General features: G+C 36.4%; 4 protein-coding genes, 2 non-coding genes and 5 pseudogenes across 12 annotated transcripts; 5 read left to right on the forward strand and 6 right to left on the reverse strand.

The window, feature by feature from the left end:
* Nucleotides 1-2,138: 2,138 nt before the first annotated feature.
* On the forward strand, nucleotides 2,139-2,390 carry LOC107505147 (uncharacterized protein C3orf14-like). Its single transcript, XM_036235839.1, has one exon. It carries the CDS (start codon nucleotides 2,139-2,141, stop codon nucleotides 2,388-2,390), a length of 252 nt encoding a protein of 83 aa, XP_036091732.1.
* Nucleotides 2,391-20,102: 17,712 nt separating this feature from the next.
* On the forward strand, nucleotides 20,103-61,681 carry GPR1 (G protein-coupled receptor 1). Of its 4 annotated transcripts, XM_016135071.2 has the most exons (5): nucleotides 20,103-20,211; nucleotides 24,343-24,495; nucleotides 36,123-36,219; nucleotides 49,068-49,136; nucleotides 58,201-61,681. In XM_016135071.2, the coding sequence occupies exon 5, from the start codon at nucleotides 58,229-58,231 to the stop codon at nucleotides 59,294-59,296; it is 1,068 nt and encodes a 355-aa protein (XP_015990557.2). In that variant the 5' UTR covers nucleotides 20,103-20,211; nucleotides 24,343-24,495; nucleotides 36,123-36,219; nucleotides 49,068-49,136; nucleotides 58,201-58,228; the 3' UTR covers nucleotides 59,297-61,681. The 4 variants fall into 4 exon arrangements, with proteins under 4 accessions (XP_015990557.2, XP_015990558.2, XP_036093264.1 ...); XM_016135072.2 differs by lacking the exon at nucleotides 36,123-36,219; XM_036237371.1 differs by lacking the exon at nucleotides 20,103-20,211 and having other exon boundaries at nucleotides 24,237-24,495.
* LOC118613990 lies at nucleotides 28,330-28,448 on the reverse strand (annotated as a pseudogene).
* On the forward strand, nucleotides 53,102-53,220 carry LOC118614140 (annotated as a pseudogene).
* LOC118614413 lies at nucleotides 54,529-54,647 on the reverse strand (annotated as a pseudogene).
* Nucleotides 61,682-66,917: 5,236 nt separating the features above from the next.
* EEF1B2 (eukaryotic translation elongation factor 1 beta 2) lies at nucleotides 66,918-69,675 on the reverse strand. The gene is made up of 6 exons (XM_016135084.2): nucleotides 69,374-69,675; nucleotides 68,776-68,898; nucleotides 68,053-68,179; nucleotides 67,750-67,816; nucleotides 67,227-67,352; nucleotides 66,918-67,117 (listed from the first exon to the last, which is right to left on the reverse strand). The coding sequence occupies exons 1-6, from the start codon at nucleotides 69,451-69,453 to the stop codon at nucleotides 66,963-66,965; spliced, it is 678 nt and encodes a 225-aa protein (XP_015990570.1). The 5' UTR covers nucleotides 69,454-69,675; the 3' UTR covers nucleotides 66,918-66,962.
* On the reverse strand, nucleotides 67,470-67,603 carry LOC118614508. Its single transcript, XR_004956095.1, has one exon. It is a non-coding gene; the product is annotated as a small nucleolar RNA SNORA41 (small nucleolar RNA).
* On the reverse strand, nucleotides 67,897-67,974 carry LOC118614505. The gene has a single exon (XR_004956093.1). It is a non-coding gene; the product is annotated as a small nucleolar RNA SNORD51 (small nucleolar RNA).
* A 203-nt stretch (nucleotides 69,676-69,878) lies between the features above and the next one.
* NDUFS1 (NADH:ubiquinone oxidoreductase core subunit S1) lies at nucleotides 69,879-94,501 on the forward strand. Of its 4 annotated transcripts, XM_016135081.2 has the most exons (20): nucleotides 69,879-70,111; nucleotides 72,340-72,404; nucleotides 73,329-73,393; nucleotides 73,916-74,007; nucleotides 76,241-76,348; nucleotides 77,034-77,110; nucleotides 77,714-77,795; nucleotides 77,882-78,012; nucleotides 78,463-78,648; nucleotides 80,751-80,885; nucleotides 81,523-81,637; nucleotides 82,401-82,546; nucleotides 82,961-83,089; nucleotides 84,579-84,708; nucleotides 86,144-86,304; nucleotides 89,607-89,761; nucleotides 91,068-91,243; nucleotides 91,795-91,929; nucleotides 92,029-92,101; nucleotides 93,385-94,501. In XM_016135081.2, the coding sequence occupies exons 2-20, from the start codon at nucleotides 72,391-72,393 to the stop codon at nucleotides 93,474-93,476; spliced, it is 2,202 nt and encodes a 733-aa protein (XP_015990567.2). In that variant the 5' UTR covers nucleotides 69,879-70,111; nucleotides 72,340-72,390; the 3' UTR covers nucleotides 93,477-94,501. The 4 variants fall into 4 exon arrangements, with proteins under 4 accessions (XP_015990567.2, XP_015990568.2, XP_015990569.2 ...); XM_016135082.2 differs by lacking the exon at nucleotides 72,340-72,404 and having other exon boundaries at nucleotides 69,880-70,111; XM_016135083.2 differs by lacking the exons at nucleotides 69,879-70,111; nucleotides 72,340-72,404 and adding an exon at nucleotides 70,154-70,194.
* On the forward strand, nucleotides 85,185-85,302 carry LOC118614341 (annotated as a pseudogene).
* LOC118614614 lies at nucleotides 92,340-92,458 on the reverse strand (annotated as a pseudogene).
* Nucleotides 94,502-109,602: the final 15,101 nt, after the last annotated feature.

Raw genomic sequence — 109,602 nt, forward strand, 5'->3', positions numbered from 1 at the left:
TCCTATGGAGGTTCTGGTGAAACCGACTTAGCAATTTTTATTAAAACTGGATATTATAAGGAAGTGCACTTATGAGCCAAAGAGAAATTTTAGCAATCTGACTAAAGTATGATGAAGCAACAAATTTTTGTCAGCAAAGAGTTCCTCAGTATGATGCCAAGATACGGCATGCCTGTGGTACCACCTACAGAGCTGAGGTACTGTGCTGCTAAATGCCTACTGCATTGTGTTGTTGTTGTTGTTGTTGTTTCGTGTATCGCCATGATTTCCCAGCCTAAAATTGAGGATCTCAAAAAGTTGAGTTTTCCTCAAACCACCATATAAAGAACCATTTACGGTGCCACACACAGTGCTGCACTTGGAGCTGTGTGAAGTCCCACATAAGGTACCAGGATTCCCGCCACAGATTGTGTGTTGGCTAGGCAGCAGTCCCCAATCTTTTTTGGCACTAAGGACCAGTGCTCCTATGAGAATCTAATGCTTGATGATCTGAGATGGAGCTGAAGCAGTGACGTTAACGCTGGGGAACAGCTGCAAATACAGATGAAGCCTCGCTCCCAGCTCCCAGGTTCATCGCTTGCCTCCTGTTGTGAGGCTCGGTTCCTAATAGACCATGGACTGGTACCAGTCTGCAATCTGGGAATTGAAAACCCCTGGGCTAGAGTATTAAGAGTCTAGGAATCAGTGCCTAGGGGCACTCGACATTTTCTCCAATTTATATACTCCATGAATAATTGATAACTCACTTTCTCTTTTCTTTCCGAGCTTTTGTGAGTCAAATATCAGTCTCTGTGGAGTGGTTGGAGAATACTCTGCACGAACACTCCTTTGATTCTCTCTCCCTCCCTCCGACAATTGCTATGGTAGTGGTCAGGACTCCTCCTCAGAGATCAGACCTTGCTGCTGTCACAATTTGTACTCCAGCTCAGTGGTATATAATAGCAGGTCTCGTCCATGGAGAAATAAAGATTCTTTCACACAAACAAAAATGAGAGAATTAGTTGCCACTAGACCTACTTGTGAGAATTGTTAAAAGATATTCTTTAAAAACTCAGATCAACATAAAAAAAGGAACAGCATCAAAGGAGTAAGTGCAGGTAAAATTAAAACTTTTGTTTTTCTTATTTCTAATTGAGCTAACAGTTTGTTCAAAATATTCATATCAACAATGTATTCAATTCTGTATGCTTATGTGTGTATATCTACATAAATATATACAAATGCTTGTGTATGCATATGTATAAGTGAAATAAATTATGGCAATGATACAGGGAATAGGAGGGAGTAATTAGTATTATTTTGATATTATAAGGTGCTCATACTACCCATGAAGTTGTATAGAGTTATTGGAAAGTGGACTTAGATTCATTATAAATATACATTGCAAAGTCTTGGACAGCCATTCTTTATTAATTTTAAAGGTATCAGATTAGATGTCAAAATTGACATGAGTTTGCAAGGAAATCTATAGACTGTCTTTGGAACTCTCATTGAGAATAGAACTGTGTCTGTACATAATAGAACCTAAATACTGTCTGAATGAATAAATTAAAACCTAGTCTGAGCTATATCACCTGCATAAATAAAAAAATTCATGGGATTGTTTGACATTCTTATTCTAAAATGTATGGTAATTTTAATTCTCCCTCCTCCCTTCCTACCTTAGTCAACCAGTTTCTATTGTGAATTTCGTGGCTGATGGGTTTTCTTTTTTATAGCTGAACAATTATATGTACATATAGCATTCCAGAACCAAAACTTGGTTCAATGAAAAGACTAATAATACAATAAATAAAATCTTCACCAGAAAAATCTGTAAATAGTTAGTTAGTTAATTAATTAATTTAAAAAAATAATAACCAAAGGTGTATAGCTGACATGCCAAGAAAGGAAGAAAGGGGAAACATATAAACTGATATAAACTGTTTTTTAAAAACCACAAAAGGCAGGCTCTGCACAGACCCTGGAGCCTTTCTGAAAAGAAAGAGATCAGAGTGGATATCGTCACCTTCCACTTTCGCACCCAACCAGATGATTTGCCTTTAAGTTTGGAGCCTTCAGAGCACTTTGCTGGACCTCTATTGGTATAAGCCCAGGCTCTTCAGCCAAGAAAGTTTATACAGCACCTTTAAGTAAAAATGACTTTCCTCTTTATTCGAGAAACTTGCCTTTCTAAACGACATGAAGAGGTAGTATCAAAAAGACTAATGTTACTTCAACAAACAGAGGGTAAATTTGGAGATCAAAACAAGGAAAAGGTGTATCAGAGTCAAACAGTTGAGACTGCCTTTAAAAGGAACCTTAGTCTTTTAAAGGATATAGAAGCAGCAGAAAAGTCTCTACAAACCCAAATTCACCCACTTCCAAAATACATATTTTGTGAACATTGACCAAAACATCCTATATCTTTGATTCCTGTAAGAGTATAACTTCAGATATTCTATATGTAAATATTCTATCAAATATGTACCATTCATTAGCTAGTTGTAAATACTGGTTAATTTGAATGTGCCACATAATGACATATTTTATTGGACTTTGTTTTATGAATGTCAGTAATAACTTAATTTCTAAAGTTCTTCACTAAATCTAGTATAAAACACCATGGAAAATTAAGAAAATGATTTGATTTATTAAATATGAAGTAAAAATTATTGCCCATTCTTTAATACTCTTGCTACATTTTTTTCAGATGCACAGTTTGCTCCTGCAAGCCACATCATACTCAGGAGAGCTCATGTTTTGCCCACTAAATAGTTAGCATCCCTTTATCTGCAAAATTGAGTCTTTTCTACTCCAAAGGAGGTGTTCAATAAGGCCACTTGTTGTTATTTGTAGGCTTCTATAATCACCATTTGGAATAATTTACTTTAATAATCTGTTAACTAAAATAATCTTTTAAATTACTTCTTGTTTAGGGGTGTTCTTGGGCACAATCCCCCTCCCCCATAGAAAATGAGTAACCAATATAAATAGTTACATTGTGGTTCTGAAACCAATCTGTTAGGATGTTCAAACCAGAAACTCCAGTCTCTCCTCTGAGATTCTACAATAATTAACTCCTAGAGTCAGCACTTTAAGCTCAATATTGCTTCATTTTGCTTGCACGTAGAATTAACAGGTTTAGATTTTAGAAAAGGAAAGAAGCTACTTCCCCCCCACCCCCATATTAATGCCTCCTGTGAAACTGTACTTTCTCCAAGCTGTTTTTGGCATATGACTTTGCAGTAACTATCCCTTCAGACATCTTCTTGGGTGTAATGTGAACTCTGGCACATTCTCATTGGTGTTAGGATTTCTGTAAGATATCATCAAATAGAAAATTTTCACCTCACTTCCCAACAATTGTCTAGGATCACTTAGGTTGAACTCAAAATAGCAAATGTGGTTCACCTCTCAAGCAATGTATGACTGGTTAGAAATGCTGAAGTGCTGTACTGAGGCCATGTTTCCACATCTTAATTTTTTAAAAAACCAAATTATCCAAGAGGTCTTTATTTTAATAATTGGTAAGATTTTATAAGTAGTACGTGATGCATGGAACTGTTTTAAAAAATCAAAATGTATTTCTTATGCTTGATCCATCTAAATCCACACACTATATAAATATGCATAATTATTTGCACAACAAATTTCCATTGTCCTTAAAATTATTTGCAATTAGAAGAAAATCTTGGGCCTAATTCAGTATCTATTTAAGAGTATGTGGAGAAGGGGAAAAGCTCTGTCTCATACTTATTTTATTTCAAGTTTTAAGATCCTTGACAGCATATCAGTATCTACAGTTTTTTGTGATCATATTTTTTGTGACTTTAAAATATCTTTTGTTATTAAAAATACACATTTACTGTATTTGCACCTAAATAACATTGTATTTGATGAAAAACAATAGCACATTCATTTGGACTCACTTTCTATTTACCTTGGATTAATATAAATGGTTTATTCCCTACCCTAGTAACTTACACTAGGGATGTGTATAGAATATCACATTGACAAGTTTTGCTATTTTGCTATGCAATCATACAATATTTTTTGAGAAAATTTTTGTGTTACTTATCCTATAATGAGACACATAACTTAAGTATTTTTTCATATTTCCTGCTGGTCTGTCAATTTAAATAATCAGCCCAAGAGAAAATGAAAAACACTAGACTCAAGTCTTAAGCAAACTTTTCATTTTGTTTTTGTATTTCTATTTGAAACAGATCCGCTAAAGACCACTTAACAAATGGATGACACACTTAGACCCATCAGATTAAAATATCGAATACCTATATATTAAAAAATATAGAATATATTTGATAGAAATAACCTTTGCTAACAAAAAAATTAATTACAAAAAAATTAATTACATATAATCTGCATGGTTTTATTGGACCAAGAACTCTATATTTACAAAAGCCAAAGAGAAATCTGATGAATAAGTAATATTCCCTCCAACCCATAAGGGCACTATGTATGTATAGTCTTTAGTTTTTAAACCTCATCTCAGAATCCTGGGCCTCTGCTTACTTTACACTCTATTCAGCACTGTTATCAGGCTAAAGCAAAGCAGATTAAGTCTGCAGTTTTCACCAACAGGTTGTAGGAATCATTAACGCAAAGAGCATTGCTACTGATAATAAAAACATGGAGAGAGTCAGTAATCACACAGTCTTGTCAGCATGAGAAATGACTCTCCCTAGTTTTGACTGTTTATACTGCATCTTATTCCATGTCTTTCTGATAGCCAACTATATCACCAGTTTTTAATAAAAGGATATAACTCAAACAACCAGATGGAAGAGATGCACAGGGTGTGGTATGGGGAAAGGGCAAGGAGTTTCCATGACCTCTCTAGGAGCACCACTCTCCCTAAATCTCCACATGTTCACCAACTTGGTCACTCAGAAAACTCACTCGAAATATAGACAGATATAGATTAAAAGTGAATGGACAGAAACGCATCCAAAGTTGAAAAGGAAGAAGTAAAACTATCACTATTTGCAGGTGACATGATATTATATCTAGAAAACCCTAAAGACTCCACCAAAAAACAATTGTTAAAATTAATAAATGAATTCAGTGAAGTTTCAGGATACAAACTCAATATACAGACATTTGTTGCATTTCTATACACTAATAATAAACTTTCGGAAAGAGAAGTTAAGAAAATAATACCATTTACAATTGCACCAAAAAGAATAAAATACCCAGGAATAAATCTAGACAAGAAGGTGAAAAACCTGTATACTAAAACCTGTGAGATGATGATGAAAGAAAGTGAAGAAGAAACAAATAAATGGAAGTATATACCGTGCTCATGGATGGAAAGAATTAATATTGTTAACTACCAAAGCAATCTACAGATTCAATGTAATCCCTATCAAAATTCCAATGGCATTTTTCATAGAAATATGCATTTATTAGAAAAATAGAAAGCTCTAAAATCAATAATCTAAGTTTCTACCTTGGGAAACTAGGAAAAAGAGCAAATTAAATCCAAAGTAAGCAGAAGAAAATGAATCATAAAAATTAGAGCAAAACCAATGAAATTTTAAACAGATAATCAATAGAGCTGGAGTCCAAATCCAGGTGTAAATAACTTCAAAACTGCCCTGCTCTGTACGCCTCAACTAAATGTGATTTGAGTCAAGCTCAGGACTAGTGGTTGTCACTAAAAATTTTGAAGATTAGATGCTTTGGTTACACAGCAGAACCCACCTTCTGAGCCTGATCAGTGCATTTCTGCTCTGATTCACACATGCCTCTGTGCTTTGTCCTATTCAACATAGTACTACCCTACCTAGAGCAATTAGGCCAAAAAAAAAAAAAAAAGAAAAGAAAAGAAATAGAAGGCATTCAAATTAGAAAGACATAAAACTGACTCTGCTTGCAGATAACATGACTTTATATATAGAAAACCTTAAAGAAGCTACCCAAAAACTGTTAGAATTGACAAATTGAGTAAAATTTCAGGATATGAAATCCATGTACAAAAATTAGTTGCATTTCTATACACTAACAATGAAATATCTGAATTAGAAATAAAGAAATTAATCCCATTTACGATAGACTCAAAAAGAAATAAAATATTGACAAATAAATTTAACCCAGGAGGTAAATATCTGTACACTGAAAATAGTGAGATATTGATGAAAGAAATTGAAGAAGATGCAAATAAATGGAAAGATATCCTGTGTTCATGGATGGGAAGAATTAACATTGTTAAAATGTCTGTACTACCCAAAGTCATTTATAGATTCAATGGAATTCCTATCAAAATTCTAATGTCATTTTTCTCAGAATAAAAAAACAATTTTAAAATTTGTATGGAACCATGAAAGAACTCAAATAGCCAGAGAAAGATGTACAAAGCCAGAGGCATCATAATTCCTGATTTCAAATTGTACCACAAAGCTATAGTGATCAAAATGGTATGGTACTGGTATAAAAACAGACACAGAGATCAACGAAATCCATTCAAGAGCCCTGAAATAAACCCAGATATATACCACCAATTAATATTTGACAAGGGGGCCAAGAATACTGAATGAGGAAAAGATAGTCTTTTTAATAAATGATGTTGGGAAAACAGGATACTCACATGCAAAAGAATAAAATTACATCCCTATCTTATATCATTTTTAAAAATTAACTCAAAATGGATTAAAGACTCAAATGTAAAGTGTGAAACTGTAAAACTCCTAGAGGAAAATATGGAAAAAGCTCTTTGACATTGGTCTTGGCAACAATTTTTTGGATATGATACCAAAAGCATAAGCAACCAAAGCAAAAACGGGTTGGTACTACATCAAACCAAAAGCTTCTGCATAGCAAAAGAAATAATCAACATACTGAAAAGGCAGCCCATGGAATGAAAGAAAATATTTGCAAAGGATATATCAGATAAGGGGTTAATATCCAAAGTATACATAGAATTCATACAACTTAAGTACACACACACACAAAAACCCCAGATAATCCAATTAAAAAATGGATAAAAGTTCCAAATAGACATTTTTTTCAAAAGAAGACATACAAATGGCCAACAGATACATAAAAAGATCTCATCACTAATCATCAGGGAAATGCAAATCAAAACCACAATGAAATATCACCTCACACCTATTAATATAGCTATTATAAAAAAGATAAGAGATAACAAGTGTTGGCCAGGATGTGGAGCAACGAGGAGAATGTACATTGATACAACCACTACAGAAAACAGTATGGAGTTTCAAAAAAAGAAAATAAAAATAGAGCTACTGTAGGATGCAGTAATTCCACTTCTGGATATATAAATGAAGGGTATGAAATCACTATCTTGAAGAGATATCTGCACCTCATTGCAACATTACTCACAATAGCCAAAAATATAAAAACAGCCTCAGTGTTCATGAATGGATAAATGGATTTTTAAAATGTGAAATATAATTCAGCCAGAAATCCTGCCATTTGTAACAACATGGATGGACCTTGAGTGCGTTGCGTTAAGTGAAATAAGGCACAGAGATGCAAATACGGTCTGTTCTCACCTTTAAAAATAAAAAGTAGAATAATGGTTGCCAGGACCTAGAGGGACCTCATTGCCTCTTTCCATATACAGATGCTAATGAAAGAGACAGAAGGAAAACTGAATGTCAAAGACAGAGCTCCTCTATTTTGCTAGGCTGTGTATTAAAAAGTAGATGGTCCATTGTTTTAGCAGAGATATTAATGAGACGTCAGCTATGAGAAGAAAGAACTGAAGAGTGAAGAGAGGGTAGAAAATTTAAATTGGTGGCAAGGCAGGAAATACAGAAACTGGGTGTCTTGGTTTAGATTTTCTCAAAAAGCAGACCCTGAGTAGAGGCTTGGGTGCAAGCACTTTGTTTGGGAGGTATTGCCAAGAAGCTGAAGTATAGGGGTGAGTAAAGTGAGACACGGCGAAGAGAGAGAAGCCCCGTGAAAGATATGTTAATGAGGGGATTACCGCTGTGGGCAAATTTGTCTCAATCCTCTTGGAGACCTTCTGAGGACCTGTGTAGAACACGCAACAGAACTGACCCACTGTAGGATTGGAAAGCTGGACTATTTATGTCCCTCATCAGTTGAGAGTTGGCACTGGCGCATTAAACACCACCCCGTCACCCCACCACACACCACCACCCTCAGCTCATCCCCCATCCCCGGCTATATTCCCTGGTGCCTGAGAAAGCCCTCAGGCAGTGAAGCATTCAAGGCCTTGAGGTAAGGAGTGTCAGCATGGTTGATTACTAGCCACCAAAGTGACAGGTAGCCTCAGAGTAGGCAGATTATTCTGCAGTGAGGTAGGTAGGAAGACTTTATTCAGAAGAGGTTAAACAGTACATTGATGTGACATAATTTCATTTCGTCAAATCTGCCATATATATAAGCACTTAACATGAGGGTATCTTTGGGGGGGGGGGAAAGCAGAAATAAAAATCATGGAAAAGTTCCTGATTTCAAAATCTGGGTCAGTGGAGAAGAGAAAGGCAGAAGAAAGTGCAATGGGAGCAGGAGCCAGAGATGACCCTAGGAACAGCCCACAGGAAATCGAAAGAGCAGGGTGCTCTCAGATGAGGCTTCCGCGTAAAGTCCTGGTCCTTTTCACATCTTAGGAGGTTATAAGTGGAACCGCTCTTTCCATTTCCACTTGATGTTTATTACAGCTCCTTCTCCCAAGACTCAGGAGGGCAGCCCAGGGAGTGGGCACTGAGAGCGATCTGCGTGACAGACACCCACCACGCTGTCCTCAGAATCCTCTGCCCCCCACCACGTCCCTTCTCACTGTCTTTGAACCAAATCAGAGAGAGTGTATTTCAATTCGTTCTTCCCTTAGGATGATTTCTTTTCCATGAGGCTCCTTATGCAAAAAGACCAACGCCCTGGCACATATCAGACTTCCAGCTCATGCTACAGCAAGTCTGAATCTTTGATGAACCCAATTTACACTGTCGAGGAGGGATCTTTGCTACTTTAACAAACCTGCCTGAAGGGTAAATGGGTTCAGCCTTCACAGCAGCTGGCTAATGCTGCCTAGCTGAAATAAACCGCTATATCAGCAGTTCCATCAGCACGCTTAGAGACAGACCCTGCAGTGAGCCAGAAAGAGCTGTTTTTCTATCCGCTGGAAAATATTTCTAAGACAAAGCCTGGTTCTCTGAAGCATTAGCTAGGATTTTATGCCATGGGCAAATTAATCACATTCCTGCTCAGTGGGGCTCCACAGAAGGAAACCGGGGAGAGTTGCTAAGTTACCACTGCAGTGCCTGAATGATGGCATCAAGATTAAGGCAGGTAACAAATCCCAGAAACTGCCTGAAGATGGGGAAGGAGTTCCTAATATTTTATCATGCTTGATTCTCAGCATTTCCAGTCTTGGACTGGGTCAAGTTTTCCAACCATTTTATGTCCCTTAATCATGTTCTTTGAATGCTTACCAAGTCCTCTGCGGACTTCCTAAAGGTTGGGGTGTCTCATCCCACAATTGCTTCTACTCCTGTGAAGAGATACGCAAAAACCTTCCCTGAAAACAAAGAACAGTGGTGCAGGTGCTCAAGGAACAAACAGCAAACAAAGTCGACAATTGCCTGCAATTCTTCCTGCCATGAAAGACACAGAGAACTATGCAGAGGTGAAGAATGCACACTGGATGACATGAATTTCTCCTCTAGTCACATTGGGAAGGTGTTATCACCAATGTCTCACTGAACAGAAACTACTACCAGAATCTATTCAACATCTTTTATATGGTATTATATTAAAAAGTATCCCTTGGCTACTTTAAAATATATATATGTATATGATGGACTATTATCAGCAATAAAAAAGAATGAAATGAAATTTTGCCATTTGTGACATGGATGGACCTAGATAGTATTATATTAAGTGATATGTCAGAGAAAGACAATTATCATATTTCACAGATATGTGGAATCTAAAAACAAAACAAATGATAAAAAAACAAAAACAAAACAGAAACAGACCCTTAAATACAGAGAACAAGCTGATGGTTGCCAAAGGGGAGGAAGGTAGGGTGATGGGGAAGAAAAAAAGAATAAATAAATAAGTACTTTTTTTAAGTATCCCTAAGTCAGATGGTCTAAGTTATATTATAACAAACAACCCCCAAAATGTCAATGGCTTAAAATTGTAACAAAGGTTTATTTCTCACTGTCCCTATACACATCCATTATACCTCAGCTGGAAGCTATGCTCCAAGGACCTAGGGGAAAGAAGCATCACTCTCTAGAATATTGCCTATCTCTCTGGTAGAGGAAAAGAGAGAGCATAGTGTTATAAACTAAATTGTGAAAGAAAGAAACTAAAAGAAAGAGAAATTTCCTTTTCCTCCTCATAGAATCATTTAACATTAAAAAAAGAAGAAAGTCAGCAAACTAACCTTTCTCAAACCTTTCTAGTTACTAGTTACCATTAAAATTACTATTATTATTTCTTTTAGTATCTTTCCATCCTTTAAAAAGTAAAATCTCATTGTCTCCACTCACCAACTCTTCCTTCACTAATTAAACACCAAATCATTTGGTCTGGCTCTTCTTAAGGTTGCCAATGACTTCTTTTATGCTTTAACCAAAGAATACTTTTTCATTCTCCCCTGTTAATTATTTCTGAAGCATTTCCATCTATGGCCACACTCTTCTTTTAAATCCTTTTGTTTAGTATGAGGACACTGGGTTTAAAAACTCAGATATTACATGATTGAACCCATAAATAGCTCAGTATGCATTGCTAACTAATAGACTTTTTAAAACATGACCATCTTTTCATTGTCATACCTGATAAAATTAATGATTCCTTTACTTGTCTCATCTACTACCCAGTACATACTAAATGTTATCTATTGTCACAAAGGCAATCAGGATTCAAATAAGATCCATACATTTTATTTGATTATGATATTCCTTAAATCTCTTTTATTTTATAACACCCCTCCTTACCCCTTTCTTCCTATGCTATAGATTTGTTGGAGAATCATTTATTCTTTAGAATGGTCCACACTTTGGATGTAACCAATTGCTTTCTAATAACATTTAACTTTGCCTCCATTCCCTGCATTTCTTGTAAAATAGTAGTTAGATCCAGAGACGTGATTAGATTTTGTTTGATTTGTTTTAAGCAAGAATATTCCATACGTGATGTTTTGCCAATATCTCTGCTAACAGTAGCGATTGACTCTATTTTATAATGTCTTTACAGTTTTTTTCCCCTTAAATTATATCTTATAAGGATGTGCTAGCAAAATATTGCATTTTAATGTCCCTCGAAGCAACTTTTTTCTTTGTATGGATATGCTTCCAACTTGATATATAGTCAGGTTCATTAGCTTCATTTGTTTTCAATTTTTAAGGATTGTTCTTGAAGGAAACCAGAATATGCCCCCCAAAATATGCCACTTTGATATGTTGAATACTGTGAATTAAAGGCATTTAAGAAACAACTGGTGCAAAAAGGACACTCTGACCCTCCGCTGTCTTGAAAGCAAGAGATAAATTGACCCTCCAGTTGTCTTGAAAGCAAGAGATGAATAGCCCATGTGAAAAGTGCCCTCCCTCTGCCACGAGGAGGGAAGACACTCTTCTCACCAGAGACAAAGAGTTTGGAGCTAAGAAATTTGTCAAAACAAACCTTGTTAAACTAACCCTTATCTTGCTAGTTGCTTCATCATTTATTGCCCTAGTTCAAACCCCTGGCTTTGTCTTGCCAATTCTTCACAAATTTCCTGTATTTTGTCTATAGGGCATAAAAACTTTAGCTCTTGTCATTTCTTTGAATCTTCGTTCTCTAATGTGGGCTCCTATGTACATGTAAACATTTAATAAATTTTTTTGCTTTTCTCCTGTTAACCTCTCAGGATTATGTCAATTTAATCCTTAGTGCCAGCTGGAGACCCAGGGAGAGAATTTTTCTCCCCCTATATTCTCTTCATTTAATTCAATTTCGTTCTTTTAATTAGCTAAGACAAATATGGTTACTGGCAAAGTCTTGGACCACTTTAGTCAGGCTCCTGAACCATATCCTAGGCCCATCGGTGCACGTTCTTTATAATCTGGTATTAGTGAGACCTTTGCTAAATCAATTTAGCAAGAATCTCACACCCTCCATGGAAAGGGTCCACATCTGTTTGTCTAATATATCCCACAATTCATCCTTTCCATGGCGAGTCTTTCTGTGTAAATCATACACAATGACTTGAGATATAGATCTAGGAGCCACTAAATAGCTGTCTTGGTGTTTCCAAAGTCTATCTAAGTGTATGAAACGTCCATCTTTTTTCCATCCATTTCTTCCTGAGTCTGAAAGCTGATATTTGGACCATGTAGAGCTCTATTAAAATTTCCTGAAGTGTTAACCTAAAGAAGTTCTTTCCCTCAAGAAAGGGTGAATAATATCACCAAGGATCTGATGAGGCCTTGCATGGGACTTAGGGGCTTAGTCCCAAGGAAACTGCCAGGATTTCTTGAGTGGGTAGGGAAGAAACTGCTACTGCATATTTATCACCTAGTTATCACTTTGAGGAATTCACCTAAACTGACTTGGCAGGATCCTTGCTAAAACTGGATTCTACAAGGAAGAATCCCTGTTGAAGGGAGGGTCAGGGGAGCCTGAGTAAAGTTTGGTCAACCAAAGGATCTTTGTTAAGTGCACACATACCCTCAAAAAGTAGTGTACTGTAACACAGTTCTGGACCCTTTTTTTTTTTTTTTTTTTTTTTACAAAAACACATCTCACTGAACACTCCACATCAGTACATAGATACATTCTTTTTTATCTGCAGAAGATTCCATTTTATAGAGATACCATACTCTCTTTGATTTAGATGTGTCTCTCATATATAGCATAGAATTGAGTTAGCTTGTTTTCTAATGTCATAAAACAATTTATAATTTTAGAATGTGGTTACAAATTCTACTATGTATATATATATAACATAACTATGAATGACTGCCATAGAAAAGTGTTTCCTTCCATTTAAATTAGGTCATAGTTTCGATAAGCAGAGAAAAATGCTGGGAAAGCAGTAATCTTATCTTTGATGTGTTTTGCACATCATCTTGGACACTGTGGCTGCACAATAAAATGTCTTAGGATACTGTCAACAATTTTGAGATTAGCCTCTCTCCTAAGTCCAGTGAGAATAAACTTACGATGAGATAAATTGCCTGAAAGCTGTTTCTGACATCTTATTGTTCCTTTACAACATAATTAAAAACAGTGTGATGCTTAGATGGCATGTTCGGGGGAAGATTTTGGAGAACTTTTATAAAAAAAGGTGTGAAGAATTATGTTGGCTACAGGCCTGGAGCAAGAAGTTTTAAGCAAAGACCTTCTGTACCCTGAAGATTTCAAGGGCATTTATGACAACAGCAGTCATGTAGCTTAGCAGTTGAAAGGCAGCTGGATGGATGTTCATGGGATAGAAAATCAAACAACTTTCATTTTTAATAAATTCTTATAAACTATTAAAAAAAAAAAAACAGTGTGATGCTAAAACAAACTGAACCAATCAGCATGTGAATCGTGACTTCACTCAGGACTTCTGGCAATGATGTCTATCCAAAAGTTGCGGAGTCACCCATTAGTAACACTGACCACCACGGGTTGGGAGAAAGGTCCTTGTAGATATTGCCACCATTTAAAAACTTCACACAGAGCCACTGAGTCCATTCCTTTTCCATGTTATAGTGCACTGGGCGTATCACCAGCAAACACAAGTAGAGAGTCAGAAAAAGATGAGCCCAGTTCTCAGGACCAGGCGCAGCTGCATCTTACCTGCATATTGAACAATGACATAATCAGTTCAGAATTTAGACATGGGGTACAATTATATGTTTTCTCTCATATCCCAGAAACACAACATTAAGAGATTGCATTTTGTTGCTTGGCAGTCTCTCTTTGAGTAGAAGGCCACTCCTTTTGTGCTTCTAGTTTCATGAGGTCTATTGACTTTCCTTTATGCCGCACCTTCCCAATCTAAAGAGCTGAAATTCTCCTGAATAATGAATTCATCAGACAATGAGCTTAGGAAACTAATAATAATACAGAATGTCAATTGATGAACTAAAAAAAAAAATGATCGTCCCTGGTTTCTTCTTCAAGGACAAGGCAAGTTTCCTTTAACTTGCTATCCTTTGTGATAGCTCTGTGATGATAACTACAAACCAAATAATCACTACATGCCGAAGATTGTATTAGACAAGCCAATTTATGTGCTTCTTTTTCTTTTTTTCATTCCATCCTTAATAACAACACTGTGAGGTAGATTCTTAGTTAAGCTTTTTATTTCAAAAACAAACTTACCCAGGTCACCTCACACAATGAGACAATATTATAATGATACCTTGAATGATGAAGTTGTCATTATTTTTCAAGTAGACGTGAGTCATAATTTGATTTGGCAATGTGTAATACAAACTCAGAATAATAGTGATCGAAGCCTATATCTCTCAAGAAACAAGAAGTTTAGGGGTAAAAGGTTGTTGGCATTACTTAAGCTCCTCAAGAATTTCAAGGCTGAGGTGACTAGGATTGTATATTTTGTAACTTCTCTCCTATACTTCTCCTTCCTATAATTCCAAAAGAGCTGCTGAAGTTTCATTCATCTTATCCACTTTCCCAGACATACCTCCAAGGCAGAGACAGCTTTCCTTGAAGCCCCCGTTGATGTCTTCTACATAAATTTTAGTGGCCCTTCTCAGCTTCAGTGGGAGCTGGGAAATGTGTGGTTCATCTGAATACATTGTTGTCCTAAATAAAATCATGCTTCTGATGATAAGAAAGAAAGAATGAAGTTTGAGGAGGCAATTGTGGTTCCTGCCACGAAATAAATAGGTAACAATAGCTCTTCATTAATAGATAGTACAACTGAAAAGCACCTTGAGTGATTCATGGCAAGTACTAACATGACCATTTATTGAGACCTTACTGTGTATGTGCTTTACATATACTGTCTTATAAAACCTCATAACAACAATATGATGAGGGAATATTATTATTCCCTTTCTGCAGATAAGAAAACGAGGGCTCAGGGAATTTCAGAAACTAGTTTAAAGGCATTCGACCCGTCCATGGAGGGAGCATTCAAAATTAGAATGCAGTTTCTCATAAAGTCCAAGGTTTTGCAGTCATTATGTGGTGGTTTCCCTGCTCTCTCTGAAACAACTGACTAATCACAAAATTGAGAGTCTCTGTTGTAGAGAGGAAAGACGTCTCTTGGAAAACGTGTGGTCAGAGATTTTTTCAGGACTGGGTCCTTTATGTCAAAGTACAATGTTACTCAATCAGTCTGACTCTGCTTTTTCTCTCAATGAGTAATTTCTTCGGTGCCATTTTCATTTTCTGTTTGGCTATAAGTGCTCTGCTCTTTGCATTTATCATCCTTTTGTACACTGGTACCATAATGATTTGAGGTTTTTTCCAGGTAAATTTCCAAGTGTGACATTTATTGTAATGTTTTGATAGCTGAAATGACAAGAATGAAAATAAAATATTAAGTATGCTCTTTTTATTATGCTTCAAAATGCCATAAATTTGTGTTCATTGGAAAGGACTGGTGGACGATAACTAAAGCTATAAATTTGCAACTCTGTTGCTAACTGATCTGGAGGATGCAAGAGAAGCTTTCATTTTTCCATTTCAATATGTTTATCATTCAACAAAATTTTCTCCTCACTTTGCTTCCTGGGCCTCATAAAATTGAAATGGAAAATGTAAAATGGCTTAATAGCTGAGCAACACCAAATAGCATGCTTGGCATGACTTAACATTTTTAAAACATAAAGTCTGGTTATATTAAATATGTCTCATTATTGTAATTACACTGCTACAAATGTACTGGATAACACATCACATCATTATTTAATTTTATGGAAAAGCTTTCTAAGTTGTTTGTTGACAGATAATACCACGTTCTGGTTCTATTTGCCTAAATTGCAGCCTGTGCTAAGGTTTTATATTTCGCTTTAGCATTTCTTAAAATGTGCTTATCTTTGGGATCCAACTTGATAATGCTTTATTTCAGCATAAGATGTACCAGGAATTATTTTGAAGACAGGTGTGACAGCATTGCACTTTTGTGTTCTAGGATGACAATAAAGTTGCCACTTTTTAAAATGCTTTAAACAACATCTGTAGAATGTAATATTATGTAGTCATTAAAAACATGTTTTTGAATAATATGTAATGACATGTAAAATTGCTCATAGTATAAGCAAAATGGGAAAGTTATAAAATTGCAAGTATAACTTAATCTCGCAAATATTTTTCAAATATAGTAATATGACAAAATGCCAAAGGTTTGATTTCTCAAAATGGTGGAATTAAAGATGATTTTAGTTGTCATTTTATGCTCCTTTGTATTTTCTGAATATTCTATGATAAACATAATATTGTTTTTTGAAGAAAAATTATTATTTTAAAAGTTACTTCAAATGGGTGGGTAGAGGTATTATGGCATAACTTTGACTGCAGAGTAAGCAAGTTTAAACGAGCAGCCGACATCGCATTCTATGGACAGTTTCAGTGCAAGGATACCAAACGTCTTCAAACCCTGGTCAAAATAATGGCCTCTGTCTAGCCTATCCAAGAACTCCACCTGGACACCTTCTACTCCTGGAAAATCAGGCTATCTCTGCCAGGCCGGCCCTGTCCATAATGCCACTGCAAGGTTGGTTCTTTCATTCCTCATACTGCCCTTCTTCATGCTAAATACTTAGTTTGGTGTCTTTTCTTGCCTAACCTGTCAGGTGAGATTTTTTTAAAAAAAATTCAGTACAAAAACAGGAGTTCTTGTTTAATGGGTATAAAGTTGCACATTTGGAAGATTTAAAAGTTCTAGAGATCGGTTTCATGATAATGTGAATACTGAACTACTGAACCGTATACTTAAAAATGGTTAAAATCATCAACTTTATTATGTGTTTTTTTACCACAATATTAAAAAAAAAGGAAAAAAATTTTAATTTGGTACAGAGAGCTCCAAACCAACAGAATAAATCCAGCGACCATAAACATATCTTGTTGAGTACAGTACTCAAGGGAATCAGCATATGTCATCCCAAAATATGCCATTTTGGTATAAGGATTATTTCAAGCTGTAGGATTTAACAGGAATTTGGGGTGGGGGGGAACACAAACATTCATATCATAGCACTTACTAAAAACTTTTATCTACCATGCATTTCTTAGTTGTCACCTTCCTACAATATATCATCCCTAGAAGCACAATCACTCCCTTTCTTTTATCTAGTAACGCCTGTACAATTTACTCTCCTTTGTTAAAATGGTTTATAAACTCTCAGACCCAAACGCTTCTCTGGGTTTTAACTTCTTTTTTGTGAATTCCCCATGTGCATGAGAAATAAAACTTTTCTCTCATGAATCTATCTTTTGCCAGTTTAATTCACAGGCCCCAGCTACAGAACCCAAGAGGCTAGATTAAAAGTTTTTCTGTCCTATATTACCTTGATGGTCCCTGTATGCCATGACAGTAGTATACCTGTATACTGACACCAGGAACAGGTTAATTTTTAGTAGCCTCCCTCTTGAACATGACCAAATTATTTTCAGTAACATCAGGAAATGCAACAAAAAGAAATGCAGATGGTAATTTTTATTTAATGAACCTTTGTCTATATAATTATGCCAGGAAACAAAATGGAAAATAAATAAGTAATGTAGTACAAAAAAAGGAAAAATGAACAACCATTTCTTCAACATTTTTTATATCTAACTACCAAGTTAACTGTCGATCCCCTGGTTACAGTCTGATATAATAATATTTTATGCAAATAACTGTCCAGTGACAGGGTTCAGAACATTCTACCCCCAAATATGGCAACTTGGCATATTGAATATTTTAAGCTGAAGGAATTTGAGTAACAGCATGTGCAGGAAGAACCTTCTGACCTTCTCCTGAAGCAAGCCATAAAACTCTCATATGAAAGATGCACTCCTTATACCCGAGAAAAGGACCATCCTTATCTCCAAGATATCAAGAGGCATTTGAACAAACAGGCCTTGCTGTTTCCTCAAATTTACCATACTTGGTTCATACTCTTTTCCCTCCTACCACATTTTTTTCTCCACAACTTTGCACTCTTCATCAAACCTAGCATAAAAACACTCAGATTTAACTGTATCCTGGGGTCTTCATTTCTTTATAAAGCCTTCGATGTCATGTAAAATGTATGTTAAAGAAATCTGTATGCATTTCTCTTGTCGATCTGTTATTTGTTGCAGGGGCCCCACTTAAAGGGATCAGGGGGAAAAAGATACTTTTCTTCCCCCACATCAGTAATTAATAACTGAATTTTAATGAAACTAATATGTCTGCAGAAGGTGAAAATTTTAAGCAGCTATTAAATCCCATCATCGTTGTACCGCTTTTACTTCCTGAATCAGTCTTTCATTTTAAAACAATTTTTAAAGTGAATTTTAATTTTAAAAACATTATCCAAATTCAGTTATAAAAAGTTAAATGTAGATTAAAATCTGCATTTGCCAAACAGAAAAGATAGTACACCTAGCAGCTCCCCCTTGTTTTCATCATTTCACATTTTAAATATAACTAAAAATTTCAAGTGGTGGCATAGAATAAAGAAGCTGAAAGTCCTTAAGCTCTGTTTCTTCATCCTTACCATGATTGCGCTATCACCGAGCGTTTCCAATCCACTGTTTAAATGCAGGGAAACACAAACATCGCCAACGATGCGGAACCATTACCAACTTAATCTTAGAAAGATTAACTTGTGTCCACACGTGGCACTGGGGTGACTCTATAAATAGGATTTTCTTTCCAATGAACTCCTGTGTAAAATGCATTGTCTATTAATGAATAAGAAACAAGAATAAAATAAGAATAAGGTATTAACTTTTATGCAACACATTGTTTATTAAAAATAAATTTTACGTATATATAAGTATATAGGTAAGTGAAATTTAGCGTAATCACAGAATTTTTTTTAGAACTTAAGCTAACGAAAGATATTTTGAAGGGAGTATTTCATCACTGGCCTTATTTACAATTGCTGATACATAGTGATGACAAAAAGCAAAAGAACTTTTTTAAATTCCCTACAGACAGTGAACTCTCTTATTGCCTGCACTGGGCAGATCTCTCTCCATTGCACCTCCTTTGCCACACAGTTATTCCACAGTTAACCTAGTTAAAGGGATTTTATTAATTTAATCATATTTTATAATGCATTCAGGTTTTGCTAAGGAAACAGAGGTTCATAATTCTTAATGAACAAAGTTAAAATTCCTTATGCAATAAAAACGATTGTCTGATAGCTTAGCTTTCTGTGTATTTAATTTTCCTAAATGGAAGAAACGCAACAGGAAAAGAATAAGAAAGGGACACAAGGGTTGAAAGTGCAGAAAGTGCAGAATCCTGGAGGATCCAGGTAGATGTCCTGGGTAAGTGAGGCGGGCAGGAGGAAAAGGTGTAGAACTGGAAGGTGATGCCTGCCCAAAAAGGTCAGGTATTGGCAGCAGCCAGTACTCAGCCTCCTCCAACCGTATTCTTGTGGGACACAGGCCCATGGTTACCCAGATCTGGCAATTTTTTCATGAGGAGCTGATAATCTCAATGGCTGTGTAATATCTGATTTTTAAATGATGGAAATTAATTCAAACTCTAGAAAACACTGTGCAGCACAAACAAAACACATGGCAGCTGCAGTATGCCCCAGGCTACCAATTTCCTAATGAAAAATACAAGTAGTGATTGAACCGGTTAAAAAAGTCAAGAAAATAAGCCTTATTCTCTGATCCCTTTCCTTTCCCATAATGTGACATTTTAGAAAAATCCAGATACACTGACATCATATCCACAATCTACAGTTTAACAAGAAAAGTAGCATAATTAAAGTAAATAGTTGGGAGCGGCATGAACTCCCAGAGCAGTCCTTTCTTTTGAATCAGGGCCAACGATGGTGTCACCCAGATGTCTGTTGACTAAGTGATATACACCAGATTTATTTAACCACTGGCAAACCACATTTCTTTTTCTAGGGCTGCAAGTTAAAAGACTATTTGCCTCCTATGGTTACAAAAAGAGGAAATACTTTTTCCAAGACTCACGGTAGCTGCAACCCGTTCTCCCAGAGAAATTATTAACCACAAAGATTCAGAACACAGCTCGAAGCCTCTGCCCAGGAACCTCCCTACCTGCAGCTGCAAGGCACAGGTACCTTCTGAGAGGTGAGTGTTTGCTTTGCCTTCTGAAAGCTTCCGGCCTGAGCATCTGAGATTTGTAGTTAAGAAAACGAATCTAAATACTGTATGTGGACCTCATTTGATTCGGCATTTGGCATATCAAAAGGGAAGGTTTATTCAAATTAGGGATAACAATAGAAGCTGTTCTCCACATTTCCGCAGGTAATTAGAGCTTTGTGTATCTTAATTAAAAAGATGTAGAGCTAAATCTTCTAACAGATTTACTGAGCATCCTCAAAGCTTAGTTCCTGCAGGGGCCAGACAGAATTAAAAGGAGGAATGTCGAGAAGTCTTTGTCCTCAGTGGCCTTTAAGAATTCTCTGGTTTAAGAAGCATAAGAGCTGCCCTGTATGTCCAAGTTAGCATGGCTCCTACATGTAACCTCCCTGAGCCACTGAGTTTGCGACTGAGTACATTTCAGTGTCTAGAAAAAGCTTTGCACGGTTCCAGACTCACTGTTCAGCCCAATCAACGCCCCACAGTCTAATCTCCTATCCTGCCTACCCTGAAGAAAACAGGCCTACAAAGGGCACTTCCACAAGGAGATAGTTACCTCCCTGTCTGACAAGAGGAAAATAATTGAAAAACAGGGAAGTCTTTCCATTTTTCACAAATTAGCTTCTTTTATTAAAAAATCGTGCACTTGTTTACTACCTCTTTTTCAGTGGTTATGTTCTGGGCCAATTTTTTTTTTTTTTTTTTTTTGGTACAAACAACAAAAATAAATATGATTCGATTGTATTTTCCCAAATACCCATTTCTGAAATGTTAGCATCAGGTGTTTGGGGCCTGTATACTATTTTAACATCAAGCAAGAAATGAAAAGAATAATGATATCCGTGATCATATCGAAAAATGGGAAGCCAAGATGGCCCCAATTTTTTCTGGTGGGGTGGGGGTGGGGACTATCTTAAAATTGCCCAATCAATTCTATTGGAGCTTCACTACATTGATACAAAGGTCTTTTAGAATATACTCTCTTCAAGAGAAAAATTCTCTAACAGAGAAATTTCACACATCCGGGGGGGAAAAAGCACTTTTTGGGAAAAGAGATTATTCTGTTCCCTAGAAGAGTATGATAGAGATACTGTGTGTCTCCTGAGCCCAGCTGGCCCTATAAACCTGCTTACATACACATGCACCTCTCCAGAGACCTCTTGAAATCCTAACCACTACAGGCGTCAGAGAAATTGCAATAGTTTAGAAAGTGGTGGAAGTGTCCTGAAATCCTTTTATCTGGTAGAAGTTATTCGTGCCCCTTCCTTCCATTCATTCAATTCTGGAAACACTTCTTCTCATAGAGAGATGAAGAGTCTAAGCGTTGTGGACAAAAAAAGGGGCCACATACTAAACCTGACAAGCTCAAGGGAGGCCGGCGTGGCGGGCGGGCCCTGCAAACTCAGAGACTGAAAGTAACCGCACAGGATAGTCTGAACATAAAAATTCCTAACTAAAAGCAGATCATGTCCTAGGCCCGTATCTTCCTTGACAAAGGTCAATCTTTACCTTAAGTGAGCCCGTCTATTGTCTTTTTGTATCTAAGATAACACACGTTTGAAATGTCAGAGTAATCTCTTTTTCCAGACCCCTCCAGGGCACACCCAGCATGAGACCACAGAACCCTTCATTGTTATCTGGTTTCCTGAATACCATCTCCAAGTGCTGTAAATGTAAATTATTAACTATCCTGTACCCACCAATGTAAAAGATGTGTCTCTCCATTTTATTTTTTATCTAATCCCAGAGATTTCCCCTCTTGGCTTTCTCCTGCCCACTTAATCTATCACCAATAGATTTCACATAACCCTCCTTAAGTCTCGGTCTCTTCCTTTGATTCTAACATACAGAACTGCCATTCTCCAGATCATTTTCTCAATTCTTTGAGATTTTGCTTCTTGTCAATTGTCAGTTTGGCTCAAATAAACTAAACCTCTACAGGTTTAGACATTTCTTACGTCCACATGATTAAGTATTTTAGGAGATGCTGTTAGGAGTCTGAGTGTCTGGGGCTGAACTCCAACTCTGCTACTTACAGTAGAGGCTCTCTTAACAGATCTCCAGTAAACTGACTCACCAGCTTAACCAATGCACCCGACAGCCTAGCTGATGCCCACTGCTCCTTGTGCATTCCCGGGGTGGCAGGTAAATTATCTCTAGCACTCCTGAACACTTCAGCTTCAACTACTTTTGAATAACAGACCAATTGTAAGGCATACCATATATATATATATATATTTAGTGTGGTAGCTAAAATATTTTTAAAAAAAAATGTTTACATTTTCCTGAGTTTCAGTGTGTACTGTGCTCAAACTATGCTTGGCACATATTAAATGCTTGCTAAATGTCATTTCTTGTCTTTATCTTTTGCTACTCAATGCTTCCCACTCTATTACCAGAAAAACCTCAAAGCCATGTAGAGTAACTAAAACTTCTTGACATTCTCCTCAAAATGTCTTTTTTGGATAAAATTGTGCTTTTGTGTGATTACAGAAAAAAGTGTGTAACTATTAGTAAATACTAATATTGCCGATGCCAAGAAATGGTAACTGGGGGCCAGACAGGAGTCTCCTGCACAGAGCTCTACTGCTACCTCCTTCGATGAGCACATCTGTGCTCACTCAGATCGTACTGAAAAGAAATATGTGAAGATTATTAAAAGAGGTTACTTCCACAGAATCAAGGGTTTGGGGGCAAATGTGTGAATGTACATCCTTACAGGCCAAGGGATATTTGTAGTTTGAAACAGTGTACTTACCTCATGCCCCAAGGTTATTCCAATTTGCTCCCACACATCACCTTAAACTCCCTACAGTAAGAATTACTGCTTTAAATTTGTTAGACTTGTTCTTGGAGAGGAGGAAAAAGAATTCTCCCTCTGTTTTTCATTGTTCTTGGCTAGGACCCCCATGTAAAAAAGACATTAACAGGAGGGGAAAAAAAATAATTTGTAATTGTGTATATTTGAGAGCCTCACAAAAATGAGCCTCAAATGGTGGCCAGCAGACTGAGGGTTATATAGGGTCTTCGGCTAAAGAAAGGGATGGGGGGCTGGGATTTAGGGGGGGTGGGAAGGCAATTCACCAGAAGGTGAGAAGAGGAAATGTTTGGTAAACAAAGGTTGCCCTGACTGGCAGATGAATCGCTCAGATGTAAAAATTATCTCCAGGAGTAGCTCTCTTCCTGATATAAGGCCCCTTTCTGATGTAAATTTCCTTTATAAATGTAGATTTCCCTTACAAAAGGGTGACTTCTACTCTTTTCAGAGCTTCTTCTGTGTCTGCAGTTTCTTAAAAATAATCAGCTCAAAATAATCCTATGCCAAAGAGTATTTTGGGGTGACACATTCTGCTCCTCTTTCAGTGTTTCACAGCAGTCAAATACAGAATCATGTGCTCCTCAAAAAATGTTCAGTTAGCTAGCCTAACAATGTTTTAGGACCTAATAATGTTCGATTTCCAATATTACATCGTCAAACTGATGTTCGACCTTACAAAATTAATCAAGTTAGCCCTGCAGAGGGAAACTAACCACATCAAGGCTCGCTTACCTTCAGCCTCCACAATTCTCACCCCGTGAATTTCTAAATTCTGAGTCTCGCCTCAGGTGCACAGATTGAGCCCACATTCACCAGCCCTAGAGATGAGATGAAGGATAAAAATCAAACCTTTAATTTCCTCAGAGCCTGGAAAGTTCTCTGTCAACCTATCTAAGTAAAGAAAGAAAAACTGAAATATATACTTTAATACTGTGATTCCAATTCTTCACTATCAGAGCTCTCCTTGCCCACTTCTAAGGTTCTTTTCATTCTGTCGTTGGAATGAAATTTAACTTGATTTTTTCGTAAGCAAAAATCCCACCCAAACAAAGGAGGAATTGGCTCCCCCCTCGTTTTTTTTTCAGCCTAGGGCACTGCAGCCAATAGCGATGATTTCCATTCAAGGAAAAAAAAAAAAAAAAAACTCAATTACACACATACATGCTGAGCAAAAGGATTAATTTGTACAGTATGTTCATTGCTTACTTTTCTCCTGAAATATGTGGTTAATTTTTATGGAGGGTGGTGGAGGAAGGGAAGAACCACATTCAAATGAAACCCAACATTATTCTCCTCTACAGTGTCATTTCAAAAGCCAGATAAAAGCCAAATGAGGAGGCAGGGAAGAGTGTACAACGTTGTGCTGTTCTGAAAAACACCCTCCATTTCATACTGCAGCGGGGAGGTTACACCCAGGCATCACAATAGCTCCTCTCCTCACAGAAAATTAACTGGTAAGTGCGTGTTTGTTTTTCTCGAACTGAACACATTTGCAGCTGACCTGATGAGGATTCCTGCAGACGATTTTTTCCCCGAAACAGTATTTTGACTAACTACCAGCTGGCAAAAAAGAAAAAGGACTTCTGATAGTTTATGAAAAGCTCTATGTGCAGGTTCATATTTTTGGTCCTGTCAAAAGTGTTGAGGGAAGATCATAACAGGGTTTGCTACAGCTGCTGATTAAATCTAAAACACTGAAAGAACATAAGGGCACAAAGAACTTTCTGTAATTTCCTCAGCTTTTACCTAGGAAATGACTGTTCATAAATGTGGATTTTAAGTAGTATGACTCAGAAATAATCAAGCATCATTTGTGGAAAGCCCACTGTAGAGAAATCTAATAGGAGAAAATGGTACTCTGAGATGAAAATTGATTTTGCTCTCCTTAGATTACAAAGTAGGAAAAAAAAAGTTCTAAATTGAGTTGTAATATGGTTTGGTTGGGTTGTTTTTTTTCCCCCCTCTCTTTTTAAGATGAATAGCTTGTGGTTCTTCAAAACAAACATTTCTTTGTTGTTGCTATTTGAAATCTCCTAATCAATTGCCTGTTAAAATAGTTGGTCCTGGGCCCTCCTAATGAAGGACAAATGGCTAAATGCAGGAAAGTCGCTGGGGGAAAGGTTCAGCTAACTCGATTGTTCCTTTGGTTGTCGGATAACTGTGAGCACCAATTGCTTTTTGTCTAATAGTTTATCATTTCCTCCAAATGAAAGCTAATGAAAACCAAATGAAGCTTTGATAATAGAACTTTCATCAGCAATTATTCTCTTAAATTGGCCCTCTTGACTTAAATCTAACTCATTCACCCAAACTTCCACAAACTTGTTGCTAAATTAATCCACTATTATTTTTGTTTGTTTGTTTTGTTTAAAAAAAAAAAAAGGGAGAAGACAGAAAAGGCCGAGGGATCTTTCTCTGGGCTTCAAATTACCTAGTTCAAGTAATTCCTCTTATTAAATAATTCTCATCATGTTTACACATCTTCCAGACACTAAATGGTTTTCAAGTTTTTTTTCATGGCCTTTACAATGTTACCTGAGACTTAAGTTATTTGGTTTATAAAAGAATTTTCTTGTTACTTTAATACGAATTGCTATCTCCCCGAGATAGATATTTAACACAATATTCCCTTTTCAAAGGCCACAGCACTTACAGCTAATTTATGGAAGTAATTTTAAAAGGAGAAAAGCTTTATGTTCAAAGTTTTTTTTCCAAATTATTTATAACTTTAAAAAATAAGAAGCAATCTAAATATCCAACAGTAAGAGGCTATGTAAGAAATTTACGTATCATCTCAATAAACTGTTTTGAAGTCATTAGGAAATCATAATTTGGAGGGTTATGTAGCATATTATATTATGTTAATAATGATTATAAATATGTCAAGAGTAAATGCAATTGAAAAAATTTAAGAAACTATGCAAAATTGTGTTGAGCTGGTATGCTGATAGTTAGCTGATTGTGTGTCAGGGAGGAAAAACTTTTCCTCTACCCTCTTAAGTGCAGTTCTTGAGGGCCTGTGAATTAAAATGACAAAAGACTGATGAGTAAGAGAAAACACAAAAATTTAGTTACATGTTTTTATTAATGTACATAGGGGAGTTAACAGAGAAATGTGACTTAAAGGGGTGGTTAGAATTTGGGGATTATAAATCATCTTAATGGCAGAAGGGAAGGGGTAACGGGTACTTACAGGAAAACAAGTGACTTCTTCAGAAGAGAAGGGGAGGAGAAGAATGGGAATTTATGGGAAAACAAATGAGCTTTTTGTAAGATAAATGGGCCCTCAGGAGAACAGATGGGCAATATTATAGTTGTTGCGACATGTCTGTTTAGGTGTGGTATGCGTTAGCTCCAGTGATAAGAGCTAGTCTTCCTTGGTTGCTCCTGGGGATTTATGACAATCGAATTCCTTAAGGACTTCAAATGCCTTCTGCTCAAAATAATTTTTATGCCACAGTGGCAGATGCTGGACTCCTTTGCTGATACATCCTTTTTCTTCTTCCTCTTCTTCTTCAAATTTGTCTAATAGGCTATTACTTTTATAATTTTAAAACTTTGTAATATTGGAAAATTTTATTTTTTTCTTCAGGTCCCAATTTTCAGGTACACCACAAAAGGTTAAAACCCTTCAGTCTGGTAGGGACTCCAGTTCTACTTCACCTGGTCTCTCTGGTGACATTAACTTTAGTGAAGGTTTCCGCCGCATAAAACTTTTAATGAAGTTTTATTACAACAATAAAAGACAACAACAAAAACTGATAGTATTAAATTTTAAAAGGTAAACAAAAAGCATAACTAGTTAAATGGAGATTCCTAACAGCATTCTTTTAAATTGGACAGTTTCCCAATATGTCTCAAATCTATGGTTGCACAATATCTTTATACCCGTTATTTTGATTTTGCTTGTCTCCCAAGAGCTCCAATCCCAACTACCTCTAACTTGTTTGATGGCTTGAGGAAGAACAAATTTTCTAGACCTCAGTTTCCTTTCTTCTAAAAGAAATCTGATAGGTTAGGTTCCTTCCAGCTCTCCAATTCCACACCCCACCCCCACCCCCAACACACACACCTTTTTAACTGCTGCTTACCTAATACATTTGGTGGGTACCTAAGAAATAGTTGGTGAGAAACACTTTTATTTCGACTATTATGTGTCACATTCAGTCAAGCAAATATTGACTGAACTCTCAATTAATATGGTGAAAGAAGACACAAGGATTTTAATGGAAGCTTCTTGCCCTAGGTAAGCTTAGAGTTGTGCTGGCTGGAAACAGAATTAGGTTATTAAACTAAAAAAGTTTTAAAAGTGTGTAGTACCTATAGAATATGGAATTCAGAAAAGGGAGGCATGGATCTGGACAGGAGTATGCAAGTGAATGGTTAACGGAGGAGATGAGACAGTGAGAGGGGTGGGTAGTACTGTCCCATCATGAGTCAAAGTGAGATAAAAAGGCATGAGCTTGACTGAGCAACTGTTGGGATGTACATATAAGAAGTCCTTTTTGGCTTGAGGAGCTTTGTGGAAGAACTTGCTAGGATAGAGGAACCCAGAACAGCATTTGATCTCTCAGAGAGATGGGAAGCATCATACAAGTGAAAATGCGAAGCATTGTTTCCACTAAGGACACAAACAGCCTTAGTTGGGTGTCCCAAAACAACAACAACAACAAAAATCATAACAGAGGAGAATTCTACAGCCCACTATCCTTACTTCATCCCAAAGCTCTACTCAGCTTTGACAGGGCAAGTAGCCCAGTGCTCTGGCAGTACACCTGACAAGAGTCTCGGCACCGAAGAGGAACAGACTTGTGTATAAACATGTATTTCACCTCCTGGAGGCCCAGGAAATACTTTTTAGTGAACTCTTCTTAAGTGTGATGTATTTATCAGGCAAACACAATGGGTACTGCATCTACCAAAAGAGATACTCCATTGAATTCTATATTAAAACTCCAAATACTCCCCGATTTGTGCCCACTGTCAACTAGGGAAAATTTCAGGTTACGATAGAAATATATTTACATTACGTTTGTCATTGTGCTATTTTTTACAACACTGCTGACTACTCTCCTCTAGGGAAGGAAGCCACATCTAACTCAATTCTTTAATTCTTTAAGTCCTGAAAACCTATAATACTAGTGTTACTGATTACACAGTGTTTCAGAATTTAACCAATCCAGGTAGTAAAGCTGCACTCAAAGCCAGGTTAACCCACCTAGAACTGAGAAATTCCCAAGTGGACTTTTAGTGTAGCTTTTATGTATTTATTTATTTTTTATTTTTTATGCCTATAGCACCTGGTCTTCCTAGGTGGTTTCCCATCCAAGTACTAACCAGGCTCGACCCTGCTTAGCTTCCGAGATCAGATGGGATCAGGCTCGTTCAGGGTGGCATGGCTGTAGACTTGAATGTAGCTTTCAAATTGAAAACTAGAGGAGGAAAATAATTCAAGTCCATCAGTGGGTTAGGTAGACATTCTTACAGCACTCAAAACAGGAAGCTTTTTTAGTATCACCTGCAAAAAGACAATCCCTAGATGACAAAGTTCCAGATAAGGTGAAGCCAAGAAAGTAATTCATTTTATAACATTTAACCCATAAAGAATTCAATAAGGAGAAGTCACAGTCTTATCTCAGGAATTATGCAGAAGCAAAGCAGAGCTCATGTGTGCTTAAAATGGCTTCCAGGGCTACTTCCTGAAGTTCTAATTTTGCATTTCTTTTTGTTGCTATATTTTGTCTTAATAAATCCCACCCCCCCCAAAAAAAAGTTATTAAAGATCTGTCCATGGTCAACAGATTATCTCATACAATAATTGAATTTATAGGGTTTATTTAGTTCCTCCCTTGCAAATGCTTTATGTAATTAAATACAATAGACCTCATATTCAATGAAAAGTGATTATTATAGATACATGTAGTATAATCATTACAAAAGTATTTGAGGAACACTAGGGGGTGCATCAGGGCTTGAGATAAAGGCAGAGTTAATATTAAAAAGGGAGGACTTCATACAGAAGGACTTTGAAAGGATGAGTATAGCCTGGCAGCTTGGAAAAGACAGAATCCAAGCCAATTCTAATAAATATGTGTGGGGTCAAGTTTTCATTAGGACCCAGTTATCCTTACCTGGCATGAAAAATAAATTTGTATATAAAATTAGATATTGGAACCAGAGAAAGTGGTTATAGATATCCTTAATTGTTTATAAAACTTTCTATTTGAATAGGAAAAATCTGGTAGTGGAGTATTCCTCTTCAGTATATAAATAAAGTTGATATAGCTTTTGTTACTAGATTGTCTCATATAAGTAGACCTTGACTATTTTTGACCTAACAAAATGGCAATTTCTTATGCTTTAACATAAAACATTGATTACTAATTTAATAAAAAATAGTATATTTATATATAATTATTTGTTTTATTATATAAATGTTTGTTCAATTTGGGTATTTTGTGTATACATATTACATAGAAAACTATATTTAACATGGAAATCGTGTTTAACATACCATAGTTTTGATGATTGAGAAAGCACTTCCTCCTTCATTCACTAATCTTTTATTGAGTACCTATTATGTTTCCTGCACTCTGTACTTGAGATATAAGGATGAGTAAAACATAGTCCTTGTCCTTGAGGCTCTCACAGTTTAGTAAGGAAGATAAATATATTAACAGATAATTATTACAGAGAGTTTGTATACAAGGGTTAAGAAGGAAATCTGAAGTCAGACAGACCCAGAAGTCTTGTCTGGGTTTCACCACTTTTGTTAATTGCCCAATGGCTCTTAGCCTCTTGGAAATTATAATAGAATAATAATAGTACCTCACAGGATTGTTGTGAGAATTAAATGTGAAAATGCATATAAAGTTACTTAGCCACTTAACAAGTTCTCAGGAAATGTTAGGTATTATCATAATGTGTTAAATGATATTATATAATTAGGTGTGCTTGGTATTTGCTTCCTTTTGAAAATAGTTAGGTGAACTGGTTTTACTTATAAGCAATACATGATTAGATGCCACATGGTTTATTTATAGGGAATTAGTTTGCTCTTAATAATTGGAGAAAATGCTCCATCATCCTTCCATGGAAGCGGGACCTATTGTCAATCAAAAGTCCTGGTCTAATTAAGTGGCTGAACAAATTTAACACCTCTCAGGAGTGAGGCTAGCTTTCCTAGGTAATCAACATTCTTTTAACATTTTTAATAGAAAGAGGTTCTGAACACAGGAATGAATGAATTTGATAATAATTAAGAACGTAAGTTCCCTTCCCAAACTCACCTTTGCCTTCTCAGACAAAATTAAAATATTAGTTATTGTTGAGATGCCCATGATCATAAATGACTTTTATCAAAACCCACTGAATAGTCTTAACATCAGTTAATAAATATTATTGAGGTTCACTCTTTACCAGGCACTGTGGTAGGTTCTGGGAATGTAAAAATAAGCCAAATTAGAGCCTTGTGGAAAAGAGACATTTATCAAATAAGCATTCAAGTATATAACTAAAAATGGTAAGAGTGTAAAGTGGGGGTCTTGATTTAAAATGTGGGATAGGCTTGTGGAAGTCTGGGAATATAGTTCATTTAGGAAAGTATCTAAAAATATAGCTTACCCTTTAGCATTGTTGGTGATTTTCTCCTTAATTTCAAAACCACCAGCAAATTCAGGAAATTAAAGCTCAGTCGAATCAACTGTTGGGTCACCTAATGGAAAATATTAAGTCGATATAAATTATTTATTCCGTTGCCCAGGTGCAACAGAATATTAGATAATATTAAACATGACTTTTCTGTTCGTCATTCTGCCCCATATGGGCTTTCATTAAATTAAATGAAACCTTTTCATTTCAAAATGAACCTGTTCACCTTTAGAAACATTTTATCATAATCAACACACATAAAAATGTATACTTAATTATAGTTCTCTACATGCACTGACCAAGAAGGCAGGAAAAATGTAGAGGACAGTAAAATGACTAAGCTATTTCTCCCTTGTTCAGGAGGCATGCTTGGCTCTGGAATGATATTTCATGTATAACATGCCATTTTTCCATCATTTGCCTTCTGTTTTTCAAGAAATTGAATTGGGAAAGGGAATTTCAGCACAGACTTGAAATTGCTTGTCTAATAGGAGGGATTACATTATCATAAACACTCTATAAAAGTGGTATTTTCAGATCTCAAAAATGTATTACATCTCCTAGAACATAGGGAGGGAAAAAAATGATTGCAGAAGGTGTCTCTCCATTTTAACTTTTTGTTGTAATATTTCTAAGAACTCATTTATTTCAACTTTAAATAAAAGCTTGTTTAAAAAATCAGATCACTTTTCTAGCCATGGCAAATGGAACCTGCTTGAATCTCCAGCCTGCCCCTTCAGTAATTTCCTAAAGAATGACCATTTTAAAAAAATTTTTACATCTTTCTCCAGCAATCAGTACATAACTTATTCATCAAATTTAAGAGAATGTCCCAACAGAAATTCTTTGGAAGAGCTGGTGTTTTTCTTGCCAAGGCTGACAACCGATGTGTTCTCTGACCAGCTGGATTACATACAGCAAGTCAGTGAGAGTACAGCAAGAAGCCCAGCTATGTTGTACCGATCTTCCTCACAAGATATGAACTCATTGACACGAATCATCTGTTGCAAGATAAACTCCTTTAGCAGAAAGTTATCATGGGACCGGAATGTCCTTCTTTTGGAAAGGAAAGAAGGAGCACAACGTGGCTTTCCTGTAACCGCAAGAAGCCACCATTTTGTTGCTCGCAGTGGTAGCTTTCAGCTGCTGTTTTCTCTTAGGACGAAACATAAGTTCAAAATGTCGTCTAACCTAATTGCAAATAGCATAAAGCGAGCTCTCTGATTGGAGCCCTCGATCATTAAATTATCTGGAAGCCCAAGAATTAGATACCTAGTTCTTTCAACTTTCAACAGTCCTATGTTATGTGAATTATTTCATAACACACCCTGATAAAAGGACTAATTAGGCAATGGAATATCAATATCTCACACTTCCTCAGATCTTACTAGGAGCCAGGCACTGTCAATGGATTACGGATGGATTTTCTCTCCAGATCATAGATGAAGAAAATGGAATTGATTGTAATCAAAAAATAATATGGTATGCGTGACCACTGTCTTTTTCTTTCTTTCTTTCTTTTTTTTTTTTTTTTGGATCAATATTATTTGGGCTTCTTATGGTGGTTAGAGTCACTCTGTCTTCAAGAACAATCACAGCATAGGAAATGTGACCAATGTCTTTGATTCGGTATTATAGCGGAATAAAAAAATTATCTTTTCTTCTTCCCCTTCTAAATTCTCAGCTGGAGCCCCTGTAATAAAAAGCAGATTAACAAATTAATCCTAACTTTTATTTACTTATATGAACTATAAATAATTAAATATGAGTTAAATAAAATACATGTATTTATATATAGTTTATGTTAATTTTTATTTAAAAGAAAAAGGCATGCAAATTTAATACAAGTGTTATATGACACAGAAGCCTTCATAAAGAAGGCTTCATAATGAAGACCTGAAGAAACAGTTAAACTTGAGAATTATTATACTAGGTTCAATGTAAAGTGGAAAGTCATAGAAAAATGTAATGAGACAAGAGAGATATGAGCTAAGAGTAATAAACCTGGGTAAACATAACAAGTCCTGTTTTTTCAGATTCCTTTCTGCATCCATCCCTCCGGCTTCAGAGATAAGGATGCTCATTTACTCCGGGTACAGGGAGGGCACCTCACACATGTCGGCCTTATGACCTGCTTCAGGGGAAGGTCACAAAAGCCCTCCTGTATCCGCTATTTCTCAGATTCCTTTAGCTTACAATATTCAGTATGCCAAGGTGCTATATTTTGGGGTAGCGTGTCCTGAACCCTTTCAGTATCTATATTGAGTTGAGAATTAAGATGGAAAGTAATACCTACAAATGAGAAAATAGGAAATAGAACACCATAGATACAGGGAAAATAAATAGGCAACTGGAAATAGAGAAGGAGATTATAATAGCAATAGATAACAGTCAGACACTGAGCTTCACTAATTGCCTCATTTCATCTTCATGGCTGAAGTAGATAAATAATAAAGTGGATATTATTATCCCTGTTTTAAAGATGGAGAAATTGAGGCTTGCAGCTTTGACCAGTTTTCCAAGTCCACACAGTTAGGTAAAAAAATGGCACTACAATTAGAAACCAAGTTCTTTGGCTCCAGGGCCCTAGTTCTTAACCGCCATAAGATAGTGCCCAGAAATGCTTGTGATTGTTTCTGGATTACATAGAAGCACTTGGTGAGGAGGGACTGGTGGGAAAGAAGGAGGTTTAAGGACTGAAGAGACCAGGGTGACAGAAGAAAACAGACAGACAGGAAAGGGGAATGTAGAAATAAAACTCGGCTCCACATAAACACTCCAAAAATATTTAGATATCCCAGGGGAGAGTTGAGACAAGGACAGATTAGATATAACTGGAATTTCTTTGTGGCTGCTGTGACTTCTCTTCATCCCACTTTAGTGAGGCAGATAGAATCTTCAGGCCAAGGAAGGCATTCTGTGTTCTCAAACGGCCATGTCGATCAGGCAGAGTGCCACATCCAACCAATTCTGTTATAGTTTGGACATGGCTGGAACAATGGTTTAGCTCCCTTCCTCTACCTGAGGGATCAAAGTGGCCTCAGTTTAACTGCAAAAAGAGAGAAAGAAAAAAAAGGAAAGTGCACACATTTGAATACTGTGTTAAATGTTCTATCTGTGCAAAACAATTACATTCACCTTGTTGATTGGTCCTTCATTTCCAACAGCCATATTAAGGACCTGGCTTCTAACACAGCCTTTAAAGATAACAGAGAGGGATGAAGGGAAGAGAGTAGAGTCTGGGATCCATAAAAGAAGAATTTTCTTTGGCAATATCAAACGGGGTGATACGAGAATTCTTTTCCCTTAAGCCCCCCCCCCCTCCCGTTTGCCTGATATTGCATGTAAACACCCCTTCTTTCCCTATTTCCTCCTCCCCTTCCTCTAAGTAAGTGCTTCCCCAGCCTGATGTTCGGTTCCATCACGATCGTAGGAGTGGAAGGTAAACTTAGGTTTTGGAGATTGAGTGTACCAAAACAAAATTTCATATACATTTTTTAACCTTACCGCATCCCGACCATTCTATCCCTACTCTCAGTTCTCCTCCCAAAGTCAGACCAACACTTTTGACCGAAGTCTTACTAAAAGATAATTTTTTTAATATATCAAGGTCATAGATACAGAGCACAGATTGGTGGCTGCCAGAGGAAGGGGGTGGGGAATGAATGAATTAGTGAAGGGGTCAAAAGTTACAGACTTCCAGTTATAAAATAAATAAGTCATGAGGATGTAATGTCCAGCATGGTGACTATAGTCAATAATACCGTCATGTATATTTAACAGTTGTTAAGAGAGTAAATCTTAAAGTCCTCATCACAAGAAGAAAATTTGTTTCTGCACGGTGATAGATGTTAACTAGACTTATTGTGGTGATCAATTCTCTATATGAATATTGAATCATTATATTGTATGCCCGAAACTAATATGTTATATGTCAATTATATCTCAATTTAAAAAAAAAATTAAAAAAAAAACTTTAAAAAAATTAAAAGGACAATTTTTTAAACAGGCAAATCATGACTCACGTACAAATATAAAATTAACATTTTTCAAAGGTTTTATTTAACTTGTTAATTATGAGAGAATCAGTAAAATACTGCATGGGTTAAAAGGAGAATTCAAGGTATCACATATCTGTAGTCTATCAGAAATGTTAAATGAATATTCAACAGTTGCAAAACTAGCCAATACACACAGGGCAATAATCAATGGCATTTCACTAGACATGATTCATTTCTATTTCAATGGACAAGTATCACTTGCAGAGATATAAGTTGTCTACAACTTACACAATTGTAAATTACCTCAAAGACAATGACAGGCAGAGAGAACTTGAAAAAACAGACCAGGTAGGATTTCCAGGAATCTTTTTGCCCATTTCAAAGTCTTTCACAGTTTTTCTTGACAGGCCCTAAATATACATTTATGTTATCTTTCTTCATATGTAATTCAATATAAAAAATGCTAAACCAACGCTCGCAAATTTCTTAATTAAGGTGAAATAGCTTCTTTCCAGAATTTACAAAATTGTAGATAAATCCTTTGAAGTTAAACCTGTCTAATGTTTTACTGCTTCCACTTTGCTGTGCTTAGTCTGCCCTTTGAATAACACTCCCTTCTGTTAACTAGGCTCTTGACCACACTGGTGACATCTGTAGTAAAGTCATCTTACAAACCTTGGAATTGGCCAACAGTTGATTATTCCTTAAACAATTTGAGACAAAAATGGAGAAACATTATGTAGTACTCTCATGGTAAATGGGTAAAATATCTGAAATAAAATCCAACCATTAATCATATTCCTCAGGATGCCTGCATATCATAAATCATGTCTTACAGTGTACTTTTATATTAAGACCAGTACTGATTTTAGTCCTAATGTTACACTACAGTGTATAAAGAGGTTGGGGAGCATGGTCCTTTTTAAGCAGTATAAGACACCACTTTGAAACTACTTAGGATAGTTGCTGGGTGTGTTAGTTAAAAAGATAATTTTTATTATTTGATGCCAAATAACTAATTACAAATTTAAAGAAATTATTTTAAGCAAAGCAAGCAGCTTTCTAAATTTGAAAAAGAGAAGGTGAGGGCCGAACAAGAGGATGAAGATGAAAAATTGGAGGTTCGGGAGGATAGAGAGGAAAAACTGAAGGCTTTTAGTTATACATTGTTAAACTTTCTTCGATTCTGAGTTAGACACAGAAATAGTGAGTACAGTAAAGCAGAATGTAAAGGGTGTTCTGAAATAAGAGCTGCCTGTGTCTCGGGATGACACTTGCCCTTTAGGACTGAGTCCAGTTAGCCACCAGCACCATTAGCAAGCCCCAGTGGTTTGCCAGAGGTCATGATAGTGGGAAGTCTGTTGTTTTGTGGTTAACACAAACATCAAAATAGGACAAAGCTGATGCACTCTATTTCCACATCTATTTAGGCTCCTCTTGGTTTTCGCTCCAGTTCTGATTTCCATTATTCTGACTCCTCCTGACTGATCCATCTCCTGCAGTTTTATTCGCCTGTGGTTTCATTGAGTGAGTATTGACATTTGGCTAATAAGTAAGCTATATTTTCTGACATGTGGCTTCATACAGGCTTGGGACCTCTTTCCTTCAAGTGTAGTGGAGCATTGGTTCTCCTGGTTTCAAGTAAGATCGATCCCATGTGGTGAGTCCTCCCCTCCTTGGTCCCCAGCTGCAGTTTCACCTTTTTCCTGAAGGTCGCTCTATACCTAAGTGCTCTGATGGGCTTGCATTCAAAAAGCTCTCTGCCGCTCCCTCCAGGAACCCAGCTGTACCTACTATGTCCACTACTTTCTGGCTCAGGTTCATCCATGTTAACGATTTGATTGCCAAACTCTAGAATTCACATTCTCTCAATTTGTAATAAGAAATGGAAAGCAAGCAAAAAATAAAAACCAAATTTAATTTTGGCTATAATGGTAGGAGTTGATGTGTAGTAGGTAAAATTATAAGCCAAGATCATATTTATTTTAGACCTTTCTCATTCTTTTAACAGATATTTATTGAGCTAGGAATTATTCTAGGAATTGTCCCAGCAACTTAGGGTATGGCTGAGAATAAAGAAAGATAGTTTAGGTACTTAGAGTTTACATTTAATGGGGTTTTTTAGAGTGAGGAGGTAAATAATTAATGAGTTAAAGAGTTTTACTTTATAGAGGGGAAAACTTTAAGAATCTAATTGGTATGCTAATCTATGTTGTCTCAGTTAATCACAGATAGAATAACCGTTAAACTTGGGACAGAAACCTGAAAATAAAGGCATAGTGCTCCAAAAGGTAAAGTTTTGCAAACCTTGAAGAGTTAAGTAATGCCAAACGTTCTGGTCCTTATTATTTTCCCCCTTTTTATTATGAAAAATTTCAAACATTCAGAGTTGAAAGAATAGTACAGAGAACAACCTTATACATAGATCAGTTGTTAACATTTTGCTATATCTGGTTGATCTGTAGTTATTTATATATAGCATGTATACACACACACACACACCTATACACACACATATACATATTTCTTATTTAAAGATAATTTCAAGCTTATGGAAAAGTTGCAAGAAAAATACACAAAAATGCTCATATCCCCTTTGCCTAGATTCATCAAGTGATAAAATTTTGTCCCATTTGCTTTTATATTCTCTATGTATATGTATGTAGTTTTTCTGAACCATTTGAGAAGTCGCATACATTGTGTCCCTTTACCCCTATGTATTTCAGTGTCTATTTTCTAAGAATAAGGACGTTTTCTTACATAACCACTGTATACTTGTCAATTACAGGAAATTTACAATTGATTTAATATTTGTATCTAATCTACAATCCATATTTCAATTTTGTCAACTGATCTAATAATGCTCTTTTGGGCATTTAATTTGTCTCCAGTACAGGATGCAGTACAACATCATATGTTACATTTAGTTGTCATGTCTCTTTAGTTTTTTTTAATCTGGAACATTTCCATAACCTTACTTTGCCTTTGATGACATTGGCATTTTTTAAGGAAAAAAAAAAGTTCCTCATTTAGAGGTTATCTGATGTTCATCTGTGTCATAGATTGAGTTATTCTAGAAGACTCTGGGGCAGAGTTCAATTATCAGAGGTTTATTGGATTTTGCCCTTAGAATCCTTACCTGTGTGTGGAAAGTGGATGGGTAGGAGACAACTGGGCTGAGGCAGAAATAGAGCTGCAAGGTAGTACTGACAGCAATAGCCAACTCTAGGTGGATCTCGGAAGCTCTAGTAGACCTATCAGAATTGTCTCCCATTGGGCCAAAATGGCCACATCTTTTTACTTTTATTTCAATAATCATCGAAGAGCATGACCTTGGGCAAGGAGTTCTACCTAGAGTAACAGCAGTCCCTTAAGGGCTACGAGCTGGAGGCTGTCTCTTGATCTCTGTCCAAGGAGCTAGGGCAACGAATTTTTCCACGAAGGAGGAAATGCATTTCTGTTTACCACATTACATGATTAAATCAGGTTATACATTCCCAGCCTGGCAACTATGATACATATGTTTTTCTGCATCCTGGGAAAGTAAGTTATAGACTTTAGCCCTAAAACCTTCAGCATACATCCCCCGAAAAGAACATTCTCTTACAAAACAATGTCATTAACATACCTAAGAAAATAAAAAATAATTTCTTGATGTCCAATTCATATCACATTTCCCCAGGTAGTCTCAAGATATATTTTATAGCTTTTTAAAATCAGTATTTAATCAAGGGTCACATATTACATTCAGTTTTTGTATCATTTCTTTTAGTCTGGAAAAATCCCCCCATTTATTTTTCTACAACAAAGACTTTCTGAAGAGCCGAGGCCTGATGTCTTGAAGAACCTTCCTACTTTTTAGAGTGTTTTTCAAATGTGAAAGTTAGTCATAAGACTTAATGTTACAAGAAGCGAGAAAAATATCATTATTTTTTTCTTAGATGATTTTAAGTATTTAATGAAGATAAAACAGTTTCGAAAGATGTATGCTATGTTTTTCAGAGTAGTAATTGAAGAACTGTTGTTATATTAATTATTAATTAAATAGAGTCATTAGAGAAATAAGCACATAAAATGATTTGTTATGGCAATTTTATTACACATTTATAAAATTGAGTTAACTCAATATTTGTGTGTGTGTGTGTGTATGTATGTGTGTACATTACCAGGTTCTACTTAACCTTCACATCTTCTCTAATGGAATGAAACAAAATTAAAAGCAGCTTAGTGGTTTTTTTTTTTTTTTTGTAATTTGCTATAAGAACAGGAAATGAAAGAATCGTGTTATCTTAACCCATCATATTATATTTTATTATAATCATATTATATTGTTACTAAACCTTCTGTAGTTCTTTAAATGCAGCACTCTCATTACAAGCTGTTTTAATCCTCTTAAAATATTATGACTCATTCATTATAACAAATTACGAAAGAAAGACATGAGACACAGGAATCATTCTGGATTATTTCCAAATAGGCTTCTCTAACTGATGTCCTTCAATTAAGCTAGTTACAAATTTTCTAATAGAAAATAATTATATCTCTGCTAAGTATTAGTCAAAATACTTTTTTTTCTTATTTTCAAAAATGTTTGGTGTACGGTATGCAGTATTTACTTATTGTGTCCATTAATAACTAATATCTGAGAGCATTTATAATACTAATGGATTTAATCTAAGAGTAGTTTAACTTACTTTTTAAAATATTTCAATAATAAGAGATAATTACTAAGATTAATAAGAAAGATAAGTATGGTCAAAATTATGTCAAAACTTAATAAACGTTTGATGTTAGTTTATATATAATTCAATTTTTGGTGTAAACTCCTTTGACTGCAAGAAAGAACCCTTGGTTTACTTCACTGATAAGAATATCTCTTAATGCTGGGATGGCCTCATCTTAGTGTTCCTTCTGCTGTTGATTTTTAGCAGTTGTCTGTGATTGCACAGATGGAGTTGAGTGGAAAGGTACTCATCATGTTCATTCCAAATAAGAGTACATAACTGATTACTATTAACAAAATACTTTCAAAATTTGATAGTGGCCACCACTTTGACAACTGGCAAGTCTATCTTTCGCCTTGATTTTTTTTTTTTTTGGTCCTCCTTTCTACTTCATTTTCTTCTTTTATGGAAAGAATTTACCATTAAAACTGTATTATAGTATCCATTTTCTACCCAAACTAATATATATCCCACAAAAATGAAATGAGAAATCTTCATTATAAAAAATTATACAACTTTATATGGGATAAATATAAAGCTAAAGATTTGAGGTTATGAGTAAAAATAAGATATACAGGAAAATTTTGCCTATTTTGAGCCGATCTATTTTGATTCAGCATCAGTCTTTGAATATCCTTTATGTTTAAGTCTATGTCCTGAAGCCTTTGATGAGCCACAAATTTAATTGATTTATTGATCCATTCATTCATTTAGTCATTTATTCGCTTCAATAGTCTCTAAAGCAAGTTCAGGAAGGAGAAGGAGGTGGTGGAAGAATGTACATTTTTTTCCAATAGAAGTTTAACTATGAAATGGGTTATATATCTCTTCTTAGATTTCGTAAGCCACGTGGTTCCCAGATGCACAAAGTATGCCTATTCAGACTCCCTACTGAGGTGGATTAAGTGAAAATAGCAAAGTAAGGACCTCAGAAAATTCTTTCCTTCACTAGGAGGAATTACTGAAAGGCTAGCAACAATCCAGAGAGTGTTTATTTAAGAAAAATGAAAAGAAAGAAAGAGTTCAATCTCAGTAAGCATACTTTTGTGGCATTTTTAACTTGTCCTATTCCATTCTGGACTCTCCTGCTTTGTGATATCCTTAAAAACTAATAGCGTGGTCTATGGCCATGCCACCCTGAACATGCCTGATCTCATCTGATCTCGGAAGCTAAGCAGTGTCGGACCTGGTTAGTACTTGGATGGGAGATTATCTAGAAATACCAGGTGTGTTTTAAAACAAAAACAAAGAACTAATAACATGCATTCTAGGTGAAGACCAGCAGCCTAGCAGCCACTGGAAGGAATGGCAAGGGGCAGGAACTCCTTCAATTTCATTCCCTGAGAATTATTATATGATTTGTCTGGTGGCTCCTTGGAAAACCTCATTTGCAAGACTCTATGTTTGACCTCAGAGCTCACCCAGTGTGAAAAGCTTTTTGCCCATAAGCATGTGTCACAAATAATTACAGTCAGTTGTTTAAGTTTGCATCTGCCTGAAGTGATGGATACCAGTTGGAGGACGGCATTAGACTAATTAAAAGCGTAAAAAGAAAAACTGGAGAATGAGACATACAGAGAGGTTTTGAAAAGCTCCAATGTATACCTAGGACTTGAGCAAGGCACATGCACATGCAGGGCTGCGCTCATGCCCAGGGCTCTGTACAGTGCCAAGACTTGAGAAGGCCGTAAGTTCACATCTCCGGATGACCTGATGATGTGAGGCTTCGTGCAAGTAGAAAGTGATGGCTAACGTTGAGTTAAAAGTGTGCCCCCAACATGCTCACGGACCCTTCATTAAAAACTGGGATTTGATTCCAGGCATTTAAGAAAATTTCCAGGTCCTACGTTTTACCTTCTGAGCTTTGACAGTCGTGACAACAAAAGAGAGGCCACATGGGCCATAGGACAGCCAACTGCTTTGATATCTCCCTGGATTCTTCCTTCCATTCCATCTCGGTTCAGGCTGCTAACTTAGGATTCTCCTTCCTTTCTTGCCAGCTCAGCCATACATTTAAAACAATGATTTTTACATTGGGTTCAGTATTTTTAGAGTTTTTTTTCCAGTGAGAAATTTTTAAAGAATATCTACATAACACTATTGCCAAGAACGTAACTCCACCCAGCTTTTGGGCTGTTACTTTCTCATTGCCGTCTTTAGGAAAGATCTATCTGTAGTGTCATTTCATATCTGAATACAGTAAGGAGCAAAAAGTTATGCAGATTGCAGTGACTAAATCGTTGGGGAGTCCCACCTGCCTTTTTCTACTGTTCGGCCTTAGAACCAGGCTTCAACCAGCTCCCATTTTCTCTTCTTATCTCAGAGGGGCCCTAGAAAGTCAGACACCACCCTGTGCCTCTGAAGCTGATTCTACTCCCCACTTCTCTGGTCACAAATCTCTCCAACTCTCATATTCTTTGCTCTACAAATTTTATTTTTATCTTAAGGCTTTTATTATTAACCACTAGAGCGAATTCGATAATAGAAACATGATCAATAGAAACATGATCAATTTATGAGCATTTCATAATTTTACTAAAGGTCTTATAATTCTGGTCCTAATTTCATTCTAGGATGAGCTCTCATCTTCCAGTTTTATTCTCTTATGGAGTTAGTTGCTCCATATTTAGGCAAAGAACAAAGATGATCCTTCTTCCCAAACCAAAGATGTGACCAAGCTTGCGGATGCTATCAAGATAGAACAATAGGTGTCCCCTCTGCACTCCAGAGGACAATTGACACCTCTGAAAATTACTAGATTGAATGTTACCCAAATCAGTCATCCTCTGCCCTGATCAGGAATATCATGGACATTATCGTATAATTCTCTATTATTATGTCAAAATACCCAAATATAAACTAGCTTTAAGAGATTTCTACTATTTAAAAGATTAAATAGTAGAAGTTGACTTATAAAGAGAGAACTCCCATTCACCAACTAAGAATGGCAGTTGAAAAAGATTAAAAGGAATAGAAATGGCAACCAGACCTTTGGGGATAAAACGGGACATAAGAAAAATTATTTTCCTCCGCTATAGATTATATATGGAAGAAATTTTAGTGTCCTCTCTCTTTACCTTCCATACCACAGAATCTCTCTAAAAAAAAAACTTAGAGGCAGCACTGCGTGTGTTATTTGATTGATAGAAGACTGGCTAAGCAGCAGAATCAGAACTGTACATCCTGGCTAATGACCAGGAGAACCATCAAACTGCATCAAGTGTAACAGAGTAAGCACAACATAGAGTTTTAAGGTTGGCAGAACTTTAGACATGATCAACTCCAGTCACGGTTAATTCCTTGATTTCCTGCTACAAACCCCTCAATTTATGGTTGCCTCATTAAACATCTCCAGGTATGAGAAATGTGCCATCATCTGACACGGCTGTGTACTAGAATGAAAGCTCCATGGGTTCTTTTCACTGCTATTCACCACTGTTTCTCCAGGGCCTGGACCACATAGTAGATGCTCAACAAATACTTATTAAATGAGTAAATGCCACTTTAAAAAAACTGTAAGCTTTAGAAAGTTTTGCCTTGCTGTTGAGCTAACATGTCTCTTTCTTTCATATTGTTAGTTTTACTCTCCAACCGATAAAACAGATTCCACCTTTCTATGCCTTTGAAGCATTTGAAAAAAGTTACCCTGCCCTTTCTTTTCCAGGATAAATAGTTTCCATCAACTCATTCAATGCTCCTCACATGATGTACTTTCCATCTTTCTCCCCATCCTGTTCCCTTTCTTCTGGACGTGCTCCAGTTTATCATTGTTCTTCTTAAATTATAATTCCCAGAAAAGAATACAATACCCCCAGGTGCAGTCTGACCAGGTCAAGTAGAGGTGGACAAATACTTCCCCAATTTTATTAAAAAGCCGAAGGGCAAATTCACCTTTTTATTTTTCTGAAGCTGTCACATCCCTTTCTTGACTCACATTGAGCTCATGGTCAAGAAGAAAGCTTGTATTTGGGCAGAAATTTAGCAGGTCTAAATGTCAGAGCAGGTCACCAAAGAACACTCATCTCAGTCCCTTTGGTGTTTGGTGCACATCCCATGGAAATGCAGCCAAAGGTGGCTGATTGGGTCTCCTCCCGGGTGCATCATATAACTGCCTTCTCATGGATGACACAAAGGCACAGAATATGTCATTATTCCAGACTGTGTATCTCTTTAATTGTAGGCTTACCAAATCCATTTTAGCGAAATCATTCAGAGCCTATAACTGCTACTTATGCATATTAGCAGCTAGGAAAACCTGTTGGAGAAGATGATTTGTTTTGTACTACAACTGGCATAAAGTTCAATGCAAGTGTTGCTTACCAAGTGAATTCTGAAGTTAAAGGAGCCAGGTTTTCTAAATTTCTAAAGAACACTCTGGACCCTGCCTTTTGGTCCCATTTTCCAGGTCAGTATGGTAGAATTAGATTTTTTTAGAAGTAATAGAATGATTATTGTGAATTTTTCTTTTCAGGACCTTCAAGCTAAAGTGTTTTCATCACAGGATATGTATGGTCACTATTTATATGACTATTCTTAGCTTGTTTTAAGGATGAGCTTAGACTTATGAAGCATTTTTGCTTTTAAAAGCTAGTCGCATGAGTTATTAAACATCGTTTCAGGGAATCAGATATTAGGTTGAAATGGTTTGTCTAACTTTGCCTTGTTAGAGAAAATCTGTGATGAGCAGAAAAGATATAGGAACCTACTTTAAAAGTAGAACTTTTAAAAAAGATATGTTATTATATCAAGTGGTTTGTTACTAAGTTCCTTCAAAGTTCCTTACCAGGAAGTAAATTACTTGAATTATTTTTCATTGAAGGTATATTATATTACTTACATAGGTGCCAAGATATTTTCTGACTACTTTCTTGGGCTTTAGTACCTGGCGAAGCACTTGGCTTTGAGTTATCCAAAATACTGAGATGACAGGGATGGTGAAAATACATGCTTGCCATTCTTTCTCATGAACCATTATTCCTAATGACCTTTACAAGGTCACTTATTTTCCTCAAGTTTCTGAGACAAGGTGAGTATTATCAAATATGAAAAGATATATTTTAAATAATTTTTTTATTGTATACTTACTGTGTTCAGAGCCAATTTGCAAAATAATATAGTTAGAGGTCTCAGAAGTTGTTCTTCCCTCAAACTTCTACCACTGGTCAGAAAGTAAGTACATGGGAAAGATGGGATATGAAATGAACTGAGAATAAAGAAAAGAGCTCTTAAAATAGAGCCATCTGTTTTGGTTCCCTTCCTTCCTTCCTTCCTTCCTTCCTCCCTCCCTTTCTTTGTTAGTCAGAGAAAGAAGTGGGAAAAATAAAGTTTTTTGAGCTATATGCACAAATGCTCTCTCCCCCTACTGTCTTGTTATGCAGACTTAAGTATGAAGAACTAGTTAAGAAGTGGAGATTCTGTTTCCTTTGCAGCTGTACAGCTGTTTTAGGCACTGCTACATGTTTATAGCCTTTTCTCACAGATGTTACATTTTATGAAATGTGACTCATTAGGGTGGTACTAGTATCTTTAGATGGAAAGAAATCCCTGAGGGCTGAATGATTACATAAGTCTAGTTGGCTCATAACCTGAAATATTTGAATAGACTATTTCCTGGGGGGAAAAAGGCAGTAAGACTGTCATACTTAACTGAATCAGGAAGAACAATGATTTCAAATTCATTCTTTTCTCTGGGAGGAATGAGGGAGGGACAGTATTCTTGTTTGGGTAGGTTTTGTTTTCATTTGCAGAATGTTTTTAATTTGCGTAGGCTTTTTATTTTGGACCTTGGTCCATGTATTTGTTTCATTGTGGGGAAAAAAAAAAAACCTTACTAGAAGACATTTTTTGAATGACCACTCTGTGCAAAGCACTGGATTTTGGTGCTGCTTGGAGGCATGGAGAGTAATAAAAGGGCTAGAATACGTTGTCCTGCCATCTTTGAGCTTCTCATAAATGTTTATTACTAAATGTTACCTGTGTTTTCCAGATAAGGCACCTGGGGTCTCAAGTGGGAAGGTGACTCATCCAAAGCCATGCAGCTAGTGACATGCAGAATTAAAACTTGTTCCGATGTTCTTTCAACATACCAGGCTACCTCCTATGACCTAATAAATCAGTCAACTGTCACGGCAGGGCAGGAACTAGGGTGAGCAAGTAAGGCAAAATCTTAACAGGTGCCAAAAAGCTTAGTAATCAAAATAAATGCAAAAAAAAAAAAAAAAAAAAAAGCCATGCTGAACAATATATCAAAATTTTAAGTGAAGTCAGCATCTGACCCTGAACATGCACAACTCAACCTCACTTGCCTCACCCTAATCTTGGCTTTGCATCATTCAGTCTAAGCGTTTGGGTGGACCGATGGGAAAACCAACAAAAAAATAGTCCCATGACTGTGATGACTATAAAGGAATCCCTGAATGTATAGAGTGATGTGTTCAGATGTTCGGAGATGGATCACGAACCACCCACAGTTGTATACTGAGTTTTAAAAAAAGCTCTCATTTGTTTCGTTAAGAAACTGAGGATGAAGAGCATGGCGGAAAACTTGAGGTGCGTGAAATAGGTCGTGCTAACCTCTAAGGGACACCACTTGTATAATGAACCCAGTCCCCTTCGAGGGCTCTGCTAGGTAGAAGACAACATGGATTCCTGAGAGCCTCACAGTGGTGTTTGATAGGAGGGCTTTAATCAGAGCTAGAAATTGGGTTAAAAGTTTTCTTCCTTTTGATTTTCTACTCTCTCATCCAAGTCCTGTGTCTGAAGTGTTAAACCAGGATCTGGATACACACCATTTGAAAGTACTCTTGCCCTTAGAAGGACAAGAAGAAATCACAGTGGTTTCCAGGAGGAAAGGAATGGATCTTGGGCAAATGCAGGCTTCCAGGTTCGCACGGAGTCCGTTTGACCAAGAGGGACCAAAAGGGGTCTTGAGACTTAAGCTTCTATGGAGAAGTAAGGAATATGCATTTGCCTGAATGTCCTTAGAATCCAGCTGCCATGGGCTAGATGGGAGTTGGTATAAGTTCCTGGTCTGACAATTTGGCTTTTCCACTTTTCCATATTTGTTAATGATTTGAACAGCAGAGTCAGTTCCAGGGATGGAATAGATTCTGGATAAAAGTGAGCCTCCGACACAGTACTAATATGTAGCTACGACAGGAACACAAAGTAGAAACTGTTCTTACAAGCTGCCTCCACTTGGCCTGGAGCTAAGGGTAGGAGGTAGGGAGTGGTGAGGAAGAGTCTAAGAAAGAACCAAAGTAGCTCCCTTTTTCTTATGATTCTGAGTTGCCTCCTATCTAGTCATCCTCATTTGCAGAGAAGAGTGACTGATTTTTTTTGTCTATTTGTTTTGTTTTTTCATTCAGCCATAGATCCAGGTCTAGAAAAAAAAGTAGAATTATTCTCTAAATTCAGTGTCATTCTTGCTTTAAACACTTTTGAGAGAAGATTCTCATGCTTCGGGTGCTTAAAGTTTAAGAATATGGGCATTTAAAACTTGGTTAAGAATTCTAACCATGCCAACTTGCCAACTGAATGGTTTCTACAGTTGGTTAATTTTCCTCGTTTTCTGTTTCCTAATCAGTAGAAAATAAAGGCTCAAAAGTCATATCTATACATTGTCATAGATTCTTGTCCTTAAAGGCCCCCTTTGTACACGCATCAATGCCTTATAGAATAACCCCAACCAACAGCCATTCAGGCTCTGCCCAAACCCCCTTAGTGCCCACCTAAAACAATATATCTCTTTGGTTTGTTTGGTTTTCAACATTCTTCAATTTGAACGGCTATAATTCTGGTCCCCAATTGTTTAGTTATGTTCAATGGGCAAGTCTTTCAACTTGTGCTTTATTTTATTTTCCACTACTACGTTTTATCCTTACTCCCTCCCTCCTAGCTCCTCCTAGGGAGAATAAAAAGCAAAAAATATTTTCAGGCATAATCTTGTATGAATGAGCGGAAGTTCTATAAATATTGTCCTTCCCTCCTCCCTCTATTTCTTTGCTGGCTGCTGTGTTGAAAAAACATTACTGTTGTTACCAAAACAAGTTTCCTTTCCACCCTCATCATTGAATTCACTTACTACCTCTCTGAATGATGAACCATATTGTTTTGTGAAGTTCCTTGAATATTCTTCCCCTTTAGGAAAAAAAGTGTTCTCTTTCTCGAAAGGAAATAACCCAATATAAATTAAAGTAAGAAAATAATGGCTGCCAATCCAGTTTCTACCCTAAACTGGGTATTGCCCCTAAACTTCTGTGAATGTCATTGATAGTATGTGATTGAGAACAAACATATCTTTAGTACCAAGTAATGATGAAATAGAAAACAGAGGTACATTGTGGTAGCAGCACATACTCCCACTGTGTGCCTCTGACTTTTCTGAAGAATCTCTCTGTTTGCAGAGATTTCAGGTCATGATTAAAGATTCTAGACTCACACAAAGACAATCTTAGCCAACTTTCAAAAAAAAAAATCTTAAACCATCAGTAATATCTATTTATTAGATGTTTTATAATCTGTACCTTGTTGTGACTGCTGCTTCCAGAATCAGTTCTTCAGAAGACATAACACTGCCTAGACTATATTAAAAAGAATTAAAGCTTTAGTTTTAACTGTTTGTACAAATGAAAATATCCAAAACATAAATTGGGACAATTCAGGTCTTCAATAGCTATCTAGTCATAGACCCTACAAAAATAAAGTTACAGAAGTCTTGTGCCATCAAGGTTTTCAAATCAGGGCCCACATTCTTCCTGCTAAAAAATTACTTGTACACATAGAAAGCCTTTTCGAGGAAATTCTGATTTGGAGATTTTTTTATGCTTTAATCAAAGCTTTGAAACATTATATCATCAATGATGGCGATTCTTCCCCAGACTCTAGGCAATATTTGGAGAGAAGTGAGATAAAGACCTAGGCCATATCCTTTAATCAAAGGTGAATAAATAGTTCTTTGAAAAGAGAAAAGTAAGAGAACTATAATGTTATACAGTATTCTATTTTCTTGCCACTCTTGGCCAAATATGGGAGATAATAATGGCATTTGGGGGCTAGAAGTATGAGTCCCCCAACTCCTGCCTTCAAAAGGCGGGCATCTAACAATGTATGAACTCCATACAGATTCAATATTTTTAAAAATATGAAACCCACAAAACAAACCGAGTTTTAAAATCTCTGCTTAAAACTTCTTACCCTTCTTGGGAAGTAAGACAAAGACATCCTACTCTCTTTCTATCTTCCCCTCTGTCGTGTGCTGCTTTGCTTTTAGTTTTAAACTGGCTATAACGACCTCTGCAGTTATTGAGCATGCTTTCTATGCCAGGTGTTGAGCTGGCCGCTCTTTGAGGATTTCTTTGTGTGATCATTACAGCAACCCCATGACTTAATACCATTACTCTTCCCATTTTACAAGTGAGGAGGAAACCGAGGTTGTGTGAGGTAGCAGTTGGTTTGTCTAAGATTCAGCAGCCAGAAAGAGAGGGGGGTGGGATTTAAAGGGAAGAGTTCCGATTCCATAGCCCATAGACCATTTTATTGCCTATTATTTACATTCTACCTGTGTTAATGATCTTAAAGTTTTGCAAAGGAAAAAAAGCCTAAAAGTTTCTCCCTGACCCAATGTTAATCATTCACTCTGTTTTCTCCCAGAAATTAACAGAGCCATACAGATCCTGGAAGCTGGGACACTAACTCCTGGGTGGAACGTTAGAACAACTGGTAAGTAAACAGGCATTGAGCTTTCAAATCTGTGCTGTTGTCTTAAAACATCCAAGTAAAACCAAGGGTTAGACAAGCCAATCAGCCTGCAAGTGCCTTTTATGAAAATATCTTGATGTCAGCAGAGTAAAAATAGGTATCATTTTATTTCCACTTGATTCAATTGTCTTCTTCTTCTTCTTCTTCTTCTTCTTCTTCTTCTTCTTCTTCTTCTTCTTCTTCTTCTTCTTCTTCTTCTTCTTCTTCTTCTTCTCTCTTCTCTCTCCTCCTCCTCCTCCTCCTCCTCCTCCTCCTCCTCCTCCTCCTCCTCCTCCTCCTCCTCCTCCTCCTCTTCTTCTTCCAAAAGAAAACCTCTCTCTCAGCCCTGCTGCCTTTAAAAGTGAATAAAACAATTATGTGCCTAAATTTAGCTTTTCTATCTGATGCTATTTTCCATGCCAACTCTAAAAAAAAAAAAAAGTTACTGTTAAGCTTAAACTGTTCAGTTAAACTTCCTGAAAATTTTTATTAATTTCTTCAATGAATGTCTCTCAGATATCTCTTCCTCATCTCCATTCTCACCCTCACTGCCTAAGGCCTTTCCAACTTTGACTTCAGTTGTGGCAATGTTCTCCCAAACTACCAGATGATATTTGCAAAAACAAAGGTTCGGTGATGTCACTCTCTCCTACAAACCTTTTTATTTGCTCCCAACTGGCAATGGATTAAAATCCAAAAGCATGACATTAAAAAGCCTTCATTACCAGATCACACCTCTTTTATGTTGTCTCTTTTCCAGCCAAACCAAAAAATTTCCATTTTTCCTAACATGCCAAGGAAGATCGTCATTTGTCTTAATATCTGATATTAAGCAATAAACAACATGGGAGCTACAGATAAGCAAGATACTTCTCTATTAAAGGACAAGCTATGCCCAGACTTGGGGTAGGAGGGTACAATTTACAATCACTATTTTATCACCTCCCAATCAGCAGCAGCCATCAATATTATACCAACTTTCAGTTTCCATTTAAACTTCCTTTGCTTCCCTTGGATGAATAAATGGGGTATCTTTATAAAACACTGCTATGCCTGAGCACCTTCCAAGCAGAGCACGTTCATCCAAAGGGCAGCAAAATATTCTACTGGTGCCAAAAATCTTGAATACAATCTGGGGTGTGCTGTAAAGTTTATATTTAATAGTGGGAAATACTCAACAATACTCCCAAATACATGCTCCCCCCCCCCCACACACACACGCATACACCCAGGCTTTTCAAAAAATCTCTCTTCCCTAAGAAGACAGCCCTTGCAAAATATAGTTTGCTGACCACATACATTTGCTGGGTCATGGATCAGTGGTTTTCATGGGAGAGTTTCTCTTTCGTGCCTATTAATTCATTCAACTCATTTCTGTCATTAATCAGAAGCAAAATACATGTTCCCTCGAGGGCCCAATGGTTTTCACAGGAAATATATTCAGCTCTTGAGTTTTTTACAGGGTCTACGGAGAAGTGTACACAAGCAATCCACAGAGACAAAGATCAGCAACTTCACTTCACATACTTCTCTCTATTCAAGGTAGATTAGAGTCTAAATTTTCTTAAGATTCTATGAGGTATACATCTTTGCAATAGTCCATGAAAACTCAGCCTACTCAATGTTTTGGAACTAAATTAAACCTCTTTGCATTCACTAGATGTTCTGCCAGAAGAAATCTTTGTATTTTTTCAAGGTAGATAAACAAAATGTTTCCCTCTAAAGCAAGCCTTGTTTAAAGCCACATTGAACAGTTTAATGATACATATTTCTACCAGATGTCCTTTCCCAAAATCATCTGGATTTTTTAGACTATTTATCACTATGCTCTCTGCCAGAAACTCTTGCAGTGAAACCTATTTATTCAGAAAAGAGTTTCATCTTTCTCATCTATTAAATCTGAATAGATCAGAAACTGATTTGATTAATTCAGTAGCTAGTTCTGTGCTCCAGAGCTAGATATTTGCTGCTCTAGCATCTGGGTAAATGTAATCCAGGAAAGTGGTAACTCGGGTCCTCACAGCAGCTGAATCCCTGCAGTAAGTATGGCTCTTCGCGTTCTTTAGAAGCCAAACCACAGAATTTAGGGATGGTCCTCTGACTTCGCTCAAGGCCAAACGTTTTTTTCACATGTTTCTAACAGACTTGGGTGGATCTGCATATATTTATGTCCACAGTGCAGCCTGGCACCTACTTAAGTGGCTGCTCAGAAGATGTTATGATCTTGTAGACCTTTATTAGTCTTTATGTCAGTCAGAATTACTTACTTGCCTTTCAGCAGCACATATGGTTTAAGACAAATACAGTAGCTATTTCCTCTTTCCAGTCAAGCCTAAAATCCCCATTCTGACACTGGCACTGTGCACCTCTCAGCACTTCCAACCCGAGAACACTATACGATGTCTCAATGGAAGGTGCCTGCCAGCCAACACAGTCCGATACTGCCTGTTTAAAATGGACAATGTTTCCTTTAAAGACCAATTTCACCTTCTATCCATCTTTGTTTCTGGTCACTGCCTAACAAGTCTCCTTTCTAGTGCCCAGAAATCCCTCCAGTTTTACTCCTGGAGGGATTTCACATCTTCCCATCACTTTTTAAAACAAAACAAAACAAAACAAAACAAAACTTTAAAAACCCCAAAAATTAAAAAAGAAAAAATTTTAAAAACAGAACAAAAAAATTAAAAATTAAAAAATTACATATATGCCATATAGTTAAACTGAGGACAAATTTTCTATTTTCTTTCTGTATTTCTTTTGCCCTTTCTCTCTTATCTCACCGGGAATAAACAGATTAGTATACACATGATTGATGATACAGCAGAATATCAGTTTTTAAACATTAAAAAATACACTTCCTTATATTTAAGCCCTTAAATTTATATGGGCACAAATGCACAAGTAGTAAGCTTTCTTTGTAGACCACATTTTTACTTTGAGATTGCAGATATTATTTCGAAATTGTATTATCACGCTATTCACACTCTCATATGTGTGCAGTTTACATTTTCTCAACAATTTTATTTCTTACTATACACAAGGCACGGTGTTAGAAAAGATTGCAAATTCCAGGGCTGACAGCATGTTGGAAAGTATCCTAAATGAGAGATTTAGAAGTGGTGGTGATCATGGCAAATCAGAGAGCACACGCCTTATCTAAAAAAGAATGAAAAAAAGAAAAGAAAAAAGGAACGCAAATTCTGCTCTAGGAAATGTAGGCCCATATTAACAGATACAATAAATTACCAAGAGAAGCTAAAAATTGAAATCTTTTTATGAAATCTCCCAATATTCAAATATTAATATCTACATCAAATATTTTAAAACACTTTTTCAGTCAAATTAAACACAAGAACCAGCAGTTTGCAACTTCTAAAAAGCACAGTTGGGTGGTGGTGGATGGACCAGACCAGGCTGAGCCAGGATTCTAAGATGAGAGCACTCACAGGAAAAAGGCAGATTCAGCAGCAGGAGAGAGAAAAAAAGAGCTCAGGCTCAGCTCAGTATGCATAGGTAGCGGCTTTTTAACTTTGGCACTGGTGACCTTTGGGGCAAGATAATTGCTGTGGCGGGCTGTCCTTTTTATTGTGTTTAGGAGGATCCCTAGCTTCTACCCACTAGATTCCAGTAACATTTATCTCTCCTCCCTCATCCCCTGTTGTGACAACCAATATCTCTAGACATTGTCATATATCTCATCTCCTGAGAAGCAAAATTGTCCTGTGTCGAGAACCACTGGCATAGATTTTGGTGGTAAGAAGGGATGGAATTGGTGTCAGGGCAATGCATCCTGGGGTGGCAGGTGAGTAGTCTAATCAAGGTGGGAGCACAGAAGCATGGCGCCTGGGAGAAAGCAAAGGAGCAGAGCCATGGCAATGTGGTAACAGAGTCAGTTCTCTAGAGGCCTGGAAACCAAAGGTATGGCAATCCAAAACTGGAACCCAAGAGTCTATGGCCATGCCGCCCTGAACAAGCCCAATTCCATCTGATCTCAGAAGCTAAGCAGAGTCAGGCCTGGTTAGTACTTGGATGGGGGACCACCTAGGAAGACCAAGTGCTGTAGGAGTAAAAATAAATAAGTAAATAAAAATAAGGGATTGTAAGCTGACAAAGTCCTTGCAATCTGTGAAGTCAGCCAAGGGTAGTCTCACCTAAAAAAAAGAAAAAGAAAAAAACTGGAACCCGGGAACAAGGACTAGGAACAAAGCAATAACCCAGCTACCCAAATCAGAGGATGGAGTAGAAGTAGGACCATGAGTCAGGAAGACTGCCAAATTATTCTTTGAACTAGGAACATGGTTGAGTTCAAGTACAGGGTAGAGCACAGCTTAGAGGTAGGCGGTGAAAGACCCAAGCTGTGGGGATTAGAGCATTGATGAAGCAGAAACATAGGGATCTTCTAACCAGAGATGGCAGGAAGCAGGATGAGGGTCTTTTAACAGAGAGTTTACTCATCATTCGCTCTTCAGGACCAGGAACTTTGTCACAGCTTCAAAGAATAGCTCTCGTCCCAGGTGCTGATCTATTATTTTGCTTTTCTTATCAGGGTCCTTCTTAATAACTCTAATAGAAACCCAGTAAAGTTAGGAACTTGTCTGTGGCATTTTTTTTTTTTTCCTGGGGAAAAAAAGAGTTGTCCCAACTCTTACAGTCAATCTCCTGTATCAGTTGGGGGAGGGTTAAAGTAAGGGTCTCTGGAGAGGCCTCTGAGTAGCATTAAATCTTATGATTGCCTCCCTGGAACCAAGGGGCAAGTCGTTCACAGAGGCCAACTCGGAGTATCTATTTCTGTTTTAACGTACGATTTCCTCCTTCACTATTGAAAAGCTCAGAGTTTTCCAGAGTTTGCCTGTCCCGGGGGTCATATACTTGCAGCTGGGCTGAATGTTGTCCACGGCTATTTTGTTTTAAAACAGTAATTTAGAAGTTGGAAACTTTTCACATTAAAAATATAAATATCCAGCCATTCTTCAAAAACTCTGGCAAAACTAAGTGCTCATTTCCCACATGGAAACAATTGGCTAGAACTGACTAGCCGCCATTCACTGAAAGCAAGTCCACTGTTCTTCAGTTCACCCAAATCGCACTGTCTCCCGACCTGGGCTACTGCACCCATTAAAGCCACATGCCCCTGGGGACATTTAAATTATGAAATAAAGGGCAGGGAATGTTTAACTCTGCTAAAACAGTAGAGGTCCAGTATTATCACAACTCAAGATCTGCCCCTCATTTTCTTATAAAGCAGGAATTTTACCAGCCCAGCATAGTCAGTTCCAAAAGAACAACATCATATTCAGTATCCATGGTTAAAAAGGGTGTTCCTTAAATGCACTGGCTGTTTCCTCTGTGTGTGTGTGTGTGTGTGTGTTTTTAATGCCTACAGCACCTGGTCTTCCCAGGTAGTCTCCCATCCAAATACTAACCAGGCCCAACCCTGCTTAGCTTCCAAGATCAGACAGGATTAGGCTTGTTCAGGGTGGCATGGCTGCAGAGTGTTTCCTCTGCCTTGAACACTTACCTGAACATATCCACAAGACTAACTCCCTGACCTCGTTCAAGTCTTTGCTGTTGTCATCTTCTCAGTGAGCCCTTCTCTGACCACCTCACTGAAAAATTAAAATCAGCTCTCCCATTTCCTTTACCACGTTCACTCTTCCTCAGTTTTCTATAGCACTTACATTTTAACATGCTGTGCAATTTGCCTTTTCGTTGTTTACTTTTTATTATATATCTCCTCCCTCTAGATTCTAAAATCTAAGAGAGAAGGCCTAGTTGTCTTATTTAGTGAAGAATCCCAATCAGCTAGAATACTGCCTAACAAATGAGTACTCACTAAATGTTTTCTGAATGAGCACGTGACTGGGATTCAGGAATGGCGGTTTCTAGCTCTGGGTAAATGTTATAGATTGAATTGCGGCCCCCCAAAAAAGATGTGTTGAAGTCTTAACCCCCAGTACCTCACGATGTGACCTCATTTGGAAGTAAGGTCTTTGCAGAGCTCATCAAGTTAAAATGAGGTCATTAGGGTGGGTCTTAATCCAGTATGACTGGTGTCCCTATAAATAAGGGAAATTTGGACATAGATATATGCACACAGGGAAAACATCATGTGAAGATGAAGGCAGATATGTACAAGCCAAAGAGTTCCAAAGTTTGCCAACGAACACCCAGAATCTAGGCGTGAGGCATAAAACAAATTCTTTCTCACAGCCGTTAGAAGGAAACAATCCTGCCTAGAACTTGATTTCAAATTTCTCCAGACTTTGAGACAATAAATTTCTGTTATGTTATTTAGGGTATTATATTACAGCAGCCTTGGGAAACTAATACAGTTAGTCTCTAGAGTTTGGGTAAGTCTAAGTGGGGTTTGGAAACAATTAAATTTGGAGATGCATGTTAACTGTAAAGTAATATGTAAATAAGGTATAATTATTAAAGATTATGCCCTCAAGAGTTAACTGTGTCTGGGAAGGACAGGTGCTAATTCTGCCTCACTTCTCTCTTTTCTCTACCCCACCCTGACGCCTCACCATCACCACCACAGAAAAACATCTGCGCTAAACTGTAGGGGAATTCCTAGCTTATATTTCCCATGAAGGAGTCAGCTGAGCTCCTCTTGAAGATCCTTCTCCAAGCGTGAACTGGTCCTTGCATCTTGTCAACATATCTGCTTTTGGGGGGATTAGTAATCTCTTTGGTACAGTTTTCTGTTTGAAGAGATTCTGTTCAAATAGATCACTTATCCTCAAGGTACCTCCCCATCCCCCAAGCAAACTGGGAAATGAGGGGTTGGCATCCTTCAGCAGCTCCTGTGATCATTCTGGCTCAGTAGGGTCAGTAATGACATTGGAAGTGGGAGGCCCCTGACTTTTTGTGAGAATAGTCATGTGTGCAATTAGGGGGTCTTCCATGGGCTTTGCTATTCTTGAGGAATAAATCAAAGTTCCTTCTCTTCACTGCTTAGAGTTTGGTAAGGTGATTTAGACCACCACCCAGGCAAAATTACTAATATCCTAAAAGAACAGGTCATAGGCACCAGGAAGGTAAGGGTGTCCTAGTACATAGGCAGAAAACCAAGACTGGGAGTTGGAGACTAGGCTGGAAAGGATTTGACACTGGGGAGCGCCAGCCATCAGAAGGAATAGAGAGAGCAGAGTAGGATCCCAGACCTGAAAGAATACAGCAGCAAGAAAGAAGCCAATTCTTGCTTACTTAAATATGACACATGAATGAAAGGACTTGATATCAAGGAACAAGTCAAGATCCTGGGGATATAGCTGTGGGTCAAGGTCAGAGAGAGTCTGGCAGCCACACTGACTTAGGCATTAACTCACAGACTCTCACCTGAGACTTTAAAATTACATTCAGTTCTGAACAGAATTCGTGGCAGAGGCAATCATTTATTAAGCACATGTTAGGCACCTGTGTCATGTTAAGACTTGTACGAGGCACTGTAAGGTACAGAGGTGATGGTCATTGTTTTCAAGGAGTTCACAGTTTGGCAGAGCAGAAACTAAAGATAAATCAATGACCATACAATGTATTAGGTACAATAAGAGTAGTATGACAGAATAGGGATTGTCTCGGTGTTTAAGACATCTGAGTTTAGGTCCTGACTCTCTAATTATAGGTCGTGTGATCCTAGACAAGTTGCTGGGCTTCTCCAAGCTTCAGTATCCTTTCTTGTAAATACGAATAATAATAGTACTTACCTACAACAAAAGTTATTATCGTAATTGGGAGAAGCTAATGTCAGAAAATGTTTCCAAGAAACATTTGAGCCAAATATTGAAAAATAAAGAGAAGCTGGCTGAGTGTGGGGTTTGGAGGATGCTGGTGAATTTAATTCATTTTTAATTATGCCCTGCCAGATTTCCTCAAGCAATTTTCGGTAGGATGATGAATTCAGTGTTTATCGACTGAGTGTGATTTGCCTGTGAGCAACATGAGATGTTTTCACCTCTTTATTCTAATCCTACTAAAACCCCAAATCTTATACATTTGCCCCATTAATGATTGTAACTCCATGAAATGAATATAACTATTAATATTTTTTTCTATTTAATTTTAAATACTAACAATAAGGAATAACATAAAATAAAATTGATAAAGCTAAAATTGGACCCAGTAAACTTTATGTTGATTGAAATAGACATTTAAGTCTTAACCCCGGAAAACTGTCCTTTGTAGGGGGGCCACAAAAAAAATTTAATTTGGGTGAAATCATAATAAATAAAATTTGGTATGGACAAAAATAAAGAGTAAAACTGATTAGTAAATCAATTCTTCGGTGTAAATGTAGAAAATAATTAAATCGATTCAAAACAAAGGAATTTCAGTAAAATAAAAATTTAAATAAAACTTAATGCACTCTATAGGCAATTAATAGAGAAATTAAACAGCTATAGTCAAGTTTACTCTAAAAGATACCTTTTGATTGAAAAGCCTTCCACATTAATATAATACTGATGAACGTGTTTGCATTTATAAACACAGAATCAAAACATCCAAGGATGAAATACAGTGAGTAAAAATCTCTAGTGCTTTCCTATGACATCCAGGTGGATGGGCCAAGGAAATAGTTGGAACTCTATGTCTGGAGCTTAAGAAGTTAAGGTACCAATAGAGAGCTTAAGAAGTTAGGGTACAAATAGAGATTTTGAAGTCATCATCAGGTATTATTATTATTATTATTTTTGCATCTTCCATAAAATAATGCATAGGAAAAACCTAATAGATGCCTTTTGAATGTTAGATTCTCTCTAGTTAGCCCTTCAAACATTATGGACCAAGGAATCGAACCTGTAGAATCAGTCATTTTAACTTAACGCTTACTGAATACTTTACAAAACTGAACTCTCACGGCTTTGAGAAAAATCAGTGTGAAACTGAGGTCCCTAAGACTTGGATCCAGACTGTAATCACAAGTACTACTAAAAAATGTAGTATTTCTAGTTCATAAGATAACATATTTTTATCTTTATATTCTTTATTTGCTGAACATTTCTTGTTCTTTTCAAAATTCTTTTTAAATTTGCTCCTATAGATTTCCTCATTCTCCACCTCGCAAGGTCATGGAAGATCTAGAGGAAACATTGTTTGAAGAATTTGAGAACTACTCCTATTCCCTGGAATATTACTCCCCAGAGTCTGATTTGGAGGAGAAAGTCCCCCTCGGAGCCGTTCACTGGGTCTCTCTGGCGTTATACTGTGTAGCATTTGTTCTGGGTATTCCAGGAAATGCCATTGTCATTTGGTTCACAGGTTTCAAGTGGAAGAAGACAGTTACCACTCTCTGGTTTCTAAATCTGGCCGTTGCAGATTTCGTTTTTCTTCTTTTCCTTCCCTTGCATATCTCCTATGTGTCCATGAATTTCCACTGGCCCTTTGGCATCTGGTTGTGCAAGGCTAATTCCTTCATTGCCCAGTTGAACATGTTTGCCAGTGTTTTATTCCTAACCATGATCAGCCTGGACCGCTATATCCAGTTGATCCATCCTGTCGTATCTCATCGGCACCGCACCCTAAAGAACTCCCAGATTGTCATTATAGTCGTTTGGCTTTTGGCTTCTCTGATGGGTGGTCCTGCCCTATACTTCCGAGATACTGTAGAGCTCAATAATCACACTCTGTGCTATAACAATTTCCATGAGCATGATCCTGACATCAGTTTGATGAGGCACCATGTTCTGACCTGGGTGAAATGTATTTTTGGCTACCTCTTCCCTTTACTAACAATGAGCATTTGCTACTTGTGTCTCATCTTCAAGGTGAAGAAGCGAAGCATCCTAGTCTCCAGTAAGTACTCCTGGACCATCCTGGCTGTGGTCATGGCCTTTTTGGTTTGCTGGACTCCTTATCACCTGTTCAGCATTTGGGAGCTCACGATTCACTACAATAGCTCTTTCCACCAGGTGCTGCGGGCCGGAATCCCCCTCTCCACGGCCTTAGCATTCCTCAATAGTTGCTTGAACCCCATCCTTTATGTCCTAATTAGTAAGAAGTTCCAAGCACGCTTTCAGGCCTCGGTTGCTGAGATACTAAAGTACACATTGTGGGAAGTCAGCTGTTCTGGCACAGCGAGCGAACGGTTCAGGAACTCTGAAACCAAGAACCCGTGTCTCCTGGAAACAGCCCAGTGAATTACTTACTACTCTTCCACAAATCAGTTCAAGGCTTTTGTGTGGATCTCCTAACAGATGCAAATGCTTTCAGATTATTTGGTTCCAAGATACAGAGCTGACCATATCTTTTTATTGCTTTTGGTCAGTTTATTGGCATCGCATTATTGTGTGGATATAAAACTTAGGAAAGAGCTTCATTTTTTCCCTCCTGCAACCTAAATTATGTGTTGTTCTTGCTGATTATACCATAGTGGATTAATCAGTGCTATTGAGGCAATATCAGTTTGTACTTTTTAAATCTTAATAATATTTTAAAGTCTTAAATCTTAATATTAAATATATGACTAACTCACTTCAAAAATGGTAAAATAAGTTTGCTTAAGCTTACTTTAATTTTGCACAGGTAACCTAATAGATCCTAGAATGTTACATATGTACTTAATTATTTTTATTTCATGTAATCCTTGTATATATATAGCTTTATGAATTAAACTAATAGTTGCTCCTCTGGTAATTTAAAACATTGTTTCAGATGATTATTACTGCTTAGTAGACTGCCCTCAAATCCGGTTGCTTAAAACAACTGTTTATTACTATATATCTCACAATTCAGAGAGTCAGGAATTCAAACAAAGCACAGAAAAGAGGTTCCTCTCTCTGCTTTACAATGTCTGGAGCCCCAGAGGGACTAGGATGACCCAAATGGCTGAGGTTTCCAACAGCTGGTGGCTGGCTGAGCAGCAATCTTCCCTTCACTCCTCTTCTCTCCCTTTTCCCTTCCTCTTCTCTTCTCTCCTCTCCTGCCCCGACTCCCACCCCCTCTCCTTCTTTTCTCCGCTTTGTTCACACAGCTGTTGCAGCATGGCACCTCAGGGTAGCCAGATTTCTTGTATGGTTATTTAGAGTTCCAAGGGACCAAGATGGATGGTTTTAGTCCTCTTAACAGTGATGCCCAACACTGACACAGTATCACTTCCATTGGTCAAAGCAGTCACAGGCCAGCTCAGATTCAAGGAGGGGACACAGACCCTCCCTTTCGATGGGAATATGCTCCCATATTTAATCCTTCATGACATCAATTCAAATATAAGGGTTTTGGGGAAATTCTGGGTATGTGCAAGTATGTATAAGATTGCTATAAATTTAAAACACTGACGTTCAGGTAGTAAGACAAGCCAGCCCAATCTCAGAATCATTTCAGGAAAAGAAAGCATGTATAACTTATTGATATAATTCCATCTTTTATTTTTTATAACTATTTTTATATAGACACCAGTATAAGACCAAATAAAGCATACCTTAAAGTCAGGTACAAATCTGTTGCATTTTAGACTGTGATAATATTTTGACCTCTATTGATTTATCCCTTTAGGAAAAAGATGAGTATCTAAGATGTATACAGAACTGTGGTAGATAGATATTGTGAAGGATGCCAAGATGCATAAGGTACTTACAGTTTAGAAAGTGAAATTAAACTTGCATAAAAACAATCCTATAACAAGGCACACAGTAATAATTGCCATAAGAGAGCCAAAGAAAGTGTACATTGTTCAGAGGAAAGAGACGGCATCCATTGTGGAAGTAAAGGAACACTGGAAATCTATGTCCTTGCCTTCACAGTTCCCTAAAGATCCTGCTCCTGTCTCATGTCTGCTGGCATCGTCATCTTTTACGAATACAAACTCTGTTACTCACGGCAATTTTCGAAAAATGTATTTATCTTTTATAATTTCTCAATTTTATTTTGAAAATTGTGAGGAGAGCTGTGTTATTTCTTGAATCGATATATATATATTTTTAAATTTCATCTTTTAGTTTTTGGAAATGCTAATCTCAGATCATTTATTGGCTGTGTTCCCAGACTTCATGGCTTCTACCATATCCAGTATGGATTAAGGGAAGGCAGGGAGAGAAAGCCTCATTGTGAGTTCCCAGCCCTTTGTGCAGCCTTTAACCCTGCTCACTCCACTGCCAGGTTCTGAGATGTTTTACTCTGAGTTCCCCTTGATCCCTGAGGGACACACCCTGGGTTCCCAGAATTAGGAGACAAGCTGGAGGATCCAAGGTAGAAAAGAGAACTTCATGGGCTCATGCTGAGTTTGGGCAAACGGACTCCTCTCAAGGCTGTGTGAGAAAGAGGAAGGCTGAGGAGCAGGAAGGGGATTAAGCAGCCCAGGGCAGAAAGAAATTAATGGAGCAGGTGGTGTTCTGGAAGTTATATTTCAGGGCAGTGCTTCTTAACCTTTGTGAGTTAGAAACCCATGCAGAGCCATTTATCTCATTAGGCTCAGTATAGTATCTAGGGCCTGTGAGCTTTCCAAGAACCTATGAAAATATTTGAGATCTTAAAAAACATTATTGGCTCTAGGATACAAAAAAGAAACTTGAAAACTCAAAATTAATAAATACCTAATTATATGTTTATAAAATAAGTACTTTTTGTCAATTAGTCAATTGAAGTATTTAATAATTATATAAAAACTCATATTCAATATGGGATTTCAATGTTTCAATGTCCACTCATAAGGAGTGGAGCTTCCAAAAAAGAAAAATGCTTTAAGGAAGGTCTACAAAGGTCTTAGAGGAACTTCGAATTAATTTGAAAATCTAATCAAAGTTATGGGTCCTTTCTACAGGAAATGCTTTCAAATAAAATATCAGGGAGGCCTTAAACCTCAGGTTTAAGAACTCCTGTTTTGTGGCTTTTAAAATAGCTGATAGTGAGGATCTGACAGGAATCCACCAGTAGAAAATAATCATCAGTACAGGCACTTCCCAGCAGACATAGGAGTTAGTTTTGTTATTTTTATACTCAGTTTAAGGGAAGATCCAAGGAATAACGGAGGACACATGCTGGGACCCAGGATTGGGGACCCTAAGCCCCTCCCCTGGCCCCTAGAATCAGGTTAGTGAGGCTCTCCAGGGGTCTAATGACCAGGAGCAGAATGAATAATTGAAAACACCAAGGGATTGGAGGCAGAACAGACGCTACAGCCACTTGGGGAGGAAGGGAGGGAGCTCAGTGCCTAATTAGCAGGAGAGTAAAGAATCCTAGACACTCAGGAACTAGAGCATAGACCTAGAGACAGATCTGCCTCCTCCTCAAAGAAAGGAAGGTCTTAGGAATAGAGGGCAAGTCCCAGGGCCTCAGGAGGCAGGATACCTGAATTTGAATTATGGCTCCAACACATTATAGCTCTGTGACCTTGGCAAAATTAATTCAAATTTCTAGACCTCAGTTTTCCTCATCTGCACATTGGGCTTACAACAGAGCTACCTGCCATGTAAAATTATTGTAAAAATGAAATGAGTTGATGCAAATACTTATAGGGCTTTACCCAGAGCATTTAAAGCAGTGCTCAGCCCTATAAAATGCCTGATAAAAAATAACTAGTAGTATAACATTTACTCAATGAAACTCCTGGCATGTTCTGACTTAGTAAATGTTAGCTCCCTTCTCCCTCTTGAATGAACATAAAACTCTCGTTGGAAGAATTAGGGAACTACAGAGAGAACTTGAAAACAAGACAGTTTATAATACTATAAAAGAATATTCTGCGCTGGGAGGCTGCAAGTTGAAGAAGGGAGGATAAAAGACTTCCTGAAAGAGGTATTTGACGTGCATCTGGAAGAATGGCTAAAATTTTAACAAAGTACAGGTGAGGAAAGAGGTTATTTTACGTAGATGGAACAGCAAGAGCGAATGTACAGAGGCTGGAAAAATTGGGGTTGTGTCCAGAAAAAAGAGTAGTCCCATTTTATAGAGACAAGGTGCAGATAGTAGATTCAAAGTTGATGTCCGGCTTCATGAGTAATCCATAGTTCTTCAATATTCTTTCATATAGGCAGTAGTTATTTTGGGGATGAATATTTAAAAGTCTATGGACCCTTTCCTTTGATTTTTACTTTTCCTGAAAGCTATTCAGGCCAAAAGGACAGATTGTCATTTGGGACATTTCCTGAACCCAACTATTGTTATCATACAGAGTCTGTAATGAGAGAATGTTTATCAGTCTCAATTTCCATTTTAAGTTTAGACTTGTGATATTATCTTTTCATTCTCCCTAATTGAGGGTAGGAAGCCAGAGTTACATGGATGAAAAAGGATTGTCTAAATGAAGGGATAAAGAATTTTCCTCATTCTATTGCCAATACTTTACCTGGCTTATGAAGACCTGGGTTTGAGTTCTTTCTCTACCACTAGGTAAAAAATCAGGCAAGTCATCTTTCAGAGTCCGGTCTTATCTATACATGGTGATTAACAGCGTCTGTCTTTATCTCCTAGGCTTATAATAGAGTTCAAATTAGACAATTTGTGTGAGGCATGCATTTTTTAAAAAAAAAATATTCTAAGGAAAATAGTTGCCATTGCCAAATTGTATTTGTTTGGAAAAATATATATATACATGTCCCAAAACACTAATACAACTTTTCATATTTGTGTCTTTATCTAGAAGCCTACTTTTGATAGTAAGTCAAAATGCTATGTTGCTATAGCTTCCATTATTTTTTAAAATTATATTGAGCTTATAATATATTTCATTGAATAGATATGCCATAATTTATTCATTTTCATTTGTTAGGATTATAACAATCCTTTCATTTACCTGCTTCCAACTACACCATCTCCAGATTAGAGCTCTGCCTTTATCTTGTCCTTGTCTGGTTTGGAACCTTCAAGGCTCCCCACTGCCCTCATTGAATGAGCCAGCATATAATTCAAATGCTTCTACAAACTGGCCCTACCCTACCTAATCACAGTCACTGCAAATTCCAGCCAAACTGGTTGAATTGCCTTCTAAATGTCTATTCTCATTCCTGCCTTTATCATTCTACCTTTTACACCCTGCTGGAACATTCTAACAAACTGATCAAGGTCCATCCAGTATAAGCCCTAAGTTCTCTAAAAAGCTGTACTCAATTCTGAAGTTTTGAATTACTTGCTTAATCACAAAATGACTTTTATACTTAATGTGTGTTTAAACCACCTTCATATAGTAATTTTCTTAACTCTTTGTATTTTCACTGAATAAATCATTTTGAATTCCCACGCTGTGTCCAGCCTTTTGCTGGGGATGCTGAATATGAACATTAAACAAGGTTTCAGTTATTATAATCCATTGTGGGGTGTGCAAAAAAAGATGGTCTCTAATTTTTTGTCTCCTACTCTAAAGACACTGTATATACCTACCTACCTATGCCTTCTGAGTTTACTGTTTCAAAAAAAGCTCATCTGCAAATGTGAGTATTGTTCATAATAACAAAAAATTGAAAACGACCTAGAGATCCAATAAACAGCCAGGTTAAATATGATACAATGGATTATGTAACTGCTAAAAAATAAAGCTTTTTATGTACCGATAGAGAATATCCAAGATATAGATCATCTCCAGTATATCCAAGTCTATTTCTATGGGCAAGGCAAAATGCAGTTTGTGTTGCATACTGCAGTTACCCTATGTGTATGCTTAGACTAGTTCTGGAAAGACCTAAGACTCTGGTGATATTGGTTGTTTTTATAGAGGTGAATGGAGGCCTGGGGAATAGGTTGATTTCACTGTATAACCTCTTCAATTTTTAACTGTTAATGTATTATCTATTTTTCAAAATAAAGAAGATACTATTAAACACATTTTTTATTCAAGGCCGTGGAGTCAAGATTTTAAAGTCACATGCTTCATCATTTTACCTTTTTTTTTTTAAGTCATGAAACGACATTCACTCCTCAACTCTAGACAATGACAGTCTGACCACCAGTTAGACTTCAAGGAGGACTTCCAAACCATCATATCTTTTTAAGATTTACAGGATAGCTGTGGGTTTTTAACTCCTTTTACTTTTAATCATGAGTTTATTATTAACATTTGTTAATCCTTAACATTTTGGTCAAGCTATTTAGCACGCAATCCCTTTAACATGTCAGTGATTGTGAATTATTTTTGGATGCTATTCACTAGTTACTACATCTCTTCTCTTTGCAAAGCATTTCCAGAATCCACAGGCAGGTTCTCCAGAAAATGAAGTGCTGCCCTCTGCTGGCTTTCATGATACTGACAACCTGGAATTTTCTAGTGAAATTAGACAGGGTCTGTTGGACTAAATTGCTTAGTGAGGGTGATTTTATTCATCAGTATGTACATAACTGATTACATAAGGTTTCTTTAGCATTTAAACAATTTCCCACATTCAAGGTAGTCACATATAAAGAAAATCACATTGAGAGGGGGAAAACAGTATTGTCTGCTTCTGCTAGGAAAATTTCGACCTCAAACAAATCATTTAATCTCTGATCTACGAAGACTATGAAATAAGACCTTTAGAGGTCAGCAATTTCCAAGAGTCAGGACTATGACTATTATTTAAGATGCTGCCTTCATCTCATTTACCTGCAGCACTACCTCAGTATTTAAGTCCGACACCAATAGGTTCAAATTTCCAAATGAGTCAAGTCCCACTTGGTCCCCACCCACTTCCACACCCAAGCGAGGCTAATGAACCACAGCCCGTGAATCCATCACCTATGTCATCTCCCTTCCAGGACACAATGCTACTCAAAACACATTGCCAACACTTCCCAAGTTCTCCTTTAACAGTGTACTATGAGGCATTCTTTTAAACTTGCAGCATCTGCTTAGACAAGTGGTTATAATTCATGAGAAAGTCTGGGACTCCTTCCCTGGGTTGTGTCCTTTAGTAACATTGCACATTCCACCTCAACAGTTAACATTTGAAATTGTGCAACTATTCGATCACAAGTAACCCACAAGTTGAAAATGCTAGAACAAATTATTTTGTCACCCATCTGTCAATTGTCTAAGTCTCAGCATTTAATTCCTTTTATCTCTAAATGTTTAATCACGCAGCAAATACTGTTGACATCCACTATGTGCCTGGTTATCATCCTAAACCCTTTATATTGACTCATTTCTCATGAGTCTTTAAGGCACGAGTCCCGACATTTCCACTGAAGAAAATCAGCTCAGATAGTAACTTAACTCCTTGCAAAACCCAAGATCTGAACCATTGTAAACCTACAAGGTTAATTTCTTCATCTAAAATTTCCAATTTAGCTCCCAGATTAAGAACAAGACAAATATGAAAACTTGGAATATTGTGGTAAAAGTGCAACCATCATGCATTACTGAGGACTATCACTAATGGGTATGGTAATTTTGTTAAGTCCATTTCTATTAGCTTATAAAATCTATGAAACACCTGTTATTTTTGCAGCAGGTACTTTCCTCCTTTTTCAGGCTGTTTAATAAGAATGCTGACCCAAACTTATATTGTGAGTTAAATTGACTGATTTCTAAAAACAGAATTCATTGACCCTTGAATGTGAGTTTGAACTATGTGAGTCCACTTATACAGATTTGAAATAAATACATATAAATAAACATGTGTGTGTGCATAGTTGGCCCTCCATATCCTGGGTTTTGCATGTGTTTTAGTAGAGGGTTGAATGCATGGTTTTACACCACTTCATATAAGGAACTCAAGCATCCACGTAGAATCCTGGAACCAAACCCACGTAGATACCTAGGAACTTAAGTTTTTAAACATAGATTTCCAGCTGCATTTATAAGTTGTTCAATGGTCAGCTGTTCCATCCTCCAATTAAAGAGTCAAGAGCCAAGGGTTGTCTTTCAAGCTTTTATTTAAGAGTAATGATCCATTATGGATTTTAAATCTTGTTGAAAGCAGCCACGTCCATGGACTGCACATAGTCCTCAAAAGCAGTGATCTGCTCCTCCAGCATATCTGTTCCAACTTTATCGTCTTCTACTACACACTGTATCTGAAGTTTTTTAATTCCATACCCCACTGGAACTAGTTTAGCTGAAAATAACATTACAAAAAAGTCTTAGTTAGAAAGTTGTATTGGTTAACAAAGGTGAAACTATGCGAATTCCAGATGCCACTTTCAAAAAGCAAAGACCAAACTCACAAGAGCCCCAGACCAAGCCATCTGCTTGAATGCTTCTGACGCACTCCTCCAATTTAGCCATATCTGTCTCATCATCCCAAGGTTTCACATCTAGCAAGATGGAAGACTTGGCAACAAGTGCAGGTTCTAAAAAAAGTATGAAAAGCAGCATTATTCAAATACTCAATATTATTTTTTATCCTAGCCCAAGGAATGTTTCAAAATGGATTTCTTCCTTAGCCACACAAAACTATAGAATATATCTTGTGTTTGTCACACATATGCCTGCTTTCTGTTTTGCTAAGAAAGAGGTGTTTAATTGTGTAACAGTTTCTTTCCCACAGAGGAATGCCACAACTGCCACCATTAAGAACAGCTGCAGACCAGTAGCTGTGGAATTTTTAAGAACTTCTAGAGAAGGTTTTGAAATCCCGACCTACTGAGTAAATGCGGAGGAAATCACTTTGGGGATCAATCTTTGAAAAAGACTACCCATATTATTATGAAATGAATGAAGATAAATACAAATCATAAAATGACTTACTTTTGGCTTTCTTTGACTCATACTGTGCAAGGCGCTCTTCTCTTAGCCTCTTTGCTTCTTCGCTTTCCTATAAAGAAAAAATTTAACACATTTCACAAAACTGGTTGTTCCTCAGCTTAAAGATAGTGGGTCATCACAACAGACCCACTTTTTTTCAGAAAAAAGCAAATCCATCATGAGCTCAGCCGAAAGATGGTGATTTGATTTTATTCATCATGTAACCAGTAAGAATTTTTAAAAGACAGGTAATGAAGCCAGGATTCAAATCCGAGAGTCTGATACTTACATCAATTTATGCCATACCTCTTCATCATCAGATCCAAAGAGATCGATGTCATCATCATCTTTACTATCTGTAGCTCCACTTCCAGTGGTGTCTTCCACATTAGCAGGGCCATATTTGCCCAAAGCTTTCTTCACTCCTGGCAGGCTTGAAAAAAAATTTAAATTTAACTATTAGGTTGGTATAACATCCTTTTTCAAGCAATATATGAGAACTTATTTTCATCGCTATCAATAGATCATTTTAACACTCTCAGGGAAGTACTTTCATATGTTTAACTTCTCACCCAACAAACATTAGCAGTATGTGACACATTATATTTAATACTCACTATGATTTACTCTTTCAGAATGAGTATTTTTGATTTCATTAAGTACGCTCAATTCCATTCTTAGTGACCTGGAGTCCACTTCCCCAAACTTCCACCCTTGTTTGGCAGTTTCAGAATGGCAAAGGACTGAATGAATGAGCCACCCTCTCACCCCAGAGGTAGGCCCCCCAGGTCAGGATCCAGGAACACTGGCGGAGCAGTGTGGGGAAAAGATGAATTGCTGTTGTCCATGTTCTACCTGTTCTGTGAAAAAATGGAGGACTTCAGTCTCTTAGCCATCTCAAGTCATAAAGAAATTTAGCTTACAATATCCCAACAAACTAATGAAGTCTGGATCCAATTCTGTAATGTGAAAATCCTGACTTAATGCTAAGACAGCATTCCATTATTCAGAATATAAAAATAACTTTACCTGGCCTTTTCTTTTTCATAAGACTTAATGTGATTATACCAACGTAGGGCATGGTATAAGTCGGCAGGAGGTGGGCCAGAGACTGCTTCAAATACTGCTACATCGGCTTGGGATGGTACATACCTGCCAATGACAAAAAAATTACACACACTTTTAAAATAAAAGCCACAAACACCATCGAATAAACGACAAACGTGTCTGTCAAATATATTAGTGGGCTCTCACCCATTTGTTACTGAGCAACCTAGGCTGCTTTAGTTTTTATGAAAAAAAAAAACAAAAAACAACACAACTTTTAGAGATAGGGACTATTTGTTCTGTTCTATCCAGAGAGTGCCTGCCACTTAGCAGACCTCAAAGACTGCAATCTCTAACACAGACCTACAGGCTTACATTAACTGAGCGAACAAGCGAAAAACATGGTTGAATCAAGCAGGTAAGACGCGAGCACATTTATGACCCTTCTTCCCTCACAGTCCCCCATCCCAGAGGACCCTGAGGCTCGACTTCCTTTCCTCCTGCGGCAGCAGAGGCCTTGCCACGTGGTCTCGGCCGCACCGGGCTCGGCCCCGGCCCCGGCCCGAGACCGTGCGCTCACCCCTCGATGTAGCTCTTGTCCGCCAGGTAGTCGTTGAGCACCTGGAGGCCAGCGGGGCTTTTCAGATCTCCAAAACCCATGGCGTCTGCTGGTCTGGCAGCTGGGCAGCAGCGGAGGAAACGGGATCGTCAGCCGTCCTCACTGAACGTTAAGAGGAAAAAGGCCGCAAAAGTCCGGGAAATTCCTTATATAGAGACGGAGGCGTTTCCCTCCGCCGCACCGGGCCGAAGGTTAAAGGTCAAAGCATGTTAAGCTCATTCTTCAACATAAAAATCAGGGTTCTGAATTAAATGGCCCATAAATTATCTGTGGCTTTTCTTTGGGTTTGAAAATAAATTAATAAAAGGGGCATCTCTTAAATTAGTACCTCCACGGCTCCGAATAGTACAGGAAACGCCCCTTGAAGCGCCGGAGATGACCGAAGGGGCTCGGCCTTTGCCTCCCGGCCACTTCCGGCGGAACTGCGGGTCCAGGTCGTCTCTCTCCCTCTAATCCTCGCCTCCTCCCGGCTGCTACACCCTCCACCCCGCCCTCTGTCAAACTGACGGAAATTGCCGAACTCAATCTGAGCAGGCAATTGTCGAATCTGAGGCTTCTAGTCCCTCCTGGCTTCCCGTTCACCAGGCCCCGGTGACGGCCTTTGCCGAGGCCGCCATATTGAATAGGCTAGCCGGCTTCTAAGGGGTCGGTGTGGTGCAGACAGTTCTGCAGAGCAGCCTCAGCGGCTCCAGGGAGAAGGTGAGGTTGTGTTTCGGTGAGAAGGCTGAGGTGCCTCGGCCACAGGAGTTTATTATTTGACAAGACCGTTTCCTTTGGCCCAGGTGACTGATTCTCCTCTTGTCCTTGACTGGGCGCTGCGTCCCACCCCGCCTCCCCACGAACCCCCGAGACCCGGCAGGTTAGCCAAGGGCTCTGGTCGGCTGGAGGAGAAAGGAGGAGGAGGCGGTGGGGGAGCGCTGGCCGGAATGCACGCTTATGGGTGACCTTCCCTCTGCAAGGGGAATGCAAGACATTCCCCTTTCTGGAGAGGAGACCGTTTTGTTCCCTGGGAGAGGACCTGTGACAGTGACTTAGGCCTAAAGGCTGAGCATTTCTCCCTAAATTAGCACATATCGGGTACGGTGCATCATTGTCTGGCCGCTATTGCATTAGCAACCGTCTACGCCTCTTTTTTTCTTTGTTTTTTAGTTTTGTCCATTGCGTCGCGTAGAACTTTTTATTCCTTTCACTGGTAGAGAAACTGAAGGAAATGACATTTAAAAAGTTAGCCCAAGGTCGCAGTGCGAATAACAAAGTTGCATCGTTTAAAAGTTCTTGGGATGTAGTGCATATACAGTACTGTAAGAGCGTGCATCAGACACAACTCTGCTCAAAAACGAATTGAGGATACAGAAAATGTATTGTGAACTGTTTCTGGTGAATAAATATCAAGGATTTTTTATTTTTATTTTTTTCACCAAATTGTGCATCGTAAAGCGGGATATTATAAGGCTGCCAGAGAACCTGCACTGTTTATTGCCAGGAAAGTTTTAAGTTATGTTTAGAGATTGGAAAGAATTCATTAGCAAATAATTACTGAGTGTCTACGATAAGCTAGAAATGAGTCCATGTAGAAGAAGAGTTAACTGAGTGATATGACTGCGAAGTAGTTTGGACATTGTAGATAGGTTTATCGAGGAAATTCTCCCCGAGGAATGGCTTTTAAGCCAAAATTGGAAGAATGAGGAGGAACCAGAAAAATCTGAAGGAGAGGCTGTGGGAACAGTGTGATAGCCAGAGACCTGTTAGGGGGCTAGTGTAATAGTCCAGGCAAGAGATGATGATGGCTTAAAATACTGTATTACCTTGGCAGGAGAGGATGGATGCAGGATACATGGTGTAGGACAATGGAGCAGTATTGTCCCTATACCAAAAAGTATTGTTCCTACATGGTAGCCAAACGTGTGAAGTACAATCATCAACGTTTTGCAAACCTGTATTTCTTATGTTGGGGCTATGCAGCATTCCATTTGATGCTGGATTCTCAACAGACAGCCTCGTTCTGGTTGATTTTCTAGCTAAAGTGGGCACTACTTTAAATTGTCTTGAAACAGGGCGCCAGGTCCCTGGTGCACGCAGGGAGCGAGTGGGAGGGTACGCCCCTCGGTCAGAGATCCAGTTCTTAAAGGGAAATGGCAACATCCATGGAGGGTGGGGGGTGGAATTAAAGAGCGGGGGAATAAATAAAATTGTATTGAGACAAAATTGTAGTATTAAAATTTTTTAATTGTATGAAATATTGATTGCTGATTTTGAATCTGTCGTTACGCGCAGTAAATTCAGGTTTATCTTTATATCAATAGATTTTAATAGAGCTGATGATACTCATTCTGGAAATGAGTGGTAAGACTATTTGTCATGATGCTGGGTCATGATGCTAGGTCTTCAGAAAAGAGAAATGACTGGAGTGCATTATTCCTTGTCAAGGAGCTTACATTTTAGTAGGCACTAAAATAGATAACTGACCTACAGTTTACTGGGTAGAGTAATAAAAATATATACACAATGTGTGCTGATAGTAATGAGGAGCACAAAGGAAGAGCATTTTAAACCTGATCTTAAGTGGCTAAACCTGCCTAAGTTGACTTCAGCTTTAACTGACATTTATTGTGATCCAACTAATAACGTAGCCTAGAAAGTATTTTTTTCTTCTTGCTCTATAAATAAAGAAGCAGAAACTCTTATTTACCAAAAATCACTCACCAGCAGTGATTGACCTGATGTTTGCAAATTCAATATCACAAATTCAGAATTAATGACTTATGAATTACTGAAATCTGAATCGTGAAATTTCTATTATACATCATGTATGATAGGTATGTGAAACTTGGTGCTTAAAACATATGTATATTATTATTTCCCCCTCTCTTTATCTTTGAAATTCTTTGTGCTGATATATTCTGATCTCATAATTTGCATTTTTAAAGCTTCCAAATGAAAGCTTGTAATTTAGATGCTTGGCCCATATGATCAAGTGAATGGACAAAAAACTGTAAGTTCAGATAGCTTTTCTTTCTGTTTGCTTGTGTATATCGTAAATTGGTGTTTTTATATAATCCACTCCCATGTATTTCAGTAATTTAGTAAACCTTTTTGAGCAGGGTTTCTCAAATTCTAGCACCATTGACACTTTGGATCATTATTATGGGGAACTGTCTGGTGCATTGCAGGATGTTTATCACCCTGGCCGCTACCTGCTAGATGCCAGTAGCTTTCCCCCAGACATTGGCCAGCATTTCCCGGGAAGAAAATTGTCCCTGGTTGACAACCACTGTTTTAGAGCTTACTGTGTGTACCAGCCTCGGATGTAGGCACTGAAGATAGAAAGATTCAAAAAGTTTACAATACAGTGAGTGTAGAACAGGCATATAAACAAATAATTGCAAATCTTTGAAATGAATGTGCTACTCAGCACAGAATGTGTCACTCCAGACACTACAAAGCATTGGAGCTCGTGAGCGAGCACAGAATATCTCAGGAGCGTTTGGTAAATAACTGCTCAGAACATAGAATGTTGGAATATTGGTAGAAAATGAAGGCAGAAAGGTGGGCTTTATTTTACATAACTTATTAATGATAAGCTCATTGTTATTCTTGAAATTTGTTTTACTATATTTTAGTATTTTAAGTTTGATCATTTGTTGGTGGTTAAAAACAACAACTGCCGTTATATAGAATTAGAAGGCCCAATTTATATACTAGTTGCTCCTTAGCCCCTTGACATCATATAAGTCAGTAATCTTTCTGAGATGAATAAGTATTGTCATCTATAGGATTTGAGTGACAATATCAGGACTTGTGATTATTCAATGAAATAATGTATGGGGTGTGTTTTAAAACCATAAAATATCAAAAAGTTTATAATTAGGGGGTTTTTTTCCTATGATAATATAACTCTTCTTTGTTTTATTCTTAGCAATATGTTAAGGATACCTGTAAGAAGGGCCTTAGTAGGCCTTTCTAAGTCTCATACAGGATGTGGTAAGTATTTTTTCAATTTGCATTTGTGGCTATTAGACTTTCTGTCTTTGTTAATTCATAGGTCTACGGAATGTTTCTTGAAAGATACTAAACTCTTAATTTGTTTTAAATAAAAATAGAAACAAATGGCCCAAGTCGAATAGAATAATTTTCAAAATATAATTTACCTTAAACAGTTTATAGAAATTATCATGAATAGAAAATATAGGAACTGCTCATCAGTGCTAGAATGTAAAAACCAGTCATTCTGCTTTTGAAAAGTAGTCTTCTCATGAACATATTTTCATTGGTGTTAAGAGCTTCAACTTAAAACTTATTAGAAGTAGATACTATATTCTGTTAGGATTCAGGATTGAAAAGCTTTTCTATTCAGTATTTTAAAAGTTTGAATCTAGAGAAAGAGGGAAATAGTATAAAATGATGAAAAATTTTAGGCTTGTAGATTACTCAATCCGTTATCCTCTGCTATAATAAATTTAACTCTGTTCATTTATTTTTCACCTTAATGTTTTTGATGGTCAGTCAGAACAACTGCCACAGCTGCAAGCAACTTGATTGAAGTATTTGTTGATGGTCAATCTGTCATGGTGGAACCAGGAACTACCGTTCTCCAAGTAGGCATACATTCTAATTCTTTATTTTTGTGTAAGTTCTGATTTTCTTAAAATACCAATTTATTTCCTTTACACTTGTTTCTATACTTCTAAAATTTTCAAAATTCCTTAGTAAACATTCATAAAAGAACTATTGGCAATAAGGTTATATGAAGATAAGTTTGATTTGAAATCTTGGCAGAGTGAGCTGTCAGTTCTCTGTTTCTGACTTAGTGAACTATGGCAGTTCTTTTATTTTACTTCTGCCTTCCAAACAAAAACTCATTAAGAAATTTGAAGTTACCTCAAATAAATTATTAGTTAATATAGGTAAGTTTGGGAAATAGAGTAATCTTTGTATGTTGTGAGCCTGCTTGATGGTTTTCACTTTCATATAACCTTTCTATTATTAGTAATATTTCTAGGAATATGTCCTACAAAGCATATAAATGAATAGTACATTGTTGAATTCATGCCCTAAATATTTAATTTCTTCAATTTTCTCCAGAACTAACAAAATTGGTCATGGAGAGGTGATGCTTCATTCCATCTGCAAGTTATCACAGAGTCAAATGCTCTATTCATTTTAGTCTCCATTTCTAGACTATGCTAGGCCCAGACATGTAATAATTATACATCAAAAATATATTCAAGATACAGTGCAGAATATTTTGGCAGGTATAGGAGGTAGTAGAAAGATGTTAGCATTTCAGGTGATCCCTGAGAAGATTTTAAAGGGTGAATAGGTGTTTATATGTCAACAAGGAATCTTTAAATGGTTTTGTATTGTTGGAATGTAAAGTATATATAAAATCTTATATAATAGGAAATCAAGTTATTCTGGTGGGGAGGTCCAGTCATAAAAGAAGATATATACCATGCTTAAGAGCTTATAGTTTGACCCATCAGGAATTTTCTTGACTGTTAAGCATTGTGACAGTGACAGCAGGATGATGCTTTGGAAAATAATAAGACTGGAGTGAGAGATAAGGAAAGAGTACCTTGCAGTAGTGGAGCAGAAAATGAAAAGGCCTAAAATAGATGGTGGCAATGGGAATGAAAATAAGGGCGTACATTCAAAAGAGAGTGAGGTGTAGATAGGCCTTTAGGAATGTGGAGCAGAGGAATTTTTGTGGTTTCTGGCTTTGTTAGCTTATTTGGGGATATATATAGTAGGGGCCAGAAATAAGTTGAATTTTAACTCTCTGAAGCATACATAGAGAAATGCCTGTTTTAAGTCAAAAGCTTGGAGAAGAGGACTATGGGTCGCAGATGAAGATTTAGATATAATCATTAAATGTAAGCTAGTATGAAGGCAGGGATACTATCTGTCTTGCTCAGTGCTCTACCCACTGGAAGAGCATCTAGCACATGGAAAAGTTGATACATTTTTGCTGAATAGTTAATTTGGACATTGATGAGATTGCTTTAGAGTGAGGACTAAGGATGGGAGAACTAACTTTAGAGGAAATTTGAATACGTTTATAGGCTTGGAGAAGGAGGAATAATAATTGGTAGAGAAGAAACTAGGAAGAGCTTCAGTCATGGTGGGAGTGTGAGTCCTGGGAGGGGCATATGGAACCAAAGGTAGGACCAGATCATAGTCAGCTAGACCAGGGTTCCCCAACCCCCAGGCTGTAACCTGGTATTGGTCCAAGGCCTGTTAGGAGCTGGACCGCACAGCAGAAGGTAAGCGGCAGCTGAGCAAGGGTAGCTTCATCTGTATTTGCAGCGGCTCCCCAGTGCTAGCATCACAGCCTCAGCTCCATCTCAGATTATCAGACATTAAATTCTCATAGGAGCACTGGTCCCTGGTGCCAAAAAGGTTGGGGACCGCTGAACTAGGTAGATACTGTGAAATGGAATCTAATCCAAAGAAAGAGAACTAGGCAATGAAGTCCAGATATGAAACCACTGGGACAGAGTTTGAAGGAGGTGTCTTTGTGGATAGTGGTTTAGAGTAGAAATGAGGAGTCAAGCCTTCAGCACAGCCCGAGGATGCATCATTCAGATTCTTCCATAATATTTAGGCATGCCGAGGATCTTTAAAGAGTCAGCTTCACAGTAGCCAGGTGTTGGAAATAAGAGCAAAGGAGGGAACTCTCTTCAGGGATGAAGTAAGAATGAATGAAGATACAGATATAAGTAGGAGTAATAAGATCGGTAGAGGATGGCCTCATGGTGTGTGTGTGTGTTTTAGACAAGGATGAGATCAAGTTATTCAAATATAAAAGTTTTTTACTTTGTGTTTTAGGCTTGTGAGAAGGTTGGCATGCAGATCCCTCGGTTCTGTTATCATGAAAGGTTGTCTGTTGCTGGAAACTGCAGGATGTGCCTCGTTGAAATTGAGAAAGCGCCTAAGGTACTTGATGCCTAAAATTCCACACCATGCTGTAGAAGGTAGAAAACTTTAAATCTTGCGGCCAGCTTTATTTAGAATCAATATTATTATAGTGGAGAATCTAGCTCTGCTTACTTCTATCTATATATTTATTTTTTGTGTAGTTGATTCTCTTCATTTCAGAACTGGAAACACATCAATGAAAGTGCTTTGTAAACACAAGTGTTGTATAATTAAAATAAGTAAAACAGATTTAGAAATTAAAGGTAACTTCTCACAGCTGTCAGTGTTTCCAAATGGCTATATGACACACAACTGAGATCTGGAGTTATCAAGCAGCACGTTAGAAGTGCTCATCCTGTGGCATTTTAGTAGAGAAAATGGATGTATGAAGGTGTTAAATTTCATTTTGGTTTATGCCATTTTAATTAAGTAACATATACTAATCCAAACAGTAATTAATTTGATGTTCTGTTACAGAGCCTCTTATAAAAAATTCCATTGATTATTGGAATAAAATTAAGAAGTAGACTGTCTTATTTCTAAGAAAAATGTAAAGTGCTAGATTATTATATTAATATGAAAACTAAAAAATTCAGTCTTTAAAATACTCTCTTCTTTGCTTGTTTTTAAATGAATAAAAATGGGTTACTTATAATTACAAATAAATACAAATACTTAAGGATTTTTTTCATTGAAATGTTAGGTTGTAGCTGCTTGTGCCATGCCAGTAATGAAAGGTTGGAATATCCTGACAAACTCAGAGAAATCTAAGAAAGCCAGGTACTGTATTGTTACTTAGCTTAATAACTTCTTAGAGGTGAAAATTTTACATTTTAGTATTTAGACCTTCCCACAGATAAGAAATTCAGTATCAAACCGAAGAACTTGGCCTGCTAGGCTTCTAGGAGCAGTAGAGGAGATGAAGTCAAGTATTTATGGTTTTGAGCCTAGAGTGGGATCAACATTCAAAATCCTTGTAACTTGCTCAGCTTGTGATAAAGAGTGTGCCCGGGGCTTATCAAATTGAGATTATTGCAGCGATATATTCCTGTATGTCCTGGCATTTAATATGTTTTTGCTTTGCATTTGTTTTTTGTTTGTTTGTTTGTTTTGCATTAATGTATTTTCTGAGGACCATTCAGCGACTTTTGGTAATTTCATATTGTTAAAAGTCATAGTTTTCTAGGTTCTCTAATAGTAATTTGTTCTAGGCACCTGTAAGCATTATTTAGATTGTATGTTTAATACTAAAATGATATTACATTGGCATTTCTGATAATAAATACTAACTATATGATACTAACTATATGACAGCGTACATCTATGAAGATTATTAAATAGAGTATATATAAAGCATTTTATGTATTACCATTTTCTATACAGAGAAGGTGTGATGGAGTTTTTATTAGCAAATCACCCACTGGACTGCCCTATTTGTGACCAGGGAGGTGAATGTGATCTGCAGGTATGTAGTCTAATTTCATTAATCTTTTTGGTTGTCTCAAGTTTTAATTTTGTTAGCATTATGTTAACTCCCATAATCTCTATAAGGATCAATCCATGATGTTTGGAAGTGATAGGAGCCGATTTTTAGAGGGGAAACGTGCTGTGGAGGACAAGAACATTGGGCCATTGGTAAAGACCATTATGACAAGATGTATACAGTGTACTCGCTGCATCAGGTAATCCTCCCCCCCTTTTGGAATATTATTCATATACTTATTTAATAGTCACAGAATATGGTGGAATAACAATACTGGGAAAGATGGCAACTTTTATTTGGTGGGAAAAGAGGGATTTTTTTTTTTTAAATGTTTTTCGTATAAGCCAATAAAATGAATAAGTTGGTTACCTTCAGTTAATATCAGTATTGGTTAGATTTAAAAATCAAAATCTATAAGCATTAACTCTGCAATAACTTGCTGAACTATATATATAATTTGTGCAGTATTTTTTATGTGTTGTACCTCAAATTAAATGCAAGCATTTATTATTTTAGGGGCTATGCTCACCATTGAAAATATATTCATACCTTTTTAGTGCTTTGAAAATCAGTATCTCAGTGATCGTGAGTAGGAAAGGAGGTAATTGTGCTGGATTTGACTATTTGATGGTACATTTTTATCTTTCAGGTTTGCAAGTGAGATTGCAGGAGTAGATGATTTGGGAACAACAGGCAGAGGAAATGATATGCAAGTTGGCACATACATTGAAAAGATGTTCATGTCTGAACTGTCTGGGAATGTCATTGATATCTGTCCTGTAGGTGCATTGACCTCTAAGCCCTATGCTTTTACTGCTCGGCCTTGGGAAACAAGGTATTCGTCATTGTATTTTTGGACAATGTTTTTGGTCCTTTAATTTGCTATTATTAAACATCTTTTAAGATTGATTTTCTTCTTGAGTCCTAATTGTATTGATCCGCTAAGTTTTTATTTATTTATTTATTTATTTGCTTTAAGTAAAACCTTTTAATGGAAGATAGGTTGTTAGTTTTTGAAGGATAGGATGAACCTGTGCAAATTAATTGTAGTGTTCTTGGAAATTCCGAAGTACTTAACCACAAAATTATTTAATTGTCCTTCCAATGAGTAAAATTTTCTTCATTTTTAAAAATGTATAGTTTCTTTTCATTGCACATTTATTAAGTTTTCAACTATGTGGATATATCCACATCAATAACCAATTCCTGTTATTGATGTTTAGTTTGTTTCTGTTTGTTTTATTTTTTTTTAACGCCTACAGCACCTAGTCTTCCTAGGTGGTCCCTCATCCAAGTACTAACCAGGCCCAACCCTGCTTAGCTTCTGAGATCAGACTGGATCAGGCGTGTCTGTTTTTTTTATAATTACAAATCTATGATAAGCATTGTTATTCATAAATTTTCTTGTATTTCTCTGATTCTTCTGATTAAACCAAGAAGTGGAGTGGGTAGGTGCAACAAGTTTGAATATTTTTAAGGATCTAGAAACATCATCAAATTACCCTCCCAATTTCAACCTTTCACCAGAGTATATGGGAGTATCTTAAAATTCTAGATGTTAAACCATGTATTTATGTATACAAAAGGATGGGGGTGTGGGAGAAATAGTACATAACTAAGATGTTTAATTAGAGAATTTCTTCCCTTCTCTGAGACTCCAATATTATACATATTGCTATGCTTGATGTTGTTTCATGGGTCTCTCAGATACTGTTCATTTTTCCTAAATCTTTTTTCTCTTTGTTTTTCAGATAGATAATTTCTTTTGGTCTATCACCAAGTTAATTTATTATATCTTTTGCAGTCTCAAATCTGCTATCGATCCCTTGTAGTAAACTTTTTTTATTACACTTTCCAACTCCAGATTTTCTGTTTAGTTCTTTTTTCATAATTTCTTTATCCTCACTGAAACTCTCTACTTGTTTATTCATGATTGTCATATTCTTTAAACATGATTTTTCTTAGTTCTTTGAGCATATTTTAATATTCTTGTTTTTTGTTTTTAAGTAAAGCTTCTTAGGAATTGGCTCTGTGTGTATAGAGCTTAGTAGTCAGGTAATGATTGTTCTCAAATACTTAGAGCCAATAAGGCTTCCATACTCTGCAAGTGGATCTGTGTGTGGCTAATGGGGCACATTCAGAGTTCATGGTATTTTCAAGTTGGCCCAGCTTGTGCTTTCCATTAGGCACTTTGGATCTCAGTGTTATCTAGGAATGTTGAATAGCTTGGGCCCTCTCTGGTCTCAGCTGCTCATATACGCACAGCCTCCACTGGGAACGCTTGCCTTAACTATGGGCTCTCTTTAGCACAGTTGATCTCCCAGGACTGCTTTGCCTATTGTTGCAAATTGAGTAAGTCTTTATCTGCAGGCAAGAAACTCCCACCTTCACAGCCTGCCCTACCCTGGGAAAACCTCCAGTTCAAGGTGGTGGAAGAGGGGATAATAACAGGCCCAAGCCAGAACATCACTGGTTTCTGATGTTCTTACTCAGAGTTCAGCAGTTTTTCCAGGCTTAAAAGTTTCTCATGATGTTGTATGCCTGAATTAGTTGTTTCTACTAATTTCATTCAGCTTTATTTTTGCTTTTGAGGGGAAGGGTACGTCATTAAAGCTTCTTAATCATCTATACCCAGAAATCTCCTCCCTCTTGTTATTTATTTTGATACTCAAATTGTTTCAGATTTGGCTATTTGGAGCCCTTCCAAATGGCTTCTGTATTAGATAACAGTTTTAAAGACTTCATTTTTGCATTGGACCTTTATGTGATGTGTTCAAATATGAGGGTCTTTTTTTCTTTTAGCATTTTCTCTGAGTTCCATTAATTTTAGAAATTTAGAAAGAAAAGTAATTATAAAAAGATTTTTTTTTTTTGGTAAACCAGGAACAGAAACTTGTTCTTAAAATCAGCATAGCAAGTGTATGTGTTTATTCTCAGAAAGACAGAATCCATCGATGTAATGGATGCAGTTGGAAGTAACATTGTCGTAAGCACAAGAACTGGAGAGGTGATGAGGATTTTGCCAAGGATGCATGAGGACATCAATGAAGAGTGGATCTCTGATAAAACTAGGTATGTGCTGTACTGTTTTCCTTCTGTAGTTAATTTAGAGGACATTTTATAATTTAAAGAATTGTCTTTTATAGTTGCAAATTAGTTAATGAATATAGGCTATTAAAATATGGACCGTTATATGGAGAATTGAACAGAAATGACAGTAATAGTCCTACGTGTATTACTGGTTTTCGTATTAACTTTGAGAAATATCTTTTTCCTCCCATATGGAGAAATTGAAGTAGGTGAAGATCTCAGTTTGTTCATTGGAGACAAAAAACTAACTATAAGTTAGAGTTTGCACAACATAATTTTGATAAAAAATCTAGATGTATTCAGGTTTTATAAAAAGATGATTTGGCTTTTTCAGCTATCAGATATTTTTTGTGTTGTAATTTTAAGATTAATCAGTTAGCTGAAAATGAATTATAAGAATTCAAGCTTTTTAGATGGCGTTTTAGCTTTTAGGTGCTATTCATAAAATATTTATTGGTTCATCTCTAAAAAAAATCTGGAATAATTATTTGTTTCCAGGTATTATTTTATTTGACACTTTAACCAATACTGTATTAACAGTTCTTTCAGATTTTAAACTTGAAAATTATAGTTACCTCTTTAGCAAGATTCCACAAATGGTATAATTTCTGTTATCTAGATTTGCCTATGATGGGCTGAAACGTCAAAGACTTACTGAGCCGATGGTCAGAAACGAAAAGGGGCTTTTAACCTATACCTCCTGGGAGGATGCACTCTCTCGTGTAGCTGGAATGGTAAAAATTTGAAATATGGAATAATTGTATTTGTAATTTTCAAGGGCCTCTTTGTAGTGAAAATGAATGTGTATCTCTTCACTTCTTTTCTCTTACCAAGATTATATTCCATTTAATAAACATTTATTGAGAACAACATGTAACATGTCATGCTAGACGTAGGGATTTAAAGGACCACTAACACTGTAGTCCTTACCTCCTACAATCTTATAGTAGGGAACGATACATAATTAGGCAATTATCATATGCTGCTATGGGTAGTTGTACAGAAAATGATATATACCCGAGCATATAGGAGGAGTACCTAACCAGGCCTACCATATCAAGGAAGCCTTCCTAGACTAGGTGACTTCTTAGGCAAAGTTCAAGAATGAATACCAGCTTACCAGAGCAAAAATGTGGGGAATGGCTTTCTGGTCAGAGAAAGGCAACATATATAAAAGGGCTTGAAGAAAAGGCATATGCTTCAGAAAAAAATTGTATTTACCTATAACTCCACATTCTTCATCTTCCAGACCTACTTTTGAGGCCCCTTTGTTCCTAATTTAAAACAGCTCTGTCCAAGTTGGTGTTATTACCCTTGGCCCCACATATACCTCTGCTTCTCACTTTTAGATTATTTCATAATTGGTATAAAACTTTTTATTAGAAGTTTGTTCCTTTTTTCCTCTTTGAAAATGGTTGTTGTTTTGTTTTTGAACAATTCATTGTGGTCTTTGCTGAATGAAGGCTTCTTAGTAATATGCTTTGCATCCATTTCTAGTTTCAGAGTTTTCAAGGCAAGGATGTCGCAGCAATTGCAGGTGGCTTGGTGGACGCCGAAGCCCTAGTAGCTCTCAAAGATTTGCTTAATAGAGTGGACTCTGACACCCTCTGCACTGAAGAGGTCTTCCCAACTGCAGGAGCTGGGTGAGAAATATGAAGCTAGGATCCAGGCTTTCTTTTTTCTTTTTTTTCTTCTCTTTTCTTTTCTTTTTTATTACTTTATTTTGTTCTTTATTTTATGTTATTATTTTATTTTATTTTTTATTTTATTGGTTACAAGTTGTGTATAAACTAACATCCATGGCATCAATAACTGAAATGCGACAGTGTGGATTCTCCAACATGCCCACCAGTTTATTTTCCATTGTAGACTAAAGTCAAACCAGGAGCTATTGGAGAATCCCATTTTAATAAGTATCTGAAACTTTGATGTAATTTAAGAATACTTCATAAAAATTTTTTGGGAGTGCCATGGGTTCATTGTGTGAGAATATTTCATGGATTGTCGGCGCATATTAGTTTTGAAGTAAACTTGTATTTTTAATTTTGTATTTCTAGCACAGATTTGCGTTCTAATTATCTTCTAAATACTACAATTGCTGGTGTGGAAGAGGCAGATGTTGTCCTTCTGATTGGTACAAATCCACGATTTGAGGCACCACTATTTAATGCTAGAATTCGAAAGAGGTTAGTAATAATGTTTGGGGTTTAAAAAACATATGTGTAATAATTTTTATATGTGAAAAATTATTATTTTAGCTGATTTCTAGTAGTGTGAGTGACACTTCAAAAGATAATTGAAGGGCAGTTTCTCACAGGTCCATTCAACCCCTCACCTCCTGCTGAACTTTTTATTTTATCTTCTTATTTCGAAATAATTCAAGGTACTTGAAATGACCCTTGTATACTCATTTTTCTAACACTGGTCACCCAGATTAACCACTTTTAACATTTTGTCATATTTTATTATTCTTATTTCCTGTATATATATGTGTGTGTGTGTATGTGTGTGTGTGTGTATTTGTATATATATGAATATAATTTTTTGAATCATTTAAAAGTTGTAAACATGATGCCCTTTTATCCCTAAATATTTCTGTGTGGATTTCCGAGAATTTAGTATGTTTATGTTTATGTTATGCTGTTTTCCTTTTGCAGGTAATTTAAAGGGCATTTTATAATTTAATTTTAAAGAACTGTCTTTTATAGTTGCAAATTAATGAATATAGACTATTAAAATCTGGACAGTTTATATAGAGAATTGAACAAAACTGACAGTAATAGTCCTATGTATATTACTGGTTTTCATATTAACTTTGAGAAATATCTTTTTTCCTCCCATATGGAGAAATTGAAGTAGGTGAAGATGTCAGTTTGTTCATTGGAGACAAGAAACTAAATATAAATTAGAGTTTGTGCAACAGTGTATGTTCAGATTTTACCAATTTTCCCATAATTCATTTTAGAATAATTTTTTTCCTACCAGGATCCAGTTGGGAGTCATACATTGTATGTAATTATTGTCACTATTGCTCAGTCTCCTTTTGGGGGCATTTTTTTGAAGAACACAAGTCAGTTGTTTTGTAGAATGCCTATCTTTTTATATCTTAGAGACTTATGAATAGGTCGACCATATAATTTATTGTCTAAACTGGGACATTGTTGAGAGTGAAAGAGGGAGTTGTTAATTACTCCAGGATGACAGGTAAAAACCAACAGTATCGCAGACAAATCAGAATATATGGTCACCGCATTTATAACTATTTTGGAGGAGGCAGATTCATACTTCACGGTCATAAAGAATAAATATGAATGATGTAGTTTATTTTCATGAACTATATTTAAATGGCTGTAGTGGATAATTAGGAGATAAATAACTGCGATGTAAATATGGCAAAATAAAAGCTATGGATCATTTATTCTAAAATTAAAGTCTTTTTTATAGAGTTAGCATTCTTACACAGAAAATTAATTCATTGAATTACCTTTGTGTATTTTTGCAGCACTTTATTTTGAAAGGTACACAATAAATTATATCTGTTAAAGTTAAGTATTCTGTTCATGCTTTTGTGCTTTTAACATTTTGTAGTATAAATAGATTAACACCTAGCATTGATGAGACCAGTAACTATGCTAACTTAATAATTTAGCTCTAAAAACTTTGTTTTTATTTCAGCTGGCTTCATAATGACTTAAAAGTGGCACTTATAGGCAGTCCTGTGGATCTCACTTACAGATATGACCATCTGGGAGATTCCCCCAAAATTCTTCAAGACATTGCTTCGGGTAGTCATCCATTCAGCCAGGTGTGCTTGTTATATAACTACTCTTGTTGATTTTTTTGAGTATTATTTTTTAAATTTCTTGTTTTTGTAATAATACTATCTGACTACTATTAAAAATTATAGTGATACGGAAAAGGACATGGATGAAAGTAAAACATTTGCCAAAATCCCACCACCCCACGCAAGTATTAAGTGTCGTAATTATTTCGGTTCATATATTAAAGCAAGATGGATGACATAACAAAAAAAATGAGATCATACTGTACATTCTATTTTTATTTGCTGGAGTTTAATTTTACTTGAAATTATCAGAAAAATTGAAGTAAAACTGAAAGGATTGAACTTTAACCATCAATGAAATCTTTCTTTATTGTAAGAATTATTCCTAAATTTTACCAGTCCTTTTATATGACTTTTTCATTACTAAGTCCTTTATTTACATTTATTTTATTGCTATCTGTAGATTATAGTTTTTATTTTTTCAAGAGGGGTTCATAGTCTATGGCCATGCTACCCTGAACAAGCCTGATCCCGTCTGAACTCAGAAGCTAAGCAGGGTCGGGCCTGGTTAGTACTTGGATGGGAGACACCTAGGAAGACTAGGTGCTGTAGGCTTTTAAAAAAATAAAATAAAATAAGGGATTGTAAACTGACAAGGTCTTGAAATCTGTGAAGTCAACCAAGGGTTGCCTCGCTTAAAAATAAAATAACAACAAAAAAGAGGGGCTCATAGGTGCATATTCTTTGAGTTCTTGCTTGCTTGAGAATATCTAGTATTTTGTTTTTGATGAGAGCCTTGGCAGGATATAAAGTTCTAGGGTCACACTTTTTTTCTTCTCTAAACTTTATAGGTACCCTTTTGTTACTGTGGAGAAACCTGACATCAGTTGTATTCTCCCCCAACCATGTTCTAACTGTTTTTTGTGCCTGGATACTTTTTCTTGATACTTAATACTTGATTCTTTATCCTCGAAATTTAATAACTTCACCAGGTGGTAATGCTAGTGCTGGGGAGCAGCTGCACATACAGATGAAGCTTCACTGCCTGGCCTGCCACTCATCTCCTGCTGTGCAGCCCATTTTCTAACAAGCTGCAGACTGATACTGGTCCGTGGCCCTGGGGATTGGGGACCCCTGCTACTTAGAGAACATTTCTTAATTTTTCCGGGACCTACCCACAGTCATTCTGGCCAAAGAATATTTGGCTAGGGTTTTGACTCCCAATGCTTACTTTCAGAAAATCCGTTTGATCTGACACTTATTTAACCATTTCACAGTAGCGTTGACAAGATGTTTTAATTAAATCTGGCTAGATGTATGTCCATTTGTTGACTAGCAAATCAGAGACATTCATGTTCGAATTAAAACTTGAGGACAACATATCATAGATGCAAATTTGGCTAAGTTTAGTTTACTTCTAATGTTTTTTAAATCAAAGTTTTTTGTTTTAAAATAGGTCCTAAAGGAAGCTAAAAAACCAATGGTGGTTTTAGGCAGTTCTGCTCTCCAAAGAAACGATGGGGCAGCAATTCTTGCAGCTGTTTCCAGCATCGCTCAAAAGGTTCGAATGAGTAGTGGTGTTACTGGTGATTGGAAAGTTATGAATATCCTTCATAGGTACGTTGAGTAATTGTTTTATTTATTATTTATTATTTTTTATTTTTTAACTTAAGTTTATTGGTGTAACATTGGTTAATACAGAGTAATTGTTTTATATACTATAAAATTCAAGTAATTTTGTATACATGTGTTCCTATTTCATTCTCACAGTTAGATTTACAAAAACCTAATATATAACAATGTTATCTCAGTAGCAGATGTGAAATAGAAGCCTTTCTGCGTGAGAAAGCAAGATAATAAATAATATTAAAAATATCCGAAATAGTAAGTGTTGAGAAAATCTAGAAAAATCAGTATACCTTGGTTCACAAATTGCAGCAACTCTTTCATTAAATGATAAAAGTGTAAGCTAACTTGAGAATTTATCTGAGTAAAGTTTTTTGCTGACTATATTAATAATGCAAATTTATTTTCAGAAAGTTGGAAAGAGAAGAAAGTGTACAAAATAGAAATTATCTTTATTCCACAATCTGTAGATAATTACTGTTGCTATTTAGGTACACTTTCTTTTGGTCTTTTATTTCTTGTGTAAATATTTTTTTAGTTTCATAGTTGAAATCGTACCATGTGTACAATTTTGTGTCCTGATTTTGATCAATTTTCATTGCCAAATAAGAATTTTCTCCTGTGATTAGAAATTCTCTATAAACTTTAATGTTAATGAGTATGTATAATTTTTTTATCCATTTTATCCTTATTAACATGTAAATTGCTGGTAGTCTTGATTAATAATGCAGCGATATACAGATACCTCTGAACTTCAGATTGTTTCCTCAGGATAGATTTCTAAAAGTAGAACTATTGGGGTAAATAGGATTAACATTTTTGAGTCTCTTAACATATTTCCAATTGTTTTAGAAAGGTGGTACCATTTTTATATTAGTGAGTTTTCTCATTTCACATAATCCTTTCTGCTTTAAGTATTATTTTTCAAATTCTTCAAATTTGTTTAAGAATTAGGGCTAAACATTTTTTTTTAAGTATGATAGGCATATTTTAAAATTTAAGTGTTCACATGTATTTCTAAACATTAATTTTAAAAACCTTGTTTTTAAAAAGAGTTTATTTACATTTACCATGTCTAGATCCATTTTAGCCACAGTTTTTACTTTATTTTTAATTCACTTTTGCATCCATGTCTTTATTTACATAGTTTTTTTTTTTTTTTTCCTGACTGGGTACTACATTAATATATTTTTTTAATTTCTGAATGTCTTTCTGGTTTCTTCTCACAAATAACCACCTGGCTAGGATTTTTTCATCTGTTCTTTAATATTTTAGAGAGGATCTCATGTAATCCAAGTTTTATCTCTGATGCTAACCTGATGTTGTAAATATGTACATGTCTGTCTCCCTGTTCACCCTTTGGGTTTCTTATTTTTGATGTTAAAAAATTCTAACAGAATATAACTGGCTGCTACTCATTTGTCATTACCTTTGCCTGGGAATATCATAGATATTCTCCTTTTTCAAATTAAAAATTTCAATGTTTATATTCTCAGTTCAGAAAAAGCTTATTCATTTACTTTTACATTGTTATTTGTTCTCATACAGAAGTTTTTATTTGTTATGTATTAGTTGGCTCTTTTCTCTCATTTTTTTCAGTTTTTTCTCTGTATTTAGACATAATTTTTAAAATTCATTTCGTGAGTTCATTCTGGAGAGCATTGACGCAGTTATAATATTTAATTTACTAACCTTGTTTTTTTATTTCATTCTTACCACAAGATACCTTTTTTATGAGAGGTCAGTGTAGTTTATTAGGATATCTTTTAATGCTTGTTGAGAACATGAAATATAGTTTAAAACTCTTTCTTTTTCATAGTAAAGCACATTTACTAATTCCTGAAGAATCTTTTAATTGGTCCCATAGTTTTTTTTTACTGATCATCTTGCAGAGGTAAACTTAGGTTTACTCAGTTTGTTTTCCAAGGTGAGGTGGGCTTTGTCATAGTTAGTGTGAGTCTGCCCAGATGGATCTTAGAGAGAGAGTAGAGAGAGAGAGGGAGGGAGGGTAGAAAGGAAGGGGAGAGGAAGGGAGGAGAGCAGAAACCTCAAGGCTTAGAATGAGGGAAATTAAGAAAAAAATAGTGTGTATATGACGGGAAAGGGAGAGGGAGCTAAATTTTGAAATTGGGAAGTATGAGTCCTTCAACTTTGTTCATTTTTAAGATAGGTTTGTCTGTTCTGGGTCCTCTGCATTCCATATGAATTTTAGGATTTGCTGATCAGTTTCTGCAAAGGATTAAGCTATGATTTTAGTAGGGATTATGGTGAATCTAAAGATCAAATTGGGGAGTGTTGCCATCTTAATGTTAAGTCTTCTAATCCATGAACATAGGATGTCTTTCAATTTATTAATGACTTTAATTTCTTTCAAAATTGTTTGGTAGTTTTTGTTATATAAATCTTGCACCTCTTTTAAAAAAATTTTTTAAAGTATTCTTTTGATGTTGTTCCATCACAGAGTTTATGATAGAGCAACAACAGCATCTAGTGGGAGTTGATTTGATCTGCCCTCTTCCCTTAACAAATATGTAAAGGCCCAGCTAGCTTTACATATAGTAAGTCCTCAGAATGGCTACTGTTTCTAGAAAGTTAACAATAGCAAACTAGACCAAAGACTCCCAATTGTTCAAAGTATGGTTATTTCTGACTTCTTTTATTTTTATTTTTATTTTTCAATTAGAATTGACATTCAGTATTATATTAGTTTCACGTGTACAGCATAGTGGTTAGACATTTATATAATTTACAAGGTCATTTCCCCTGATTAGCACCCACCTGGCAGTGTATCTTGACCTCTTCTTTAAAAGATTATTTCTGCTTTCAGAACTAATACATGCTCACAGAAAAAACTCCATAAGGACATACACCAGTGTGCTCATTATACCTTTTTTCTGAATTACAGTTTTATGAGTGGTGTTTAAATTTCTCCCCTTTGTTTTTAAAATCACCTGATTTTTCTCTAATGACTATGTTTGGCTGATCATGTGTTTTATGACTTAACTATTGAATAAGGATCAACTTTAAGACAATTCAATTGTCAGAAAGTTTCCAGAATTATTTCATTAAATATTGTCAAATGAAGAAATGGTGTCCTAAGCATCTTTTTCCTTGTTGGCCATTCTTAAAACTGTAAAAGATTGCTGCTTCTGGTTTCGACATATGTTTTAAATGAATTAAAAAAGGTGAGGGAAGGTTTTTGACAGCATTGAATAGAAAGAAGACTATTATCACATTTAACTTTTATAATGAAAACACTGCAAATATGCTAAAAATCCGTAGTTGTTTTACAGGATTGCAAGCCAAGTAGCTGCTTTAGACCTTGGCTATAAACCTGGGGTGGAAGCAATTCGGAAGAACCCTCCCAAAGTACTATTCCTCCTAGGTGCAGATGGAGGTTGTATCACTCGTCAGGATTTGCCAAAGGATTGTTTCATTATTTATCAAGGTAAGTAGCATCTATGACAGCAGACACAGAAGAGAATGGTGCACTATGTGTATTAGAAACTGTATGGCAATATATTTAGTGGACTGAATATTTTCTATTCAGGAGTTTCCCACACACATACCCCAACAGTTTTTAAAAACAAAGCATAGGTTTTATTAGTTACATAGTTGATATTGCTCTTAAGAATTAGTACCTGACATTGTTTAATAACAGAATTAGAAGAATCCTAAATGTTCCCAGCAACAGGAATGATTAAATTATGGCTTACTTATACAAAGAAATATATAACATTAAAATTCAGCTTTTCAAAGAATATTTAGCATTATTATATAATCAGGGGAAAGCAGTTTTATATAAAACCTGAAAAGTTTAAAAATCATGAGTCCTGTGCTACAGGACATTAATGAATTATATTTTAACAGCACTCCTTGGGTTTTTTTATGTTTGATTCATTTTCTTGAACTCTCCTTCATTCATTGTAAATGTAATCAAGTTTCCCTGGAATAAATAGAGTCCAGAGTAATCCTGAATACTTTACAGAGAAAAGTATTACATAACTTTTTGCTTTTACACATAAACACCATAAATTTCTAATAAACTTTTCATGGTACATCAAAAGCATTGTGTAATATTTTGTATCTTTGATAGTTAAACTGAGTGCATAAACTAAAACCCTGTTCCTAGTCCTGTCCAGAGTTAATGACTGATTGTGGTTTTGATACGCATGCTTCGTGCATTTTCTCGTGCACGTACAACCATGTACACAAATGAGATCAAACTTTATATATTGTTATATAACTTTCATTTAATTCTTTCCTTTTTTTCTTCTAATAGTTTTTCTAAACAATATGATAGATAGTCTTTCAGGATACTATTTTTTATCATTTTCTGTTTATTTCCTTTTCAGTATTACTTCTTATTCCTGTTCTTCATTTTTTTGTTCCTATACCATTTCAGTCTGCTAATTTTGCTAATGTTCATCTGAGCATTTCCACTTTGTAATCTTCAAGAAAAATGACATACCTAGTTGTCCATTATATATGTGTATATGATATACATATTTGTATATTTGCAAACAATGTCTGGAACATACCGAATAGTAATTTTCTTTGGGAAGGGAGTTAAATTGTGGGTGAGGCAGGCTTTAATTTTTATTCCAAATACTTCAATACAGTGTTGTTGTAATTTTAAAAAACTTTTGTAATTTTTAAAGTGGGATTTTGAAAAGACGTATGCTCTGTTCACATACAGTACCTAATCAGTTTTTTTACTAAAACATGGTTTGCCGATATTCATCTTTTCACAGGACATCATGGTGATGTTGGAGCTCCTATAGCTGATGTCATTCTCCCAGGCGCTGCTTACACAGAGAAGTCTGCTACTTATGTCAATACTGAAGGCCGAGCTCAGCAGACTAAAGTAGCAGTGACACCTCCTGGCTTGGCAAGAGAAGACTGGAAAATTATAAGAGCCCTCTCAGAGGTATTTATTCTGGGTGATTCTGCTGATGGGAAGTTTGACATGTTGTCTTGTCATAATGATTTTCAAAGTCAAGGAAGATGCAAGCCTAAAATGGAGAGATATTTTGAATAATCTCCATAGGGAAAATGTGTTAAAAAATGGATATCTGAAATTGGTTATTTTTATTTTTGATTTGTCTTTTGATACTTCTTAACTCTTTACTGTAAAAAGAAGCATCATGAGATTTAAAATAATAGACAGTTGTCTGTAACTGTGTATATGATCAATAACAGGTTAACAGAAGCATTCATATTTACTATAGCATTATTTCATTTTATTTCATAATCAGTCTTTTTTCTAAATATAAGTTACTAATGTATGACAGCTGTTTATGAATTAGAATTTTTGGCAATTGTGTTCCACACTTAACTACTTGCTTAATATATACACCTGAGGACACCATTAGATTTTTCAGTAGTAGTGCATTGTTTTATCGTAGTCTCAATTATATATTATTTGAAATTTTTAAGTATTAAAGCTTCATGTTAATTTTTGGGATCTGATATGTTTAGATTGCAGGTATAACTCTTCCGTATGATACTCTGGATCAAATAAGGAACAGATTGGAAGAAGTCTCTCCTAATCTTGTTCGGTATGATGACGTTGAAGGAGCTAATTACTTCCAGCAAGCAAGTGAGCTCTCCAAGGTAAAAGCTTGCCTAATGCAGTTTTCATAGTAGTGTATCTTCTGGTGTAACAATACTAGTTTTTAATACTATTATGCATCTCTTATTCCTTTTCTGCAGCTAGTGAACCAGCAACTTCTTGCTGATCCACTTGTTCCACCCCAGCTAACGATAAAAGACTTCTACATGACAGGTATGTAATTGTCAAATATGAAAGGTGGTAAGGAATAAGATCCCCAAATTTAGCATTAAGATTCTAACCTATTAGTGATACAATTTGATACTTTTAACCTTTAAAGATTTTCAAAACATCAGAACTAATGTAATTCATATTTTCTGGCTTTACTGTAATTTCTTTTTCTGAGATGTAAGCAGTTTTAAAATCCAAGAAAAGTTAACAGATTTTAATACTTATTTATTTATGGTTTAAATGCCTACAGCACTAAGTATTCCTTCGTGGTCTCCCATCCAAGTACCAACCAGGCCCTACCCTGCTTATCTCCCGAGATCAGATGAGATCAGGCACGTTCAGGGTGGCATGGCCATAGACGAAAGTAAACAAATTTTAAATATAAAATTTTACTATTCTATGTAAAATCACTATAGCAGTTTAGGGAGAATTTTTCTGTGATGCTTTTTTCTGAGAATAATAGTAGAAGAATTAAAACACTTAAATAGTGACACATGTTAAATGGTGCTTTTGATGTAAAATGTTAGGAATGTTTTTAAGGAATGCAGGCTAACAAACTTGTTTACTGCAGATCTTGCAATACTTGATGTAACATCTTGGTTATGAGGTAGTTGATAGATGCTTTAAAATTATTTTTGAGCAGGTAGGGGTATATTTTTAAATTTTTGAAACAGTCTATAAGGTTATTTTTAATAGGATTTTTAGGTATGCTATTAAAATTATGTTCATTATAGAAGACATACTTAAGCCAAAAATAGCAAGGAAAACTCTCTATGATTCCACTACCCAGAAATAACTGTATTTATTTTTAACATTTTGGTCAGTCATCCAAAAATATTAATTTAAACAAAAAATGAGATTATTTATGTGCTGTAGGGTTTTTATTAGACAGCTTTATTGAAATATAATTCATATACATAAAATGCACCATAAAGTATACAAGTCAATGTATTTTAGTACACATACTGTTTTGTAACCTTTTTTTCAGTATATATTCATATTTTTTTCTGTCTTTAATACTTTCCTATAATATTTTTAAGGATAGCATACTGGCACATAGTATGGCTGTATATAATTACTTAATTATATACCTATGAGTACATATTAAAAACATTTAACTAATAAGAGCTTCCTTCTGAATTTGTTGGTTGATCTCACAAAATTTACAGATAGTTATATTGACTTTTATAGCCTTTTTTCCTCCCTGAATATGTGAAACAAAGTTTTACTATGTGTTTTTTTAAAAGTTATATTATCAAAATACACATTTTCTTAATATCTTTCAGATTCAATTAGCAGAGCCTCACAGACAATGGCCAAATGTGTCAAAGCTGTCACAGAGGGTGCCCAGGCAGTAGAAGAACCATCCATATGCTGAAAAATCTACTAGGAACACAGTTTTACTACAAAGAGTTAATGGACAGTTACGTTGGAGTTGTCTAATTATTAGAGGTTCCTCTCTTTAAAAATAATCTGAATGATGTAATTATTTAAGGTTCTATCATGTTTATTTGGAAATGATATTGCAACCATCAAAGAACTTGAGGTTCCAAAACATTTATGTATTGTGTGTAAACATTAAATAGTTGAATAAACCTGTATACAGATGCTTTTACATGTAAAAGCGTTGATAATCTTTGTAACTAAATCTTTAAAATATGAATTTTTGTTTGTAGATCATATGTTTATAAACAGATGAAATAAAAGCTTCCATTAGGACCCTCTTTTTTCTAGTGCTCAAGATTTAAGCATTCTGTCAGGCTGGGTACATAGAAAAAAATATAATCCTATGTCAGATATGTATCTTGGACAACTATAATAATGAGAGAAAGCCAGTGATTATTCAGCTTATTCTATGTGCTAAGCATTCTGGTTTTACATGCATTATCTTGTTTTGTCCTTGCTCCAACCCTATGAGGTAGTAGTATCTAATTTTATAGATGAAACCGAAAGCCAGGGATATTAGGTAGCTTACCATGGGCCACAGCAAAGAAGCCACAGACTCGAGCCTTGTTCTCTATGACTCCAAAATTCGTTATTCTTAACTGCTACACATAATTCTCTGCCATATTGTATAGGTTGTTACTTCTAAGAGTTAGTATTGAGAAGCTTAATGGAAAATGCATTTTTCTGTTTTCTCTTGAACTTGTTTTTATAATGTCATGATGATTTATGTGACATTTTCCCGTATATACTAGATTATACATAAACAACCCCTTGGAATGAGGGAGGTCTTGAGATAACCTAGGTCCTCATTGATGTTTCATATTCATTATTATTAGCACCATCTGTAGTATTAAGTCAAATAAATTATTCCAGTAATAGAACACAAAACTAACAGCTTTCATTATTTTTAATTGTCAAAACAAAAAGAAAATAAAAACTTTACAAATACTCTCTAAAGCTGTATTAAATTTTTTTGAAAGTCTATGTTCAGAATTCTTTCATAATCCTTATTCCTTTCTGTTCTCTGATATAAACTCAATTCCATCAATTGTAAGGGAAAATCATACTTAATACCTCCAGCTTATATTGTTTTTCAAGAAATGCATTCCTTTATGAAGGCTCAAAGTAAATAACTTGTCCAGGGTCAACCCAATCATAAAATATTGCTACTACACACCATCTGCTATCTTACCAGGGTTATGAAAATTAATTTATTATGCAAAACTCTGCTTGTTTCAATGGAATTTTTACCAGTCATAGTAAGATTTACTGAGTCTGTTGGATTCTAACCCTTAAAAGATTACCTTTAAGAGCAAAAACAAAACAGTGCTATCAAGAGAGGGAAAGCCATATGCTAGTGATAAAAGGGTATGAAGGAGGGTTAGAGCTGTTGACGTGCATAGAGGGAGACAGGTGGTTTCTTTTACCAACGTAAACCTTGAGCTAAAATAAACTGTCAGCGTTACTGTTGCTGCAACAAATTACCCCACCACTATTCAAGCTCCCATGGAGAGAGGAACTAGAGCAGCTTAGCAACCAAAGCCATGGTAAGACATGTTTTTTTAAATGTTAACTGTTGTTCATGACTGCTGTTAAAATATCACTAGCCCAATCACAAACCCCTGTTACCAAAGGCCTGGTGTGGCTGTAAAAATTATGGTTCAAGGAGAAATTAATGATATACATGAGTATAACAAAAATTTTTAGGACATTTTATGAGGCTAATACTATCACCATAGCTAGACCTTATGTTTGTGATTGACTCAACGTTTGGAAACATAGACATGAAAAGCTTAAAGATCTTTTGGAACAAAAAACTGTATATACACATATATGGTCACCTTTTTATAAAAAGATGAATATGGCTGATAATTCCCTAATTTTTTAATAACCAATATTTTTAAATATCTGAATTGTATAGTACTCTGTTTATTTAGTCCAAGAGACAATGTTAATGAGAATACTATGACTAGATCTCAGGACTAGATTTTAGACAACAAGGATCTTGGAACCAAATACCCTTTGCTTAGAGTTGTTTTTTTGTTTTGTTTTTTTGGTTTTTTTTGGAGGGTGGTGGTTTTTATCACTGAAAAGTTTGAAAGATTAAGGATAGGCTTACCTATGATGGAGTTTCAAAATCTTTGACATCTTAATATTTTTTAAATAACTCACTGAAAAGCAATACATTGGTATTGAAAAATACGGCAAATGCATGTGATTATAACATTTAATTTGAATTGGTATATAAAGAGGTCATACAATGAATAACACAAATTTCCTATTTAGAAGCATATAATTTTGGATCTGAAAAAGACTGTAGAAAAATAATCTAGTGTTACACATGCACTTTATAATTGTAGAAATGGAGGCCAGAGAATAGGAGACAAATAAGGGGCAGCTTTTGTGGTTTGAACCAATTCTTCTGATTCTGGTTCAGTGACATCTTGAAGCCTTAAATTCAACTCCAACATTTATTAAACATTTACAGAGTATCTACAGTGTGCCTAGTATGATATTAAACAACAGGACTACAAAGAGAAATGCAATTAAGTTTGTAACCTCAGGATGCTAACCGTCTAATAAAAGGTATGTAAACATCAATTACAGTAATGTCATAATGTATTCTAATACAGGTACATACATAATGCAGTGGTAGATGCGGCTGGACCTGATAAAATTTTAAAGTTTACTAATATTCAGCGTTAGCCATTATCTAGGGAAACAGATACACTCATATACTATAATATCCATCAAAATTTTAAATGCACATTTTTTTAGACCCAGTAATTCTACTTCCCAGGAATTTATCCTAAAGGATACATCAGCATGAATTTGCAAAGACATGGGTAAGAATTCGTATCTTTTGTTAAATAGCAAATTTGAACATCGATAGGGGACTGCTTAAAATATTTTTAGTATAATCATAAAATGAAATATGCAGATGTTTAAAAGAATGACCTAGGCTTCTACATGCTTGATATGGAAAGAGCTCCAAGATATATTAAGAACATTAAGTATACAATAATATGCATATGTTTATATATGTGTGAAAAGTATCTCAGCAGATTAAAAACGATTATGGATACCTCTGGGTCCTTCAACTAGTATGAGGAGTAGCATAAAGAAAAGGATTTTACACCTGTATTGATGAACATTTGCAGGTTTTTACAGGACTATATTGCGTTTATAATTTTTAGAAACATTTAAATGAAGAATGTAGCAAAACAAAATGTCAGTTGATGAAAACTCAAAAACAGCGGGATACAAAATTGTGTGCATACTATGTAAGGTAGGCAACCTCTAAGATGGCCCCCATGGTCCCTGCTGGCTGAGATTCACATCCTTGTGTAATCCCTTCTCCTGGAGTGTGGGCTGGCCTAACTGATTCATTTAGGGATGTCTTTGCTGAGAGTAGGTTTTAAGAAGACTGTGGCTTCTGTCTTGGGCTCTCTGATACTCTCCCTCTCAGGTTGCCACCTCCCACACTGTGAGAACACATAGGCAGCAGATAGAGAAGGCCCCATGTGGTGTGGAAGAGCCCTACCAACAACCATGTGAGTGATTGAATTCTTTGGCCCTCTAATTGAATCAAGATGACTGTAGATTCAGCCAACAGCTTAACTGCAACCCCGTACATTTCTGAATTTCTGATACACAGAAATCGTAAGATGATAAATATTTGTTGGTCTTAGCCACTAAGTTTTGGGTTATTTTGTTATGCAATAATAGATAACTAATACGTTGTAATTATAACCTAACAAAAGCATCTGGCAGGGTGATTCGCATCCAATGACTGATCCATGTAGGAATATAAAGGCCATCTAGAACCAATGGGGGACAATTCTGAAGGGCTGTGTTAGCTCCTGAGCTCTCTGTGGGGTTGGCTGAGGCTATCATTGGATCTGCAGTCAGCTCAACTTTTTCCCTCTGTCCACTGCTCCTTTCTTCCCTTCCATTTAGGTGTTGATCCCTGGGGAACTCCTTAATTAATATTCTGCACACTAAACTCTGCTCCCTGGGGACTCTAACCTGTGGCAGCATACTGGAACATCTATGGATCCTAGGTAGCTGCTTTAATTATCACTGTCTCAGCCAGCAGAAGTGGGTGGGAGAGAGGAAGTGGAGGACAAACACTTAATATTTTATTGACATGACTCAGAAATTGCATCATTTCTACTCACGTACTATAAGCCAGACTTACAGCCACATTCCCCTGCAAGAGAAGAGGCCAGGAAATGTAGCCTCTAACTGAATAGCCATCTACTCAACTAAAACGCACAGATTGTTAGAGATGTCTTAGTTATATTTTGCTGTGTAACAAACCACCCCAAAACTTAGTGGTGTAAAACAACGACCTTTTATTATACTTATGAGATTCCACGGGTCCAAAATACAGAAAGGGTATAGCAGAGATATTTGGGGATGACTCAAATAGCTAGTGACTGAAGCAGCTATGACTGGAGGACTCAGTCCCCAGATAGCATCTTCACTCACATGTTTGACTCCTGGGCTGGAATCTTGAAAAGACAGATTCAGATGGGATTGTCTTCCAGAGCATCCAGTTGTGGCCTATTCGGCCTGGCAGTCTCAGGATAGTTGTACTAAGAGGGTGTTTAGGGCTTCAAGAACAACAGCATTCCTTGAGACAAAGGAGGAAGGTAAAAGGCTTTTTATGACATAACCTCAGAAGTTAAATAGCACCAATTCCACTGTACTGTATTGGTCAAGCCTGACTCAGAGCCCACCCATATTCAAGGGGAGGAAATATCCATACCAACTCTTGATGGGAAGAGGGTCAAACAATTAAAACTGCCCAAGGGTAGATATTGGGGGACAAGTAGTCCCAGCCATAGGCCTTGTGATGTGTACAGCAGTAATGAAGAAGGCGGTACAGGAAAAAAAGAGACCGTGATAACTATGGAATGAAGTTTCTATAATATACCAATAATCTAACTATTTTCTGATTATTTACTACATAACTCTACTGCTTTTGTATTTAGTATAGAGTTGATAAGTCCTTATCATATGTAGACTAGAGTTGAGGCCCTTTTCTTTGGCTCAAATTATTGAAGCTTTTAAATATAGCTCAAGAACCTTGGCACATATAACTGAAATGCTCTTTGTGAAATTAGTACTATTTATAGGAAGAAATTAGTCTTTGTTAAGTTGCTTACAGATTGTGCAGCCTGGGTTGCTGTACATTGGGTAAATATCAGGTCCAAATGAAGTAGTTTGCCTCGTTTAACGTATTTAGTATCACAGTTTGAGTACAGTAGTGAAACCCAAACTGTAGTTTTCCAGTGTCTTTTCCACTTCCACTTCATAGGATTTACCATATTCTTCAGCAGGACAAGTAACCTCCCTGCCAGACACTGTACATTATTAATATAAATTATTTTGGGATTTTCCTCTTGTACCCAGGGGATAGGGGGTGACCTTGGCCCATTGTTCTCAAACAGAAGCATCTGCTTTGCTGCTGGGAAGTCCTGGGATAATGTTGGAAGTCTGAAAGAAGCAGTAAAGTATGACTAAATTTCATTAATCTCAATTTCCCCTGCCAAGAAGAATAAAGGCCAATTGGGTTTTTGTTTTTTTTTTTTGCCTGTTTCTTTTTTCTTTTAAGACAGGAAGAAGCCTAGTCTTTATGTAAGGTGTAGAATTACATGGATAAAGTTAAATAATAAAATATATGCCTTCCTGCAGCTCCCAGAACCCAAACTACAATTCCTGTAAAGCATAAAGTAGAAATTTATTGGTTGCTCAAGTAGCAGGAACTAAACAGCCACACCCCTTCATGGAGGGAATGAGAAGCTGTATCTCTGGGCAGCAGCATTACCTTGGGAAATTGGGGCTATTCTGCAAGGCTGGTGTATCTTCACTCTATGACCTATTCCCTCCTCATTTATCCTTTACTAGCCACTTGTGTGTGTCCTTCTCTCTTCAAAACTTTTGTTTCCTAAGAGGTGAGATGTATTCCTTACTCCTTTCACTCTATACCTTTAGTGGCTTGCCTCTAATATTCTTAATATTTTCCTTTCACATTATTCCCACTTATCCATAAGGTACATTTCAACAGGTTCACATTTATTATTGTCATCTCATGTATTCACCTTTCCTTCATTGTGACTCGGCATTTAAAATATATTGCGCTTTGGTAAAACTGGAATGATTCTCATCCAAAACTGAAATTTTAGGACACATTTCTTGTAAGGGAGTGGTTTTAGGAAAGTGTGGTACCCTGTGTAAACCTTTTGATTGCCAGAAAAGAGATGTCTAATCATTTTTAATAATATATTTGAATCTTGAGAGTCCATATCTTATTCCACTGTGAACTTTTTGATTGGAATTGGTTCTTCCATTCATGTTTTGTGGTTTAATTCATCAAGTCCCTATACAAGAAAAGCAATTTTGAAGGAAAATGAAAAACACCCTAAAAGGTGGCAGAAGCCTTTCTGCTAAGCAAACCACCAAAGAGACTATTAGGAGCTTCTACACCTCTGATACAGAGACCTGTTATTATCTTTAATGCTTTACAATTAAGGCTACTGGGCAAGGACTGTGCCTACTCAATTTTATCCCCTGGGCAGTACCCAATGTGCTCTTAAATCTGAACATTCTGATGTTAACTTGAATTTTGCTTGATCTTCAAGGTTGAGTGGAGCAAGTCATCTGCTTAGCCCTGGGAGGAAGTTAATTTTTCCGAGGCACCAAGATACTGATTAGAGTACTGGGCAAGGAATTTTCCTAAATCAGCCCTGCTGTCTGAGAAGAGGTAGTTCCTTTTCGCTTGGGGAGCACCTCCCTCCCAGAGAATGGGGTTGGCTCGACCTCTGGCAGCATGATTACCCACAATAAATGGTTGATAAATTATTGTTTTTGCTGCAGCAAAGTATATTTATATGTTTAATGACCAAAAAGATGTCAGATCTCAATTTCCTATAGGGCTCATAATTCTGTCCCTGGTCCCTTTTCTTCCCTGAACCCACTCACCAAACTAATTCATCAGAAGTGTTGGCTCCTCTCCTCACACTCCACATTGCTCCAAAGCCTCTCGCCTTCCTTCCCTCCAAAAAAATAAAAAATAAAAAAAAAGAAGCCCCCAAATGCTTTTTTCACCAGAGCTCAAAAAACTTGCTCTTTGTTCTTTAATACATATGCACCAAATTTAGTCCCTCTCTAGCTTGAATAGCGTATGCAGAGTTTGCTTTTTAAAATAATTGCCTAGTATTCCATTGTGTGCCTTTTCCAAAATGTGTCCCGATTCCCTATCAATAATGCTAACTAAAATGTATTAAGCATATACTATGGATTAGGCACCATTCTAAATGTCAGCACAACCCAATGAAGTAGACCCTATTATTAGCTCACTTCACACATGGGTAAACTAAAAGCACAGTGAGATACCTTGTTAATGATCACACAGCTAGTAAATTGTGGAGATGGGATTTGAATCTAGGCAATTCTTAACTACTATGCTATACTGCTTCACAACTGAAGGGATATGTAGAGCTTTCCCTAGATTTTTTTTTTACTATTGCAGATAATGCAGTAATAAATATCATTGTACATAAATATTTGCATACTTTTCTAAGTATATCTGTATGGACAAATTCCCTGAAATGACTTAATGGGGTCAAAGAGTAGCACATTTTTATTTGAACAGAAAAGAGTTCTCCAAATTTATCATTTGTTTTGAGGAGGGAGCACTTTATCAGAGGCAATAAACTGTCCTCTTGATGCATTTAAAATTTTACTAGCGAGAATACTAGAAAGTCATCTTAGTCCTTTAGCAGATGAAGTAATTATCCAAATAGTCCTTTCCTAATGCATTTCTAATATTCGATTAGGAGTAGAGAAAGGTGAGCTACAAACAAAAAGTCCTTGGACTACAGGCCTGGGTTATAATAGTTCAGTGATTAATTTAAATGACTGAGACCTTGATTTTTTTTAGCTGTAAATGGGGATATTAAATATTACCTACTTGATCTACCATCTATGGCTTTAGAGGCACAAATATGAATGTATATACACTGTTCATATGTATCATTAAGAACACTTATAATGGAACTTTACCCATTCGGGGACCAGGGGAAGAACTAAGGGCCCATAGGAAGCTGGGACCTGGTGTTTTTTTGGTTACCAAATGCATACGTGTGAGCTTTGCTGCTTCAGAAACTCTAGCAGAGACTTAATTTCTCAACCACTTATTCTGTGTGACCTTTGTGTACATCTTAGTACACTTTCAGCAGGTAGGCTCACTATAAATGTTTTATGAATAAATTAATGAACAAAGTTTTCAAGGCCACTCAGTTGTCCAAAGCTAAGGTTAATGTCTTCTCTAAAAAAATAAATAAATAAATAACTTTCAGCTTTGTTTTACCCCTAAATAATAAATGTTTGTATCTTCTTTAGGAGAACCATGTTGATAATACAGTTTAAGGGTCTTAAAATTTGATCTCAGGTAAGCTAATAACCAAATCATCCAGATAAACAGTCTAAGTTATCTGGTTTGTTAAATGTTGAGTAACTGCCTCTATAAATTTGGGAAATACAGAAATATAGAAAAATAACCCATGTATTAACTAGTAATCCTTTTTTAATGTCATACAATTTATTAGTTATTCAGAACACTATCTTATTTCTTTAAAGTTATCAATAGACAACCTTATTTATGAAAATCATTAATTAGCAATTTAGTAGAAATTAGTCACTTGTCATTTATATACCAACAAAACTTACTTTCAGCTATAATATAAACTTATTTTGAAGACATTTTGAATTATGCGTATTATACTTAACTATATAAATCACATTTTACACACTTTATCTTTATATTTTATTCCCAAACTTTCGATTATCTTGAATAATGTTCCCTTTTGTTGAGTACATCATATTTCCAAGACTTGTACAAATGGCGATATAAATTGAAATAATTTTTCCTCTTTCCAACTTATCTAGATTTATATATTTTTTAAAAATTAGGTTTAGAAATATCTACAAACTTCAACATGAAAATAATTTAGACTTGGGTGCCCTGGAATAGAAAATGAAACATGTAAGTACTCAAAGGTAGAAATAAAGCAAACATGAAAAACTTTTGTTATGATTAGATATAAATAGAATATATGTTTAAGAATCTATCACTAGGCAGTCAAAATTTATTTACCCAAGAGTTTCCTTCCAGAATTTTTCCAAGAACTGAAAAATAATACTGTTTTGGTCTGTTTGGGCTATTATAACAAAATATCACAGACTGGGTGGCTTTTAAACAACAGAAATTTATTTTTCACAGTTCTGGAGGCTGAAAGTTCAAGATCAAGGTGCCAGCATAGCCTGGTTCTGGCGAAGGCCCTCTTCCAGACCGCGGACTGCTATCTCTCTTGCCGTATCTTCCCCTGGTAGAAGGGGCTAGGGGCTCTGTAGGGTCTCTTTCATAAAAATACTAATCCCATTCGTGACAGCTCCACCCTCATGACTTAAGCATCTCCCCAAAGCCCTGCCTCCTAATATTATATTGGACATTAGGATTTCAACATTAATTCTGATGGGACATATCTTCAAATCATAGCAAATACTTAAATTGACAGCAGTCTTCTTCAGTTATCGGCAAGCAATTGCCAATGGCAAAACAGATACTAGTATATAGTCCTAGTATGTTCTGAAAAACTGAGTCATGCCATCAAATTAAAAAGATTATTTCAGTTGTAGCAATGATAAATTTGAGTCTGCAATGTCCTGGGCTCTGCTTATAATTCAATAGAACTTTGATTTACTAAGTATCCAGCATTTACGCTCTTTCTAAAATTTGTGTTCACTGTATGTGTCGCAATCCATTGAAATTATACTTTTCCAGCTATATTCCAAAGTAGGAAAAAATGATCAAGTTATGAACAGGATTTGGAGCGATCATCATATCCAACACTATTTACTGAGTGGCAACACTGTGTGACTTTGTACCATGTTTTATTTAAGGGAGAAAGCTCTGGAATCAGTTTGCCAGATTTAAATCTTGGCTCTACCAATTACCAGCTATGTCATTACCTATTGAAATGGGGATGATGATGATAATAACACCTGCCTCATACAGTTGGCTAAATGATATGTGTAAAGCACTGGGAAGGTATAAGTGCTTAATAAGTCTTAATTGTTGTTTATATTTCATCCTTCAAAAGGAAAGAATGAAAATGTATACCTAGGAGCCTGTAATTTAGTATACGACCAATTTATAATTTAGTACTAGAATAGAAAGCATTAGATGGCTTTTAACACAAAACTTTTTACATCAAACATTTTATTTCTAGTTGAAAGTAATAATGGAAAAAGCTTATTTTTAGAAACAACCTCCCAGACAGAAAATAAGTAAATAAGTATTCGATACTTGAATTACTCCCTGAAGCTAAGCTACTTAAAGCAATATCTCCGTATTTTGAATCATAACTTGTACTACATCTTACTGGTCATCACCAATATTGCAGTGTCTTGCAGTCAGATATTCAATAAATATTTGCTCAATAAATAAATGAATAAAAAGTAAGTGTACAGTTACAGCCAAGAGTATGAAGAGAACATTTAATTATTTACAATTAGTTCCAGAAATGTAATTCCCAACCAACAATGAGTATACAGGTTATATAAACTGATCTCTTTGGACAGTAGAGTAATGCATCATATGAAATTATAATCATTGTTTTTACAACTGGATATGATCCTGTAAAAATCTGTGCTGTTGGTGACAAAGGAGGAGGACAGACAAATGGATCAACAGAAGGTCTTCACTGCTGCTGGAGGACAAATCGAAATGAATACCCTATTAAGGGAGGATTAATGACATTTTTGTGAAAGATTTAGACCAATGTGCAAATAGACTACGGTTTTTGTAAAAAATGACTTAACTAGGTAAGGAGAAGTAAAAAGAGACCTGTTATTAGAGGAATATTTTCCTTTTGTCTGATTTATGTGGACTGATTGTCCCATCAGTCCAAATATATTCATATGGTAAACATAATAATGGCCCCCAAATATGTCCATGTCCTAATCCCCCAAACCTGTTACCTTACATGGCAAAAGGGATTTTGTAGATAAGATTAAATTAATGATCTTGAGATAGGAAGATTATTCTGGATTATCTGTGTGGCGCAATGTAATCAGAAGGATCCTAGTAAGAATGAGGCAGGAGGACAAGAGTCTGAGGAGACTAGATGACACTGTGCTGCTAGCTTTAAAGACGGTAGGAAGGGATCATGAGTCAAATGCAGATAGCTTCTGGGAGCTGGAAAAGGCAAGGAAACGGCCTATCGCTTGGAGCCCCAGAAGGAATGCAGCCCTGCCGAAACCTTAATTTTAGCCCAGCAAAACCATTTCAGACGTCTAACCTGAAGAACTGGAAGGTAATAAATTTGTGTTGTTTTAACATATTTGTGATACTTTGTTAGCACCACAAGTGGAAACTAATGCATTCATTAATCTGCACTTAATTTACAGAGATGCTAATTTGTAGCCAATACAAACTGAAATTTACTTCTAGCTCTCTTGGATTATAAAACTGGAGTTATCCTTGGAAAATAGATTTATTCTAGGGTTGAGGCAGGAAAACTACAAAATGAATCCAGAACATCTTACAGTGTAAGAAAGTAAAGAAGTGCTCAAAAAAGGGTAGGGCATGTTGAAAGGCACAGAAGCTAACCAGGAAGAGCTCCCAGTGGCCAAAGCTGCAACGATTTGAACAAAATAATGATTGTATTGGATTATAACTCCCCAAATTAAAATATATATATATATATTCATGAGTTTGCAATGAATTAATAATAGAAAATGGACCATTCCATCGATGAATGTTAAAATTAGAATAGGAAAATTTGAGGAGAAACAGAATATTTGTATAGTTGAAAAGTGTCTCCTCGAGATATTTTTTTAATTACAAATGGAAAGACATAACTATACAGTGGATGAACCCAAGAAGATACCAGCTTAATCCAGTAATCAAGATTAATGTTGCTAGTGGGTTAAGCAGAATTCTAAGGTGTCTCCTCTCTCCCACTGTCTTCTCCACCTTTGGTATGTATGCCCTGCATAATCATTCGGTGAATATCATGGATTTCAATCCTGTTTTTAGGATATATTATGTGACACAGTTGACTTTGAGAAAGGGAGATAATCGGTTTGGGCCTGACTTAATCATATGAGCCTTTTAAATCTGGGTTTGGAAGTCAGAGATTAAAAATGTGAGAGTTAATTGTATTAACCAAAGTTATCCCAATAAACTTAAAAAAAATGTGAGAGGGATTATACAGGAGGGGAATTCTCCTGTTGCCCTTATAGATGAAGGGGCTGCAAGGCAAGAACTAGAGAGTGGCCTCTAGGAATTGGGAGTGATCCCCAGCTTTCACTTAGCAAGAAAACTGTTTGGTCCTAGAACCAAGAAATAGAATTCTGCCAACAACTGGAATAAGCTGGGAAAAGGACCACAAACTCTAGATGAGAATGTAGCCTAGCCCACACCCTCTTTGGCCTGGTGAGACCCTGAGCAGAGAGCCCACACATATCTTGCTTGAACATCTGACCTCCAGAAACTGTGAGATAATAAGTGGGTGGTGTTTTATGGTGCTACATCTGTGGCAATTTGCGACAGCAGCTATAGAAAACTACACGACTCATTATAACACATATCAACATCATGTCCTCACTGATAGGATGCTCTGATAAGACCACATCACTTCGGAGATTTTCTTGCCAAAAATACATTACTTCATCTAATCATGAGAAAACATCAGCCAAGCCCAAAATGAGAGACAGTCTACAAAATAAGTGACCAGTACATTTCAAAAGGGTCAGGGTCATGAAAGACAGGAAAGACTGAGGGTCTAGGGCAGAAAAGACATCAGTGGTAAACTGGTGAAATCTGAGTGAAGTCTGTAGTTCAGTTAACAACAACAAGCTACAACAAAACACACCTAAAGTTACTTTTCTCTAAAATTGGGCTGGTCTGTGTAATCTTAAGCAATTTGCTTGCTAGAACCTGTTTTTCTAATTGTTAGGTAACATGAAAAATGTAATGTGCTTTGAGATTCTTAGCTAAAATAGTAACAATTAAATTGCTTACTGTTTGTCTTTTAATAATTTTAATTTTATTTTCCTTTTAAGATACTTTAATTTTGGAAGAGTTAGTGTGTTTTTAAAGATTAAGTAGGCTTCAAAATGGTAACAATTTTGAACCAAGAGTATAAATTAATGAAAACAAATACTATTAATAGATGCAATCCAAAAATGAAAATTTGGACAACTTACTACAATGTGGAGGCTTTTTGTGGTTGTTGCTTTCATATTTACTCTTTATTTTTATTTAAAATTAAGGAGTTAGCGTGTAAAACTATAAATACATAAAATCAACAGCTTGAAAGAATAAACATTTCACAAGTTTTCTGAACTAAAGTCAAGAAAGAGAGGGAAGGAAGAACTCAGTAGTGCATTATTTGAACAATTTGATTCAAACAAGATAGAAACCCCCTTCCAATAGAAAAAAAAAAAAAAAAAAACAAAACAAATGGCCAGCATGGAGCATTTTGAAGAGCTTTCTAAGAATGGTATCATGAATCTCTTCCCCTATATATTTTTTTCTTAGCATCATTTCAGAGAGATGGATGCATACTATAAGGATTGAATAATAATTTGCCACATCATCAGTGATTATAGTATGAGGTACTTTGCTACTCATCCATTTTAGCTAACATAATTCTTCTCTTCTTCCTCCATCAAGAAACATTGTGTTTCCCATTCAGCTCAGGGCCGGCGTAATGGCCTCCTCTGAGGTTAATGTTAACATCTCTCTGGACAGAGCAACAGGAAGCATCTGTATCTTACCGCAAGCTGAGATGATCCATTCTTTCCCCATATGAAGTATAAATACTGTTGGTATTACTTAACTGCTCTTGCTTTATCCATTTAAAACACTGAGATATATAAAACATCATGGTAGTAACCTCTGAGAAAACTGAAATGAATTATGACTATATAAATATTGATTTAGTTGTTTACCAGTTGGTCAATATTAATTTTTTTCTCTATAATTTAAAGGAAACTTGCATTATGAAACCTATTCTTACAAATCTTTTGTTTTTATGTTCTAGAACCATCTATGGTGACAGCAAAACTTAGGGAGTTTCCACACAAACGGCTATAATGAAAACTATATTTTTTCCTCTTACATATTTGCTCTTTACAGGCGATTAGAAATAGATTATGCATATATTTTAAGTGTTTTTAGCGATAAAGAAGGCATAACAGAAATATGCTAATAGAAAAATGTAGAATACTTACCACCACTTTCAGATTTTTTAAGTCAGACTATAACATGGTCAATTGGAATATAATGCTCGAGGGTTATTGACATAATTAGAATTGTACAGGTATTTTCATCTTGGATTATTTTAGTGAGACTGACAGAAAGTCCATACTTGCTTCCTCAGAACCCTGCTCATTTAACCTATCTAAAAGCCACATCCTAACTAGCTAAGTCTCAAAGAGACTGTATCCTTAAGAACTCAAAATCTCAAATATTCATTAATTCAACAAGTGTTTATGGTATATATTTTGTGCCTAGATGCTAAGTGAAAAAATAGATTAAAAAAAAAAAAGGCAAAAAACTAGCCTTAATGGAACTTATAAAGGTAGGATCCGTATAAAAATAAAACATCCCCCAATCAATAATGCTTTTCTCTTTTGTCAGACTTAAGCCACTTGAGGACAGGAGCTACTGTTTCCCCAGTATCCTAACCACAGTGCCTAGCATGCTATAAATGATTCACAGGTACTTCCCGAATAATTAAATATCAGACTCTTTTTGCTTAAGTACAAATAATGGTTCTTTATTTCCTGCTATATCTGTTTGAACTTTTCAGCTTGGCTCTCAAAGTCCTCTTAATTGGGTCATACCCTAGTTCCTCATTTTCCACCATTTCTTAGTACATAACTCCTGTTGTAATGTAGAAAAGAGTGTCACTCCTGCTTTACCTTATATTATTTCCTCTGCCCTAGATAAATAAAAATTCTCCCCATTTGGAGTCAACAAACACTGATATAGTATCTTCTATGTGCTAGAATTGTGCTAGAGGTTTTCACGCATTTTCTCTCCTAAAAATCAACTTTCGTTGATTTTTAGGAGCGAAAGAGGCTCAGAGTTCTGAGAGAAGCCCAGGGGCACTCAGCCACTGAGTCAGGACCTGGATCTCCTCCAACAACCCGCAGCAGGCTTCTCTCCTCACTCTGCCCCTCTGTTCCCTATTACGAGCCCTTGCTTCTTCTCCAAAGCTTCCTGCATGTTATTTATCATTGCAACCAAATGGTAAGCTCCCTGTGTGCAACTGTGTATTTTATTTTCTTTTACTTTCCCACACAGCCTAACTCAGTACTGTGCCCATGGAGCACTCAAGAAATACTTTACTTACTGAAAGAAGGCTAACCACTTGGGCTGAGTCTCCCATTTTCAACTGTTACAGAGTTAGCCTTTGCAACATATGCTGTCTTTTGAATTAAGTTCTGTATGGTTAGAACTTGCTGTGTGAAAAAATACTTCCTTTTAGTCTTAAATCAGTTGGGATTCAAGTTATCTTTGGTTTACAGGTAAACAATTTAATGTTCAGTGGATCTACTTCCTTCGATGACTAATCACAATACTGTTCATTTTACTTTTCTAAGCAGAGAAGTCCTAGCATTTCCAGGTTTTCTTTTATTCTTCAGACCACACAATGGCTCCTTTGGGTCTTTGAGGTATGGCAAGCTGAACTGCATGGACAAGTTGCGTTTTGACGAGATAACCTATCCTGAGTCACATGTTCTCATCAGCCAGCAAACTTGCCACAGACGCGTTTAACTTGGCCAGCAGTTAAAAAAAAATAAGAAACAATATTTTTAAGCCCAGCGGTCTCAAGTTCTTCTCAGGCTCCACCATTTTTATAGTCTTCAAAGGCCTGTTTAGACCTTTCTCCTAAACCAGACTGTAAAGCCAATGATGACAGAAGCCGTCTGTCTGTCTTGTTTACTACTTCGCCACTGCAGGACACTAC

This window comes from Rousettus aegyptiacus, unplaced genomic scaffold (genome assembly GCF_014176215.1).
Source record: "Rousettus aegyptiacus isolate mRouAeg1 unplaced genomic scaffold, mRouAeg1.p scaffold_m13_p_2, whole genome shotgun sequence".
Lineage (NCBI taxonomy): Eukaryota > Metazoa > Chordata > Mammalia > Chiroptera > Pteropodidae > Rousettus > Rousettus aegyptiacus.

Coding starts and splice junctions, on each gene's coding strand:
- LOC107505147 (XM_036235839.1), top strand. CDS start 2,139: ATGACTTTCCTCTTTATTCGAGAAACTTGCCTTTCTAAACGACATGAA.
- GPR1 (XM_016135071.2), top strand. CDS start 58,229: ATGGAAGATCTAGAGGAAACATTGTTTGAAGAATTTGAGAACTACTCC.
- EEF1B2 (XM_016135084.2), bottom strand. CDS start 69,453: ATGGGTTTTGGAGATCTGAAAAGCCCCGCTGGCCTCCAGGTGCTCAAC. Junction 68,899..69,373: donor GACAAGAGCTACATCGAGGG/GTGAGCGCACGG, acceptor TGTCATTGGCAG/GTATGTACCATCCCAAGCCG. Junction 67,353..67,749: donor TGAGTCAAAGAAAGCCAAAA/GTAAGTCATTTT, acceptor TACTTTTTTTAG/AACCTGCACTTGTTGCCAAG.
- NDUFS1 (XM_016135081.2), top strand. Junction 73,394..73,915: donor TAAGTCTCATACAGGATGTG/GTAAGTATTTTT, acceptor TTTGATGGTCAG/TCAGAACAACTGCCACAGCT. Junction 77,111..77,713: donor GAGAAATCTAAGAAAGCCAG/GTACTGTATTGT, acceptor TTTTCTATACAG/AGAAGGTGTGATGGAGTTTT.